This window comes from Oncorhynchus clarkii, chromosome 29 (genome assembly GCF_045791955.1).
Source record: "Oncorhynchus clarkii lewisi isolate Uvic-CL-2024 chromosome 29, UVic_Ocla_1.0, whole genome shotgun sequence".
Taxonomy (NCBI): Eukaryota; Metazoa; Chordata; class Actinopteri; order Salmoniformes; family Salmonidae; genus Oncorhynchus; species Oncorhynchus clarkii.
In genome coordinates, this window is record NC_092175.1 from 980,678 (window position 1) to 1,124,856 (window position 144,179).

Consider the following 144,179-nt stretch of genomic DNA (forward strand, 5'->3'; position numbering starts at 1 on the left):
GAAGCCAACTAAACATTGGTTAAAAGTGGAACGATGCGACACGACACTTCGAGGGGTCACTCAGACTACCCCGCCTCTCACATTGAGAGTCATGCTGAAACTACACTTCAAGAACGTATCGCTTGTTCACCCTGTGTATGTTACCAGCCTCGAAACTGTACCCCTGCTACTTGGAACAGACTTGATGGATCGGTTACTCCCATTGATGGATTGGAAAACCAACCAGGTATGGTCACAGGCCACCGTGCCTTCTCCACTGACCACACTGTCTTCCCCTAACGCTAGCTGCAACGCAGTCATTCACGAGGGGTATCTGTCGAAAGCACCCCTTGGGAAAAATACGTTTAGAAACCTCTTGGGGCAGAATCCGATCCAAGGAGATATTACGATATCTCGACACATTCCATCAGCCAACTTGATTGACCATTCTTTTCACGATTTCGAGTCAGCTGTCTCTGTGAATACGCAACTTCCCTCCTCCTTGCAGTCGTGCAATACGGTAGTTGAGATGAACTCCTCTTGCCCTTCGGACACTTCCGCAAGCACTGCAGCCGTCTCAGCAAGAAAAACATTGATGCGCAGAGTATACTCTGATTCCGATGATACACCTTCCGCTTTGTTGGGGACTGTCGTCCCTTACAATGTCACTAATGGCGTCAGTCCAGCAACTGACCCGATGACTCCCACTGGTGAAACACTTTGCGATATCACAGACAGATATCCTCGTCTCAGTTCGCAGGTACTGAAGGGGTTGCCACACGCGGACGTGGTGGTTACTGACATGCCTCGACAGCCACTGAGCGTTTTGAAGCACAAACACCAGGAGAGTTGGTTGAAAGGTTACAGCCATTCTCATAACAACGCGGCCGCTGACAACTCGTACATAGGGTTCGACCTTTTCGTTTGCGCCTCGGACACCAACACCACCCGCTGGTGGGGGGGTCGGGAGACACAAAGGGGGGGGAACAGTAGCCCAGACCCATGATGAGCCTCATCGAGGCCGGTGGGGGGGGGTCGAGACTACGGACAACATTGTATGAGGCCGCTAGAGCATAAATCAAATCTAGTTGTAAACTCCCCTTTAAGAACAGTGAGGAGCAGACAGGCCCCTAGACTGGGATTATCTTAGAACACATCTAAGATAGTACTGAGGTGGACCACACTGGTCGTAAAGGAAGTCCAGTGGACTTGTCCACCTCCAAAACAAATGGCAACAATAATCATTCCTTGCCATGTGTAGGTTCAACTACAATACAACTAGTAAAATACTCCTATCATGTGTTCCGGTAGTATACTATTTCAGAATAAATCGGTAGGATAACTGGTCCCTTTGAGCACCAGTACCAATACCAGCGACAGTCAGTCCAGCTACAATCAGTAAGAAGGTTAGAGACCTAACCAATCAAATTACCCTTGACAATAGCGACATAGGAGTCACTCAGAGTGCAACACGTGGAAGGGAATCTCCAGTGCACTCTTCCAATGGTTAACACACAGGTCACTAATAAATAGAATCCTCCATTCAGGAGGAAAATGATTAGAATCATTAACCACAATCCAATTAGGATTTATGCTAAGATCACTTAAGGGTCCAAGCAAAATACCAGCCTTAGTAAATAAAGTTGAACATTTACTTCTTGGCCTTTGACTCTACAGCACTCACCAGTTTTCTTCCCAGAAGTCCATAGGTCATCCCTGTAGACTGCCCAAAACTAGTGCCTTACAGCTGTAGACAAATCATATAGTTATCAACTTAGGATAGTGCCTAAGCAACACACCAAGTAGGAAAACCCTAGATATGGCATTAGAGACAATGCCATGATAGTCATTTTGCCAGAACATTGGACGTATATAGAATACAGTCCAATTAGATTATTTTTGTGTGAGAACTATATTTTGTATATCTTTTGTTTATGCTTCCATTCCTTTTCGGTTCAGTTTCTTTGACACTTAGGAAGTGATAGAGCCATAAACAAAGTCCCCATACAACCATCACTTAGTGCCGCAACGCCGCTCATTGGAGAATGAATGTACGGCGATCACCAACCAGGACATCCCCTGGCCCTCCCTTGGGGTACTTTGCAGCTTCCAGGGAACCTACCAAGGTTCATCACTAGAAGGGACCGCAACGGCGATCACAAACCGGACATCAACTGCCATCCTTGTGGTGGACTGCTCCGCTTTCAGAGAAGCCTACCAAGTTCAACCACCAAAGGGGACTGCAACGATGATCTACAAACAGGACATCACGTGTTCATGATATTATGTTGATTTGAAACTTGCATGACATTGGCCTCTTTGGGTATAGCAAGGCCCCCCCCCCCCCCCCGCCTCCTTCAACTAGGCTGCTGTGGTCAGAGGTCGTAAATTCCTGAAAAGACCTCATGGACACACAGTTATAGAGAATAGTTTTTCATGGAGACAAAGGAAATCATTCCACCTCACAGAACTTGAGGAAATAACAAATTACATGTTCCGGAGAAAGTGTAAAAGATCGGTGAAGAATTATAACTTTGTTATCTGAATACTTTCCTTGGTGCCCCGACTTCCTAGTTAATTACAGTTACATGATTATTCATTTTAATCGTGTAATACTAATTACAGGAAAAACTAAGTCTTCAATTTAACTAAACTAAGTCTTCAGCTTGGAAAATTCCAGAAAATGAGTCAAGGTATTGGAGTGGCCATCACAAAGCCCTGACCTCAATCCTATAGAACATTTGTGGGCAGAACTAAAAAAGCGTGTGCGAACAAGGAGGCCTACAAACCTGACACAGTTACACCAGTTCTGTCAGGAGGAATAGGCCAAAATTCACTCAACTGATTGTGGGAAGCTTGTGGAAGGCTACCCAAAACATTTGACACAAGTTAAACAATTTAAAGGCAATGCCAACAAATACTAATTGAGTGTATGTAAACTTCTGACCCACTGGGAATGTGATGAAAGAAAAGCTGAAATAAATAATTATCTCTACTATTATTCTGACATTTCACATTCTTAAAATAAAGTGATGATTCTAACTGACCTAAGACAGGGAATTTTTACTAGGATTAAATGTCAGCAATTGTGAAAAACTAAGTTTAAATGTATTTGGCTAAGGTGTATGTAAACTTCAGACTTCAACTGTACACTTTCACCACACCTCCCAACTAGCATTAACCACAAAACAGAGCAATGTATTACATCTAGCCTACTGCACAGTGTACATCAATGTCTGCATTCAGTTAGTCTGGAAGGAATTCTGCTTATTTGAGGTCAATTTCAGCTTGACGTCAGAGATGAGTTTTAGTTCAATATCACCTTAAGTTCTAGATTGAATAGAGCCCTCAGTCATGGTTTCTATCAAACCTAGTTGTATGTTATAATCTTACCTTAGCTTCCCATTCCATTCCTGCCATGGAGATACCCAGGAGAAGGATGATGGTGATGGTGCCGATGATTCGGATGTCATTGATCTCATCTGTCATAATGCAATCCACGCTCTGAGAAATCACAGGAGAATACTAACGTCACTGTCAGACCAAGAGGTAGGAGAAACACTCAAATTCATAGCTGGCTGTCGGTGTTACTGTGATACAGTTGAAAAATAAAATATTTTGCTTTACTTTTATTTTCAACTTCTTTACAACTGAGTTTGAAACTTAACTCGCAAAATGGAATGTAAAATGCAACATACATTTTTTACCAACCCCATCTAAAAAGGCGGAAAAACATCTGACCAAATGTTATTACAAAAAATAAAAACACTACTGAAATGCAAAACAAATTCAGGGGCATGAAATTCTGATGAACAGAGAAAACAATTCATTATCCTCTGACCAATTTCATTCAGCTTACACTTGACGCCAATGGCACACTGCAATCAGCAAAGTGCTGGATGATGCCGTGAGGAAGGATTGGGTGACTTACTCCGAGGAGCTCCACAACCGTCTCGGCGAAGCCCACCACGTACATGGCGACAGCCACAGCGTTGGCAAAGGCAAAGATCAGACCAATGGAGCCGCCAAACTCTGGCCCCAAACTTCTGGATATCAAATAATATGCCCCTCCTGCAAAGAGACAGATGGACGAAGCATTTAATTTAATTAGTCCCAGAAAGGCGAAACACATATTGTTTAATCAAATAACTGTATTATGTAGGCTAGCCTACTGAATTTGCATACATCAGGAAAACTAACTGCAGGACAGCCTAGTACACTCATCTTAACGACACCCTTAAAACAACATATCTGCTCAAACGAGTGGATAGGATGTAGGAGCTCCAAGATGGGAGCCAAATTAATTGACATATTTAGCTGCACAATGAGTTTGTAGTGTGACAGGCTGAGTAGAGATCCTCGTTGATCTCTCTTTATACAACCTCTCTGCTGATAGCTTTGGAGAGCACCTCAAGTGCTCATACAGACACGAGTGGGGGACAAGACAAAGGAAGGACCCAAAACGACTGATCTCTGAGGGCATGAGTGGGTGGACAAATTAATGTGGGGTCATGCTTGAGCACATGGGGGATATTTTGCTGGCTCTATTCGTTCCACCTACATTCAAATCTAGTTTTATTGGTCACATACACATATTTTAGCAGATGTTATTGCGGGTGTAGCGAAATGCTTGTGTTCCTAGCTCCAAAAGTGCAGTAATGTCTAACAATATACAACATTACACACAAATCTAAAGTAAAAGAATAGAGTCAATAAATATATAAATATTAGGACGAGCAATGTCGGAGTGGGATTGACTAAAATACAGTAGAATAGAATATGTATGAAACAGACCATAGCCTTTTTGCATTCCACCGAAGGGTAATGGATTAGCCTACTTCAAAAGAAAATCAATTCAGGAGGAGCGGATGTTGAAATTAGATAGTGTGCGTGTTTTGGTTACTCTGCTGCTCGAGACAAAACAATAGCCACTACATGGAGCCTCTCTTGCCGCCTGTAGCCCGAAAACAATCTGGCTGCGGTAGACTGGAAACCTTATGAAAATGAATCGAATAGGCGGTCTCCAGGAGGAGTACACTACAGAAAACACAAATATCCTTTACTACAATATGATTTCATCACCAGCGCACTTTAAAATGAATCTAATCCTTTGTTTTCCTCTGCCCTCGCCCATGTGGAGAGTGTCCTAATATCCATTTCAGACCTCCCTGCCAGCACTGGTCTCTTTCAGTGACTTGAGGGAGAACTGCTGCAAATTTAGAAACACAATACTGAATTTCCCCTCATGCTGCGACAACTGGGACCAATGTGTGGACAGTGTTTCCCCCCTCCTTCATTCGACTCCAAATAAATCAGGGAACATCTCATCGAAGCCCTCAACTGATAATACATATTCCGTTCCGTGGATGATGGTACTGATAGCCAAGTCCAGCTGGTGAAAATCACACCTGTAATTCCATATCCAAACACAGGAGACTAACCAAATGTCACACGAGCCGGCCACTGCTCTGCGGGACCCAGGTTTGTATGGATTCCAGAGAAAAGTTAAAAGGTTAGCCTATCAGTAGTGTGGGAGACCTCAGCCCCATTCATCCAAGAAAAGGCCAGAACAAAACCACACCAAATAAAAATCAGCATGAAGCGACCTTGTGCAACTCATGAGAAATATATTAAGGTGGAATTATAAATGCAAAACTGAGCCTTGAGCGGACTGTTGGGAGAGCCATCTCTTGAATTATTATATTTTTTTTTACAGTATTAATCTATTGATATGGGAGGCTCATTTCTATGTACCAATATCCAAGTCGAGTGTTCGGAAGTGCCAAGATCAGACAGCGCTGGTAAAAACTGTAAAGGGAAATTCCACGGTAACTGGTTGATGCCGAGACTCAGATTTTTCACTTTAAAATGTGTCAAACAAGACTTAATTTCCACTGAACATTTTACAAAAACAATGATGATCGTCCTTGTCCTCAGTCACCTAATCTAAAGCCTTATTATAAATAACAAGACATTGCAAACGGTTAATGATTTAAGAGAAGCATATTTATTAATACTCTATATGTACACAAAAGTATGTGGACACATCTTCAAAATTAGTAGATTTGGCTATTTCAGCCACACAGGTTGTTGATGGGTGTATAAACTCGAGCACACAGCCATGCAATCTCTATGGACAAACATTGGCAGTAGAATTTCCTTACTGAAGAGCTCAGTGACTTTCAACGTGGCACCGTCATAGGATGCCACCTTTCCAACAAGTCAGTTTGTCAAATTTCTGCCCTGCTAGAGCTGCCTCGGTCAACTGTAAGTGCTGTTATTGTGACATGGAAACGCCTAGGAGCAACAATGGCTCAGCCGCAAAGTGGTAGGCCACACAAGCTCACAGAACGGGACTGCCACGTGCTGAAGAGTGTAAAATTTGTCTGTCCTTGGTTGCAAGACTCACTCTCGAGTTCCAAACTGCCTCTGGAAGCAACGTCAGCACAAGATCTGTTCATCGGGAGCTTCATTAAATGGGTTTCCATGGCTGAGGATGCGTTAGCTGGAGTGGTGTAAAGCTTGACGCCATTGGACTCTGGAGCAGTGGAAACATGTTCTCTGGAGTGATGAATCACGCTTCACCATCTGGGTTTGGCGGATGCCAGGAGAACGCTACCTGCCCCAATGCATAGTACCAACTGTAAAGTTTGGTGGAGGAGGAATAATGGTCTAGGGCTGTTTTTCATGGTTCAGGCTAGGCCCCTTAGTTCCAGTGAAGGGAAATATTAACGTTACAGCATACAATGACTTTCTAAAAATTATGTAATTCCAGCTTTGTGGCAACAGTTTGGGGAAGACCCTTTCCTGTTTCAGCATGACAATGCCCCTGTGCACAAAGCGAGGTCAATACAGAAATGGTTTGTCGAGATTGGTGTGGAAGAACTTGACTGGCCTGCACAGAGCCCTGACCTCAACCCCATTAAACATCTTTGGGATGAATTGGAACACTGACTGCGAGCCAGGCCTAATCGCCCAACAACTCCATATTAATGCCCATGAATTTGGAATGGTATGAATACAGATATGTTTATGAACTGAACAAGTTTAATTGAATTTCTTGCATTGTGAATGTAATTTGTTCATTGTGTCATGTCTTCTTTCCATTGGCTGATGCATTGTGGGAATTTGTATTTAATCCCTGTTGTTGTTTGGACAAGACAGACAGGTAACAGGTTGGCATGATGCCGGGTTTACAGGCATGATTGGAACCTGGGTTTTCTTTTGAGTTTATTAGGCCTACCTTTTTGTTCATTGTCCTGTTTGTTTTTGTAAATACTTGTACAGTCGCCAGCTTAGTATCTTCACGTTTGCTAATAAAAAGCCTTATTACTCCGGGCAAGAAAAAACACATCTTACTCGTATGCCCCCTCACTGTTCTAATCCAACAGCATGGTCAACCTCACAAATGTCAAAAGTGGGATCAATTCCGTCACAGTGAGGACTGCAGACTAATTCTACAAGATGGAGGTCGACAACGTGACAGGGGAGTCGCAGGATGCGGCTAATTACTTATGGTTCTGTCTGAACGCCGAGGGCGACCAGATTTGGGCGACTGCTGAGCTGGTGGGGTGCATCATCGAGGACTCCCACCGCCGTGGCAGCGCTAAGTATGTGCCTACCCAGACAGGAATCTGTTAGCGAGGCTAGGCCAGGTAGAGCGGATCTTAGTGGAGGTGCTGGAGGTCGACCTACCGATAGGGGGGGCTGTTCCTGAGCCGGTGATGGTTCCACTGTCCAAGCTGTTGTCTCCTGTGCTGCTGTCCACTCCTGGAGGAGAGGATGAGCATTCCCTGTCTGTTGGTGAGGTCCCTGATCTACCTGTCCCTGAGCTACCTGTCCCTGCTCTACCTGTCCCTGATCTACCTGTCCCTGATCTACCTGTCCCTGATCTACTGCTAGCTGATATACCTGTCCCTGATCTACTGCTCCCTGAGCTACCTGTCCCTGATCTACTGCTACCTGATCTACCTGTCCCTGATCTACTTCTCCCTGATCTACCTGTCCCTGATCTACTGCTCCCTGATCTACCTGTCTCTGATCTACCTGTCCCTGATCTACTGCTCCCTGATACACCTGTCCCTGATCTACCTGTCCCTGATCTACTGCTCCCTGATCTACCTGTCCCTGATCTACTGCTCCCTGATCTACCTGTCCCTGATCTACTGCTCCCTGATCTACCTGTCCCTGATCTACTTGTCCCTGAATTACTGCTCCCTGCTCTACCTGTCCCTGCTCTACCTGTCCCTGATCTACTGCTCCCTGATCTACTGCTCCCTGATCTACCTGTCCCTGCTCTACCTGTCCCTGCTCTACCTGTCCCTGATCTACCTGTCCCTGATCTACCTGTCCCTGATCTACTGCTAGCTGATATACCTGTCCCTGATCTACTGCTCCCTGAGCTACCTGTCCCTGATCTACTGCTCCCTGATCTACCTGTCCCTGATCTACTTCTCCCTGATCTACCTGTCCCTGATCTACTGCTCCCTGATCTACCTGTCTCTGATCTACCTGTCCCTGATCTACTGCTCCCTGATACACCTGTCCCTGATCTACCTGTCCCTGATCTACTGCTCCCTGATCTACCTGTCCCTGATCTACTGCTCCCTGATCTACCTGTCCCTGATCTACTGCTCCCTGATCTACCTGTCCCTGATCTACTTGTCCCTGAACTACTGCTCCCTGCTCTACCTGTCCCTGCTCTACCTGTCCCTGATCTACTGCTCCCTGATCTACTGCTCCCTGATCTACCTGTCCCTGCTCTACCTGTCCCTGATCTACTGCTCCCTGATCTACCTGTCCCTGATCTACCTGTCCCTGATCTACCTGTCCCTGCTCTACCTGTCCCTGAGCTACCTGTCCCTGCTCTACCTGTCCTTGCTCTACGGCTCCCTGATCTACCTGTCCCTGATCTACTGCTCCCTGCTCTACCTGTCCCTGATCTACTGCTCCCTGATCTACCTGTCCCTGATCTACCTGTCCCTGAGCTACCTGTTCCTGCTCTACCTGTCCTTGCTCTACGGCTCCCTGATCTACCTGTCCCTGATCTACCTGTCCCTGATCTACCAGTCCCTGCTCTAGCCGTCCCTGATCTACTGCTCCCTGATCTACTGCTCCCTGATCTACTGCTCCCTGATCAACTGCTCCCTGATCTACCTGTCCCTGATCTACCTGTCCCTGATCTACTGCTCCCTGATCTACCTGTCCCTGATCTACTGCTCCCTGATCTACTGCTCTCTGATCTACCTGTCCCTGATCTACCTGTCCCTGATCTACCTGTCCCTGATCTACCTGTCCCTGATCTACTGCTCCCTGCGGTCAGTGAGTCTGAGCTGCAGCGGTGTGATGTTTCTAACTTGTCAATGGAAGGGGCTGTTTCTGAGTCGGTGATGGTTCCGGTGTTTCGGGCCACATTTAGGAAAGGAGTGTGCCGACCTTACTGTTACTGCACCAGAAGCACATTTATCAACATGTGTGCTGGTATGAATACATAAAATATGTTTATGAACTGAACATTTCCTGCATTGTGAACGTTCTTAATTGATCATCATGTCAATTCTTCCTCCCATTGGCTAGTGCATTGTGGGAATGTATTATTTAAACCCTGTCATTATTGTTGTTGTTTGGACAAGACGAGACAGACAGATTGGCATGATGCCGGGTTTACAGGCATGATTGGAACCTGGGTTTTCTTTTGAGTTTATTAGGCCTACCTTTTTGTTCATTGTCCTGTTTGTTTTTGTAAATACTTGTACAGTCGCCAGCTTAGTATCTTCACATTTGCTAATAAAAAGCCTTATTACTCCGGGCAAGAAAAAACACATCTTACTCGTATACCCCCTCACTGTTCTAATCCAACAGCATGGTCAACCTCACAAACACATTTACTTGAAGAACATCGCAGATGCCAAGTTTGGTAACAGAATGATGGTTTATGTTGTTGGTGCCACCATGGAAGATGGCAGGAGCTGGTGCATCCAGAGCATTTTAAATATGTCGGTGAGTCTCTGTTCTGTGGCGCACGAGGTGATGAAGTTACACTTTTATGCAATTCAATACTAAATATTTGCCATCAGATATCTTAATGGCTTTCTGCCAGAAGTCAAAGTTCTGGATGAGTTGTCTGTGCAGCTTCAATTTTTTTCCCCTGTGGTTCCTACTAGCATTTTTTTTCTCCTTCTCCCCTCTGCTCCATGTACAAATGCTGCTATTCCTTCAGAAAAGCATGCATCACAACTTTTCATTTGCACAATCTCTCTTTTTCACTCTCAGACAGTCCTAGCTAAATTCTGGCTTGGGAAATTGATCTTTGCTAAGAAGACATGTTTCTTTATGACCATTTTAATTGAAAACAATCCCAGTAAGGTACTTAATTGTTACCCAGAAATGATTTGATATTGAGATAAAAATGGCTGCATTGGACCTTTAAAGAAGCAAAGGTTCATACCTCCTCGTACAAAGCCGTTAGTCGCAATCGCTGAGGTCGAAAGGCCAGTGATGGTGGTCACAACTGTTGCCATGAGAACGATCACACAGGAGAGAACTGAAAGGAAATGGAGGACAAGATTAACTAGTGACAAAGCAAAATCAGCATTAACATTTTGACAAACTCCTAGGAGGAGAATAACTGCAATAATGAGCATCAATAAGCAGCCAATTTGCTTGTTCAGCCTCTCACTCATATTCACACATGGGTTAGTGTTAGAAGGCCTGTGAATCGTAGCGGCGCCACTACAAAAACAAGCTAGTGTGTAACAGTTGCCTGCATGTGTTGCCGTGTGGCAACATTTAGCATCTGGATGGTAAATGGTCAAAAGGTGATGGGAGAAAGAGGGGTGGTTTGGTGGGATGGCTGGGGGTTCGGGTTGACGTTGTGTGTGAATTAAAACAGTAATTCACATGAACTCCCAAGATCTACTCCATGGTGTAGTCTTACCAATTCCCGCCTGGCCCACGATCCATGACATGCGGATGAAGAGCATCACGCCCCAAATGTTCAACATGCAGCGCACCTGCACAGAAGAAGGGGTGGCAGTTAGGATGCATGTGAGGTAACCGGAACACTTCACTCAACAAAGCACTTTCCAACGACCTGGCCTTGGAACATTGCTGGTGGGAATCAAGGCCAAGACTTTCTTGATGCAGGATCACAGTTTGACCTGAATGAATGTTAATGTTAAAATTACAAACCTAGTTAAAGTAGAAGTTTCGCCCTGTTATCGACTTGTCTTAAAAATTGCGACAAGCACCAAGATTGCAACTTAATGTTAGAAGAAATGTTTAAAAAGTGATTTAAGTCCTGATTGAAGCCCTTCTCTTTAAAAAATAACATTTGAAAACCTGGCCAAGGCTGATGGAATGAAAAAGTCAACTTTTAATGACTAGCCTCATTTAAAATCAAATCACTGTCAACCTCAAAGAGCATTCATCAGTATCTACCACAGTGTTATCAATTTCAGTGCAAATATCTTGTAATTGAGTAGTATAATAAACTCATTGATTAGCATCATACCCACCAGGAAACTTTTCTCTAGTCAGAATTTGGAATACAGAACAAAAGTAGGTTTGGCACAATTACCGTGTACCCGAAAGTTATGGATGAAGATCGTCATGAAAGTAAAATAAGTCATAACCGCATTTTTGTATTATTTTGGAATGAACTGAAGACAGGACAGCCAGGCATTCGTACGGTTGAGTTTGTTTCTTCAGTAACATGGACTCCTAACAACATGATGAAACTTTGTTGCTCCTTGCTGAAACAATGAAGGTGTTGTAGCGAACAAGTCTTGGGTTTCTCGGCAACACCCCCTCTCCCTGTAGCAGCAGCAGCAGCAGCACACATAGAAAGAGAATGTGCTTGGAACATCTAACCCTGGCAATTTGACACGTAAACTCATGGGTACACTCGCAGTGGCCACCTGGTATTGTGATGCAATCATTTCCATGGTAATGTAAAATATTAATTCAAATGATGTCACATCAGATTCCGCCTGCACTGATCGGTCTTGTATCTCGCAAAGGACAATGGGATTGAGCTAACGTAGTCCGGCTACAATGGACTGCCACAACATCCAAAACTATTACCTAGGTGACATCAAAGATCTAAGATAAAAAATGGGGGGTTGCCCCATTTTCATCTTGCTAAGGAATATTGTGCTTCAAATGAACAGTATTTCTGAAGTTTGACTATGGGCACGAAAGCTAGCATTTATTTCTTTATTTTTATTTAATTTTTTATAACCTTTATTTAACTAGACAAGTCAGTTAAGAACAAATTCTTACTTACAATGACGGCCTAGTGGGTTAACTGCCTTGTTCAGGGGCAGAACAACAGATTGAATCCCCAAGCTGACAAGGTAACAATCTAGCAACCTTCCGGTTACTGGCCCAACGCTCTAACCACTAGGCTACCTGCCGCCCCAACTTGTCAGCAACAGTGGAGCCAGTCACTGAAATGTTATTTGATTATCTGCATGTCTACAACTTCAGGGTCATTTAAACAGGCTTGAAAGCTTTTTATGTCAGTGAAGGAAGCGCTAGTTACAAGGAAGCGCTAGTTACAAGAGTTAGCTACACAGTGGATCAAGTCACTGCACTGACGACCAACGTCCTTGCACAGAATGTGTTTTTATTTTCTCACAATTACAAACTATTAACTGTCACAGCGTTTGTAATAATTTCTCTAGCTAGTTATTCTGCCTATTTCATGGAGAGTCAAATGAGCGCGCAGAGCTATAAAACAAATTAGGATTCATTCAAGGATTTTTCTATTTTCTACATTGTAGAATAATAGTGAAGACATCAAACCTATGAATTAACACCTATGGAATCATGTGGTAACCAAAAAAAAGTGTTAAACAAATATATTTGAGATTCTTCAAAGTAGCCACCCTTTGCCTTGATGACAGCTTTGCATACTCTTGGCATTCTCTTAACCAGGAATGCTTTTCCAACAGTCTTGAAGGAGTTCCCACATATGCTGAGCACTTGTTGGCTGCTTTTCCTTCACTCTGCGGTCAAACTCATCCCAAACCAGCAGAAGTAACTCTGGGACTTCCTTTCCTGTGGCGGTCCTCATGAGAGCCAGTTTCAACATAGCGCTTGATGGTTTTTGCGACTGCACTTGAAGAAACTTTCAAAGTTCTTGAAATTTTCCAGATTGACTGACCTTCCTGTCTTAAAGTAATGGACTGTTGTTTCTCTTTGCTTATTTGAGCTGTTCATGACATAATATGGACTTGGTCTTTTACCAAATAGGGCTATCTTCCAGCAGCATACCACCCTGCATCCTACTGCTGGCTTGCTTCTGAAGCTAAGCAGGGTTGGTCCTGGTCGGTCCCTGGATGGGAGACCAGATGCTGCTGGAAGTGGTGTTGAAGGGCCAGTAGGAGGCACCCTTTCCTCTCGTCTAAAAAAGAAAATATCCCAATGCTCCAGGGCAGTGAGTTAGGACATTGCCCTGTATAGGGTGCCAACTTTCAGATGGGATGTTAAACGGGTGTCCTGACTGTCTGTGCTCACTAAAGATCCCATGGCACTTATCATAAGAGTAGGGGTGTTAACCCCTGGTGCCCTGGCTAAATTCCAAATATGGCTACCTAATCATCCCTAGCTTACAATTGGCTCCTCTCCCCAGGTTGTTGCTGTAAATGAGAATGTGTTCTCAGTGAAATAAGGGTTAAAATAATAAAAATTCTATATACCATATATATTTATTTACCAATATTTAATTTTTAACAAGGCACACCTGTTAATTGACACGCATTCCAGGTGACTACCTCATGAAGCTGGTTGACAGAATGCCAAGTGTGCAAAGCTGTCATCAAGGCAAAGGGTGACGACTTTGAAGAATCTCAAATATAAAATATATTTTGACTTGTTTAACGCTTTTTTGGTTACTACGTGATTCTATATGTATTATTTCATAGTGTTGAGGTCTTCACTATTATTCTACAATGTAGAAAATTGTAAAAAAAAAAGAATTAAAACCCTTCAATGAGTAGCTGTGTAAAAACTTTTGACTGGTACTGTATGTTTGAATTTTTTGAATGGTGGATTTTTTTATGCCACCTTTATTTAACTAGGCAAGTCAGTTAAAAACAAATTCTTATTTACAATGACGGCCTACTCTGGACAAACCCTAACCCGGATGATGCCGGGCCAATGGGTCCCTATGGGACTCCCAATCATGGCCGGTTGTGATACAGCCTGGAATCGAGCCAGGGTCTGTAGTGACACCTCTAGCACTGAGATGCAGTGCCTTAGACCGCTGTGCTTGTCTAAAATGTAAAGTACTTTTAACAACATTCATGACAGCTAGTAGAAACAGTTTACTTCAAGCCATTTCCTCTTTGTTTGAAGTTTTCCATTCTGACAGATGTGCAGCACAGTTAGTTCTTTCTCATGATAATCTCTGTTTCTTGTCACCCAGCTTGTATTTTGACATGTAAAAGCCTTCCTTCCTCTCACCCATCTGACCGTTTTAAAAAGCAGCAGGAACTTGTACCACATTTATTTAGGGCTGTGACAGTCATGGAATTTGGGATGACTGTTATTGGCCAGCCAAATGACCGTGGTCACTGTAATAGCCGTTAGAATAGCATGTGTTGCCATAGAAATACAAATAATAGAACGGGTGTCCCCGTTCAAGCCAATGATGACATAATAGGTGGATTGACAGGCATTGCGAGTGTAGTAAAAAAGCAAAGCAGGTAGTAAAAGCAGGAAGCGTACCCATCAATATTTGCTGCATTGTCTCAGGTCAGATGGTGACGCAACCGATTTGTCTTGTAGGACGTAGAACTCGTATTCAAATTTGAATATTGAGCATCCACTGACTTGCCTAGTTAAATAAAGGTAAAATAAATATAAATTTAATGTGTGACAAATTCCTACAACCCTGGCAGATTCTTACACTAGACTCTCAGAAACATTTTATGGCCTGGACAGACCACGAAGGATTAATCACCAAAGGATTTCTTGCTAGTTGCACAGAATCTTGAGTAGAATGTGATCGACTCACATCTCAATTATTGAGGTTCCTCTTTGACTGCTATAGGACTGCTATAGGACTAAAATACAATTAGATAGCCAAGGGAATCTTAAGTTGAATGATACGTTAACTTAATACTAAAAGAGGCCTAGTCTGATTGTGGGGTCATGAAAGAATTTATCTGTACTTTGAATGAGAGGGCAGAAAAATATACTATGGTCAAAATCCTGACTTGAAATTCATGTACACCAAGTCGGGATTTCCGTTCACGCCATTGAATGTTGTGTTCAAGAATAACTGGAGGACAATGCACTCCCTAAAATGTCATATCCACAAAGAGAAGTGCTTATGATGCAGTAGCAATGGAGACGGGTCAAAGAGAAACGGCAGAAAGTAAAGACACATAAAAATGGAGGGGGAGATGCAGATGGAAATACAGGGATATTGATGGGGAAACGTCACATTGTGTCACATAACAAAAAGGCAGGACTCTCAGGAGATGCAAAAAGGTAAAACAGTCTGTAGGTTGACCACTTACCAGCACCCCTTTGATCCACCCGAACTTGACCGCTCCCTTAGGCTCGGCCGCCTCCTTGGCTGCGGCCTCCTCGGCCGGTGACAGCTCATCCCCGTTGGCGAAGCCATCCTCAAATGGCTCCTGTAAACAAAATGAGACCGACCGCTATGGTCAGCATGCACAATGGAGAAAGACATCTGACTAACAATATCTCTGAATTCAACTGTGGTTCACCCATGTTTATTCATTTCTAGAAACAATCTACTACATTTGTATTTTACAGAACATTTATTCTCTCACACAGACACTGATTAATCTGTCCTCGTATCGGCTGGAGAAGGTCAAACACAGGAAGCATCCCTCCTGTGCAGAGACAATGCAGTGACGTGGGTGGCTGTCCCACCAAGTCAGTCTCTCAGGGCCCACCAATACAAGTTGTTCCATCTATGTGTCCCAGGACGCTCCCAGCCTGCAGCTCCCCGACTCACTCCCTGTCACGAACTCTAACCTCCTGCGCCTCAACCTGTTGTTTCCAAAGTCCTCTTTCCTTTTTATTCATAAGTGCTTCTGTCAACGCCTGCTACCAACTAGCCAGCGAGCTAGAAAAGTTGCAATGGAGCCCTGGAATAGCTAACAAACGTTTCCAGCACTGTAGAAGCTGTGTCTATTACGTTCGTCCTGGCCAATAGACAATCCGGTGTTCCAATTAGGCAATTGTTTGCCTGCGTATGATTACAGGATTGAAGTGGCTATCCTTAGCTAGAAATGTCAATTCTGTGCACACTTATGGTGAAAACACAAATTGGAACATTCTCGTTCTCAACTCCTGTGGCTGGATGTCGAGCGGGCCTGATGGTTGTTTCCTTGCCTTGCCATCTGTCTTTTTCCCGAATGGCCTGTGCGCCCTGGAACTTGCTTGCCAAGGATGTCGTCTCCATCTGCTTCTCCTCCATCTTGTAGTGGAGTAGACAGAGAACATCAAGAGGATTGTTCCAATCAGTGCTGGTCTTATGTCACAAGACGTGGAATCCAAAGGCAGCGGCATGATGCTAAACGGACTGGAGAGTCTGCGAGATGTTCGAGCAGATTGACATAAGGAATAGTTTCGCTGCACTTGTGCATGATCTACCTGTGCCTTCATCACTGGGATTGAATGTGCAACGGTTGTGCTGACTTCAACTACGCTGACTCCAGATGGGCACTGCCTGCTACGGGGGATCTGGTCCCATCGCCGGGAGTATCGGGTGTATGCTTTCCTGCTTATCGTGGGCCCGTTAAAGGGTCAACTAATTGTGTGAGGGGTGGGAATGGGCGGATTTATCCATTCCCATCTCCAGCCGTTGTATTGGGCTGTTCAATGGTGAAAAATGTCTCAGTCCCTGGAGCAAAATCGTTGTACTCTCCAGGAAAACGAGAACAGGTCATCAATAAGCTGCTCCCAGACATTATAAACCTGCATCAGGACATCAATAATCTGCTCCCAGACATTATAAACCTGCATCAGGACATCAATAAGCTGCTCCCAGACATTATAAACCTGTATCAGGACATCAATAACCTGCTCCCAGACATTATAAACCTGCATCAGGACATCAATAACCTGCTCCCAGACATTATAAACCTGCATCAGGACATCAATAAGCTGCTACCTAACATTATGAACCTGTATCAGGACATCAATAACCTGCTCCCAGACATTATAAACCTGCATCAGGACATCAATAAGCTGCTCCCAGACATTATAAACCTGCATCAGGACATCAATAATCTGCTCCCAGACATTATAAACCTGCATCAGGACATCAATAACCTGCTCCCAGACATTATAAACCTGCATCAGGACATCAATAAGCTGCTCCCAGACATTATAAACCTGCATCAGCACATCAATAACCTGCTCCCAGACATTATAAACCTGCATCAGGACATCAATAAGCTGCTACCTAACATTATGAACCTGTATCAGGACATCAATAACCTGCTCCCAGACATTATAAACCTGCATCAGCACATCAATAAGCTGCTCCCAGACATTATAAACCTGTATCAGGACATCAATAACCTGCTCCCAGACATTATAAACCTGCATCAGGACATCAATAAGCTGCTCCCAGACATTATAAACCTGCATCAGGACATCAATAAGCTGCTACCTAACATTATAAACCTGCATCAGGACATCAATAATCTGCTCCCAGACATTATAAACCTGCATCAGGACATCAATAAACTGCTACCTAACATTATGAACCTGTATCAGGACATCAATAACCTGCTCCCAGACATTATAAACCTGCATCAGGACATCAATAAGCTGCTCCCAGACATTATAAACCTGTATCAGGACATCAATAGCCTGCTCCCAGACATTATAAACCTGCAGCAGGACATCAATAAGCTGCTCCATAACATTATAAACCTGCATCAGGACATCAATAAGCTGCTCCCTAACATTATAAACCTGCATCAGGACATCAATAAGCTGCTCCCAAACATTTTAAACCAGCATCAGGAAATTGAGTCTATCATAGTTCACGTGGGATTCAATGGCATTATGAAGGGCAGCTCAGAACAGCTGAAGATGGATTTTAAATAACCGATTGAGTCTCTCCTTGACACCAACAAACACCCTATAATATCTGGCCCTGTGCCCTCCCTAAATCGTGGCATTAAATGTTTCAGCCAACTTTTATCCCTCTATAACTGTCTATGAGACTATTGCAGCTCTGTGGGTGCAACATTTACTGACAATTTTGAAACCTTCTGGAAACAAAGATCGTTTTATAAGGAAGATGGGATCAGCCTGTGTTGAGACAATGACTTATCAATGACTTATCAATGACTCAAGCCCAGCTCATTTAATCGATACCATTGTGTTGCTCAGTTGTCATAATACTTCTGCAAATGTACCGACACAAATGTAAGTAAAGTAATGTAAGTAAAGTAATTTATGTCCCTCTAACTGCCCTGAATGCCTCTGCTGATCCTACAGCTATTGTATGCAGTAATCATGTGCCTACAAACCAGATTTACTGTTAGCACTGAGGCGATGTAACCTAGTAGGAAGTCCAGTGTGCGCATCTCACCCTGTACTAACATAAATAACATGAGCATGTCTACTTCTGCTAAGCTTCCCAGTAAAGCAATGAAAACAATCAAGCATCCCAGAAAAGTGCTCAAAATAGCCCACGTTAACCTGTAACTTACGAAACAAGGTTCTCTCATTTATATTGAGAACCACATTCCTGTAAAGCTTAGAGAGGATCTCATGTTAAATACTGTTGAAGTAATATGGCTACTTAAATGACATTTTGGGCAAAAAGGCAAACTCAACTACATCATTCATTGAATCAGATGGCTCATTCATCACAAAACCCACTGATATTGCCAATTACTTTAATGATTTTTTTAATTGGCAAGATTAGCAAACTTAGGTGTCACGTTCTGACCTCTATTTCTGTTGTTTTGTATTTATTTAGTATGGTCAGGGCGTGAGTTGGGTGGGCAGTCTATGTTTGTTTTTCTGTGTTTTGGGGCATTTCTATGTTTTCGGCCTAGTATGGTTCTCAATCAGAGGCAGGTGTCATTAGTTGTCTCTGATTGAGAACCATACTTAGGTAGCCTGGGTTTCACTGTGTGTTTGTGGGTGATTGTTCCTGTCACTGTGTTTGGTGTCACGGGATAGGACTGTTTTGCGTTTTCACATTTCTTGTTTTTGTTAGTTTGTTCATGTGTAGCGATTTATTAAAACATGAATAACCACCACGCTGCGCTTTGGTCCGCTTCTCTTCCTCCTACAGACGAACGCCCTTACAGAATCACCCACCTACCAAGGACCAAGCGGCGTGGTAAACAGAGGCTGCAGCAACAGCAACAGCAGGAGAAGCGACTGGTGCAGCAGGAGCAACAGCAGCAGCAGCAAAGGCAGCAGCAGGAGGAGCAACAGCAGCAGCAGCAGAAGCAGCAGTGGGAGAGGCTGCACTACTTGGAGAGATGGACTTGGGAGGAGATTCTAGACGGGAAAGGACCCTGGGCAGAGCCAGGAGAATATTGCCGCCCCAAGGCCGAGCTGGAGGCAGCAAAAGCAGAGAGGCGGCATTATGAGGAACTAGCACGGCAGAGCGGATGGAAGCCCGAGAGTCACCCCCAAAAATTTCTTGGGGGGGGGCACAGGGGGAGTGTGGCAGAGTCAGGAGTCAGACCTGAGCCAACTCCCCCCGTTTATCGTGAGGAGCCAAGGAGGAGCTCAGAACCAGAGCTGGTGTGGGAGGTGAGCGAAGCAGAGACTGTGAAGGAGTTAATGGGGAAATTGGAGGAGAGTGATATGAGGGACTTGCTGGTTTGGTGCATGAGGCACGACATTCGCCCGACGGAGCGTGTCAGGGATTTAATGGCACCGGGGTCAGCTCTCCATACTCATCCTGAGGTGCGTGCGAGGGGTCTGGTGAAGACTGTGCCAGCCTCACGCACCAGGCCTCCTGTGCATCTCCCTAGCCTTGCACGTCCTGTGCCATCTCAGCACTACAGTGCTCCTAGCAGTGCTAACTGTGGCGGGCGTGGTGCTGGTCAGGCACCGTGTTATGCAGTTGTGCGCACGGTGTCCCCAGTACGCGTGCTTAGCCCGGTGCGCTACATCCCAGCTCCCCACATCTGCCGGGCTAGGGTGAAGATCCAGCCAGGGCGGTTGGTGCCAGCCCTGCTCTCAAGATCTCCAGTACGCCTTCACGGCCCGGTCTATCCGTCACCACCTCCACGCACCAGCCCTCCGGTGGCAGCCCCCCGTACCAGGCTGTCTCTCCGGCCCATCCTTACAGGGGCTTCCTCCTCTCCAGCGCTGTCGGAGCCTCCCGCCTGTCCGGCGCCTCTGCCGGAGCCTCCCGCCTGTCCGGCGCCTCTGCCGGAGCCTCCCGCCAGTCCGGCGCCTCTGCCGGAGCCTCCCGCCTGTCCGGCGCCTCTGCCGGAGCCTCCCGCCTGTCCGGCGCCTCTGCCGGAGCCTCCCGCCTGTCCGGCGCCGCTGCCGGAGCCTCCCGCCTGTCCGGCGCCTCTGCCGGAGCCTCCCGCCTGTCCGGCGCCTCTGCCGGAGCCTCCCGCCTGTCCGGCGCCTCTGCCGGAGCCTCCCGCCTGTCCGGCGCCGCTGCCGGAGCCTCCCGCCTGTCCGGCGCCGCTGCCGGAGCCTCCCGCCTGTCCGGCGCCGCTGCCGGAGCCTCCCGCCTGTCCGGCGCCGCTGCCGGAGTCTCCCGCCTCTCCGGCGCTACCAGGGCCTTCCTTTTCTCCAGCGTTGCCGGAGCTTCCCGTCTGCCCAGCGCCAGCTGAGCTTCCCGTCTGCCCAGCGCCAGCTGAGCTTCCCGTCTGCCCAGCGCCGCCAGCGCCGCCCGTCTGCCCAGCGCCGCCAGCGCCGCCCGTCTGCCCGGAGCCGCCAGTGCCGCCCGTCTGCCAGGAGCCGCCAGTGCCGCCCGTCTGCCAGGGGCCGCCAGTGCCGCCCGTCAGCCAGGGGCCGCCAGTGCCGCCAGTCAGCCAGGGGCCGCCAGTGCCGCCAGTCAGCCAGGGGCCGCCAGTGCCGCCAGTCAGCCAGGGGCCGCCAGTGCCGCCAGTCAGCCAGGGGCCGCCAGTAAGCCAGGGGCCGCCAGTGCCGCCAGTCAGCCAGGGGCCGCAAGTAAGCCAGGGGCCGCCAGTGCCGTCAGTCAGCCAGGGGCCGCCCGAGCAGCTGCCCCTCTGTCCAGAGCAGCTGTCGCCCCTCTGTCCCGAGCTGCTGCCGCCCCTCTGTCCCGAGCAGCTGCCGCCCCTCTGTCCCGAGCTGCTATCGCCCCTCTGTCCCGAGCTGCTATCGCCCCTCTGTCCCGAGCTGCTATCGCCCCTCTGTCCCGAGCAGTTGTCCCTCTGTCCCGAGCAGTTGTCCCTCTGTCCCGAGCAGCTGCTTCACCTCTGTCCCGAGCTGCCCCTCTGTCCCGAGCAGCCCCTCTGTCCAGTGGGGTCATTGAGAGGGGTGGTCATGGTGAGTAAGCCAGGGAGGCGGAAAATAAGGCGGACTAAGACAATGGTGAAGTGGGGTCCGCGTCCCGCGCCAGAGCCGCCACCGCGGACAGACGCCCACCCAGACCCTCCCCTATAGGTCAAGGTTTTGCGGCCGGAGTCCGCACCTTTGGGGGGGGGGTACTGTCACGTTCTGACCTCTATTTCTGTTGTTTTGTATTTATTTAGTATGGTCAGGGCGTGAGTTGGGTGGGCAGTCTATGTTTGTTTTTCTGTGTTTTGGGGCATTTCTATGTTTTCGGCCTAGTATGGTTCTCAATCAGAGGCAGGTGTCATTAGTTGTCTCTGATTGAGAACCATACTTAGGTAGCCTGGGTTTCACTGTGTGTTTGTGGGTGATTGTTCCTGTCACTGTGTTTGGTGTCACGGGATAGGACTGTTTTGCGTTTTCACATTTCTTGTTTTTGTTAGTTTGTTCATGTGTAGCGATTTATTAAAACATGAATAACCACCACGCTGCGCTTTGGTCCGCTTCTCTTCCTCCTACAGACGAACGCCCTTACAAGGCATGACATGCCAACAACAAACGCTGACACTACACATCAAAGAATAACTGATGATATTATAAAAAGACAAGCATTGTAATTTTGAATTCCGTAAAGTGAGTGTGGAAGAAGTGAAAAAAATAAAATAGTTGTCTATCAACAACGACAAGCCACCGGGGTCTGACAGCTTGGATGGAAAATTACTGAGGATAATAGCAGATGATATTGCCACTCCTAATTGCCTTATCTTCAATCTAAGCCTTCCAGAAAGTGTGAGCCCTCAGGCCTGGGGGAAGCTAAAGTAATTCCACTACCTACCAATCACCCTTTTACCAACCCTTGGTAAACTTTTGGGAACAATTGTGTTTGACTAGATACAATGCTAAACCCAGCAACAACAAAAAAAGAAACATCGTCTCACTGTCAACTGCGTTTACTTTCAGCAAACTTAGTGTAAATATTTGTATGAACATAAGATTCAACAACTGAGACATAAACTGAGCAAGTTCTACAGACATGTGGCTAACAGAAATGGAATAATGTGTCCCTGAACAAAGGGATAAAGGGCATAAATCCAAAGGCATGTGTTTCTAGGGAAAACAGAGTAGAATTCAAATATAAACTCTGAAAAAATAAAAACGTCCTCTCACTGTCAACTGCGTTTATTTTCAGCAAACTTAACATGTGTAAATATTTGTATGAACATAACAAGATTCAACAACTGAGACACAAACTGAACAAGTTCCACAGACATGTGACTAACAGAAGTGAAATAATGTGTCGCTGAACAAAGGGGGGGTCAAAATCAAAAGTAACAGTCAGTATCTGGTGTGGCCACCAGCTGCATCAAGTACTGCAGTGCATCTCCTCCTCATGGCCTACACCAGATTTGCCAGTTCTTGCTGTGAGATGTTACTCCACTCTTCCACCAAGGCACCTGCAAGTTCCCAGACATTACTGGGGAGGGATGGCCCTAGCCCTCACCCTCCGATCAAACAGGTCCCAGACATTCTCAATGGGATTGAGATCCGGGCTCTTCGCTGGCCATGGCAGAACACTGACATTCCTGTCTTGCACGAAATCACGCACAGAACGAGCAGTATGGCTGGTGGCATTGTCATGCTGGAGGGTCATGTCAGGATGAGCCTGCAGGAAGGGTACCACATGAGGGAAGATGATGTCTTCCCTGTAACGCACTGCGTTGAGATTGCCTGCAATGACAACAAGCTCAGTCCGATGATGCTGTGACACACCGCCCCAGACCATGACGGGCCCTCCACCTGCAAATCAATCCCACTCCAGAGTACAGGCCTCGGTGTAATGCTCATTCCTTCGATGATAAACGCGAATCTGACCATCACCCCTGGTGAGACAAAACCGCGACTTGTCAGTGAAGAGGACTTTTTGCCAGTCCTGTCTGGTCCAGCGACGGTGGGTTTGTGCCCATAGGTGACGTTGTTGCCGGGGATGTCTGGTGAGGACCTGCTTTACAACAGGCCTACAAGCCCTCTGTCCAGCCTCTCTCAGCCTAATGCGGACAGTCTGAGCACTGATGGAGGGATTGTGCGTTCCTGGTGTAACTCGGGCAGTTGTTGCCATCCTGTACCTGTCCCGCAGGTGTGATGTTCGGCTGTACCGATCCTGTGCAGGGGTTGTTACATGTGGCCTGCCACTGCGAGGACGATCAGCTGTCCATCCTGTCTCCCTGTAGCGCTGTCTTGGGTGTCTCACAGTACGGACACTGCAATTTATTGCCCTGACCACATCTGCAGTCCTCATGCCTCCTTGCAGCATGCCTAAGGCACGTTCACGTAAATGAGCAGGGACCCTGGGCATCTTTCTTTTGGTCTTTTTCAGAGTCAGTAGAAAGGCCTCTTTAGTGTCCTAAGTTTTCATAACTGTGACCTTAATTGCCTACCGCCTATAAGCTGTTAGTGTCTTAACGACCGTTCCACAGGTGCATGTTCATTAATTGTTTATGGTTCATTGAACAAGCATGGGAAACAGTGTTTTAACCCTTTGCAATGAAGATATGGAAGTTATTTGGATTTTCACTAATGATCTTTTAAAGACAGGGTCCTGAAAAAGGGACATTTCTTTTTTTGCGGAGTTTAATTTACTGTAAACAAATTGACAGACTTTCAGCACGCTTATAGGGAAGGACATTAATCAAGCATTGCACTCCTAAATATTTCATAAACTAAAATAATTGTATTGGGAACAAATCATTCACTAAACCCTAAACCTCAACTAAATCTTGTAATAAATAATGTGGAAAATGAGGTGACTGCTTGGAGTAACACTGGATTGTAAACTGTCATGGTCAAAACATATTGATACAACAGTAGCTAAGATGGGGAGAAGTCTGTCCATAATAAAGCACTGTTCTGCCTTTTTAACACTATCAACAAGGCAAGTCCTACAGGCTCTAGTTTTGTCACACCTGGATTACTGTTCAGTTGCCACAAAGGGAACTGAACAGTAACAGAACATGGCAGCACGGTTGGCCCTTAAATGTACATGAATAACATGAATAATAGGCTCAAAGTGGAAGAGACTTCATCACTACTTGTTTTTGTAAGAATTGTTGACATGCTGAATGCACCAAGGTGTCTGTTTAAACTATTAGCACACAGCTCGGACATCCATGCATACCCACAAGACATACCAGGCACACAGTACTACATAGAGCCATGGCTACATAGAAATCTAGTCCACATCAGGTAACTGATGCAAGCAGAAGAATCAGATTTTAAATACAGATAGAAATACAAAACTCATTTTATTGGCCACATACACATGGTTAGCAGATGTTATTGCGAGTGTAGTGAAATGCTTGTGCTTCTAGTTCTGACAGCGCAGCAATATCAAACAATTCCGCAACAAATTCCGAATACACACAAATCTAAGTAAAGGAATGGAATAAGAATATATAAATATATAGATGAGCAATGTCAGAGCGGCACAGGCTAAGATGCAATAGATAGAATACAGTAAATACATATGAGATGAGTAATGCAAGATATGTAAACATTATTAAAGTGACTGTTCCATTTATTAAAGTGGAGATTGATTTCAAGTCTGTATGCAGGCAGCAGCATCTATGCTCGTGATGGCTGTTTAACAGTCTGATGGCCTTGAGATAGAAGTAGTATTTCAGTCTGTCGGCCCCAGCTTTGATGCACCTGTACTGACCTCGCCTTCTGGATGATAGTGAGGTGAACAGGCAGTGGCTCGGGTGGTTGTTGTCCTTGATCTTTTTGGCCTTCCTGCGACATCGGGTGCTGTAGGTGTCCTGGAGGGCAGGTAGTTTGCCCCCGGTGATGCGTTGTGCAGACCGCACTATCCTCTGGAGAGCCTTACGGTTGTGGGCTGAGTAGTTGCCGTACCAGGCGGTGATACAGCCCGACAGGATGCTCTCAATTGTGCATCTGTAAAAGTTTGTGACAAGCCAAATTTCTTCAGCCTCCTGATGTTGAAGAGGCGCTGTTGCACCTTCACCACACTGTGTTGGTGGACAATTTCAGTTTGTCAGTGATATGTACGCCGAGGAACTTAAAACGTTTCACCTTCTCCACTGCTGTCCCGTCGATGTGGATAGGGGGGTGCGCCCTCTGCTGTTTCCTGAAGTCCAAGTCTCCTTTGTTTTGTTGACGTTGAGTGAGAGGTTGTTTTCCTGACACCACACTCCTAGAGCCCTCACCCTCTTCCTGTAGGTTGTCTCGTCATTGCTGGTAATCAAGCCTTCCACTGTTGTGTTATCTACAAACTAGATGATTGAGTGGGAGGCGTGCATGGCCACGCAGTCGTGGGTGAACAGGGAGTACAGTATGGGGCTGAGAACACACCCTTGTGGGGCCCCAGTGTTGAGGATCAGCAAGGTGGAGATGTTGTTTCCTACCCTCACCACCTGGGGGTGGCCCGTCAGGAAGTCCAGGACCCAATCGCACGGGGGTGGTTGAGACCCAGGGGCTCAAGCTTAATGATGAGCTTGGAGGGTACTATGGTGCTGAATGCTGAGCTATAGTCAATAAACAGCATTCTTACAGGTATTCTTGTAGGTATTCCGCTTGTCCAGATGGGATAGGGCAGTGTGCAGTGTGATGGCGTTTGCATCGTCTGTGGACCTATTGGGGTGGTAAGCAAATTGAAGTGGGTCTAGGGTGACAGGTAAGGTGGAGGTGATATGATCCTTGACTAGTCTCAAAGCAATTCTTGATGACAGAAGTGAGTGCAACAGGGCAATAGTAATTTAGTTCAGTTACCATTGTATTCTTGGGTACATTCTTGGGTACCCTTGCAAGGCCGGCAGCCTTGCAAGGGTTAACACGTTTAAATGTCTTACAGTCCACAGTTCTTGGTAGCAGGCTGCATCGGTGGCACTGTATTATCCTCAAAGCGGGGAAAGGTGTTTAGTTTGTCTGGAAGCAAAACGTTGATGTCTGCGACGTGGCTGGTTTTCCTTTTGTAATCCGTGATTGTCTGTTAACCCTGCCACATATGTCTCATTTCTGAGCCGTTGAATTGCGACTCCACATTGTCTGTATACTGACATTTTCCTTGTTTGATTGCCTTGTGGAGGGAATGACTACTCTGTTTGAATTCTGCCATATTCCCAGCCGCCTTCCCATGGTTAAATGCGGTGGTACACACTTTCAGTTTTGAGCGAATGCTGCCATCTATCCACAGTTTCTGGTTAGAGTAGGTTTTAGTCACAGTGGGTACAACATCTCCAATGCACTTCCTTATAAACTCACTCACCAAATCAGCGTATACGTCAATATTGTTCTCTGAGGCTACCTGGAACATATACCCAACAAATCTTGGAGCGTGGATTCCAAATTGGTTAGACCAGCGTTGAATAATCCTTAGCACGGGTACTTCCTGTTTGAGTTTCTGCCTATAGGAAGGGAGGATCAAAATAGTTGTGGTCAGATTTGCCGAAAGGAGGTGGGGGAGGGCCTAGTATGCATCGTGGAAGTTAGAGTAACAATAGTCCAGTGTTTTTCCAGCGCAACTGCTACAGTGGATATGCTGATAGAATTTAGGTAGCCTTTTTCTCAAATTTGCTTTGTTAAAATCCCCAGCTACAATAACTGCAGCCTCAGGGTATATGGTCTCCAGTGAGTCCAGTGAAGTTCCTTGAGGTCCGTCGTAGTATCGGATTGGGGGGGATATACACAGCTGTGGCAATAATCAAAAGTTAATTCTCTTGGGAGATAATATGCTCGGCATTTGATGGTGAGGAATTCTAGGTCAGGTGAACAACAGGACTTGAGGTCCTGTATGTTGTAACAATTACACCGTAAGTCATTAATCGTGAAACATACACCCCCCCGCCTTTCTTCCCAGAGTGATGCACTGAGAATCCAGGTGGCTGTACTGACTCCGACAGCATATCCCGAGAGAGCCATGTTCTGTCAAACAGAGTACGTTACAATCCCTGATGTCTTTCTGGAATGCAACCCTTGCCCTGATTGTCAACTTTGTTATCTAGGGGCTGGACATTAGCAAGTAATATACTCGGAAGCGGTGGGTGGTGTGCACGCCTCCGAAGTCTGACCAGAAGACTGCTCTGACTCCCTCCACTCCAGCCACGTTGTTTTGGGTCGGCCTCTGGAATCAGTTGGGTGGTGCGGACAAAGGATTCACTTCGGGAAAGTTGTATTCCTGGTCGTAGTGCTGGTAAGTTGACGCCGCTCTGATATCCAATAGTTCTGTATCCCAGCTGTATGTAATAACACAAGATTTTCAGGGCTAACAATGTAAGAAATACATTAAAAAACTAAATACTGCAAAGTTTCCTAAGGAAAAAAAGAAACGATGCAGCCATCTCTGTCGGCGCCATTTTTCTCACCTTATGGAACAGCGGGGAGAGTAGAGACACACACACACACAATTAAATGTTTTAAATGTAACCTTTATTTCACTAGGCAAGTCAGTTAAGAACACATTTTTATTTACAATGACGGCCTACACCAGCCAAACCTGGACGGCGCTTGGCCAATTGTGCACTGTCCTATGGGACTTCTAATCACAGCCGGATGTGATACAGCCTGGATTCGAACCAGGGACTGTAGTGATGCGTCTTGCACTGAGATGCAGTGCCTTAGACCGCTGCGCCACTCGGGAGCCCCATACACATGATAAGACACGCACACTACACACACGTACACATGGATGCTGTATTGCAGATATGAGATAGTTGAGGAGTGATCCTGAGGGAAAACACTTCCTGCTTTAGGGGCACTGAACAAAAGGCCGATCCCAAACAACATTTACACATGTATAGTAGTGATGAGGAAAACAATTTGATTGGTTACATATCGACAATATCGCAATATTATTCTTTCACTTGTTGGCTGTACCTGCACCAAAACTCAAAACTGTTTTTTCTTCTTAGCTTGTTCTCAATCTTCTTTTTAAATAGGGAGCCAATTTGTTTTCAGCAGTTTTATTTCCCTGACTGATCAAAACTTGTTTTCTCGTGTTCTCTCTCTCTGCAACAGACATATGGTGATCAATATGTTTGGAATATCGAATTGCAATAAAATCACAGTATCGAATTGCAATACATATAGAATCGCGAGAATCCCAATACATATTGTATCGGCACCAAAGAGACAATATCGTATTGTGAATAAGCCCACTCGCGGTGTGGAAAAAGAAGTGACCATCGCCTTGCATGCAAACGTCCGTCAGGCTGTGCGCTCACTAGGGCACTGACATTCTGCCAGGGTTCGATGCACCACTCAGGCCCAGAGAGAGGGCCAGACAGCAGAGTCATGCTTAGCCACGGTTCCATAGTCTCTGTTTTGGGAGGATTTTAAATAAACATAGGACAAGGATACATTTAATAAAAACTATGTATGGGTGACCTTGGGTTCATTGATCAGTCCGCAGTCCGCAGCGTGACCGTGTTGCAGAACAGATACAGGCAGGCTGATACAGCAGGGGTATTTGCCCTTCATATTCAGTTATCAGGACAGTGATTTTTGCCCAGCTCCGGGAACTTTGCAACATAGACTCATCATGCTAGTTACCGGATGGATTTGTTGGCCAGCATTATAAAGTTGCAAAACAAAGCGCCTCCATCCCACAATCATTAATTTAATTTGCCTTAAACTTACATCCTGCCCTTTAATCATCAATGGACATAGTTACTCACTTTTAACTGTTTGTGACGTTATGCTGCAATAGCTACTATCGCACAATGTAGAATGACTTCAAATGTTCTACCTGTAAGATCACTAATTTAATTTTTTCAACAAAGTAATGTATATTGTATTAAATGATGGATGAGAGAGTCATACAAATGAGATTAAGCTAGATGTGATCTATACTCACTCCATGCGTCACCTGCAGCAGTTTGCACTCTGTACACATCTCTTGAGGAAAAGTGAAGAGGGGAGCATCCCCTTCTCACACCACACTTTCCCTTGGGGTCTTATGCCTTCTTTCTCAGCATTCTGAGCTCCTCACTCAAGGACAACCCCCTTCCCACCACCTCTCATTTGTCTTGGCAACCCCTGTGCTGACTGAAGTAGCACTGAGTTGCACTCAGCCACTTAAACAGAATAGCCTACCACGAGTGTTTGTGTATTATCTGATGGGAAAGAGGATTCTGTCAGAAAGCTCTGACGCCATCACACAAAATGTAATCCCCCCTTTGGGTTTTGAGTATACAGAGATTAAACAGCTGCTGGGAGGGATGAAAACTACGGGGGAAACTGTACCATCTACTCTAGCATGTCAGGTAGGTAAACTGAGGTCTAGTTCAATTACAATGGGTATATAAATAGGTGTATAAATTATACAAGAGATCGGCACCTCTGGCATGTACCCCAGCATATGAAGGGTTGGGTTGTGTGGATAGGAGGGCGGGGCTCAGCATTTGCTTCACCAAGGCCATCTGTCAACAGGTGCTCCCTGCCTGCGTCTCCTAACAATGACTTGGCATCCTCGATGGGGTCTGGCGGTGGCAAGTACACTGGGCTATTGGAGGAGATGAGAGATTCAAGGAAATTAAAAAAGGCTCGGTATAGTCGGTTGGCTCGGGTGTCGGTTGGCTCGACCAGGGAGGCGCTGCCAGGGGGCAGGTGAAAGGGGGAATGTGGGTGACCAGGGAGGCGCTGCCAGGGGGAAGGTGAAAGGGGGAATGTGGGGGACCAGGGAGGCGCTGCCACGGGGGAGGTGAAAGAGGGAATGTGGGGACCAGGGAGGCGCTGCCAGGGGGCAGGTGAAAGGGGGAATGTGGAGGACCAGGGAGGCGCTGCCAGGGGGCAGGTGAAAGGGGGAATGTGGGTGACCAGGGAGGCGCTGCCAGGGGGCAGGTGAAAGGGGGGATGTGGGGACCAGGGAGGCGCTGCCAGGGGGCAGGTGAAAGGGGGAATGTGGAGGACCAGGGAGGCGCTGCCAGGGGGCAGCTGAAAGGGGGAATGTGGGTGACCAGGGAGGCGCTGCCAGGGGGCAGGTGAAAGGGGGAATGTGGGGACCAGGGTGGCGCTGCCAGGGGGCAGGTGAAAGGGGGAATGTGGAGGACCAGGGAGGCGCTGCCAGGGGGAGGTGAAAGGGGGAATGTGGGTGACCAGGGAGGCACTGCCAGGGGGCAGGTGAAAGGGGGAATGTGGGGACCAGGGAGGCGCTGCCACGGGGGAGGTGAAAGGGGGAATGTGGGTGACCAAGGAGGCGCTGCCAGGGGGCAGGTGAAAGGGGGAATGTGGGGACCAGGGAGGCGCTGCCAGGGGGCAGGTGAAAGGGGGAATGTGGGGGCCAGGGGGCAGGTGAAAGGGGGAATGTGGGGGACCAGGGAGGCGCTGCCAGGGGGGAGGTGAAAGGGGGAATGTGGGGGACCAGGGAGGCGCTGCCAGGGGGCAGCTGAAAGGGGGAATGTGGGTGACCAGGGAGGCGCTGCCAGGGGACAGGTGAAAGGGGGAATATGGGGACCAGGGAGGCGCTGCCACGGGGGAGGTGAAAGGGGGAATGTGGGGGACCAGGGAGGCGCTGCCAGGGGGGAGGTGAAAGGGGGAATGTGGGGGCCAGGGGGGAGGTGAAAGGGGGAATGTGGGTGACCAGGGAGGCGCTGCCAGGGGGGAGGTGAAAGGGGGAATGTGGGGGACCAGGGAGGCGCTGCCAGGGGGGAGGTGAAAGGGGGAATGTGGGGGACCAGGGAGGCGCTGCCATGGGGCAGGTGAAATGGGGAATGTGGGTGACCAGGGAGGCGCTGCCAGGGGGCAGGTGAAAGGGGGAATGTGGGGACCAGGGAGGCGCTGCCAGGGAGCAGGTGAAAGGGGGAATGTGGGGGCCAGGGGGCAGGTGAAAGGGGGAATGTGGGGGACTAGGGAGGCGCTGCCAGGGGGGAGGTGAAAGGGGGAATGTGGGGGACCAGGGAGGCGCTGCCAGGGGGCAGGTGAAAGGGGGAATGTGGGGGACCAGGGAGGCGCTGCCAGGGGGGAGGTGAAAGGGGGAATGTGGAGGACCAGGGAGGCGCTGCCAGGGGGCAGCTGAAAGGGGGAATGTGGGTGACCAGGGAGGCGCTGCCAGGGGGCAGGTGAAAGGGGGAATGTGGGGACCAGGGAGGCGCTGCCAGGGGGCAGGTGAAAGGGGGAATGTGGGGGCCAGGGGGCAGGTGAAAGGGGGAATGTGGGGGACCAGGGAGGCGCTGGCAGGGGGGAGGTGAAAGGGGGAATGTGGGGGACCAGGGAGGCGCTGCCAGGGGGGAGGTGAAAGGGGGAATGTGGGGGACCAGGGAGGCGCTGCCAGGGGGCAGGTGAAAGGGGGAATATGGGGGACCAGAGAGGCGCTGCCAGGGGGGAGGTGAAAGGGGGAATGTGGGGGACCAGGGAGGCGCTGCCAGGGGGGAGGTGAAAGGGGGAATGTGGAGGACCAGGGAGGCGCTGCCAGGGGGCAGGTGAAAGGGGGAATGTGGGGGCCAGGGGGCAGGTGAAAGGGGGAATGTGGGGGACCAGGGAGGCGCTGCCAGGGGGGAGGTGAAAGGGGGAATGTGGGGGACCAGGGAGGCGCTGCCAGGGGGGAGGTGAAAGGGGGAATGTGGGGGACCAGGGAGGCACTGCCAGGGGGCAGGTGAAAGGGGGAATATGGGGGACCAGGGAGGCGCTGCCAGGGGGCAGGTGAAAGGGGGAATGTGGGGACCAGGTGTGGACAAGCATAGGGAGAGTGGGATGAACAGCAAAGGTATTGAGCTATAAGAGACTCTACTACTGCCTCAATAGGTCTGCCTAGTCAGACTGCTGTAAGTAACCAGCTTCCTCTAAAACAAAAGGAGCTAGCCTCAGCTATGATGATAGCAGTGAAATTAGAATTTGGCAGTCACCAGCTCACACAGAAGACATCCTCATAAAAAGCAGACAAACTAAAACGCTTGGTATTTGCTCTCAACAAAGGAGGACGAGATCAGGAAACTAACAAACATTATCCATGCGTTCCACCATTAGGTCATAGCACATACAATAGATGAGCTCCTTGTCAGGGGCAAGGCTCAGAGCCTCAGGAAGTGAGTCATGCATCCCATCTCACTCTCATCCCATCTAATTCTCTACTCCAGCTTCAGAATAAAAGATGATCTTGAGTGTTGGTTAGCTCATCCTAGTCTGGGACTATTGATTCTTCAGACTTCACTACAGCAGCATTGCATTACCCAGCCTTTCAGTGAGTCTAAAAAGTAACTACATTCTATAGGGGTTTTACAAAGCTGGTAAAAAACTCACACATCTAAACCCCATGGCCATTTCCTCTAATCACTTTTGGGACGCTAACAACTAGAGCTGGAAAACTTACCAGCACCTTGTTGACTAGGAGCACAGTCTTCAGATATAAACGGGACCTTGTCAGTCAAGTACAGTGCCGTGAAACAATATTTGCCCACTTTGATTTTCTCTCATTTTGCATACAGTGCCTTCGGAAAGTATTCAGACCCATTGACTTTTCCACATTTTGTTACTTTACAGCCTTATTCTAAAATGTATTTACTAAAAACAAATCCTCAGCAATCTACACACAATACCCCATAATGACATCACAATACCCCATAATGACATCACAATACCCCATAATGACATCACAATACCCCATAATGACAAAGCGAAACGGGTTTTGACATTTTTGCAAATATTTATTTTCTCAAATACCTTATTTACCAATGTATTTAGATCCTTTATTATGAGACTCGAAATTGAGCTCAGGTGCATCCTGTTTCCATTGATCATCCTTGAGATGTTTCTACAACCGAATTGGAGTGCACCTGTCCCACAGTTGAAAGTGCATGTCAGAGCAAAAACCATGCCATGAGATTGAAGGAATAGTCCGTACAGCTCGGAAACAAGATTGTGTCAAGACACAGATCTGGGGAAGGGTACCAAAACATTTCTGCAGCATTGAAGGTCCCCAAGAACACAGTGGCCTCCATCATTCTTAAATTTGAAGAAGTTTGTTGTGTTGAGAGATGGAAGAACCTTCCAGAAATACACTCAGGTCTTTATGGTAGAGGGGCCAGGCAGAAGCCACTCTTCAGTAAAGAAGAGTTTGGAGTAAAAGGCACCCAAAGACTCTCAGACCATGAGAAACGAGATTACTTGGTCTGATGAAACCAAGCTTGAACTCTTTGGCCTGAATGTCAAGCGTCACGTCTGGAGGAAACCTGGTACCACCCCTACGGTGAAGCATGGTGGTGGCAGCATCATGCTGTGTGGATGTTTTTGTGCCAAGCTTATAGCGTCATTCCCAAGAATACTTGAGGCTGTAATCGCTGCCAAAGGTGCTTCAACAAAGTACAGAGTAAAGGGTCTGAATACTTATAGAAATGTATTGTCAGTTTATCATTTTTTTATGCATTTGCAAAAATGTATTAACCTGTTTTTGCTTTGTAATTATAGGGTATTGTGTGTAGATTGATGACAAAAAAAACATTTTAAGTGCATTTTTTTAATAAGGCTGTATCATCAAAATGTGCAAAAGTCTGAATACTTTCCGAATGCACTGCATGTTTGTCTCTGAATGACACCTAATATTAGATAAATGGAACCTGAGTGAACAAATAACATTTTGATAATTCATTCATGTATTTTATAAACAAAGTTATGCAACTCCCAATGCCCCTGTGTGTAAAAGCAATTTCCCCCTTATACTAAATAACTGGTTGTGCTACTTATAGCTGCAACAAAACGCTTGTTGATCGGTCTCTCACGTCGCTGTGGAGACATTTTTCCCACTCTTTCATGCAGAACTGCTTTAACGCAGGGGGTTTTGAGCTGCTTGTTTCAGGTCCTGCCACAACATCACAGTAGGGTTTAGGTTTGGACTTTCACTAGTTCATTTTAAAACTTCAAATGTGTTGCTTTTTTTGCCAGACATAACGTCCAAAAAGTTCAACGTTTGACTCATCTGTCCATAGAACCTTCATCCAGGAGTCTGAAGATTGCAAAAATGTAAGCAGTTCAGCGACTTGTGGGATTTTTAGCATGAAAGTAGTTATTCATGAAAGAGTGGGCCAAAATTCCTACACAGCAATGTGAGAGAATTATCAACAACTACAGGAAGTGTTTGGTTGGAGTCATTGCAGCTAAAGGAGGCACAACCAGTTATTGAGTATAAGGGGGCAATTACTTTTTCACACAGGGGCATTGGATTTTGAATACCTTTGTATATTAAATCAATAAAATAAGTATCAAAATGTTGTGTTATTTGATAACTCAGGTTCCCTTTATCTAATATTTGGTTTTGGTTGAAGGTCTAATAATATAAAGTGTCAAAATAAAGAGGAAATCAGAAAGGGGCAAATACTTTTTCACAGCACTGCACATATTGAATGTTAACAGATAGTGAATTAAATTAACCAATGATGATATCTTGATAGAGCAGGTGGTTGGAGTGTCAATTACGTTGAAGATGCTAATCCCTGTGCACATTATAGGCAAATTCTGTCCTAATTGAGCATTTCATGGGAACAGTCATCCCATTATGGGCAGCAGGTAGCCTAATGGTTAGAGCGTTGGTCCAGTAACCGAAAGGTTGCTAGATCGAATCAACCAACTGACAAGGTAAAAATCTGTCGTTCTGCCCCCTGAACAAGGCAGTTAACCCACTGCTTCTAGGCCTTTGTTGTAAATAAGAATTTGTTCTTAACTGACTTGCCTAGTTAACAAACCTCCAAACTAGCTTCAATGCCATATAACACTCCTTCTGTGGCCTCCAACTGCTCTTAAACACTAGTAAAACTAAATGCATGCTTTTCAACCGCTCGCCCGACTAGCATCACTACTCTGGACGGTTCTGACTTCACATTAAGCATCTCCAATCCAAAATTAAATCTAGAATCGGCTTCCTTTTTCACAACAGAGCCTCCTTTACTCGCGCCGCCAAACACCCTCATAAAACGAACTATCCTACCGATCCTCGACTTCGGCGATATAATTTACAAAATAGCCTCCAACACTCTACTCAGCAAACTGGATGCAGTCTATCACAGTGCCATCCGTTTTGTCACCACAGTCCCATATACCACCCACCACTGCAACCTGTATGCTCTAGTCGGCTGGCCCTCACTACTGGCCCTCACCAAACCCACTGGCTCCAGGTCATCTATAAGTCTATGCTAGGTAAAGCTCCACCTTATCTCAGCTCACTGGTCACGATAACAACATCCACCCGTAGCACGCGCTCCAGCAGGTATATCTCACTGGTCATCCCCAAAGCCAACACCTTCTTTGGCCGCCTTTCCTTCCAATTCTCTGCTGCCAATGACTGGAATGAATTGCAAAATCGCTGAAGCTGGAGACTTATATTTCCCTAACTAACTTTGAGCAGCTAACCGATCGCTGCAGCTGTACATAGCCCATCTGTAAATAGCCCACCCAATCTACCTACCTCATCCCCATATTGTTTTTATTTACTTTTCTGCTCTTTTACACACCAGTATTTCTACTTGCACATCATCTGCACATCTATCACTCCAGTGTTAATTTGCTAAATTGTAATTACTTTGCAACTATGGCCTATTAATTGCCTTACCTTTCCATTTGCACACACTGTATATAGACTTTCTTTTTTTTCTACTGTATTATTGACTGTACGCTTGTTTATTCCATGTGTTACTCTGAGTTGTTGTTTGTGTCGCACTGCTTTGCTTTATCTTGGGCAGGTCGCAGTTGTAAATGACAACATAAAGGTTAAATAAAAAAAATTGCAGACTTTCATGTTACTTTAATATGGTGACAACGATGTAGGCTGTGTAGCGGTTTGGCTTGGAAATTATTTTTTTGCAAGGTTACATACAGCCGATGTGTTGTGCATTGAAGTCCACAAGCGAACGGACAAGGTGAGTGGAGCATGCATAGAAGGAATACAATGTGGCTGCTATGAAAGTGAACTGTGTTTTCTCGTGATCAGGGGTTTATTCATTCTGCCGATTCGGTTGAAAATCGTCTCTTAAATTGAACAAAAATGGAGATAAACATACCTGAATTTGTCCAATAGAAACTATTGTTTGCAACTGTTTGACTAATGATTACACCCACTATCAGCTAGATTCAGGCAAGAGAGTGCAAGTCAGTATTGAATGTCAGTCTGTCCGTGTGTCACTGTCTGTCGCCTCAAAATTATCTCGATCTGTGTGCACCTACTGTTACGGTCAACTAGGTGTGGTGGGTGGAATCAGGCGCAGAGAGGTTCAGTCGTTTCTTCAAATGTATTCCCCAGCACAACAAAACAGTCACGCCGACACATATATATGTTGCCAGTCCAAAAACAGGACAAACTAGTCCGGAGAATAAATACACAAAAATAAAATCACACCATCAAACCCAGAGTAACAAAGACAAGCCCGCACAAATACCCAGCGGGCCTAGTGCCCTTAAATACCCTACAAACAACCTAATACTAAACAGGTGTACCCAATTACCTAATAACCCAAAACAAACGGAAAGGGAATCGATGGCAGCTAATAGGCCGGTGACGACGACCGCCGAGCACCGCCCGAACAGGAAGAGGCACCATCCTCGGCGAGGTTCGTGACACCTACGTTGTAAACTTTCATTCATAGGTTAGGTTGTAGCAACCTCATGATGGGTATAGGGGAAATTCGAGTGTCATGTAGTAAGTAGCCTAAACCTATAACTGTTACATTGAACTGGGTAAATGAAATATGAATGGTGCCGTCTGCGTAGAGGTGGATGAGGGAATCACTCGCAGCAAGAGTGACATCGTTGATATATATATAGAGAAAATAGCTAATAGAACTAATGCGTTAGTAAATCCACTTCATTCATGCAGTAACGTAAATGTACAGTCAGTAAGCAGTTACACCGGGGGGCCCCGGTGGCAATAAATGAGTAATACCAAAAGCTTACATTGACTTGGAAGAGTTCCAGTGTTGTGTTGGATAGTCATAGCCAGCTAGCTAACATAGCATCCTTCTGTTTGAGCAGGGTGTTTCAGTAAGCTGGACTTGCTAGCTGCATTTGCTAAGTAAGTGAAACTGAAAAAAAAAAGACAATCTATTTTTTTCTCTATTGCTTCTCCTTAATTTTGGAGAAAAAAAAAATGTGTTCAACTATTGTCTCTCTCGGAGTCAACTACTCACCACATTCTATGCACTGCAGTGCTAGCTAGCTGTAGCTTATGCTTTCAGTACTAGATTCATTCTCTGATCCTTTGATTGGGTGGACAACACGTCAGTTCATGCTGCAAGAGATCTGATAGGTTGGAGAAACTCCCCCGGAAGTTGTCATAATTAGTGTGTAAGTCTTTGGAAGGGGGTGAGAACCATGAGCCTCCTAGGTTTTGTATTGAAGTCAATGTACCCAGGGGAAGACGGCAGCTAGTTGTCCTCTGGTGCTACCCTACAAAGTGCTGTTGAGGCTACTGTAGACCTTTGCAAAATAGTGTGTTTAATTCAATTGTTTGGTGATATGTTTAGTATAGTTTTATCTAAAAAGGAAAACTTTAAAAATGTTTTACAAGTTAACATTTTCATGAATTTCAAGTTGTCTTCCCCTTCCTCCTTCAAGGAGCCTCCACTTATGTCGGTCTATATATGTAAGGCTTCTAAACTGAGATTCCCCCAAGTTTGTATCAAAAATACTGGCAAAGTGATGGTCTGGACCCAGATCTGTTGGCAAGATAACACAAACCGATCTGGGACCAGGCTAGCAAAGTGATACTGTGTCTAATAGAGGTTGACCAATTAAGATTTTTCAACGCCGATACCAATGAATAAATGTTTTTATATATATATATATTTGTAATAATGACAATTACAACCATACTGAATGAACACTTTTACTTTAACTTAATATAATACATACATTTGGTTTAAATAGGGCGGTAGCCTAGTGGTTAGAGCGTTGGACTAGTAACCGAAAGGTTGCAAGTTCAAACCCCCGAGCTGACAGATCTGGGTTAACTGCCCCCGTACAGGCAGTTAACCCACTAGGTTAACCCACTAGGCCGTCATTGAAAATAAGAACTTGTTCTTAACTTGTACTTAACTGACTTGCCTGGTTAAATAAAGGTAAATAAATAAAAAATAAATAAAAATAATGCAAAAACACAGTGTTGTAAAAGTGCAATATGTACTTAAGAAAGGCATTGATGTTTATGGTTAGGTCCATTTGCGCAACGATTGTGCTTTTTTCACGAATGCGCTTTTGTTAAATCATCACACGTTTGGCGAAGTTGAAGTAGGCTCTGATTTGATGATAAATTAACAGGCACCGCATTGATTATATGCAGTGCAGGATAAGATGGTTAAAATAGTAATATAATCAACCATGTGTAGTTAACTAGTGATTATGTGAAGATTGATTGTTTTTTATAAGATAAGTTTAATACAAGCTAGCAATTTATCTTGGCTCCTTGCTGCACTCGTGTAACAGGTGGTCAGCCTACCACACAGTCCCCTCGTGGAGTGCAATGTAATCGGCCATGATTGGCATCCAAAAATGCGGATTACCGATTGACATGAAAACTTGAAATCGGCCATGCCAATTAAATCAGTCGACTTCTAGTCTCTAATCATTCAGGGGTCTTGAGTCCCTTGTAGAAACACAGTTCAGTCTAAGGAAGTCATCAGTGGTGACAAAGTACATCAGCGTATCGACATTCTAGTATGTATGAGGAACATATTGTAGTCTAGACTAAAGACAATAATATTTGTATAGATTGGGGGGTAACAGGGCTAGGTGCCTGTGGATATGTGTGGGGACATTTATAGAATCTAGTTACCGTGCAAGTTAAACAAATTCATCTGTGTGTTTGAATCTGAACTCAGTCCTTAAACCTTGATTGCACATTTAATTCCCCTGACAGAGTGGATATGGCCAATGAGTCAGACCAGTAAATCTGAATCCTGTTTTAACTCCCCATTTCCCTAGACGTTAGCATTTATGGAAAAACAGATCACATCTCTTGTTCCTTCAGACATTTAAAAAATGGTCAAGCTCTCCCTTGGGTGCTACGATAAAACCGCCCGTTCACTTTGGTATTCTACTACAGTATGTGTTGTGCAGACATATTTTGGTAGCTAGCTACCAAGGGAAGAAAATATCAAAAGTCCTAGGTTGCGGAGATATGTAAGCTATAGCCTAACAGCCTACAAATAAATAAAACAAATAGAAAGTTGTTTTAGGGCAAGGCAAATCATTTCAACAATCAAGTGCTGCTCGATGATAGAGGTGTAAAAAAGTTGTAAATAGTATAAAACTGAATGTTCTCATCTAAGGAATGGCAGCAACCACATTGAAAAGGGTAGCCTACTTCTACCCAGGCTCAAGTCCTAGACCTAACCAAGAATTTTGTATTATCCATGTTGCTAGGAAACGAGTGGTAGCAGCAGCCATTTGCATGCCACGGTCATGGAAGTTCAACAATAATCCCTTTTTTGGCATCAGCGACCTGAACAGCTAGATGAGGGACAATATTTATTTATTTTTAAACACTAGCGCATGTCATTGGTTGCATTTTGCAACAATGTAATCAAGGTCTGCTGTTCTTGCATAACGCCACAGAGTTTAAAACAGGAGAACGACTAGACCCCTTGAGTGATGGAATGTGACCTCTCGGGTCTGGAGCACCCCAGGAGGCACTTTCTCATGTGACCATCCATCAGATTAATCTCTTTCAACACCATTTACTAGGGCCAAACTACTTCCCTATGCCTCTACCACTGCCTCTACCACTGATAACCAAGTTCGCAAAAGTCAAAAGAGTATGCACAAGAGAGATGCTCTCACTTGGGACTGAAGGGCCTAAATTATATGTAGTCCGAAAGCAAACCAACAATCGTAATGCCATATAGACCATGAACTGCAACTCAAGACAAGCTGATTGAGATTTAGGGTCCAGTGTAAACCCTCTGGGTCTTGTGAAATTCCCAGCCCCATAGGCCAACTTCCTCATTCCACATGTTATCTACCCTATCTGACCAATGTGACTGTAACTAGAGCCAAGGGGCGCCATCAACCATATTATCAGGATTAAAACTAAGGTGCAACAGAAATCCTCAATTCAATTGCATGTGTTAATTAAAATATTAGCACGACTACGCTATATGGAATTGTTTTAAAACGGTCATACCAAGAATGTTTTTCAGTTTTGGATTTGTTAAAAAAGTTTGAAATATCCAATAAATGTCGTTCCACTTCATGATTGTGTCCCACTTGTTGTTGATTCTTCACAAAAAAATACAGTTTTATATCTTGTTTGAAGCCTGAAATGTGGCAGAAGGTCGCAAAGTTCAAGGGGGCCGAATACTTTCGCAAGGCACTGTAGCTTTAAGCAACAACTGTCAGAGCAGCTCACAGATTACTGCACCTGTACATAGCCCATCTATAATTTAGCCCAAACTACTACCTCTTTCCCTACTGTATTTATTTATTTAGCTCCTTTGCATCCCATTATTTCTATCTCTACTTTGCACATTCTTCCACTGCAAATCTACCATTCCAGTGTTTTACTTGCTATATTGTATTTACTTCGCCACCATGGCCTTTTTTTTTGTTGCCTTTACCTCCCTTATCTCACCTCATTTGCTCACATTGTATATAGACTTATTTTTCTACTGGTTAAATAAAGGTGAAATAAAATAAATACAAATATATACATATGTGTGACCAACCGGCTCGATTTGGTTATCTGTAGCAACATTTGAAAGAACAATGGGAAAGTCATTGTGCTTTGAAAATTGATACATTTGTAACTCCACTTTTGAGAAAATGGTACACATACTGGAGAGGACCTTTGTCTAAACCCATTCAGCATTATTCACACCCTCTTAAAATTATTACTTTTTTACCTTTATTTAACTAAGCAAGTCATTTAAGAACAAATTCTTATTTTCAATGACAGCCTAGGAACGGTGGGTTAACTGCCTTGTTCAGGGGCAGAACGGCAGATTTTTACCTTATCAGCTCGGAGATTCGATCTTGCAACCTTTCAGTTAATAGTGCAACGCTCTAACCACTAGGCTACCTGCTGCCCCACCCATCTATTTAAGAATTCACATGTGAGGCCATTGCTAAATAGAGTGGGTACAGTAGTGTACTAAACAACCAAAGATTGGTTTATACTACGTCTATCAACATGTAACTGGGACAACCGTACACAGACATCATGAACATTCTATTGTTGTCCGACATCACACTTGTCGTTATGAAAAAGTATAAACACAAAAACAACAGGCTGCCTGGTGGTCCAAAATAGCTGGTGTACTTTAACGCCAATGAACCCATCTGTTTAAAAATGAATTTACTATGTGTCAATCTACAAAACCAGGCAGCTAAAAACTACTTTGTAAACAATGTTTTAGTTGATATCTAGCCAGTTCAAATAATGACCATTATCAAATAGCTGACGTCTCAACTTGAGCTCATTTGGATTCATTATTACAGGAAAATAACTCACAACAACCAGAGAATTTTTTTACTTGGACACTGTCTCATGGGCCTAACGTTATATCCTAATTTGACTTTGGTGCAGGTAATGTGGTCCTTAACATTACCGCCTCTGGTAAACACACACTATATCAAATAGATTCTGTTTGTCTGTCACATGCACACGATACAGAAGGTGTGAAATGGTTACATAGTGGAGTATTTTGTTTAGACGTAACTCACCCCATTCCGTAAAAATTCCGTAAAAATGTGCGCAACTGCAACATTCAAACGAGGCTACAAAGAAAACTAATGGGACTGTAGCGACTGTGTTGACATCAACATCTGGGGTGTGAACTACGTTTCTATTCATGCGTTTATCGACATGCTAATGGCTCTATAGTATTGGAGAAAAGTGGAAAAAAACTGACCCCCTGTAACATCGTGACGTGTCATGGCGTAACATACAGCACGCTTATAGCATATTTCTGTCTTACAATCTCTCTCCACCAGGTGTAGCACTTCTCTCATCCTTTAGAAACAAGAAAGGGACAAGGACAGGGTATGGGGGATACCTAGTCATTTTTTGCATCATCACTGCAAGCGATGATCATTCTCAAAGCCGCTGTTTACTTCTAAGATCACTTTAGCATCGCCCTAAAAACCCGATTCAAATTCAACACAAACCTTCAAATAGGTACAGTGGGGCAAAAAAGTATTTAGTCAGCCACTAATTGTGCAAGTTCTCCCACTTAAAAAAAGATGAGAGAGGCCTGTCATTTTCATCATAGTTGAAGTGTACCTATGACAAACAAAATGAGAAAAAAAAAATACATTTTTTTATGAATTTATTTGCAAATTATGGTGGAAAATAAATATTTGGTCAATAACAAAAGTTTCTCAATACTTTGTTATATACCCTTTGTTGGCAATGACAGAGGTCAAACGCTTTCTGTAAGTCTTCACAAGGTTTTCACGCACTTTTGCTGGTATTTTGGCCCATTCCTCCATGCAGATCTCCTCTAGAGCAGTGATGTTTTGGGGCTGTTGCTGGGCAACACGGACTTTCAACTCCCTCCAAAGTTTTTCTATGGGATTGAGATCTGGAGACTGGCTAGGCCACTCCAGGACCTTGAAATGCTTCTTACGATGCCACTCCTTTGTTGCCCGGGCGGTGTGTTTGGGATCATTGTCATGCTGAAAGACCCAGCCACGTTTCATCTTCAATGCCCTTGCTGATGGAAGGAGGTTTTCACTCAAAATGTCATGTACTGTCATGTTGTGTCTTGTCTCTGTCCTTTCCCTTCACCCTGTCTCCCTCTGCTGGTCGTTGTTAGGTTACCTTTTCTCCCCCGCTTTCCCCCAGCTGTTCCTTGTCTCCTCTTGACTACCTCGTCACCCCTTCTCCCACCTGTTCCCCTTTTCCCTCTGATTAGTCCCCTATATCTCTCTCTGTTTTTGTTCCTGTCCTTGTCGGATTCTTGTTTGTTTGTGTTGTTCATGCCTGAACCAGACTATCGTCATGTTTGCTGCAACCTTGTCCTGTCCTGTCGGAATCTGCCGGTCCATCTGAGCCTACGTTTGTTTTGCTATTAAAGAAGCTCTGTTTACGTTAAGTCGCTTTTGGGTCCTCATTCACGCACCGTAACAGAAGAATCCGACCAAGAATGGACCCAGCGACTTCGGATCCTCTCCACTCAGCCGTCGGGATCCAGGGAGCGATGCTAGGCAGACACGAGCAGGAAGTGTCTGCTGCTCGACATGCCGTTGAGACCCTGGCCACCCAAGTCTCCAACCTCACAGAACAGGTTCACCATCTCCGCCTCGATCCACCGGCCACTTCCAGGGCTTTCGAATCTCCGGAGCCCAGAATCAATAACCCGCCGTGTTACTCTGGGGAGCCCACTGAATGCCGCTCGTTCCTCACCCAGTGTGATATTGTGTTTTCTCTCCAGCCCAACACTTACTCCAGGAGCACTGCTCGTGTCGCCTACGTCATATCTCTCCTTATTGGACGGGCTCGTGAGTGGGGCACGGCAATCTGGGAGGCAAGGGCTGAGTGTACTAACCAGTATCAGGACTTTAAGGAGGAGATGATACGGGTTTTTGATCGATCTGTTTTTGGGGAGGAGGCTTCCAGGGCCCTGTCTTCCCTATGTCAAGGCAATCGATCCATAACAGACTACTCTATTGAGTTTCGCACTCTTGCTGTCTCCAGTGGCTGGAACGAGCCGGCCTTGCTCGCTCGTCTTCTGGAGGGTCTCCGCGCAGAGGTAAAGGATGAGATTCTCTCCCGGGAGGTTCCTTCCAGCGTGGATTCCTTGATTGAACTCGCTATTCGCATTGAGCGACGGGTTGATCTTCGTCACCGAGCTCGTGGAAAGGAGCTCGCGCTCTCCGTCGCCCCCCTCTCCGCATCACTACCATCTTCCTCTGCCGGCTCGGGTGCTGAGCCCATGCAGCTGGGAGGTATCCGCATCTCGACTAAGGAGAGGGAACGGAGAATCACCAACCGCCTCTGTCTCTATTGCGGTTCCGCTGGTCATTTTGTCACTTCATGTCCAGTAAAAGGCCAGAGCTCGTCAGTAAGCGGAGGGCTACTGGTGAGCGCTACTACTCCTGTCTCTCCTTCAAGATCCTGCACTACCTTGTCGGTCCATCTACGCTGGACCGGTTCGTCAGCTTCCTGCAGTGCCTTAATAGACTCTGGGGCGGAGGGCTGTTTTATGGACGAGACCTGGGCTCGGGAACATGACATTCCTCTCAGACAGTTAAAGGAGCCCACGGCCTTGTTCGCCCTGGATGGTAGTCCTCTCCCCAGGATTCAGCGTGAGACGCTACCTTTAACCCTCACTGTTTCTGGTAATCATAGTGAAACCATTTCTTTTTTAATTTTTCGTTCACCTTTTACACCTGTTGTTTTGGGCCATCCCTGGCTAGTTTGTCATAATCCTTCCATTAATTGGTCTAGTAATTCTATCCTCTCCTGGAACGTCTCTTGTCATGTGAAATGTTTAATGTCTGCTATCCCTCCTGTTTCCTCTGTCTCTTCTTCACAGGAGGAGCCTGGTGATTTGACAGGGGTGCCGGAGGAATATCACGATCTGCGCACGGTGTTCAGTCGGTCCAGGGCCACCTCTCTTCCTCCACACCGGTCGTATGATTGTAGTATTGATCTCCTTCCGGGAACCACCCCCCCCCGGGGTAGACTATACTCTCTGTCGGCTCCCGAACGTAAGGCTCTCGAAGATTATTTGTCTGTAGCTCTTGACGCCGGTACCATAGTCCCCTCCTCCTCTCCCGCCGGAGCGGGGTTTTTTTTTGTCAAGAAGAAGGACGGGTCTCTGCGCCCCTGCATAGATTATCGAGGGCTGAATGACATAACAGTGAAGAATCGTTATCCGCTTCCTCTTATGTCTTCAGCCTTCGAGATCCTGCAGGGAGCCAGGTTTTTCACTAAGTTGGACCTTCGTAACGCTTACCATCTCGTGCGCATCAGGGAGGGGGACGAGTGGAAGACGGCGTTTAACACTCCGTTAGGGCACTTTGAATACCGGGTTCTTCCTTTCGGCCTCGCTAACGCTCCAGCTGTCTTTCAGGCATTAGTCAATGATGTCCTGAGAGACATGCTGAACATCTTTGTTTTCGTTTACCTTGACGATATCCTGATTTTTTCACCGTCACTCCAGATTCATGTTCAGCACGTTCGACGTGTCCTCCAGCGCCTTTTAGAGAATTGTCTTTTTGTGAAGGCTGAGAAGTGCACTTTTCATGCCTCCTCCGTCACATTTCTCGGTTCTGTTATTTCCGCTGAAGGCATTAAGATGGATCCCGCTAAGGTCCAAGCTGTCATTGATTGGCCCGTCCCTAAGTCACGCGTCGAGCTGCAGCGCTTTCTCGGCTTCGCAAACTTCTATCGTCGTTTCATCCGTAATTTCGGTCAGGTGGCAGCTCCTCTCACAGCCCTTACTTCTGTCAAGACGTGCTTTAAGTGGTCCGTTTCCGCCCAGGGAGCTTTTGATCTCCTCAAGAATCGTTTTACATCCGCTCCTATCCTTGTTACACCTGACGTCTCTAGACAGTTCGTTGTCGAGGTTGACGCGTCAGAGGTGGGCGTGGGAGCCATTCTTTCTCAGCGCTCCCTCTCTGACGACAAGGTCCACCCATGCGCGTATTTTTCTCATCGCCTGTCGCCGTCGGAACGTAACTATGATGTGGGTAACCGCGAACTGCTCGCCATCCGGTTAGCCCTAGGCGAATGGCGACAGTGGTTGGAGGGGGCGACCGTTCCTTTTGTCGTTTGGACTGACCATAGGAACCTTGAGTACATCCGTTCTGCCAAACGACTTAATGCGCGTCAGGCGCGTTGGGCGCTGTTTTTCGCTCGTTTCGAGTTTGTGATTTCTTATCGTCCGGGCTCTAAGAACACCAAGCCTGATGCTTTGTCTCGTCTCTTCAGTTCTTCAGTAGCCTCCACTGACCCCGAGGGGATTCTCCCTGAGGGGCGTGTTGTCGGGTTGACTGTCTGGGGAATTGAGAGGCAGGTAAAACAAGCGCTCACTCACACTCCGTCGCCGCGCGCTTGTCCTAGGAACCTTCTTTTCGTTCCCGTTCCTACTCGTCTGGCCGTTCTTCAGTGGGCTCACTCTGCCAAGTTAGCCGGCCACCCTGGCGTTCGGGGTACGCTTGCTTCCATTCGCCAGCGTTTTTGGTGGCCCACCCGGGAGCATGACACGCGTCGTTTCGTGGCTGCTTGTTCGGTCTGCGCGCAGACTAAGTCCGGTAACTCTCCTCCTGCCGGCCGTCTCAGGCCGCTTCCTATTCCCTCTCGACCGTGGTCTCACATCGCCTTAGATTTTGTCACCGGACTGCCTTCGTCAGCGGGGAAGACTGTTATTCTTACGGTTGTCGATAGGTTCTCTAAGGCGGCTCATTTCATTCCCCTTGCTAAGCTTCCTTCTGCTAAAGAGACGGCACAAATCATCATCGAGAATGTTTTCAGAATTCATGGCCTTCCGTCAGACGTCGTTTCGGACAGAGGTCCGCAATTCACGTCTCAATTTTGGAGGGAGTTTTGCCGTTTGATTGGGGCTTCCGTCAGTCTCTCTTCCGGCTTTCACCCCCAGTCTAACGGTCAAGCAGAACGGGCCAATCAGACTATTGGTCGCATCTTACGCAGTCTTTCTTTTCGCAACCCTGCGTCTTGGTCAGAACAGCTCCCCTGGGCAGAATACGCCCACAACTCGCTTCCTTCGTCTGCGACCGGGCTATCTCCTTTTCAGAGTAGCCTCGGGTACCAGCCTCCGCTGTTCTCATCTCAGTTTGCCGAGTCCAGCGTCCCCTCCGCTCAGGCTTTTGTCCAACGTTGCGAGCGCACCTGGAAGAGGGTCAGGTCTGCACTTTGCCGTTATAGGACGCAGACTGTGAGGGCTGCTAATAAGCGTAGAACTAAGAGTCCTAGATATTGTCGCGGTCAGAGAGTTTGGCTCTCCACTCAGAACCTTCCCCTTAAGACGGCTTCTCGCAAGTTGACCCCGCGGTTCATTGGTCCGTTCCGTATTTCTCGGGTCATTAATCCTGTCGCAGTTCGACTTCTTCTTCCGCGATACCTTCGTCGCGTCCACCCGGTCTTCCATGTCTCCTGCATCAAGCCCGTCCTTCGCGCCCCCGCTCGTCTCCCCCCCCCCCCCCCCATCCTTGTCGAGGGCGCACCCATCTACAGGGTCCGTAGAATTTTGGACATGCGTCCTCGGGGCCGTGGTCACCAGTACCTCGTAGATTGGGAGGGGTACGGTCCTGAGGAGAGGAGTTGGGTTCCCTCTCGGGACGTGCTGGACCGTGCGCTGATCGAGGATTTCCTCCGTTGCCGCCAGGTTTCCTCCTCGAGTGCGCCAGGAGGCGCTCGGTGAGTGGGGGGGTACTGTCATGTACTGTCATGTTGTGTCTTGTCTCTGTCCTTTCCCTTCACCCTGTCTCCCTCTGCTGGTCGTTGTTAGGTTACCTTTTCTCCCCCGCTTTCCCCCAGCTGTTCCTTGTCTCCTCTTGACTACCTCGTCACCCCTTCTCCCACCTGTTCCCCTTTTCCCTCTGATTAGTCCCCTATATCTCTCTCTGTTTTTGTTCCTGTCCTTGTCGGATTCTTGTTTGTTTGTGTTGTTCATGCCTGAACCAGACTATCGTCATGTTTGCTGCAACCTTGTCCTGTCCTGTCGGAATCTGCCGGTCCATCTGAGCCTACGTTTGTTTTGCTATTAAAGAAGCTCTGTTTACGTTAAGTCGCTTTTGGGTCCTCATTCACGCACCGTAACACAAAATCTCACGATACATGGCCCCATTCATTCTTTCCTTTACACGGATCAGTCGTCCTGGTCCCTTTGCAGAAAAACAGCCCCAAAGCATGATGTTTTCACCCCCATGCTTCACAGTAGGTATGGTGTTCTTTGGATGCAACTCAGCATTCTTTGTCCTCCAAACACGACGAGTTGAGTTTTTACCAAAAAGTTATATTTTGGTTTCATGTGACCATATGACATTCTCCCAATCTTCTTCTGGATCATCCAAATGCTCTCTAGCAAACTTCAGACGGGCCTGGACATGTACTGGCTTAAGCAGGGGGACACGTCTGGCACTGCAGGATTTGAGTCCCTGGCGGCGTAGTGTGTTACTGATGGTAGGCATTGTTACTTTGGTCCCAGCTCTCTGCAGGTCATTCACTAGCTCCCCCCGTGTGGTTCTGGGATTTTTGCTCGTGATCATTTTGACCCCACGGGGTGAGCTCTTGCGTGGAGCCCCAGATCGAGGGAGATTATCAGTGGTCTTGTATGTCTTCCATTTCCTAATAATTGCTCCCACAGTTGATTTCTTCAAACCAAGCTGCTTACCTATTGCAGATGCAGTCTTCCCAGCCTGGTGCAGGTCTACAATTTTGTTTCTGGTGTCCTTTGACAGCTCTTTGGTCTTGGCCATAGTGGAGTTTGGAGTGTGACTGTTTGAGGTTGTGGACAGGTGTCTTTTATACTGACAACAAGTTCAAGCAGGTGCCATTAATACAGGTAACGAGTGGAGGACAGAGGAGCCTCTTAAAGAAGAAGTTACAGGTCTGTGAGAGCCAGAAATCTTGCTTGTTTGTAGGTGACCAAATACTTATTTTCCACCATAATTTGCAAATAAATTCATTAAAAATCCTACAATGTGATTTTCTGGATTTTTCTTTCTCATTTTGTCTGTCATAGTTGAAGTGTACCTATGATGAACATTGCAGGCCTCTCTCATCCGTTTAAGTGGGAGAACTTGCACAATTGGTCTTTATATTGTTTTATTTACATTTTAGAGGCGACAAGGTGATAAGTTGGACAGATCTAGTGAAAAAAAGCAATCTCTCCTTCTCACTATCACGCATTAGTTTCGCTTCCCCACCCTCCATTTTTAAAAAGACCCGACGGGGCTCATTGCCTTCTTGAATCATGCAAAAACGGACAGCGTGGTGGTCATGTAATTGATTCTGTTGGAAAGGGGAGAAATTGTGCTTTACAATGGTATTGACATTACATTACAGTTGATCTGGAAGTATTACGTTTTTGTGGTGCTAAAATAAGATCAATTGTATGTGTAACGCGATGTACAAACGTGAGTGAGTTTGTTAGCTAGCTAGCTGAACAATGAACAATAACCCATCGCTACCCTCCATTAATCTACAGGTAGCTAAAGCTAACCAACGAGGTTCAAACTAACATAAGTATTCAGACCCTTTGCTATGAGACTTGAAATTGAGCTCAGGTACATTATGTTTCCATTCCATTGATCATCATGGAAAGTCCACCTGTGGTAAATTAAATTGATTGGACATGATTTGGAAAGGCACACACCTGTCCTTATAAAAAGGTTACACAGTTGACAGTGCATGTCAGAACAAAAACCATGCCATGTGGTCGAAGGAATTGTCCGTAGAGCTCAGAGACAGGATTGTGTCAAGGCACAGATCTGGGGAAGGGTACCAAAACATGTCTGCAGCATTGAAGGTCCCCAAGAACACAGTGGCCTCCATCATTCTTAAATTTGAAGAAGTTTGGAACCACCAAGACTCCCTAGAGTTGGCCGCCCGGCCAAACTGAGCAATCGTGGGAGAAGGTGCTTGGTCAGGGCTGACAGAGCTCTATGGTTCTCTGTGGAGATAGGAGAACCTTCCAGATGGACAACCATCTCTGCTGCATTCCACCAATCAGGCCTTTATGGTAGAGTGGCCAGACGGAAGCCACTCCTCAGTAAAAGGCACATGACGGCCCGATTGGAGTCTGTCAGAAGGCACCTCAAGACTCTCAGACCATGAGAAACAAGATTCTCTGGTCTGATGAAACCAAGATTGAACTCTTTGGCCTGAATGCCAAGCGTCACGTCTGGAGGAAACCTGGCACCATCCCTACGGTGAAGCATGGTGGTGGCAGCATCATGCTGTGGGGATGTTTTTCATTGGCAGGGACTAGGGGACTTGTCAGGATCAAGGGAAAGATGAACGGAGCAAAGTACAGAGAGATCCTTGATGAAAACCTGCTTCAGAGCGCTCAGGACCTCAGACTGGGGCGAAGGTTCACCTTCCAACAGGACATCGACCCTAAGCACACAGCCAAGACAACGCAGGAGTGGCTTCAGGACAAGTCTCTGAACGTCCTTGAGTGGCCCAGCCAGAGCCCGGACTTGAACATCTCTGGAGAGACCTGAAAATAGCTGTGCAGCAACGCTCCCCATCCAACCTGAGAGCTTGTGAGGATCTGCAGAGAAGAATGGGAGAAACTCCCCAAATATAGGTGTGCCAAGCTTGTAGAGTCATACCCAAGTTGACTCGAAGCTGTAATCGCTGCCAAAGGTTCTTCAACAAAGTACTGAGTAAAGTGTCTTAATACTTATGTAAATGTGATATTTCAGTCTTTTCTTTTTTTACATTTGCAAAAATACATAAAAACCAGTTTTTGTCATGGTGTATTGTGTATAGATTCATGAGGGGGGGGGGAAACTGTTGAATCCATTTTAGAGTAAGGCTGTAACGTAACAAAATGTGGAAAAGGTTTCGCTTCCCCACCCTGAGGTGTCTTAATACATTCCAAATGCACTATATACTGAAAATATATATATATATAAAACACAACATGCAACAATTGCAAAGATTTTACTGAGTTACAGTTTCAAATGAGGAAATCTGTCAATTGAAATGAATTACGCCCCATCTATGGAATTCACATGACTGGGCAGGGGTGCAACCATGGGTGGGCCTGGGAGGACATAGGCCCACCCACAGCCAATCGGAATGAGTTTTTCCACACAAAGGCTTACTACAGACAGAAATCCCCCCCTAGACGATCCCGCAGGTAAGGAAGCCAGATGCTTTGGAAATAGCGACTTGGATTAGAACTGCGTCCCTTCTGGTAAGCCATCAAGCCCAGTGGTTTTCCAGACAGAAAGGATTTAATTGCCTCAAGATGCTTAAGTTAGCCTTCACACCTGCCTTTCTGTATATTTGATAATTTTACAGTATAATTATATTCAGTGTAGATGGAGGTTTCAATGAAAACAAATGTGTTGGAAATGTTCAAAAAGTAGTGATACACTGAAATCATTTCACCAACTTTTATATTGAAAATCAACAAACAAATACAAATCAGCAGCACTATGCACTTTGTGTGCATAAACAAAATAATAACATTGACATTAAAGATGGCACCATGTGGCCATGAGGTAAGTTTCCCTCGTGCAGGTTTAAATGAACACAACCTTAAGGAAACAAATCAAATAAACAAACAACAAATACAATTAGCAGCACTCACTTTGTAGTGAGGCACGGCAACCTTCATCAGCCTCAGAAAGCCAGGCCACTCAACAATATGAAACGGCATCACGTCCTTTGCAATGTAATAAGAAAGGGCTGCAGTGAGGTCTTGATCATGTTTTAATAAGCAGCCTGCCTTTGAAATTCCCTCCTAAGCTGCCGGCTGAGTGCAGAGCAGTGAGAGACTGAATACCATTGGAAAATAATTGATTTTATTATATGGCTGCAGCTTAAATGGGTAATCTACACTTCTCTAATGTAAATCACAAGAGGCTACATCCCTAATGGCGGGGTGAGCACACAAACCCATTAACACAGTGATTTACTTTGATGGCTTACTGTTTCCTGAAACAATCATCTTTGATCTGACTTTACGAGTGTCCAGATGAGAGAAAAAACTAGTTGAGATGCACCGTCACGAAGCGAAGACGGCATTTTCTGGATTAACAAGCCAATTCAAATGTATTTAGCTGGATATTTACAAGAGGCAAAGGCGATTTTTCACAGGTTCTTTTCAGAGCGACATGCCACGGCGCCACCGGTTTAAGGTGACACAAGCAAGCGCTCTGGGAAACGGGAGGGGTGCAGGCAATGCTTTTATTGATTGGATTGTAGGAGCTGGGACAGTCGAGGTATGGAGACGAGTCAGTCATGACTAAAAGCAACATGAATCATACTGGGTGAGGAAGTTCGGGAAAGTAGGGAGCAGCTGAGGCTTCTGCAGTAGCAGATCAAACCGTTTAGTGTTTCATCAATAAATTTGTGGCTTTGCCTGACACCGACCTTAAGCTATTTGGTGAAATCCAGTTGCGGACACTACATTTTTCTTGGTAGCTTTTCAATTTCTTAACGTTAACCAGATTGGGCATTTTCAAGTTGTTACACTTCTAGAATAAATAAATGACTCTGCTTTGTGGGTAAATGCATTACTGACCGTTTGCTCATTCTACCATTTTACATGAAGTAGCCTAATTCACTTCAGTTGTTCATGCGCAGTAATATGAATCACTTCTATGAGCCTGTGTATGATGAATGGCAAACACACTGCCTGTGGTGTGACAATTTATTACTTTAAGTGACACAAGTGACACAATACAGTCCAAGCATGGCCAAATCAGTTCCACTTCTACTGTTGTCCATCATTATGGCTGCACTACGTTTATAGGGAGGCATATTTTGCCTCAGTAGACTGATAAGGAGCTTGGATCACAGGTAATGCAGTCCCAAAGACAATAAAGAGATCTTGCGACCTAAAGTTCTCTGTGGCAGAGTTCAGTTTTATTGTAACATGCACAAGCACAGTGAAATGCCTTTCTTACAAGCTCATTGCTAAAACAGAAAAAAGTCCAAAACATTTTTTTCCAGCATTAATTAAGCATTATCTGGTTATGTGGACTTACTTCCAAGTGAAACATTGCCTATTTGAACATTAACAATTAAGTTATCCATTGCATTTGAATACAACTCTGTCTAGATATTTTCGTCTACCAACTTATATTGCTCTGGCTGGAGAACAGAGATCTGATTTGCCAACAGTGAATTACGCAAAACCACTGATGGGTTCTGATATCTTGACATATGAAATATACTTATTCCGTTCACTGAGGGGGTAATTTTTAACGTTTACATTATGTCCGGATATGTTATTGTTAGCCATCAGGGATCCTATGGGAGGAAGAAAGACAGCGTCTAGTACAAGTCAAGATGACAGCCGTGAGTTGGGGAGGAGTGAGCACTTTGGGGCAGATGTCAGGTCAGATGAAGTGAGGAAGAACAGATATCACTAAGGTTCTGTCTAGCAACAGAGATGCATTGGCTGTTTCAGATGTGGAGGAGGAGACTCAGCCTAGGAGAAAGGGTTTTGTTACGTTACAAATGTTGTTACGTTACAGCCTAGTTTTTTCCCCCTCATTAATATACCCCCAATTCCCTCTATTGACAAAGCAAAAACAGGTTTAGTCATTTTTGCAAATGTATATAAAATAAAAAACTGAAATATGTAAGTATTCAGACACTTTACTCAGTACTTGTTGAACTACCTTTTGGCAGCGATTACAGCCTCGAGTCTTCTTGGGTATGACACTACAAGCTGGCACACCTATATTTGGTGAGTTTGATATGATTTGACTCTCCCACTCTTCTCTGCAGATCCTCAAACTGTCAGGTTGGATGGGGAGCGTCGCTGCACTGCTTTTTTCAGGTCATACTGGGGTTATTCTGTGATTGCTGAGGGAAATTTTTAATTGAATCCATTTTAGAATAAGACTAACGTAACAAAATGTGGAAAAAGTCAAGGTGTCTGAATACTTTCCAAAGGCACTCTATAATGAATAGCCTAATAGTTGATCAAAATATTAAGTTACACGTTATGATCTGTTGCGTCAGCCTCATTGCTCAAAACAGTTTTTTGATGCTAGTGGTTGTATTAATTTGGGATCAATCGCATCCCACTGTGTTTAGAATATTTATTTCTATCACAGAATAGGTCAACTTTTGTACGATGTGGTATAGTAGATTGACATAGGCTGGTGCTTTTGCTGTTCATTAGGTCTAATCATCTTGTTGGCTGAAGAAAAGTAAATGTGGACAGTTCTTCTAATATCTTCCATATGCGCCTCAGAATTGTTTAAGGACGCACGCAGTTGCATCCCCGATGTGTCTGTCTTCAATAGTAACCTGTGAGAAAGACCCGATCACGTGACGGAGAGCCATGTGAGTGAGAAGTGCTTCAGTCGGCAGCCGGGAGAAGGGAATTATAATGATTATATTCAGCCCAGGGGCACAACGGCCACAGAAGGCATGGATTTTTTTAGGGGCCACACAAAAGGGGATGCTGCTGGGAAATGTTGAGGCATTATCAAGTGCTTGTCAAATTGAATGAGAGACTGATGAAGTGTGTACAGCCTGTGCAAAAAAAATAAGCAGAGCTCATGCCTTTCATGCAACCTTTTTCAAATCATTAGAGTCGCGGTCATGCAGCCTTAATGTATAAATGTGTAACAATCCGAGTGGCGCAGTGGTCTAAGGCATCGCAGTGCCATTCGAGATTCTGGTTCGAGTCCAGGCTCTGTCGCAGTCGGCTGCGACCGGGAGACCCATGGGGCGGCGCACAATTGGCCCAGTGTCGTCCAGGTTAGGGGAGGGTTTGGCCGGCAGGGATGTTCTTGTCCCTGACACGGTTGCCAGGTGTACAGTGTTTCCTCCGACACATTGGTGCGGCTGGCTTCCGGGTTAAGTGGGCATTGTGTCAAGACGCAGTGCGGCTTGGCTGGGTTGTGTTTGAGGACACACGGCTCTCGACCTTCACCTCTTCCGAGTCCGTACGGGAGTTGCAACGATGAGACAAGACTAACTACCAATTGGATACCACGAAATTGGGGAGAAAAAGCGGTGAAAGTAAACAAAAAACAATAATCGGAACATAACATTGGTATCACAACTACAGGAGTAACTGTTTCTTTGGTAATAGCTCAACACAGAATAGCCAGCCGCATGTGCACACTGCCTCAAATTGTATGGAGAAAATATCCTTTCTATTTTATTCAGCTATGTTCAATTGTATTCTTCATATTATAAAATAATATAAAATGCCACGGAATTCTGTCTGCTAAATGAACTAGTGTAGCCCACAGCCATGTGGCATAACCAGATCAGGGTCTAACATAAGGATAACTATTATGTTATGTCTATTTCAGAATAGCATACTCTATGTTTTCTTCATATCACGTTTCTTTAGACCGGTCCAAAATAATCAATGCATTTATTGTGATGGTGTAGGCTAAATTACATGGCTATAGAAACAGTTTACTCCAAATGGAAAAATGTTGTGCAAGAAAAACAAGTGTTTATATTGGACAAATTCATGTAGGTCCCTCCCCGTTTGGTTTGCTCTGTTTACTTCCGTTTGGTTACTAGACTAAACGTTAAACGGTTTCCTTCGCGAAACGTTTTGCAACAGAATCTGCATAATGATACACCCCAGGTGAGGAATAGGCAGCAGTGGCACCCAGTCTGCCTCAGTGGTGCCATTGTGGTCATTGAAAGGACATGCCCACTGACATTTGCCTGGCTACTCAACTCCTTGCTCCGTCCAAACCACTCCTAGCCACTCCCACAGATGTTTGTTTCTTCTCCGCAATAAGTCCGGATCAGAGTACTTCCTCAACCCTTCACTGAATGCGAACACATTCAGGGCCATCTGATTGGTCCAGAAACCGATGAGTTGGTCTAGAGCCAGAACACGCGTAGGTAAAGCAGCGGTTTGAAAATGTGGCATTGGCTTTGATACGCTGATTGGTTAGAGACGATCCAATCGCTCTTCACTTTTTTCACACACCACCCTCGTACCCCTTGCCACCACAAACGACTTCAATAATGGCAGTCTAAGGCTAAAGTAGAGGTAAGAAGAAGAAGGTAAGAATTTAGCGTGAGTGGTCAGGCTACACTGACATACAAAGGAAGTGCTGTGGCCAGGGCCCCACACAGTGTCAGCTTACTGCCATACTTCTTCCTGTGCATCCTGGAAAATTGTGTTTTGCGCTTCGCCAGGAAGTACAGGAAAGATGTGCTGGCACTGGCTGACCCATGGGACCCTGGGGATGACTATAGGAAGCACTAAGATGTGTCCTACAATTTGTTGTGTGGCATTGTGTCAGGAACCCGTGTGGTCATCCCCACTTGCTGTGTCGAGGATCAGGGACTGCTATCCTGATCTTAACTCATAGTACACTGGCTTCCTTCATGGACGTTGATGTGGGCAGATCCCTACAACAACCGCAACTGTACCATAGAGGCTCCCCAGGGGCTACTGCTGCCTGCCCCCACATCCATGTGAAGTGATATTCATTAGGGGTTTACAGCTAAACATATTGTTCTTCTGATGTAATCAGCAATTGAAGAAAAAGAATATTTACAAAATACATGGACAAAACAAAAAAATATAAAGTTCGGCACACAGAAACTATAGGCCATGAGTGACTTCAAATTAGTGACGTCAAATTTTTGTCTAGGACCCACAAGGTCCCTCAGGATAGATTTTGGAAAACTTCTTCTCATTAACCACAAGTCCAAATAAGACCATTCGGTATGTAGGCCCATAGTACAGTTCTTAACTTAGTTTGAGAAATGCTAAGGGATTGATAAAATGGCTGAGAAATCGATGAATCAGGAAATCAGATTTTAAGTGTACATTTAAATCCTTTGTAAATCCCCTTCACAATGGCCTATCATCAACTTGAAACTTGTTTGGGTCTTCAAATATACAGTGGGCAAAAAAGTATTTAGTCAGCCACCAATTGTGCAAGTTCTCCCACTTAAAAAGATGAGAGGCCTGGAATTTTCATCATAGGTACACTTCAACTATGACAGACAAAATTAATTTATTTGCAAATTATGGTGGCAAATAAGTATTTGGTCACCTACAAACAAGCAAGATTTCTGTCTCTCACAGACCTGTAACTTCTTCTTTAAGAGGCTCCTCTGTCCTCCACTCGTTACCTGTATTAACGGCACCTGTTTGAACCTGTCCAAAACCTCAGTCACACTCCAAACTCCACTATGACCAAGACCAAAGAGCTGTCAAAGGACACCAGAAACAAAATTGTAGACCTGCACCAGGCTGGGAAGACTGAATCTGCAATAGGTAAACAGCTTGGTTTGAAGAAATCAACTGTGGGAGCAATTGTTAGGAAATGGAAGACATACAAGACCACTGATAATCTCCCTCTATCTGGGGCTCCACGCAAGATCTCACCCCGTGGGGTCAAAATGATCACAAGAATGGTGAGCAAAAATCCCAGAACCACACGGGGGGACCTAGTGAATGACCTGCAGAGAGCTGGGACCAAAGTAACAAAGCCTACCATCAGTAACACACTACGCCGCCAGGGACTCAAATCCTGCAGTGCCAGACGTGTCCCCCTACTTAAGCCAGTACATGTCCATTGTACATTGTTTTCACTAATTATGGGGTATTTTCTGTAGATAGGTGAGGGGGGGAAATATTGAATCCATTTTGAATTCAGACTAACACAACAAAATGTGGAATAAGTCCAGGGGTATGAATACTTTCTGAAAGCACTGTATGACTCAAACCAGATAGAGACGGGCTGCTCAAATGTTGGCCTATAGAGAAAATGCTGAGATACATATAGGAATAAAACAGGACACTAGGAGCTAAAAACAAGTACCAGTAAAATAGAGTTATGTACCCATGTCGCTCATCTGTTATTTATTCAAAACCATGAAAAAGGATTCAAATGTTCCCATTAAGCGAGCAGAGTCTTGGCACATTTTGAGCGATGATTAAAAAAAAGCAGGCAAAGCAGAGTTGAATTCTACGAAATCTGCTCGGTGTGCCAGCTTCTGAAATTCACACCACTGTACGAGTCAGAGGACATCATCTACATGGGTGACGTAACACAAAGAGCAGCTTTCGACAACAAAGAAAAAGCCATCAGGAGGATTAGCTGGGCAGAGGAAACTGTAGTTGGATGTGCCAAGGAAAAGATGGCCTCCAAAAACTGATGAAAGCAATCAGATTTCACACCAAGCAAAGCTGACCTCGGGAAAGGGAGACTTGGATAATGACGAATCAAAATAAAATAAAATCAAGAAGAATTGTGTGCACACAGCCGAAACAACATGATACAGGGCTAGGCCTCGTAGACATATGAAGCCACAATCAAATCTGCCTAATGATTTTTTTTTTATAATAAAGGCTAAGTAAAGAACAGGGAAGGGCCTGGGAAAAGTAAACAGAACTTCAAGAAAACCTGATGTGAGAGACATTTCTGGGAAGAGTGCTCAACCAAATTGTGTGTGCTGGCCTCAGAGTGGCCACTTCGTAATGAATGCTGTGGTTTATCAGGCGTCCAACAATTGACGAAACAACTCTCATCCAAAAACAAATAACACTCCAATTAACATCAGTATTCGTGGAGCGGCCTGTTCCCACAATGCAACCCCAAACTGCATTATGGAACAAAACACCCGCTGCCTGCATCCCGCCCCAGGTTCCAATTTGGCTTCGCTAGAGACAGGGGGTGAGCCAAGCCCATTTTTAAACAGGAAATGTGTATTTCCCCCCCATCATACCTGCCTAATAAGCTGAAAACAAAACCTGTCCAAACCCCTGTAATTGGCCAACAAGGTTTCACCTTGAGCTGGGTTTAAGACCGTCCCCCATTTTTCCTCCATTTCATAATGAGACTCTACAGAAGTGCAATTAGCAGTCGCCATACCACAGCTCTACGGCTGTTGACAGGTGAACTTTGTGCAGAACTAGAGTTCTAGATGGATAACCATATACTGTACACTGTGTGTACAAAACACTACGGTGCCTTGGAACGGGGTATGGTGGAAGGTGCCAGGCGCACCGGTTTGAGTCAAGAACCGCAATGCTGCTGGGTTTTTCATGCTCAACATCCTGTGTGTATCACGTATGGCCCACCACCCAAAGAACATCGAGCCAACTTGACAACTGTGGGAAGCATTGGAGTCAACATGAGCCAGCATCCCTGTGGAACACTTGACACCTTGTAGAGTCCATGCACTGACGAATTGAGGCTGTTCTGAGGGCAAAATGGGGTGCAACTCAATATTAGGAAGATGATCCTAATGTTTTGTACACTCAGTGTATATAAGAGCTGCTTAGACGTCAGTGTGTGTCGAGTTCGAATGGTGGCTGCTGCCACACCAAAGCTCTCCAAGAGGATCTGGGAGCATCCCGTGTTGTGACAGTGACAGATGACAGCGTTGATTAAACGGGCAGACTTCCTGTTCATGTTTATTTGCGACCTCCCACAAGTGTACACACACACACACACGTCTGCTTATTTGTACTCAATTACTGCGTCAAACTGTGCTAGACTACCCATATATGGTTGCACGCCCCAAATACATCCCAGCTGCATTTGCTGAATGTATATAAATAATAAATTGCCTCAATTGATGCGATAACGATAAATATAACAAAACGTTTCTAACAATGTGCCCCAGTCTTTTTGTATTATCCTTTGAACTACCACCTCCATGGATGTAACCATCAATTGTCCCATTAACCATCTTATTTCATTTCAAACTTCTCAAGGCTACTCATCCTAATGAATGACATCAGCAAAATTCCTGCAAGAAGTCATGATCGGTGTCCATTTTCAGTTTATAGTCCCAGCTCTAATGGAGAACAAATGGAATGCGTGTGCCCACTTCAATGTTCAAATTTGTGACCCGTTCCAGAAAAACTAAGCCTATGTCACGGGTCACTACTTCACAGGAGAGCCATTTAAATGTACCTTTTTTTATTTTTATCAAAATGTGTTTTTTGGCAGAAATGCCTTTCTCGAACATGTGAACTTTCATGTGCCTTAATAACAAACATGTATGCCATCTGTAAATACAAATAAAATTGTTAAATTAAGAGCCTAGTTGGTTAAGACAGAACAGAGTGTGCAAAGCTGTCAGGGCAAAAGAGTGGCTACTTTGAAGAATCTCAAATTTAGATTTGTTTAACACTTTTTTTGTTTTCTACATGATTCCATCGTTTTCATTTCTTCACTATTTTTCTACAATGTACAACTTTTGACTGGTACTGTATGCATGTATGACATTCTCCTGTTACCGCTCCTTCACAGGTGTCCATCTCAATAAACTCGGGCGTACCTGGACCTACCACCACTCATTGTCGGAGAGTCAGAATGCATTCGGCATCATGGCTGCAAGGAGGAGGATTCTTGTATGCAGACTCAGTTTTTTGTCCGCACTGTGAACCAGTAGAGTTTTAATCTGGTTAATAAAATGAAACCGGATTCTGGGACATCTCAGTGTGCAGTAATTTAGATTAGATTGAGCTACACCACAAGTAGAAGAAGGTAAATGATGTGGCACACAGCTCTTCTGTACGTTGTCAGCCCCTGATGTTGAAATAGAATGCATTGAAACACATTGTATTGAGATGAGGAAATGGCAACAGAGCTTTTTCAGCACACAAATAAACCTTTATTCTTGCTTCTGAAAGTAAACAAAGTGTCTGCTAAGAACAGACATGTAAATAAGTATCTATGGAATAAAATGTAAGTGTCAGAGTGTAGTTAAATATTTCTGAACAATAGTAAAACAGTGTGTTAGGAACAGAAATGTACATAAAAGTAACTATGGAATAAAATGAAAGTGTCTAGTGTGACTCCTGAGATGTCTAAACAATAGAACAAGTTCATTTCACTGTGGTCCCAGTCGTTCGGTCCATGTCATCTTCTTGAAATCATGCACGAACTCGTGCAGCTGGTGATCAAATTCCTCCCGGAGATTGGTCAAGAGTTCATCCATGAAATCAGCTGTAGCTGCCAGGAACCTGTGGAGAGTATGAAAAGAGGGGGGACATTATGAGTGTCTGGAGAGCAGTGTGCATGGTGAGGAAGAAGGTAAACAGAAGAGAGGAAAGGGGATCAAAGTAGTCTGAAATTATTTGTATTTATTTACCTCTGGGACAAGCTGGTGGGCTTGGCGCATGACGTTCTCCAGATCTTGAGATGTCTTCAAACATTTGCAATGCCTTTAATAGTAATGTGTCTAGGACCGAGTCTGCAGCTCCTTTGTCCCTTCTCACACCCCTGCTACTACCACTGCTGCTCTTTGGCGTCGCTGAGGAGCAAGCCAGTGGAGTAGGTCTCCCTTCTCCTCAAATCCCTGCTACTGCTCTTTGGCATCGCTGAGGAGCAAGCCAGTGGAGTAGGTCTCCCTTCTCCTCAAATCCCTGCTACTGCTCTTTGGCGTCGCTGAGGAGCAAGCCAGTGGAGTAGGTCTCCCTTCTCCTCAAATCCCTGCTACTGCTCTTTGGCGTCGCTGAGGAGCAAGCCAGTGGACTAGGTCTTGGAGGTGGGCCCAAGATAGAGCTTCTCAGGTCCTGCATTGAGATCGTTTGTAATTCTGCACTGCAACTCAGTGCGGAAGATAGGCTGGCTGCAGAGGTAGTCCTTGGGGCTGGTGAACAGGCAGTACTGGGGCGCAGAGAACAAAACCAGGTGCTGTCTCCATTCACTGGTGTATGTGCCTTTAAAAAAAGAAGTAGAGGGCTATTTAGTACACATATGCAAAACATTAATGAACATCAAATTATCATTAACCGAGACTACAACATTTGAAACATTTGAGCAGAGTATGCCTGGCCTAACGTTAGCTACTCAACTCTGCTCAAACATTTACACTAGCTGGACCTTACTACCAAACTTTGACTTGTGTTACCAATGTGGAAAGCTCATGATTTTCTTTCTATGACAAAATGTTTGATCAAAAGTTTAGTTGGTTGGCTTGCACGAGTATGCTGCTAAGCTAGCTAGACACTAGCCAGCCAAGTAGCTAGCTCTAGCTGGCTAACTATCGACAAATATAGAAAATACAACATACCCCGTCCTTTCGTGAAGAAGGCACGTTGCTTTCAGTCTTACATGCTTCCCATGCCAGCAGCAACATTTCTGGATTAGCCTTTCCAACCGCAACTCCACTGCGGCCCTTGTTTCTTTGACGAACTTGTTGCAAACCCTACCCCGCCTTTTCACAAGTACTTGGGTCAGACCCCAGCTTCTCCGCAATCTCCCTCCATGAATTGGCATTTACATTCTGCTCTTTATCTAATGCATGGCTAGAATCGTACTGGTAAAGGTACTTTTGTAACGCCTCGGTCAATCGATGCTCAAAGTTGTCATTTGCCATGTTGAATCCACACTGAGTATTAGGCTGAATCGACAAGAAGCAAAAACTCACGTCACCCCTATCACAAAGAAAAAATGACTAGTGCCCGAACTGCCGAACTGCCGACAAAAACCCTAACCAAACTCCAAAATTTAGTAAAATGTCACAAAATGTCATCATAACCAAATTGTTTCGGTTGGGGAGCATGTGGACACCTTTAGAAGGACAAGAGAGCCCTGAGTACCAAGCCATTAGCGACCTGAGGATTGTTAGGGAGTTGGGTACTACCAACGCATGTCCAGAGTGCATAAGAGGAGATTCCCGTGACTCAGTCACATGGAATTGTACTGCGGTTGACTACTGGTGTGGCAGTAATACGGTCACTACAAGAGCCCATGGTAGGATTCATCTTGGTCAAACTATACTGAACAAAAATATAAATGCAACCATTTCAAAGATTTCACTGAGTTACAGTTTATATAAGGAAATTAATTGAAATGAATTCACTAGGCAGGGTAGCCTAGTGGTTAGAGTGTTGGACTAGTAACCGGAAGGTTACAAATCTGCAGTTCTGCCCCTGAACCAGGCCGTCATTGAAAATAAGAATTTGTTCTTAATAACCTCTTGAATCTATGGGGGCGCTATTTCATTATTGGATAAAAAACATGCCCGTTTTAAGCGTAATATTTTGTCACGAAAATATGCTCGACTATGCATATAATTGACAGCTTTGGAAAGAAAACACTAACGTTTCCAAATCTGCAAAGATATTGTCTGTGAGTGCCCCAGAACTGATGCTACAGGCGAAACCAAGATGAAACTTCAAACAGGAAGTGAACAAAATTTCTGAGGCGCTGTTTTCCATTGTCTCCTTATATGGCTGTGAATGCGCCAGGAACAAGCCTACACTTTCTGCCGTTTCCCTAAGGTGTCTGCAGCATTGTGACGTATTTGTAGGCATTTCATTGGAAGATTGGCCATAAGAGACTACATTTACCAGGTGTCTGCCCGGTGTCCTTTGTCGAAATTGGTGCGTAATCTTCAGCTGCAAGCATTCTTCCATGGGATTCAGAGGAGAGAGCAGACTTCCACGAACGTTATATCATCGAAGAGATATGTGAAAAACACCTTGAGGATTGATTCTAAACAACGTTTGCCATGTTTCAGTCGATATTATGGAGTTAATTTGGAAAAAAGTTTGGCGTTTTGATGACTGAATTTTCTTTTCTTTTTTTCGGTTTTGAACAAAACGGAGCGATTTCTCCTACACAAAGAATCTTTTTGGAAAAACTGAACATTTGCTATCTAACTGAGAGTCTCCTCATTGAAAACATCCGAAGTTCTTCAAAGGTAAATGATTTTATTTGACTGCTTTTCTTGTTTTTGTGAAAATGTTGCCCGCTCAATGCTACGCTAAATGCTACACTAGCTATCAACACTGTTACACAAATGCTTGTTTTGCTATCATCTGAGATGACAGTGTTGTTAACAAAAGGCTAAGCTTGAGAGCTAGCATATTTAATTCATTTCATTTGCGATTTTCATGAATAGTTAACGTTGCGTTATGGTAATGAGCTTGAGTCTGTATTCACGATCCCGGATCCGGGATGGCTAGTATCAAGAGGTGTTCTTAACTGACTTGCCTAGTTAAATAAAGGTAAAACAAATAAATGAAATCTATGGATTTCACATGACCATCACATGGGCTGTCATGGTTACACGTGGTCTGCAGTTGTGAGGCCAGATGGACATGCTGCCAAAATCTCTGAAACAACATTGGAGGAAGCTTATGGTAGAGAAATGAATATAAAATTCTCTGGCAACAGAAGAAAAAGCTCTGGACATTCCTGTAGTCAGCATGCGAATTGCGCACCCCCTAAAAACATCTGCGGTTTTGTGGAGAAAAAAAATGCACTTTTTTTACACCCCTTTTCTCCCCATTTCCCATCGTCTCATCTCTGTAACTCCCCAACGGGTTCGGAAGGCGAAGGTCAAGTCATGTGTCCTCCGAAACATAACCCGCCAAGCCACGCATCTTAACACCTGCTCACTTAACCCCGAAGCCAGCCACATCAATGTGTTGGAGGAAACACCTTTCAGCTGATGACCGAGGTCAGCCTGCAGGCTCCCAGCCCGCCACAGCCCGCTACTTGATGACCCAAGTAAAGTCCCCCCCGGCCAAACCATCCCATAATCCGGACGACACTGGACCAATTGTGTGCAGTCATATGGGACTCCCGATCATGGCCGGTTGTGATACAGCCCGGGATCGAACCCGGGTCTGTGTGATGTCTCTAGCACTGAGATGCAGTGCCTTAGACCTCTCGGGAGGTCCTAAAACTGCACATTTTAAAGTGGCCTTATTGCCCCCAGCACAAGGTACACCTGTGTAATGATCATGCTGTTTAATCAGCTTCTTGATATGCCACACCTGTCACTAACAGGGACGTAAACAAATGTGTTCACAAAATTTGAGAGACAAGTTTGTGCGTATGGAGCATTTTTTATTTTTGCTCATGAAACCAAAACTTTACATGTTGTGTTTTATATATATTTTTTAGTGTATATCAAAAATCTCTTTCTGGTGCTCCTTACATTCTGTTTGGTATCGTGACAACACTACTTACTTGGATAACTACCAAGAATTAGCACATCATTATTTTATGCTTAAAGAAATCTTTTTTTTTTACCTTTTTAACTAGGCAAGACAGTTAGGATCAAATTCTTATTTTCAATGACAGCCTAGGAACAGTGGGTTAACTGAATGACAGATTTGTTAACTCGGGATTTGAACTTGCAACCTTTCGGTTGCTAGCCCAACACTCTAACCACTAGGCTACGCTGCCGCGTTTTATAAACACAGATCTAAAATGCTTCTTATTGTAATTTCAGCACTCTGATCTGTAGCTACTTTTCTCGGTTACTTTTCTTGGTGTAGCCAGCCTACTTTTATCTGCAAAATGCAATATTAAATTTAAGCAAAACATTAGGAAATGTAGCTGGCAACATTCCTTCTATGAGATACATTAGAAACATGACGGCCATGCATCGTTTTTGCCAAAAATAGATGAAAAGGCTAAGCTCATTTACTTGTGTGGTTGCCAGTCAAATAGCGTTGAACTTGTTGCCATCTAATGAAAATGAAGCAATTTCTGATGAATGTGTTGCACTAATGTATTTCCTGTGAAAGAAAACTGTAGCTGCCCAACTATTGAAGCAAAAAAAAAAAAACTTGACTTCCAATTTAAAATGCGACCCGTCAATACACAGCTGGACTCACATGCTCCCGCTTTCTCCTGTTGTGCTTTTTACAAACACTCAACTGTTCTGGGGAACAACGGTAAGGTTACGGTAAGCTTCATAATGTTAAATAACGTGACAGGTAAAATGAAGAATGTGATCTGCTCTGTCTAAAGTTTTTCACAAGTTGACTGCAGGCATTTACTTAAAGTAGCTACAAATGACAATTTTGGAAGTTTTTCAATAAATTGTTTCAAATGGTATTGAAAAAACCATCCCCTTGACTATTTCCAAATACCCCGGTATACCGCCCAAGCCTAATGTGACCAAAATCGTCACACTTAAAAGGCCATGTAATTTCAGAAGACTGATCATTTCAAATAAGGGAGTATCCTATCATTCAGAATAGGATTCATTTGGCTGCATACAATTAAAAAATATATTTAAAATGTTAAGAGTGGGGTGTCACATCACCTGGGGTGGTCTCCCCACCACCAAGGGCTTCCTAGTTGCGAGCATGGAAACGCCTGACTGGGAATTCCCTGGGGGGGGGGGGGGGGGGGGGGGGGGGGGACACAAGTCTGTCAGCAACGCTCTATTAATTTGGCCACTTCTTAAAGAGAGGCCCTGCCGACTTGACGGGGGTCAAGACTTCGCACTACGTTAACTAACTGCCAAAGGGATTGGTCAGTGTCTAACAACATGAGCCAAAGGGAACACAAAAGTATTGGCACACAGCATCACCATCCAAAGAATGTATGAGAACAAAAGCCACATGCTGACATGATTGATTGTAATTGCATTGTAACAGAGTGATGGCATGGGCATTTTGCAGACTTTGTACACCACTTGACCTTCATAGAAACACTCAAGAAGTTGTAATCAGAGCAATAAGGTAATTGCATCCAAAGGCTTTAAACATTGACAAAGGTTAGCCAATACCAAAGGCTTACTTACTGTAAACGGTGTTCTCTTTTCTCTGGGCCGTGTGTTCAAATTGCATTAAAACATCTAACTGGGACATAAATAGATATTACAGGCAGACATGTCTACTCCATGCCTGGTCCCCCACTACTAAGACCAAGAAGCCACACAGTACTGACTCATACTATAGTAGGAAGTTAGCTGGCCTGTTTGGGCTCTCGTCAACTCTGAGCCCCCAACTGTAGTGGCAACAGGAAGACGTCAATATATAACACCACAATCCACTTCCGCTTGGCCGCCCGGCACTGAATAAATCTGCCCTGTCAGGGTTTCTACTCTGGCTGGTCAATATAACAAGTCGCATGCGGCTATTGCTGCTACTGCTGGGTAATGGGTTCAAGGCCCAATAAGAACAGTAAAGGCTACAATCTACCCCACCAAAAGAAATGGGTGGCAGCAGCAATATCAGAAAAGGGCCACATTACAAATGGAGAATGATGCCCCTTTTTATTCATTTTCAATGGAATCTGCAACGGCCATTGGTTGCGTCACAGAGTTTGTGTGTGGAAAGGAGCCTGTGTGCCTAGCAATGGTCAGGTAACTTTGCAGTCTATCACTTGACAAGTCCCCTTTTAGCAACACTAACAATGGCTAATTGGTCCACAGGCACAGATTGATTGGCTGCACTGGAATTTCCATTTTGCGGTTTCAATCCTTAGCTCGCTCTACTGATAAAAGGGAAAAACATTTCCATGGTAGTAGTGGGACCTCGACTTTGAAGCGACAGGCACGAACTGACTGAATTTGAAAGCCTCTGTGGCACACAGCGAAAGAGGAAATAAAACATAGCAAGAAGAGGCAGGAATCATTGATGTTGATTGACTAGAACATAAGGCATGTGGACAATTATGTTATACTATGAGTATCAATACAAGTCATTCTAAGGTGGTAAAATAAGTTTAATATAGTCCATCTGCTGCTCTTCCAACTACATGGCATTGGACCATTAGGTGCTACTTTTCATTAAAACCATGGCTGTCTGAACACTGTCGCTCTCTTGATACCAATCGATGGGTAGGAGCATAGGAGGGGTTGGCCTTACTTTATGCTATTTTCATTTTCTAAAGTCTGTAATAGAGGTCGACCGATTCTGATTTTTCAACGCCGATACCGATTATTGGAGGACAACAAAAAAGCAGATACATTAAAAAAAAAAGTGCACACACACGGTCCTATTTTAAATCGGTATCTGCTTTTTTGGTCCTCCAATAATTGTGTGTGCGCGCATGCATGCATACATACACATTTTATTAATTATTGGGAGGACCAAAAAAAGCAGATACCGATTACAATCGGACCATATACAGTGGGGCAAAAAAGTATTTAGTCAGCCACCAATTGTGCAAGTTCTCCCACTTAAAAAGATGAGAGGCCTGTCATTTTCATCATAGGTACACTTCAACTATGACAGACAAAATGAGAAAAAAAATCCAGAAAATCACATTGTAGGATTTTTTATAAATTTATTTGCAAATGATGGTGGAAAATAAGTATTTGGGGCTGTTGCTAGGCAACACGGACTTTCAACTCCCTCCAAAGATTTTCTATGGGTTGATATCTGGAGACTGGCTAGGCCACTCCAGGACCTTGAAATGCTTCTTACGAAGCCACTCCTTCGTTGCCCGGGCGGTGTGTTTGGGATCATTGTCATGCTGAAAGACCCAGCTACGTTTCATCTTCAATGCCCTTGCTGATGGAAGGAGGTTCAGTCAAAATCTCACGATACATGGCCCCATTCATTCTTTCCTTTACACGGATCAGTCATCCTGGTCCCTTTGCAGAAAAACAGCCCCAAAGCATGATGTTTCCACCCCCATGCTTCACAGTAGGTATGGTGTTCTTTGGATGCAACTCAGCATTCTTTGTCCTCCAAACACGGCAAGTTGAGTTTTTACCAAAAAGTTACATTTTGGTTTCATCTGACCATATGACATTCTCCCAATCTTCTTCTGGATCATCCAAATGCTCTCTAGCAAACTTCAGACGGGCCTGGACATGTACTGGCTTAAGCAGGGGGACACGTCTGGCACTGCAGGATTTGAGTCCCTGGCGGCGTAGTGTGTTACTGATGGTAGGCTTTGTTACTTTGGTCCCAGCCCTCTGTAGGTCATTCACTAGGTCCCCCCGTGTGGTTCTGGGATTTTTGCTCACCATTCTTGTGATCATTTTGACCCAACGGGGTGAGATCTTGCGTGGAGCCCCAGATAGAGGGAGATTATCAGTGGTCTTGTATGTCTTCCATTTCCTAATAATTGCTCCCACAGTTGATTTCTTCAAACCAAGCTGCTTACCTATTGCAGATGCAGTCTTCCCAGCCTGGTGCAGGTCTACAATTTTGTTTCTGGTGTCCTTTGACAGCTCTTTGGTCTTGGTCATAGTGGAGTTTGGAGTGTGACTGTTTGAGGTTGTGGACAGGTGTCTTTTATACTGATAACAAGTTCAAACAGGTGCCATTAATACAGGTAACGAGTGGAGGACAGAGGAGCCTCTTAAAGAAGAAGTTACACATCTGTGAGAGCCAGAAATCTTGCTTGTTTGTAGTTGACCAAATACTTATTTTCCACCATAATTTGCAAATAAATTCATTAAAAATCCTACAATGTGATTTTCTGGATTTTTTCCCTCATTTTGTCTGTCATAGTTGAAGTGTACCTATGATGAAAATTACAGGCCTCTCATCTTTTTAAGTGGGAGAACTTGCACAATTGGTGGCTGACTAAATACTTTTTTGCCCCACTGTATGTGCGTGTGTATATATACACATGCATACATAAAAATACTGAATGAACATTTATTTTAACTTAATATAATACATGAATAAAATCAATTTAGTCTCAAATAAATAATGAAACATGTTATATTTGGTTTAAATAATGCAAAAAACAGTGTTGGAGAAGAAAGTAAAAGTGCAGTATTGCCATGTAAAAAAGATAACGTTTAAGTTCCTTGCTCAGAACATATGAAAGCTTGTGGTTCCTTTTAACATGAGTCTTCAATATTTCCAGTTAAGCAGTTTTAGGTTGTAGTTATTATAGGACTATTTCTCTCTATACCATTTGTATTTCATGTACCTTTGACTATTGGATGTTCAACCGCTCAGACAGGCTGCTCTATCAAATCATAGACTTAATTATAACATAACACACAGAAATGCGAGCCGTAGGTCATTAATATGGTCAAAACTGGAAACTATCATTTTGAAAACCAAACATTTATTAATTCAGTGAAATACGGAACAGTTACCTATTTTATCTAACGGGTGGCATCCATAAGTCTAAATACTTGTGTTACATTGCACAACCTTCAATTTATGTCATAATTATGTAAAATGCTGGCAAATTAATTATGGTCTTTACACAGTTCGCAACGAGCCAGGCGGCCCAAACTGCTGCATATACCCGGACTCTGCTTGCACAGAGCGCGAGAAAATGAACATTTCCCCAAGTTAATATTGCCTGCTAACATGCATTTCTTGTAACTACATATGCAGGTTTAAAATATATATACTTGTGTATTTATTTTGTGTATTGATGTTTATGGTTAGGTACATTTGTGCAACGTAAGTGCTTTTTCCATAAATGCGCTTTTGTTAAATCAGCACCCGTTTGGTGAAGTTGAAGTAGGCTGTGATTCGATGATAAATGAACAGGCACCGCATTGATTATATGCACGTAACAGGTGGTCAGCCACGCAGTCTCCTCGTGGATTGCAATGTAAATCAGCCATAATCGGCATCCAAAAAGGCTGATTACCGATTGTTATGAAAACTTGAAATCTGCCATGCCAATTAAAATCGGTCTACCTCTAGTCGCTAAGCTTCGGCTTAAGCCTTCTGTGCATACATGCAGAAAAATGTAACATCTATATTTATAGGCCTAGTCAAAGGCAAAATTCAATGTGTCAAAGTATATTTTACCAGTGTCCGGTTACTGACAACTGCCGATGTACAAATGCAGGCATTTGGCCAAAAATGCCACATGTTCAACTGATGCCGCCAGGACAAAAATAGTGACAAGTTCAACAATATGCTGACTAAGGCCGTTTGGAATAGTAGAAAACAACACTTCCTCGCTTTTTACACATCTGGAAAGAGTTGGATTGGTGAAAGCAGTATAGGATGGACACCTTCCTTCACTTATTCATTCACATACAGATCAGTCATTAACCTACTTCAAGAAAGGGAGGAAAGAGGGACGTGTTCATATATTCAAAACAGGATGTCAAAATGTCTATGGTAATGTGTTGTGCTGCTGGGATACATATCAAAGCTGGGAAAAGGAGACGACCGCAGATCAAACAGTATAAACCAATAGTGGAAATTAAGGAGGGGAGGTTGCACTACTATAGTAGGAAACTGTCTAGAATAGATTTTCAGTCGGGGAATGAATTAACCATTACTCCTCATGTAGTCTATTATATACTGGGTCACAAGAGCACACAATTTCCTAAAAAGGACACAGTAAAAGCTAACATGTTGCAGGTTGTTGCTTTAGGAGTTAAGCTGTTCATCATGTTAAGTTAAATATACTGTTCCACATGTCTTATGAAGATCATAACTGTGTACTCTATATGCAAGCTGATAGGCTTACAGGTCCATATGGGAATAGTCTCCACCCATACTTGCAGTTAGAATGGACACCACAAGAACATTACAGAAAAAAATAGTACCCAAAATGTAGGGATTGAGAGGACATTGATGGAATGTGGAAAAAAACCACATCTGGAGACATGGAGTCAAGACAGTTAAACTTGAGCGTCTTCCCGTGTGTCCGTCGGTAATGGCCCCCGCCTCCTTACCATGATGTCTGAGACATAACAGACCCTGGAATGTCAACATGGTACGCGGCCTTCCGTTGTTTTTTTTCTTCGTCTTCCAATAAGTTGAACAGAACGATAAGGAGAGCACAGGGCTGGCATGCCATCTCAATGCCAGGTGCATGCCAGGGAAATGGTGTCAATGCTAAGCAGAAATGCTCTGGAATTGAGAGCTACGTTTGTGGTATTATTAGGGGCGTGTTTCAAATAGAGAAGGATTTCCGTAGATTTGCTGACCAAATGAAAGGGCTGACATTGTGGACACTAGCCAGTGTGCCTGGGATTGCTTTGTCATGGTAAACTGACTACATCAGTACTCTGCTAAACCCATAGGCTACTAGACATTAAAATGATATACATTTTAAACAATCACTGTCAAAATGTCAGATAAGGTACTCTAAAATAAGACAGGATTAACTATTTGAGAAGGTAATATTACAAGTTGTCTAACATCAAAGCTGGAAGTGGGTGTGTCTTGACCGACCACATCAAAAGCCAAGCAAAATGTCTTCAAGCCAATAACAAATGCCAATAGAAAAAAAACTTACAGCATAGCTTAACCAAAGCAACAATGATTTGAGTGACTAAGTACGAGTAGTGTACATCAGATGGCGTACATCAGAACAGATAGAAAACATATTTGATCTCGCAGCTCATCTATCTATCCTCTTGGCTCCAAGAGACCTGCACACACACTGGGAGACAGGAAAAAGTTTCTCAGACATAGGTAAACCAGAGGGCTGGTAAATACAGTTGAAGTCGGAAGTTTACATAGACCTTAGCCAAACACATTTAACTCAGTTTTTCACAATTCCTGACACTTAATCCTAGTAAAAATTCCGTCTTAGGTCAGTTGGGATCACCACTATCTTAAGAATGTGAAATGTCAGAGTAATGAGAGTGATTTATTTCAGCTTTTAATTTCCTTCATCACATTCCCAGGGGGTCAGAAGTTTACATACACTCAATTAGTATTTGGTAGCATTGCCTTTAAATTGTTTAACTTGGGTCAAATGTTTCAGGTAGCCTTTCACAAGCTTCCCATAATAGGTGCAGTGATCTGTGAGCTGCTCTGACAGCTGTTGCTTAAAGCTAGCGAGGGAGGTAAGAGTCTCTAGCTTTAATGATTTTTAGAGTTCGTTCCAGTCATTGGCAGCAGAGAACTTGAAGGAGAGGTGGCCAAAGGAAGAATTGGTTTTGGGGGTGACCCGTGAGATATACCTGCTGGAGCGCGTGCTACAGGTGGATGCTGCTATGGTGGCCAGTGAGCTGTGATAATGGAAGGGCTTTACCCAGCAGAGATTTGTAGATGACCTGGAGCCAGTGGGTTTGTCGACGAGTATGAAGCGAGGGCCAGCCAACAAGAGCATACAGGTCACAGTGGTGAGTAGTATATGGGGCTTTGGTGACAAAACGGATGGCACTGTGATAGACTGCATCCAATTTGTTGAGTAGTGTTGGAGGCTAGGCTACATGAGGTGTGATACTAACCTTATTAAAACATATAGGCCTATGGGCTAGGCTACATGAGGTGTGATACAAACCTTATAGGACTATGGGCTAGACTACATGAGGTGTGATACTAACCTTATCAAAACATATAGGCCAATGGGCTAGGCTACATGGGGTGTGTGACTGTGATTCGAAAAAGGCTTTGTTTCTTGCCTTATGCTGAGAATCATTCACAAGTGATTTGCCCAATTAGCGCAACTAAACGGTTACATGAAATTTGACTGCCTTCATGACAATGTGGCAGTAATACGGTCACCTTAACAGCCCTAACCACAGGTGGACTCCAACCAAGTTGTAGAAACATCAAGCATGATCAATGGAAACATGATGCACCTGAGCTCAATTGAGTCTGATAGCAAAGGGTCTAAATACTTATGTTAATTTTTAATACATTTGCAAAAATGTCTAAAAAGCTCTTTTCGCTTTGTCATTCTGGAGTATTGTGTGTGATGAGGTCAAAAAAAATGTAATACATTTTTGGCTCTAACGTAACAAAATGTGGAAGAGGGGAAGGGGTCTGAATATTTTCAGAATATCTTTTTATTAATGTAGTCCTGCAAAATCATCTTGATGTCAGCAATTGGGTATTTTAAATGTGGTCACTCTACTCAAGTGGGAACTGTCAGATACACAGACATATTGCTAGGTAAACAAATGTGTTTTTGCTAAGGCCTAAGTGAAACACCCTATTGATTGTCAATTCCTGTAGTGACCATTTCCTACTTTGTGAAAAAGCGTTCACTCTGTTTGCTGAACTGTGCGTTCTCTGCGCCGCTTAAGCTGATATCCAAATTAGAGGTTGACAGATTTAAAATTCAGCATAGGGCGATTAATTAGGGCCTATTTTTCAGTTTCCATAAGAATCGGTAATCAGCCTTTTTAGATGAGGATTAGGGCCTATTACAATGCAATCCACGAGGAGACTGCGTGGCAGGCTGACCGCCTGTTATGTGAGTGCAGTGTCAAAAGGACCTTGTGGCTGTAAGGAGCCACGGTAAGTTGCTAGCTAGCATTAAAAACTTATCTTATAATAAAACAATCAATCTTCACATAATCACTAGTTAACTACACACGGTTGATGATATTACTAGGTTAACTAGCTTGTCCTGTGTTGCATATAATCAATCAGTTAATTTATCATCAAATCACAGCCTACTTCAAATTCGCCAAATGGGTGATTTAACAAAAGCGCAGTTGCGAAAAAAGCACAATCGTTGCACAAATGTACCTAACCATAAACATCAATGCCTTTCTTAAAATCAATACACAGAAGTATATTTTTTTAAACCTGCATGTTTAGCTACAAGAAATTCATGTTAGCAGGCAATATTAACTAGGGAAATTGTGTCACTTCTCTTGCGTTTTGTACAAGCAGAGTCAGGGTATATCACATCAACTCTGCCAGGACCTAGGATCAAGAGAGACGCTCAAGTGTTTTAGTACTATATCTCTTGACACAATGCTGAAAATAATCATGGCCTCTAAACCTTCACGCTTCATACTGGACCCTATTCCAACTAAACTACTGAAAGAGCTGCTTCCTGTGCTTGGCCCCCCTATGTTGAACATAATAAACGGCTCTCTAGCCACCGGATGTGTACCAAACTCACTAAAAGTGGCAGTAATAAAGCCTCTCTTGAAAAAGCCAAATCTTGACCCAGAAAATATAAAAAACTATCGGCCTATATCGAATCTTCCATTCCCCTCTATTTTTTTTTAAAAGGCTGTTGCGCAGCAACTCACTGCCTTCCTGAAGACAAACAATGTATACGAAATGCTTTAGTCTGGTTTTAGACCCCATCATAGCACTGAGACTGCACTTGTGAAGGTGGTAAATTACCTTTTAATGGCATCAGACCGAGGCTCTGCATCTGTCCTTGTGCTCCTAGACCTTAGTGCTGCTTTTGATACCATCGATCACCACATTCTTTTGGAGAGATTGGAAACCCAAATTGGTCTACACGGACAAGTTCTGGCCTGGTTTAGATCTTACCTGTCGGAAAGATATCAGTTTGTCTCTGTGAATGGTTTGTCCTCTGACAAATCAACTGTAAATTTCGGTGTTCCTCAAGGTTCCGTTTTAGGACCACTATTGTTTTTCACTATATATTTTACCTCTTGGGGATGTCATTCGAAAACATAATGTTAACTTTCACTGCTATGCGGATGACACACAGCTGTACATTTCAATGAATCATGGTGAAGCCCCAAAATTGCCCTCGCTAGAAGCCTGTGTTTCAGACATAAGGAAGTGGATGGGTGCAAACTTTCTACTTTTAAACTCGGACAAAACAGAGATGCTTGTTCTAGGTCCCAAGAAACAAAGATCTTCTGTTGAATCTGACAATTAATCTTAATGGTTGTACAGTCGTCTCAAATAAAACTGTGAAGGACCTCGGCATTACTCTGGACCCTGCTCTCTCTTTTGAAGAACATATCAAGACCATTTCAAGGACAGCTTTTTTCCATCTACGTAACATTGCAAAAATCAGAAACTTTCTGTCCAAAAATGATGCAGAAAAATTATTCCATGCTTTTGTCACTTCTAGGTTAGACTACTGCAATGCTCTACTTTCCAGCTACCCGGATAAAGCACTAAATAAACTTCAGTTAGTGCTAAATACGGCTGCTAGAATCCTGACTAGAACCAAAAAATGTGATTATATTACTCCAGTGCTAGCCTCCCTACACTGGCTTCCTGTCAAAGCAAGGGCTGATTTCAAGGTTTTACTGCTAACCTACAAAGCATTACATGGGCTTGCTCCTACCTATCTCTCTGATTTGGTCTCTGCCTGGCCGGTTCCCCTCTTTCCACTGGGATTCTCTGCCTCTAACCCTATTACAGGGGCTGAGTCACTGGCTTACTGGGGCTCTCTCACCTGCGTCACCTGAGTGGGTTGAGTCACTGATGTGATCATCCTGTCTGGGTTGGCGCCTCCCCTTGGGTTGTGCCGTGGCGGAGATCTTTGTGGGCTATACTCAGCCTTGTCTCAGGATGGTAAGTTGGTGGTTGAAGATATCCCTCTAGTGGTGTGGGGGCTGTGCTTTGGCAAATTGGGTGGGGTTATATCCTTCCTGTTTGGCCCTGTCTGGGGGTGTCCTCGGATGGGGCCACAGTGTCTCCTGACCCCTTCTGTCTCAGCCTCCAGTATTTATGCTGCAGTAGTTTGTGTGTCGGGGGGCTGGGGTCAGTTTGTTTTATCTGGAGTACTTCTCCTGTCCTATTCGGTGTCCTGTGTGAATTTAAGTGTGCTCTCTCTAATTTTCTCTTTCTTTCTCTCTCTCGGAGGACCTGAACCCTACGACCATGCCTCAGGACTATCTGGCATGATGACTCCTTGCTGTCCCCAGTCCACCTGGCTGTGCTGCTGCTCCAGTTTCAACTGTTCTGCCTTATTATTATTCGACCATGCTGGTCATTTATGAACATTTGAACATCTTGGCCATGTTATAATCTCCACCCGGCACAGCCAGAAGAGGACTGGCCACCCCTCATAGCCTGGTTCCTCTCTAGGTTTCTTCCTAGGTTTTGGCCTTTCTAGGGAGTTTTTCCTAGCCACCGTGCTTCTACACCTGCATTGCTTGCTGTTTGGGTTTTTAGGCTGGGTTTCTGTACAGCACTTTGAGATATCAGCTGATGTACGAAGGGCTATATAACTACATTTGTATATGCAGCATTTTGGGCCGCCTGGCTCGTTGCGAACTGTGGGAAGACCATTTCTTCCTAACAAAGACTAATTCATTTGACAGAATTTTACAGAATTATGACATAACATTGAAGATTGTGCAACGTAACAGCAATATTTAGACTTAGAGATGCCACCCGTTCGATAAAATACGTAACGCTTAATTGGAAGAATAAACGTTTTGTTTTCAAAATGATAGTTTCCAGTTTTGACCATATTAATGACATAAGGCTCGTATTTCTGTGTATTTATTATATTATAATTAAGACTATGATTTGATATTTGATAGAGCGGTTGTAGGCAGCAGCAGGCTCGTAAGCATTCATTAAAATAGCACTTTACTGAGTTTGCCAGCAGCTCTTATGCTTGAAGCACAGCGCTGTTTATGACTTCAAGCCTAATCAACTCCCGAGATTAGGCTGGCAATACTAAAGTGCCTATAAGAACATTCAATAGTCAAAGATATATGAAATACAAATGGTATAGAGAGAAATAGTTAACACGTCATAATTCCTATAATAACTACAACCTAAAACTTAACCGGGAATATTGAAGAACTGGGAATATTGAACCACCACCATATGTTCTCATGTTGGGGCGGCAGGGTAGCCTAGAGGTTAGAGCGTTGGAAGTTCACATCCCCGAGCTGACAAGGTACAATTCTGTCGTTCTGCCCCTGAACAGGCAGTTAAACCCACTGTTCCTAGGCCGTCATTGAAAATAAGAATTTGTTCTTAACTGACTTGCCTAGTTAAATAAAGGTAAAATAAAAAAAAATGTTCTGAGCAAGGAACTTAAACGTTAGCTTTCTTACATGGCACATATTGTCCTTTTACTTTCTTCTCAAACACTGTTTATGCATTATTTAAACCAAATTGATCATGTTTCATAATTTTTTTGAGACTAAATAGATTTTATAAAATAAGTGTTTATTGTTAATTCATTCATTCAGTATTGCTGTAATTGTCATTACAAATATATAAATACAAATTGGCTGATTAATCGGTATCGGCTTTTTTTAGTCCTCCAATAATCGTAATCGGAGTTGAAAAATCATAAACAGTTGACCTCTAATCCAAAAACTCACACTATTCAAGTACAAAGAATAGGTGTATCCTATTCACACGAGTTTCTATGCGCAAAACTCCTTTTCACACATTGACTTCTCACCAATGTTAGGCAAAATGAGCCACTAAACAATATAGGATTGACCGCAACAATGTCAAAATTACAACTAAATACAGAAAGCTGGCTAGCAAAAAGAAAGTTGCTTTCAAGACAACTGCGAAATCGGAAGAAAAACAACGAGGTCGAATCATGACTTCGGTGATCTTCAGATCGGAGAGTCGTAGCTCTGGAAAGAGGTTTCCCGCCTCGGAATTCCGAGTTGTTTGACCATTCAAAACATATGTTCGCAGTCGGAGCTCGTTTTTCCCCCAGTTGTCGTGAACGCACGGAAGTCGGAGATGTCGCAGTTCCCAGCTGTTATGAACGCAGCATCTGTCCAAGCAGGCGCTATGGCTCTAGCGTCCGTTTCAAAAACATACATTCGCGGTTGCTTACCTTGTCAAGTTCGTCGTGCAGCTCCGAAAGGGTGGGTCTTATCAGCTTGTCCCCCAGCGGAGCAGCACTTTGCCGGTAGAAATCTATGTTAGGCACAGCATCGATGGTGTTGTGGCCAAAAGTCCTCAGGTAATAGGTGTTTGTATGGGTGTCGTAGTGGTAGTGATGCTGGCCTCCTGTCGAAGAATGCAGGCTGCCCTCGCTCATTACGGTGTCTCCATTCTGGAAGCCTTCAGCGGGCACTACTTCTGGTGGGCTCGCTCCACTGGGATCCATAAAGTTCACCACTCGGAACCGGCCTTTTGCCTCACCACCCGCCGCTGGCTCCGGACCTTCGGGGGTGGCTTTGTCGCCAGATGCAAGCGTGGAATCCGTGCTGGGCGTTTTATCAGCGGCGCTGGCTGCTTCAGCCACTAGGTCCACCTGGAACCGACTCGAGCTGGATGTCGGGCCGGCGGGCTCCAAACCTGTATCCACGGTCAGTCCCTCAATTTCTGGCGCCTGTTTCTCTTCCTGAACGGGAGGCGTGGAGTATGGCGCTGACATTGCAAATATTACTGATGAATGGACGAGCTTGCAGAGACAAACCTAGCTAGCTAAATGTCCAGCACAACTCGTGTACAATAGCAAAGCTACACTGCTGCTAAAACCAAATTATTTCCGACATAAAGTTAGCGAACACTCTTGATACCACCCAAGTGGAGGAAGACCGTTTGGATATTCGCTCCAACAGAAACGCAGTGCATCCGAATTGAGAAAAGGTAGTCCAGAGAGCTACGAATGGAGAAGGATGGCTTGCTAGTTGCCTCACTAACGTTATATACACTACAGAGGAAAAAGGCATCAACTTTCAGCCCTGGCAAACGAATCTTCAAAACGCTTCACGGTCCTCTCGCTTTCAGCACACTTGTACGAAAGTGAATCAAATCCGCGGTGTTATGTTTTAGAGTGGATGCTGCATTGACCTTGGTGCAACTCCCCCTAGACTCCCATTGCATCCTCGCTACAATAGACACTGCAGTAAGGCATTCAGATACCGACTGGTAGCATGAGTTCCAAACGGGGGGTAGAGCTCGCGAGATTTCAGCTCATCCTTTTTTAAAGGGAAAAGGGGGAAGGCGTGTTATTTAAAATGTTACCTTATGTAAAGGATGTACCAGAAACATTTAAAGTCTGTAGTTGCGGTGGCGAAAAAGTAATGCAATCAAAAAAGCAACCAAAAAGATGACCATTAAATTAAAGTTGCCTACCATACATTATGATAGAAACTATTACAAGTTTGAAGTAGTGTCAATTCATACAGTGTAATTGACAGGATGTCCAGAAAAAAACGTAGAATTTTGCCTGATCTTATTGCTATGTAATAATTTGAGTCAGATACTTTTTTTCAGTTCAAAGTTACTTTAATAGTCAAACATATCATTATGGTGTAGTTAGTCATGTGTGGCTTATTTTTCCAATTTAATTTATGAAAAGATATACTACTTGGCAGATGTGCTTAGAACTTGCCTTTAATGTAAACAATATGTGGAGATGAGATGTAGACTTAGCCCACCCTTTCATTTTCTAAGCTCTTGTCATGATGTGCAGTTTTGTAGATAAAGGTTTGTGCCTAAACTTTAAAACTCATCCACCTGTTTGTGATCATGACAATGGAGAGGGCATGTTGTAGCCTCTAGCAATATAAAGATCTGTAGTTTTACACCATGCCAATCAGTAATTGGTCTGTGTTTGGAGGTTGGCCAGGTCAAATGCACTATGTTGTATTTCTTGTTTTTCACCAACTCAATTAGGAGCGACCCTAAATGTACTGTACATCTTGAGGTTCATTGGAACTTTTGTCCCCACAACAACAAAACTATTCAGATAATGGTTAAACTAGGCCTAATCTCTGTTGTTTGTAGTCTAGATACAGGAGAAACAAAAAAGATCACATTACTGTGTGTTTTCTTGTAGGCCACATTACTGATGCAAAAGTATCTTAGAGGGCTGTCAGGGGAGTGGCTGTCCAAGGTTTATTGTTGTGGGTGTGTTTAGTGTTTAGTGTTACATGCATAGATCATATTTATATCAATGGATCGTCAGCAATGTGTCACCACACCCCTAATTCTTGACCAGTCCCCTCCCCACAACACACTCTACCCTCTCCAAGCCAACCAAACATTTGTGGTAACACTTTACTTAAAGGTATAATGCATTTTCTGTGAACAATTGTTTTTAATTGGGTCACAAAGGCAACACAATTCATTAAAAAAAACAAAATCTTCCTTTTTGAACAACCCCACCCCACCACCTCACACCATCCCAAAAATACCTCTGGCGGCCGCACCCCATCCACAACCTCTGTCAACACTTACAGTTGAAGTCGGAAGTTTACATACACCTTAGCCAAATACATTTAAACTCTGTTTTTCAAAATGTAATCATAGTAAAAATTCCCTGTCTTAGGTCAGTTAGGATCACAACTTTATTTTATAATGTTAAATGTCAGAATAATAGTAGAGAGTGATATATTTCAGATTTGATTTCTTTCATCACATTCCCAGTGGGTCAGAAGTTTACATACACTCAATTAGTATTTGGTAGCATTGCCTTTAAATTGTTTAACTTGGGTCAAACATTTCAGGTATCCTTCCACAAGCTTCCCACAATAAGTTGGGTGAATTTTGGTTCATTCCTCCTGACAGAGCTGGTGTAACTGAGTCAGGTTTGTAGGTCTCCTTGCACGCACACGCTTTTTCAGTTCTGCCCACAAATGTTCTATGGGATTGAGGTCAGGGCGTTGTGATGGCCACTCCAATAACTTGACTTTGTTGTCCTTAAGTCATTTTGCCACAACTTTGGAAGAATGCTTGGGGTCATTGTCCATTTGGAAGACCCATTTGCGACCAAGCTTTAACTTCCTGACTGATGTCTTGAGATGTTGCTTCAATATATCCGCATAATTTTCTTCCCTCATGATGCCATCTATTTTGTGAAGTGCACCAGTCCCTCCTGCAGCAAAGCACTCCCATAACACCCCCTGTGCATCACAGTTGGGATGGTGTTCTTTGGCTTGCAAGCCTCCCCCTTTTTCCTCCAAACATAATGATGGTCATTATGGCCAAACAGTTCTATTTTTGTTTCATCAGGCCAGAGGACATTTCTCCAAAATGTATGATCTTTGTCCACGTGCAATTGCAAACCGTAGTTTGGCTTTTTTATGGTGGTTCTGAAGCAATGGCTTCTTCCTTGCTGAGTGGCATTTCAGGTTATATCAATATGGGACTCGTTTTACTGTGGATATAGATACTTTTGTACCTGTTTCCTCCAGCATCCTCACAGGGTCCTTTGCTGTTGTTCTGGGATTGATTTGCACTTTTCGCACCAAAGTGCGTTCATCTGTAGGAGATAGAACAAGTCTCCTTCCTGAGCGGTATGACAGCTGTGTGGTCCCATGGTGTTTATACGTGCGTACTATTGTTTGTACAGATGAACGTGGTACCTTCAGGCGTTTTGAAATTGCTCCCAAGGATGTACCACACTTGTGGAGGTCCACAATTTTTATCTGAGGTTTTGGCTGATTTCTTTTGATTTTCCCATGATATCAAGCAAAGAGGCACTGAGTTTGAAGGTAGGCCTTTAATTACATCCACAGGTACACCTCCAATTGACTCAAATGATGTCAATTAGCCTATCAGAAGCTTCTAAAGCCATGATATAATTTTCTGGAATTGTCCAAGCTGTTTAAAAGGCACAGTCAACTTAGTGTATGTAAACTTCTGACCCACTGGAATTGTGATACAGTGAAATAATCTGTCTGTAAACAATTGTTGGAAAAATGGCTTCTGTCATGCACAAAGTAGATGTCCTAACCGACTTGCCAAAACTATAGTTTGTTAACAAGAAATTTGTGAAGTGATTGAAAAAAGAGTTTTAATGACTCCAACCTAAGGGCATGTCAGTTAAGAACAAATTCTTATTTACAATGTCGGCCTACCCCGGCCAAACCCGGACGACGCTGGGCCATTTGTGCACCGCCCTATGGGATTCCCAATCACGGCCGGATGTGATCCACCCTTGGGGGCTCTGTCATTTGTTTTTCAACAGGACAATTACCCAAAACACACCTCCAGGCTGTGTAAGGGCTATTTGACCAAGAAGGATAGTGATGGAGTGCTGCATCAGATGACCTGGCCTCTACAATCACCCGACTTCAACCTGATTGAGATGGTTTGGGATGAGTTGGGCCACAGAGTTAAGGAAAAGCAGCCAACATATGTGGGAACTCCTTCAAGACTGTTGGAAAAGCATTCCAGGTGAAGCTGGTTGAGAGAATTTCAAGAGGGTGCAAAGCTGTCATCAAGGCAAGAAGAACCTAAAAAATCTATATATATTTTGGGATTTGTTTAACACTTTTTTGGTTACTACATGATTCCATAGGTGTTATTTCATAGTTTTGATGTCTTCACTATTATTCTATAATGTAGAAAATAGTTAAAAAATATATATACATATATTTATTATTTTTGAAAGGTATAATGCTTTATAACTTGTTACGGCATGTATGCTTATAACAAAACAGTTGAGAATATATTTCAAATTGAATAGGTTAATCATTTATAATAGAATGTTAATGGTGATTTGACACCACCAAGACACCATCATGATTGATTATAAAATGAGTGCTTATGTCATTTTAATGAATAACAGTGCCAGAGCAACAAGTTCTCAGAGCCCATATGATCTGCTGTTGATTTAACTCCAGCAGCTAATCCCCTATCTGCACTGCATGGTACACTGCTATCCTCTGTCCATCATTTGGCGATACTGTACAAGAATACAAGATTTCCACTTCAAAGGTCTGGAAGTCTGCCTGTAGTAGGGTAGTTGGAGATCTTCCTGCTGCTGTGTGGGCAGATCTTGGCTCTTGGTACGGCAACATCTTTGCTCAGCAGTGTTCTAAGGCCAGAGGTCAGATCCACCAGTAAATTTCTTCTCCTTATTACCCGGCTACTCTCTAATCCTGTTAATACAATTATTTACAGCCCAGGAGCTCATTACATTGAGACCAGTAGCCAGGCCAGGCAATGACAGCCACTCACTCTGTCTGCTAACTAGCTCAGACACTCAAATAAGTCTGCGCTGGTCACACAATTGAATTATAACAAATTAGCTTTGGACGTTGAGGTGGGATGAGATACGTGCCTGTCAAATAGAATGCCACAGTGATGTTGGCTTAATACCCATAAAACTCAGCGGTCAAACACGGAAATGGTTCCAATCGTTTTTTCACCATTAATTTTTCATTTTAGAAACACTTCAAATTAAGTCTGTTTGCTGTAGGCTTACCTTGGTGTGGCATTGTGATAACTGTATAAATCTCTCTCGGATAGGTGACATTTATCAGTATTGTAGCAACCCGCACAGACAGCTGTGTGTTATGTGTTAGGCTATTAGTGGGTTGTGTTGTATTTTCCAGTGTTCGCGGGGTCCGACATGCCAATCAACCTGCCATCTGCCAATCACGGGAATGCCTGGAATGTTCTGATGCCGGGCATCCTGGCGGTTGGCGGAGTGGCGTGGAGGGGGGTTGGGCAGGGGGATGGAGCATTGGAAGTTAAGACCAGGTTTAGCCATTGTTCTCACTCTTACGTCTGGCCTTCACAAGAGAAGGTCACGGTTGGTTTGTGGGGTATCTTTCATTTATTTGGCGTGGGCTACAGCCAAACAGTAGCCTGTGTAAAGTTGTGGTAATAAACCATCAATTCGTAAACTCAAGCCTCAGTCTGGACAATTGTTCCTTTATGATCTAGTCAGGTCATTACAGTATATTTTGTCTCTATTTACTTTCAATTTATAAAATGCTAATTCGCATTAAAGTAGACATCATGCAAGACTATAAATCCCTGCAAGCTCCTGCACGTCATCTCTAACCGACACCTTGCTGTCAGCTAGCTATTAGCTACCTTGACCCAAAATGAAATGTTCATCTACTATTCCATATTTAATTTAAGTAAAAGTCATAAACTGACGCATATCCAAACATTTTTATGGAGGTGCTGACAAGGTAAACTATAAAAAAATAAATAAAGTAGCACCAATTAATTATTCTCCTAAACATTTAATGGGTATTAGGGCTGGACGGTATACCGTATTTTACGATATACCAGTACTGATGCATGGACCGGTTTGGGTTTACGGTACCTTCTATAACGGTATTTGAATGTTTGGTTAGTTAAATGTGATACGATGTGTGTAACGTCTATTTTTATAGTTTACCTCGCTACTTGAGTCATCTCTCTCCGCTCTCTCTCTCCCTCCCTCTCCATGCCGCTTTTCACACAGACCTAACCCCACCCTCTGTCACTCAAGGAGCGCATTTGTTGAGACATGAGTATGAGACACTTACATTCAATCTGCATGGTCACTTCAGCACATGTAACAATGTGGATGACAACAATGCTGTTTCCACTTTGCTTCTTAATAGAAATCCACAAGTGTTCTATAATTAGTATTAGTTAGTGTTTATTATATCTGGAAACACCTAGTAAGTATTTTCTTAACAAGTTGTAGCTAAGTCATGTTAGCCACTAATGCTAATCGCAATCTATGTACTGAGTCAGAGCAAGCGTAGCTAGCTATACAGCCTGATACCAGTGATGGTGTAGGCCTAAGTCAGCACGTTGTTTGTGCAATTGTATCTTCTAAATCAAAGTGGAATAGGCAAAGCATGAATATGTTAGCTACATGAAGTAGTAGCTAAGAGAAAACATTTAATGTAGCCAAAGATGAACACTGCTACCCTGTCACATTAACTCCTCCCTGGCATTTTCATTAATTGTCATGTCAAACAATGTATTCAAAGTGCCCACTATTATCTTAGAATAATTATATTTTTGACATTATTCCAAAAGTTTCGATCGATGTTTTGATCGAAATTGCAAGGAAAGTCTCAATTGCAACATTTGGTTCAAAATAAGGCCTAGATTTTTTTGCTCATATTGTGCAGCTCTTCGTGGAAATGATCTCAAAAGAGTACAGGAAATGCAGAAATCAGTTGCAGTGTAAATGAACAGTATAAAACAATCAGAATGGCGAGAGACTCATTGAAATCACTTAGAATGTATGTGTTGCCACCCTAAGATCACTCACTACTTATAAAAGCAAATGTATATATTTTATTATTCATAAACATAAAATACTTTTAAAAATTCTGTGATATGATATTTTGGCCATATCGCCCAACCCTAATGGGTATAGCAACCAACGTTTTGGTATGCAATGCCTTCTTCAGGGTTTCATGGTAAATGCTTGAACCAGGTGATGGAGACAAACAGTGCAATTAGTACAGCCAATGAACACAGTGAGGGGTGTGTCATAGTAATTAAGGTAATGAGGGATGAAAAAGTGGAACTGTTAAACATATTTTACACCATGTCAAGATGTTGAATACATGGGGAACTTGCAGATGCCTTGGTGGAAGAGTGGGGTAACATCTCACAGCAAGAACTGACATCTGGTGCAGTCCATGAGGAGGAGATGCAATGCAGCTGGTGGCCACACCAGCTACTGACTTACTTTTGATTACCCCCCCTTTGTTCAGGGACACATTATTGCATTTCTGTTAGTCACATGTCTGTGGAACTTGTTCAGTTTGTCGTAGTTGTTGAATCTTATGTTCATACAAATATTTACACGTTAAGTAAATAAACGCAGTTGAAAGTGAGAGGATGTTTCTTTTTTTGCTGAGTTAATATCAACACCCTTCTTGTCAATTTTGCTGATGTCAGTTGTAAGCAGCACATTTACCACTGCATTCATTCTGAACCTCAGAATAACCAGGAGGAAATCATTACCCAGGTGGGAGAAACAGAAGGTAACAAAAACAGTCCAACACTTTTAAGCGTGTAACTAAGTCTAGAAAAAGTGAAGGAAGCAGCATGTGGAAAATGGGTAAAGGTAGGGTGGATTTATAGAGATAAGATGGAGAGTTCAAAAGTGCCTGAAGTTGAGGGACCATGGGACATAGAAGGCATAGTGTGGAATAAGTGGTAGTTAGAGGGATGGTTGGCCATATGATAATAGAATATAGAATTAACATAAAATGGGGGTGCTGATCAGTTTCTGCACCCCTTTTAGGTCGTTTTCACACATATCTGGCCCACCCATGCCCAGTCATACTCGGGGTATCGGCACGTGTCCTTTGACGCCATTCCGTCTGTTGTAGCAGTCAAATTGTGCCGTTTCATTAAACTAGGCGTTTGTCGCGTCACTACTTCACAGAAGAGGCATTTGAACATAACCTTTTTTTTTAATAAAAAGTTTTTTTTTTGGTTAGAAATGCCTTCTGGAACATGTGAACTTTCATGTCCCTTAAAAACAGACCTGTATGCCATCTATAAATAAATTACAAGCCTAGTTGGTTTAGCCACGGAAAAAGATGAGAATCTTCCCGCTAGCCATGATTAGCTGAGTTAATGGATGGGCTGGACATGCCGAGAGATGAGTTCAGATTGATCTGCTTTGTAGCACGCTTCTTGTATATAACATGAGCTGGTAAGTATGTAAGTAATCCTTTCTAACGCGGCCTCAAACAGTCACACTCCAAACTCCACTATGGCCAAGACCAAAGAGCTGTCAAAGGACACCAGAAACAAAATTGTAGACCTGCACCAGGCTGGGAAGACTGAATCTGCAATAGGAAAGCAGCTTGGTTTGAAGAAATCAACTGTGGGAGCAATTATTAGGAAATGGAAGACATACAAGACCACTGATAATCTCCCTTGATCTGGGGCTCCACGCAAGATCTCACCCAGTGGGGTCAAAATGATCACAAGGTGAACGGTGAGCAAAAATCCCAGAACCACACGGGGGGACCTAGTGAATGACCTGCCGACAGCTGGGACCAAAGTAACAAAGCCTACCATCAGTAACACACTACGCCGCCAGGGACTCAAATCCTGCAGTGCCAGATGTGTCCCCCTGCTTAAGCCAGTACATGTCCAGGTCCGTCTGAAGTTTGCTAGAGAGCATTTGGATGATCCAGAAGAAGATTGGGAGAATGTCATATGGTCAGATGAAACCAAAATAGAGAACTTTTTGGTAAAAACTCAACTCATCATGTTTGGAGGACAAAGAATGCTGAGTTGCATCCAAAGAACACCATACCTACTGTGAAGCATGGGGGGTGGAAACATCATGCTTTGGGGCTGTTTTTCTGCAAAGGGACCAGGACGACTGATCCGTGTAAAGGAAAGAATGAATGGGGCCATGTATCGTGAGATTTTGAGTGAAAACCTCCTTCCATCAGCAAGGGCACTGAAGATGAAACGTGGCTGGGTCTTTCAGCATGACAATGATCCCAAACACACCGCCCGGGCAACGAAGGAGTGGCTTCGTAAGAAGCATGTCAAGGTCCTGGAGTGGCATAGCCAGTCTCCAGATCTCAACCCCATAGAAAATCTTTGGAGGGAGTTGAAAGTCCGTGTTGCCCAGCAACAGCCCCAAAACATCCCTGCTCTAGAGGTGATCTGCATGGAGGAATGGGCCAAAATACCAGCAACAGTAACGGTTTTCTTGAGTCGAAGGAGAGGCGGACCAAAACACAGCGTGGTTATTATTCATGATTCTTTAATAAAGAAACTATGCATGAATAGACTAATAAAACAAGAAATGTGAAAAACCAAAACAGCCCTATCTGGTGCAAACACAGAGACAGGAACAATCACCCACAAGAGACCTAAAGAATATGGCTGCCTAAATATGGTTCCCAATCAGAGACAACGATAAACACCTGCCTCTGATTGAGAACCACTCTAGGCCACCATAGACTTACCTAGAGTACTACTCTAACCACATTCCCATTACTACAAACAACCCCAGACAAAACAAACCACATAAATCCCCATGTCACACCCTGGCCTCACCAAAATACTAACGAAAACACAGAATACTAAGGCCAGGGCGTGACAAACAGTGTGTGAAAACCTCGTGAAGACTTACAGAAAATGTTTGACCTCTGTCATTGCCAACAAAGGGTATATAACAAAGTATTGAGATAAACTTTTGTTATTGACCAAATACTTATTTTCCACCATATTTTGCAAATAAATTCATAAAAAAATCCTACAATGTGATTTTCTGGATTTTTTTTTCTCATTTTGTCTGTCATAGTTGAAGTGTACCTATGATGAAAATTACAGGCCTCTCTCATCTTTTTAAGTGGGAGAACTTGCAATTGGTGGCTGACTAAATACTTTTTTGCCCCACTGTAAATAGCTCTTACATCAGTCACAGTCAAGTCATTCATTCTTATTTACCTTCAGTCTCATTCTGAATGTCGCAAAACTCTTGGATGTCTGCACGAACCCTAGCATAAATGATGAATCAGCGATTTACAAATTGGCTTATTTATTTACTAACTAACTAACTAATCACACAGAATTACATAAACAGGATAGCTTACACATTAATTATTACACAATGCAATGAAAAGTCCGTCGTGAACTAAACCAATATGATGGCTTGGAAGACAATGGAAAGGAATGGGGACAGAAAGAGCAGGAAAGACAGAGAGAGACAGAAAGTGGGCTTTTTGTAAGTACATGTGAAAAATACTCCCAGCGTATGTGGATATTTAGCACCCTAACAACCATTCATTCGGATTTAGAAATGTACATATTTAGAATTGTATGTTTTTGTCATGTTTGTTGAAATCGCCCGGTCCATCTGGTGAGGAATTCGACAAAAGTCTCTTGTTTCACCACCTGTCACGGCCGTGGACCAAAGTGCAGCGTGAGCGTACAATTTCCTTTTATTTAAAATGTCGCCAACAAAACAAACGAAGAAACAACAGTGAAGCTTGCAGGGCTATAGTGCCACTAACAAAAGTCAACTACCCACAATCAGGAGGGAAAAAGGGCTACCTAAGTATGATTCCCAATCAGAGACAACGATAGACCCTGATTGAAAACCATACCCGGCCAGAACATAGAAACAAAGAAACATAGAAAACAAAACAGAATGCCCACCCCACATCACACCCTGACCTAACCAAATAGAGAAATAAAACGGCTCTAAGGTCAGGGCGTGACAGTACCCCCCCCCCCCCCCAAAGGTGCGGACTCCGGCTGCAAAATCTGAACCTATAGGGGAGGGTCCGGATGGGCATCTACCCGCGGTGGCGGCTCTGGTGCGGGACGTAGACCCCGATCCACCTCTGGCTCACCCCGCTTTGGTGGCGCCTCTGGTGTGGGGACCCTCGCCGCCGACCCTGGACTGGGCACCCTCGCCGTGGGCCCCGGACTGGAGGCTGGATGCTCCGGACTGGAGGCCATCGTTGGAGGCTTCTTGCCATGGATCATCCCGGGAGGCTTCGTGCCATGGATCATCCCTGGAGGCTTCGTGCCATGACTCATCCCGGGAGGCTTCGTGCCATGGATCATCCCGGGAGGCTTCGTGCCCTGGATCATCACTGGAGGCTTCGTGCCCTGGATCATCACTGGAGGCTTCTTGCCCTGGATCATCACTGGAGGCTTCGTGCCCTGGATCATCACTGGAGGCTTCTTGTCCTGGATCATCACTGGAGGCTTCTTGCCCTGGAGGCCTGGCTCTGGGAGCGGGCACAGGATACACTGGGCCGTGGAGGCGCACTGGAGGTCTCGAGCTTAGAGCCTACACAACCCATCCTGGCTGGCACGTGCGGGATGCAGGCACAGGACACACTGGGCTGTGCAGACGCACCGGAGCTACAGTGCGCAGAGCCAGCGCAGGATATCCTGGGCAGTAGAGACGTAGTGGCGGCCAGATGCTCAGTGCGGATGCTGCCTGTAATTCATAGCTTCTGGTTGGGGTATGTACGTGCGGTCACTGTGGGAACGACGTCATCGGTGCACTTATTGATGAAGCCAATGACAGATGTGGTTCTCCTCAATGCCATTGGAGGAATCCCAGAACATATTCCGGACTGTGCTAGCAAAACAGTCCTGCAGCTTAGCATCTGCTTCATCTGACCACTTTTTTTTATTGATCTAGTCACAGGTGCTTCTTGCTTTAATTTTTGCATGTAAGCAGGAATCAGGAGGATGGAATTATGGTCAGATTTGCCAAATGGGAGGGCGAGGGAGAGAGTTATTTTCCCTCTGGTTGCACATTTAACATGCTGATAGAAATTTGGTAAAATTGATTTAAGTTTCTCTGCATTAAAGTCCTCGGCTACTAGGAGCGCCGCCTCTGGGTGAGTGTTTTCTTGTTTGCTTATGGCAGAATACAGCTCATTCAATGCTATCTTAGTGCCAGCCTCTGACTAAGATAGCATTGAATGAGCTGTATATCTTAGTGCCAGCCTCTGACTAAGATAGCATTGAATGAGCTGTATATCTTAGTGCCAGCCTCTGACTAAGATAGCATTGAATGAGCTGTATATCTTAGTGCCAGCCTCTGACTAAGATAGCATTGAATGAGCTGTCTTCCGCCATAAGAACACATTGAATGAGCTGTCACACATGCAGCTAACTAAAATATATGGAAATGTCTGCTCTACCCAAAATTACAACCAACAAATTTCAGCATTACCTCAAAAATGGAAAAGGCAAGTGGATGGGAGAAAAAGGAACTTGTCTGTTGGCCATGCATTAAAGACCAAAATTGGTTAAAGAAAGTTGCGATAAATAAAAATGCATACCACTTTCATTTAAGGACCGAAAAATGGACAGCTGTGCCATACAGATTGCAAAGTAGTTGGGAAGACATTTTCAATGTACCGATTCCATGACACATGGTTTATGAATTGATATGCAAAATAACACAGAATTCAAAACAATATATATTATCGCAGATCCAGGAATGGTTGAAGTGCAACATTTACCTGGAGCTAACTCTGCAGATAGCACTACTGGGAGATTTTGAAAAGTCAGACAATCGAGCAATAATATAATAATACCTTCAGCAAATGTGTTGGTCTTTCATTTACAATCTGTAGAAAATACGACAATAGAAAGGTTCAGAACTTTTGTGAAACATCACAGCACAGTTGAAAAATGTGACTCGTTTCAGGAAACTAGGCGTATGTCACAGGAGAGCCATTTGAATGTAAGCTTTTTTTAATCAAAATGCGTTTGTCAGAAATGCCTTCTGGAACATGTGAGCTTCATGTGCCTTAATAACAAACTTGTATGCCATCTTTAAATACAATACAATTGTTAAATTACGAGCCTAGTTGGTTTACCCACAGAAAAAGTGAGAAACCTTCACGCTAGCCATGATTGGCTGAGATAATGAGTGGGCTTGACATGCCGATAGACGAGTTCAGATTGGTCCGCTATATAGCACCCTTCTGTCTATTTGAGCTGGTCAGTATGTGTAGGTAATCCTGTCTAAAGGGGCTCTAAAAAAATACATATTGTGTAGAACTGCATAAGCGTTGCTGTCCACTTTCTGGAGGACCGAGTTTTGAAATGAGTGGAGTATGATAGCTAAAGAGATGGAGAACATACCTGTCTCTGGATTACATCTTCAAGGGCAACCATGGCATCTGACATGGAGAAGCATCCATCCATGATGTAAGATAGTGTAGCTAGCTGCATTTTCAGATATTACATCTTTTTAATTTCGACAAAGTTGTTTTCATTTCAAGTTAAAGTGTAATGTTAGCTATCTAGCTAACTTTAGCTGGCAGGCTCGCTAGCTAACGTTACGTGTATGATCTTATTATTTGTATCTCAGAGCCATTTGCTTTGCTAGGTATAGCCTAATGTTAACTAGCTAACATTGAACCTGGTTAGCAGATTCATGCAGGGTAGTAACATCATGAGCTGGGATTTTTGTTCATTGTTTAGCTAGCTAACGGTGACTAACGGTGACTAAATTTGTGCAACCGCAACATTGAAATGAGGCTGCAATGAAAACTAATGGGACTGTAGCGACTGTGTTGGCATCAAAATCCTGGGTGTGAACTACGATCCTATTCAAACGTTGATTGACATGGTAATGACCCGATAGTATTGGAGAAAAGTTTAACAAATGGGCCCCTCTGACACTGTACGTTAAATTGTGACGTGTCATGACATAACGTGCTATTATGCAACTTTGGAACAACCTTAGAGATCCTAGATAGAAGGGCGAGGAGGGATGCAAAACATGATAAGCCTTGTAATGCACAGTGCCATGCAGAACAAAGAGGAACGTTCTTCTTCGATGAGGTTTAACAGCGGTTGGCATCCAATAAAAGTTGTATTCGGAAAGTATTCAGACCCCTCTACTTTTTCCATATTTTGTTACATGACAGCCTTATTCTAATTTTATTTTTAGTTTTTATCCACAGCCATCTACACACAATACCTCATAATGATTAAGCGAAAACAGGTTTAGAGATTTTTGCAAATGTATTAAAAAAATACCTTATTTACATAAGTATTCATCCCCTTTGCTATGAGACTCCAAATTGAGCTCAGATGCAGCCTGTTTCCATCGATCATCCTTGAGATGTTTCTACAACTTGATTGAAGTTCACCCGTGGTAAATTCTATTGATTGGATATGATTTGGAAAGGCACACACCTGTCTATATAAGGTCCCACAGTTGACAGTGCATGTCAGAGCGAAAACCAAGCCATGAGGTCGAAGGAACTGTCCATAGACTGAGACAGGATTATGTTTAGGTGCAGATCTGGAGAATGGTACTAAAAAATGTCTGCTGCATTGAAAGTCCAAGAACACAGTGGCCTCCATTAATAAATGGAAGATGTTTGGAACCACCGAGACTCTTCCTAGAGCTGTCCGCCCTGCCAAACTGAGCAATCGGGAGAAAAGGGCCTATGTCAGGGAGGTGACCATGAACCTGATGGTCACTCTGACAGAGATCTAGAGTTCCTCTGTTGAGATGGGAGAACCTTCCAGTAAGACCACCATCTCTGCAGCACTCCACCAATCAGGCCTTTTATGGTAGAGTGGCCAGACGGAAACCACTCCTCAGTAAAAGGCACATGACAGCCCGCTTGGAGTTGGCCAAAAAAAGCACCTAAAGGACTCTCAGACCATGAGAAACAAGATTCTCTGGTCTGATGAAACCAAGATTGAACTATTTGTCATGAATGCCAAGCGTCACATCTGGAAGAAACCTGGCACCATCCCTACGGTGAAGCATGGTGGTGACGGCATCATGCTGTGGGGATATTTTTCAGCGGCAGGGACTGGGAGACTAGTCAGGATCGAGGCAAAGATGAATGGAATAAAGGACAGAGAGATCCTTGATTGAAAGTCCTGACTGGGGCAAAGGTTCACCTTCCAACAGGACAATGACCCAAAGCACAGAGCCAAGACAATGCAGGAATGACTTCGGGACAAGTCTCTGTATGGCCTTGAGTAGCCCAGCCCGAGCCTGAACTTGAACCTGATTGAAATCTCTGGAGTGACCTGAAAATAGCTGTGTAGCGGCACTCCCCATCCAACCTGAGAGCTTGAGAGGATCTACAGAGAAGAAATGAGAGAAACTTCCCAAATACAGTTGTGCCGAGCTTGTAGCGTCTTACCCAAGAAGAATTGCCAAATCGCTGCCAAAGGTGGTTCAACAAAGTACTGAGTAAAGGGTCTGAAAACGTATGTAGTATTTTTGTTGGTAATGTTTAATAAATTAGCAAACATTCATAAAAACCTGTTTTTGCTTTGTCATTATGGGATATTTTGTGTATATTGATGGGGGGGAAAAACTATTTAATTATTTTTTTAATAAGGCTGTAACGCAACAAAATGTGAAAGTCAAGGGGTCTGAATACTTTCCGAAGCACTGCACCTTGCTTGAAAATAATCAACAAATACCCTAACAGAGAACCCTACACTCAAAATCCACCAGCCTACTCCACTATTTATATATCTAGTCTTACCTCAAGCCAACATCCTTAAAAGGATGGGACACCACCACGCAACACACCCTGTAACCTTTCTCACGCCAAGTCTCGTACACCAAAATAGCTCTCTGCAGCTGCCACCACAACCTACATTTTCTGTGACTTAAGTTCCATCCCTGCAGCACAGTTGATAACCAATGCTATAAATGCAAAACATCCAATGTTACTGAAGCATGCATGTATATAATTTAGCTTATCCCTCTGTACTACTCACACCACTCAGGATCCCACCCCCTTGACCCATCTTCCTCTACTTTCTTCAATGCCTCAGCATACGACAACTTCTGCAACACTCTAACCCTGGAAACCTCAACCTGCCTCTCTCGCTTCAGACATTTCTGATCTTCAGCCCCATGGGCACCCCTACAATTTACACATACCACTACTTTTTCCAGTACTACACATTTCTGTCTCATGCCCTTCTGCAAACTTCCCACACCTATGAACCTCCCTCCTACACACTGCTACCACATGCCCATAAGCTTGACACCTGTAACAACGTAATGCATTTGGCACAAAAACTCATTCGGATGTAGAAATTATCCCGTACATCACTTTGTTGTGCAAAGGCTCAACATCAAAACTCAAAAGAACAGACAATGATTATTTTGTTTCACCACAATGCAATTACCACATTCGGACACTGGAGAGGTTGAAAGGACACTTGAATGTACCCTGGATACCCCATAACACCACCACAATGTTGGAGTGAGGTTGATATGGTAGAAATTGTTTTTAATAATGTCCAACACCCAGACGTGGATCCACCTGATATCCTCCATTACCAACCACCCTTCAACTTTTCATTATATCTACAGCTACTGTTGTTCTCATGTTATCATTATCTGATTAGAAAGTGTTCTTGCTCTATCATACTGGGCACATAATGAGATACACAGATCTTCCACTCCCAGAGGTGTCCTCTTAAACAGATTATCTTCGGTTATGATACCAGTATTGTTACTATAACTTGCACTGTAAATGATTGTACATGACTGTTTTTCCAACGTGTTGGGTAGAAGTGATAGTTATCTGCAGCCTCACTTGATCTGTGATCAAAGTGTGTTCATGCAGGGTACTATTGCTATCCGGACAGCTGTGCTTCTCCTAGAGTTGCACTGTGAACAACTTTGGGAAAACTCCAGAAAAGGTTGCAGGGATAAAACAGGAAAAGATTTCCTGGAGAATATCAGCGTTCTGCTAACGGTCTCCTTTTTAGGTGTGGCTTGTATCGGGTTGATGGTGTACCTTATGGTTACCCCTGTGGCTGCTGCCTTCTATCTACTTCATATGGCAGTTAAAAGACCTGCGCACACCTAAAAGAGGGGGCAGAAACTGGAAAGTGTGGAAGTATGTTAGGGACTACTTCACAATTAAGTTGGTGAGGACAGTGGAGTTGGACCCAAACAAGAACTACATCTTAGGGTATCATCCACATCTTCTTGATGTGAAGGGTCTTGAGTCTTGGAGCCTTTGCCTCTTTCACCACTGAGGCCTGTGGTTTTCTGGCCGTCTTCCTTAGGGTGTGTTCCTGCCTATGCATACTGGGTGTGCTCTTCAAAATCCCCCTCTACAGGGAATATGTTTTGGTCACAGGTGGTTGTCCAGTCAGCAATCCCAGTCTCAAGCACTTTTTGTCTAAAAGTGGGAAAGGCAATGAGTTGGTGATTATTATAAGGGGTGCTGCAGAGCCTATGTCTGGGGTCAATACTGTGGTTATGAAGCAGAGGAAAGGCTTCATCAAGGTGGCCCTGGAGTTTGGGACCGGCCTGGTTCCCGTCTACTCGTATGGGGAGAACCATCTCTTCTACCAGGTGAACTTCTCAGAGGGCAGTGTGGATTGGAGGTTACAGCAACTCTTTAAGAAGATCATGGGCATTGCCAGCTGTCCGTTTGTGGCTGAATGCTGGTTTTAGATGCCTTACCACTGCCTATCACCATTGTCATGGGTAGTCTTATCCCAGTGCCAAAGCGGCCTTTCCCCACTCAGGAGGAAGTGGACCACTATCATGGCCTCTACATGGAGGCCCTGGCCAAGCTCTTCAATGAACACAAGACCAGCTGTGGACTCTGACAGGCATGAGCTGTTTGATCATATAGACCAATCATTTAGACTGCTCCCACAAGGCCAATGTGAATGACGTGATTTGTCATGGTGTCCTTCTCCACATTGAGGCTACTTTAACGAACGCATTCCAGCTCAGGATCTGATCCAGTGATGTCCCAATCATTAATCCCTGGATCCACCAAGCAGCATGGCTATTGGCTAATAGCTTTTCACTGCATTTACAGTAAGAATGACTACAAGGGAACAGTTGCATGTGCTTTATTTGCAGCAATAATTTAACCATGAATCTAAATACCTCTCAGATACACTGCATTTCATAACAAACAGAGACTGATTGTGTGACTTAGGATTTATAACGAAATACTGTGCGTACATGTTGAATACAATCAGACTTTGTAATCCACCACCCCAGACCATAGTGGACCCTCCACCTCCAAATCGATCCCGCTCCAGAGTACAGGCCTCGGTGTAACGATCATTCCTTCGACGATAAACACGAATTAGACCATCACCCCTGGTGAGACAAAACCGCGACTCGTCAGTGAAGAGCACTTTTTGCCAGTCCTGTCTGGTCCAGCGACGGTGGGTTTGTGCCCGTAGGCGACGTTGTTGGAGAGTATCTTCACACAACACAACAAACAAAAGCTGTGAGAAATGAACAATATTTATTTTTTTTATATCACAAGTTACAAACAGACCCTGAGGTTTTTTTTATTGCCCTTTTTCATGGTATCCAATTGGTAGTTACAGTCTTGTCCCATCACTGCAACTCCAGTATGGATTCGGGAGAGGCAAAGGTCAAGAGCCGCGAGTCCTCTGAAACACAACCCAGCCAAGCTGCACTACTTCTTAACACAACGCCCACTTAACCTGGAAGCCAGCTGCACCAATGTGTCAGAGGAAACACCGTACACCTGGTGACCATGTCAGCGTGCATTGTGCCAAGCTCACCACAGGAGTCACTAGTGCGTGATGGGACAAGAACATCCCTACCAGACAAACCCTCCCCTAACCCGGATGACGCTGGGTCAATTGTACGCCGCCCCATGGGTCTACCGGTGGTGGCCGGCTGCGACAGAGCCTGGACTCAAACCAGGATCTGTAGTGGCACAGCTAGCACTGCCTTAGACCACTGCGCCACTCAGCAGGCCCAGGAACCTGAGGTTTTTGTCCATTGTACCTTCCCCTCTCCTCTTCAATATCAGCACATATCGAAGAGACAAGACAAGGACGAAAATAAAGAAATGTTGAGAATGAAAGGTTTGCTTGGGTCTTCTAAAATGCGGTCCTCAATTTCAATGACATTGGTGAGGTGGGAAGAGAGGCTGCAACGGCTCTTTGCGAATTGCAGCACGGTTAAAACCAGTTGACATCATAACAGATTCAGCTGGAATAGGAAATGGTTTCCCCTCCACACACTCCAACACCATCATACATCTAGGGAGACCACTGAATTTGTGCCAGTGATCATTGTTTTTCCAACTGGAGACTCCTATTGGTCCATTTTTTTTAAAGAGCAATCTGTATTTAGTTATGGATTAAATATTTGTCATGCATAGGCTTCCTACAGAGAGGCCTATAAGTGCATGGAAGATTTCCCCTGGGGGGATAAAGTACATTTCCTTCCCAAGCAAAGTAGAAGGTTTGAGTCTGTAGAACTTCGTAGCTCAACACTTAAATGTCATAGAGATCTCTCCATATGCATCGAAGTCGTGTCTTTCATGTGCATTTTGCAGCTTGTTTCTAGCATAAAGCATTGTTATACAATGAGTTTACAAAACATTAAGAACACCTTCCTAGCATTGAGTTGAACCCCCCTTTTGCCCTCAGAACAGCCCCAATTTGTTGGGGGCATGGACTCTAACAAGGTTCGAAAGCCTTCCACAATTATGCTGGCCCATGTTGACTCCAGTGCTTCCCACAGTCGTTGGCTAGATGACATTTGGGTGGTGGACCATTCTTGATACACACGAGAAACTGTTGAGCGTGAAAAACCCAGCAGCTTTGTAGTTCTTGACACAAACAGGTGCGCCTTGCACCTACAGTACTACCACACCCCGTTCAAAGACTAACATTTTTTAATCTTGCCCATTCACCCTCTGAATGGCACACATACAAAATCCATGAGTCAATTGTCTCAAGGCTTAAAAATCCTTATTTAATCTGTCTCCTCCCTTCATCAACACTGATTGAAGTGGATTTAATTGAAGTGTCATCAATAAGGGATCATAGTCAGTCTTTGTAATGGAAAGAGCAGGTGTCCTTAATGTTTTGTATACTCAGTGTAGATCGCTTTATTTAATCAGAATCCTTTAGTTTTTTCAAAACCTTAAGCTAACAAGGGCTATGTATGCATTTTTGCCATTTTCTTTAACAAAAAAGTAGGCTATGGCATATCCTCACACAGGCCTACCCCCTCAATTCAGGCACTGGTTTTAACTGAACACACCAAGCCATTCACAGACTCAGAGGTATTTTAGGAGTGGTGACATCATTGGAGGAATTGGCCTACACAGAACAGGCCTACCTCTACTAGAATCTGGCCTGTTGAGAGGTCATTATAACTCTGATAAGGAGCCTTATCATGGGCAATGAAACATGTTGGATGGCCAGTCCTTGCATTCATCTACATTTGTTTATGTGTAACTGTGTTTTTGTCACACTGCTTTATATTGGCCAGGTCGCAGTTGTAAATGAGAACTTGTCCTCAACTGGCCTACCTGGTTAAATAAAGGTGAAAACAAAAAAATAATGGCTTTGTCTATGATTTTGAGATTGATTTAATTTCTCCAGCCTCATCCCTCAGCTTTTTACCGATGTGTTGAGTTCGAAGCAGATCCTAGATTAGCACTTAGCATTAGTGTCTACCTAGAGTGCTGGGTGGGCTTTCTGTCATCAGGGATAGGGCTCCTGAGTGGCGCAGCAGTCTAAGGCACTGCATCTTAGTGCTAGAGGTATCACCACAGACCCAGGCTGTGTCACAACTGGTTGTGATTGGGAGTCCCATAGGGTGGTGCACAATTGGCCCAGTGTCATCCGGGTTTGGATTTGGCTGTGTTCGGCCGCCATTCTAAGTAAGAATTTGTTCTTAACTGACTTGCCTTGTTCAATAAAGGTGAAAAAAAAATAGGTCTGGGCAGCAGGCGCTGTGTCTAATATTGCTCTCAGATGGTTTCCCTCTGGTGTATTTCTGTCAGAGTGCTGGTCTAGAGGCAGGTGGTGGCTAGCCATGCATGCGGTCACTGATTTCATTGCTGAGCTGAACACGGGTTACCGCTTCATGAGGGAAGCAGCAGAGTACAGGGAAGCAGCAGGGTACAGTAGAGCCGGGAGCTAAATTGCCTTGGTAGTCTATGAAAGTGGAGGGAAACTGACATAGTGTTGTTGATGTTTTTTTTATACATTGAGCATGGTCTGGATTATGTTTTCCATTTTCCTTTTTTTTTTTAAATTAAAGGGTCTATCAAACAAAAGTGATTTGGGATAATGAGGGAACTCTTCTCCACATCTCTCTACTGGTTGTCTTTGAACATGTGGAACCTTGTTAGCATAACCATCTCTTCCACTATCATTCAACAACGATAAAAGGAGCATAAAAGACTGATCCCTCAATCCACTGGTGGGTAGCCATATACTGTACTGGCTGTAATACATATGAATTATAACAAATTAATTAACATGATCTATGACACTCAAGCGGAGTTCTGAAGCACTGCGTACTGAATTAATGGGGCTGCGCCATGGGGAAAATTATCAGGCGCTTCCCATTGGTTGACATTCAAAACCTGTGCGGGATTCAGGAAGTCATTCCAGGAGCTGGGAGGAGCGTTGGTGGTGCACCCCTGCATTCTTGATCAATATTGCTAAGCAACAACACTTCACAGCCGAGAGAGTGAAGAAGCCAAAATGAATTTGCACTGGCAGATAATACATTTGTCTTGAGAATGTACTCAGAGTAATCCGTGGGTAGAACGCACTACTACAGTTAATAGGCACTAAGGGGGAATTCTGATCCGAGTTAAAACTTATTTGGGATAGGGGGCAGCATTTTCACTTGGATGAATAGCGTGCCCAGAGTGTCCTCCTACTCAGTCCCAGATGCTAATATATGCATATTATTATTAGTATTGGATAGAAAACACAATGAAGTTTCTAAAACTGGTTGAATGATGTCTGAGTATAACAGAACTCATATGGCAGGCAAAAACCTGAGAAGAAATCCTAACATCCAAAACCTTGCATAACTTGGCAGAATTATTATCTTCCTCCTCAAAGCTATTACTCGTCTCATCACTATAGTCACCAAAAGCAGGCTACCTAAGTATGGCTCTCAATCAGAGCCAACGATAGACAACTGCCTCTGATTGAGAACCCTACCAGGCCAAACACATAGAAAAAGAAAACCTAGACCTACAACATAGAATAACCACCCACATCACACCCTGACCAAAATAGAAACATACAAAGCAATCTACGGTCAGGGCGTGACAGATACACATCTTCTTCTTCATGATTAGGCGTCTTCTAACACTTGAGAATCATTAATATTCTCTGGTGAAGATGATGAATTAGCAAACGATTGGAGTATTCTTAATTCTTAATTTCGTCCAATAACTTCTGCCAGACATACATTTGAAGTCAGAAGTTTACATACAATTAGGTTGGAGTCACTAAAACTCGTTTTTCAACCCCTCCAGGAATTTCTTATTAAACTATAGTTTTGGCAAGTCAGTAAGGACATCTACTTTGTGCATGATACAAGTAATTTTTCCAACAATTGTTTACAGACAGATTATTTCACTTATAATTCACTGTATCACAAATCCAGTGGGTCAGAAGTTTACTTACACTAATGGGGAAATCAAAAGAAATCAGACCTCAGAAAACAATTGTATGGTTCATCCTTGGTAGCAATTTCCAAATGCCTGAAGGTACTATGTTCATCTGTACAAACAATAGTACACAAGTATAAACACCAAGGGACCACGCAGCCAGCATACCGCTCAGGAAGGAGACGTGTTCTGTCTCCTAGAGATGAACGTACTTTGGTGCGAAAAGTGCAAATCAATACCAGAACAAAAGCAAAGGACCTTGTGAAGGTGCTGGAGGAAACGGGTACAAAAGTATCTTTATCCACAGTAAAACGAGTCCTATATCGACATAATCTGAAAGGCCGCTCAGCTAGGAAGAAGCCACTGCTCCTAAACCACCATAAAAAAAGCCAGACTATGGTTTGCAACTGCACATGGGGGACAAAGATTGTACTTTTTGGAGAAATGTCCTCTGGTCTGATGAAACAAAAGTATAACTGTTTGGCCATAATGACCATCATGTTTGGAGGAAAAAGGGGAAGGCTTGCAAGCCGAAAAACACCCTCCCAACCGTGAAGCACTAGGGTGGCAGCATCATGTTGTGGAGGTACTTTGCTGCAGGAGGGACTGGTGCACTTCACAAAATAGTTGGCATCATGAGGAAGGAATATTATTTGGATATATTGAAGCAACATCTCAAGACATCAGTCAGGAAGTTAAAGCTTGGTTGCAAATGGGTCTGTGGCAAACTGGCTTAAGGACAACAAAGTCAAGGTATTGGAGTGGCCATCACAAAGCCCTGACCTCAATCCTATAGAAAATGTGTGGGCAGAACTGAAAAAGTGTGTGCGAGCAAGGAGGCGTACAAACCTGATTCAGTTACACCAGCTCTGTCAGTAGGAATGGGCCAAAATTCACCCAATTTATTGTGGGAAGCTTGTGGTCAGTTGTAGTCAGTAGTTGTGGTAAGTAGTTGGTGGTCGAGGTCAGCTGTAGTGGTCAATAGTTGTGGTAAGTAGTTGTGTGGTTGTGGTTGGTGGTTGTGGTCATTAGTTGTGTGATTCAGTATTTGTGTATTTCAGTAGTTGTGGTTAGTAGTTGTGTGGTCAGTAGTTGTGGTCAGTCATTTTTTGGTTGTGGTCAGTGTAATATTCATGTGTAAACATACTGAATTGTAATTGGATGCATTTTACCGCCGTATCATACTGTGCTATGATTGGTTAAGACCACCCAGATGGCTAGGTCATGGTCAGTTGATCATGGTTGGAGACACGTGAACATGCCAGTTGTAGCTAGCTAATAAAGAGCTACGTTAACAAATATCCTGTAGTACTGCATTTTATTATTCTGTACAAAGCTTGCAAAACAAGACAGTCAGTAGTTATGGTCGGTAGTTGTGTGCTTGTGTTTAGTAGGTGTGGTCAATAGATGTGGTTAGTAATTTTTGTGGTTAGTAGTTGTTTGGTTATGGTCAGCAGTTGTGTGCTTCTGGTCATTAGTTATGTGGTTTAGTAGTTGTGTGCTCGGTAGTTGTGATCAGTGGTTGTGGTCAGTAATGATCAGTTGTTTTGGTAAGTAGGTGTGTGGTTTAGTAGTTGTGGTCAGTAGTTTGTGATTGTGATCAGTAGTTGTGGTAAGTAGTTGTGTGGTTCAGTAGTTGTTTATTTCATTAGTTGTGGTTAGTAGTTGTGTAGTTGTGGTCATTATTTGTGTGGTTCAGTAGTTGTGTGGTTGTGGTCAGTAGTTGTGTTGTTGTGGTCAATAGTTGTGGTAAGTAGTTGTCGGTAGTGGGCAGTCGTTTTGGTAAGCAGGTTTGTGGTTGTGGTCAGTCGTTTTTTGTGGTTGTGGTCAGTAGATGTGGTCAGTAGTTGTGGTCCGTAGTTGTGGTCAGTAGTTGTTGTTTAGTAGCCAGTGGTTGTTGTTGGTAGTTCTGGTAAGTAGTGGTCAGCAGTTGTGTGCTTCTGGTCGTTAGTTGTGTATTTCAGTAGTTGTGATCAGTGGTTGTGGTCTGTGGTTGTGGTCTGTAGTTTTGGTAAGTAGGTGCGTGGTTTAGTAGTTGTGGTCAGTGTTTTGAGATTGTTTTCAGTACTTGTGATCAGTAGCGGTCAGTAGTTTTGGGAAGTAGTTGTGTGATTGTGGTCAGTAGTTTTGTGGTCTGTGGTTGTGGTCAGTAGTTGTGTTAGTGCAGTTACTAAAACAGCTGTACCGTTAGATTCGTAGAATATATTTTTGTTCCACGAACAGATTTGAATCATAGGGAAGAAGACGAAGATGTCACACCTTCTGACTATTTGTCTAACTTGTAGAAGTGGTCAAGATTGCAGTTTTGACTTATCTTCCACCATAATTTGCAAATAAATTCATTAAAAATCCGACAATGTGATTTTCTGGATTTCTTTCCCTAATTTTGTCTGTCATAGTTGAAGTGTACCTATGATGAAAATTACAGGCCTCTCTTGTAACGGTTTTCTTGATGAGAAGGAGAGTCGGACCAAAATGCAGCGTGTCTATTGCAATCCATGTTTAATGAAGAAACGAACTAAACACAAACACTACCAAAACAATAAACTTAACGAAAACCGAAACAGCCTATACTTGTGAAACCTAACACAGAACAATGACATCAGGACACTAAGGACAATCACCCACAAACACACAGTGAAACCCAGGCTACCTAAATATGGTTCCCAATCAGAGACAATGACTAACACCTGCCTCTGATTGAGAACCATATCAGGCCAGACATAGAAATAGACAAACAAGACATCCAACATAGAATGCCCACCCAGTTCACGTCCTGACCAACACTAAAACAAGGAAAACACACACGAACGATGGTCAGAACGTGACAGTACCCCCCCTCCAAGGTGCGGACTCCGGACGCACAACTTAAACCTATAGGGGAGGGTGTGGGTGGGCATCTGTCCGCGGTGGCGGCTCTGGCGCTGGACGTGGACCCCACTCCATAATAGTCTTTGTCCACCTCCTTAGCGTCCCTAGATAGGTGACCCTCCTAAGAGACAGCTCGGGACAGAGGGGAAGCTCGGAACAGAAGGACAGCTCGGGACAGAGGTAGCTCGGGACTGATGGGTAGCTCAGCACTGAGAGGAAGCTCAGCACTGAGAGGAAGCTCAGGCAGGTGGTTGGATCCGGCAGATCCTGGCTGGCTGGCGGTTCTGGAAGATCCTGGCTGACTGGCGGATCCGGAAGATCCTGGCTGACTGGCGGATCCGGAAGATCCTGGCTGACTGGCGGATCCGGAAGAGTCTGGTCGACTGGCGGATCCGGAAGAGTCTGGTCGACTGGCGGATCCGAAAGAGTCTGGTCGACTGGCGGATCCGAAAGAGTCTGGTCGACTGGCGGATCCGAAAGAGTCTGGTCGACTGGCGGATCCGAAAGAGTCTGGTCGACTGGCGGATCCGAAAGAGTCTGGTCGACTGGCGGATCCGAAAGAGTCTGGTCGACTGGCGGATCCGAAAGAGTCTGGTCGACTGGCGGATCCGAAAGAGTCTGGTCGACTGGCGGATCCGAAAGAGTCTGGTCGACTGGCGGATCCGAAAGAGTCTGGTCGACTGGCGGATCCGAAAGAGTCTGGTCGACTGGCGGATCCGAAAGAGTCTGGTCGACTGGCGGATCCGAAAGAGTCTGGTCGACTGGCGGATCCGAAAGAGTCTGGTCGACTGGCGGATCCGGAAGAGTCTGGTCGACTGGCAGATCCGGAAGAGTCTGGTCGACTGGCAGATCTGGAAGAGTCTGGTCGACTGGCAGATCTGGAAGAGTCTGGTCGACTGGCAGATCTGGAAGATTCTGGTCGACTGGCAGATCTGGAAGATTCTGGTCGACTGGCAGATCTGGAAGAGTCTGGTCGACTGGCAGATCTGGAAGAGTCCGGTCGACTGGCAGATCTGGAAGAGTCCGGTCGACTGGCAGATCTGGAAGAGTCCGGTCGACTGGCAGCTCTGGCTGCTCCATGCTGACTGGCTGCTCCATGATGACTGGCAGCTCTGGCTGCTCCATGCTGACTGGCTGCTCCATGCTGACTGGCAGCTCTGGCTGCTCCATGCTGACTGGCTGCTCCATGCTGACTGGCAGCTCTGGCTGCTCCATGCTGACTGGCGGCCCTGGCTGCTCCATGCTGACTGGCGGCCCTGGCTGCTCCATGCTGACTGGCGGCCCTGGCTGCTCCATGCTGACTGGCGGCCCTGGCTGCTCCATACTGACTGGCGGCCCTGGCTGCTCCATGCTAACTGGCAGCTCTGGCGGCTCCTTGCAGACTGGCAGCTCTGGCGGCTCCTTGCAGACTGGCAGCTTTGGCGGCATCCTGCAGACAGGCAGCTCTGGCGGCTCCTTGCAGACTGGCAGCTCCTTGCAGACTGGCAGCTCTATGCAGACTGGCAGCTCCTTGCAGACTGGCAGCTCCTTGCAGACTGGCAGCTCCTTGCAGACTGGCAGCTCTATGCTGACTGGCAGCTCTATGCTGACTGGCAGCTCCATGCAGACTGGCAGCTCCATGCAGACTGGCAGCTCCTTGCAGACTGGCAGCTCCTTGCAGACTGGCAGCTCCTTGCAGACTGGCAGTTCTGAACAGGCGGGAGACTCCGGCAGCGCTGTAGAGGCGGAAAGCTCTGACAGCGCTAAACAGGCGGGAGACTCCGACAGCGCTGGAGAGGAGGAGGGCTCCGACAGCGCTGGACAGGCGAGGCGCACTGTAGGCCTGATGCGTGGTGCTGGCACTGGTGGTACTGGGCCAAGGACACGCACAGGAAGCCTGGTGCGGGGAGCTGCTACCGGAGGGCTGGGGTGTGGAGGTGGTACTGGAAAGACCGGACCGTGCAGGCGCACTGGAGCTCTTGAGCACCGAGCCTGCCCAACCTTACCTGGTTGAATGCTCCCGGTCGCCCTGCCAGTGCGGCGAGGTGGAATAGCCCGCACTGGGCTATGCAGGCGAACCGGAGACACCGAGCGCAAGGCTGGTGCCATGTAAGCCGGCCCAAGGAGACGCACTGGGGACCAGCTGCGTAGAGCCGGCTTCATGGCATTAGGCTCGACGCTCAATCTAGCCCGGCCGACACGCGGAGCTGGAATATACCGCACCGGGCTATGCACCCGCACTGGAGACACCGTGCGCACCACTGCATAACACGGTGCCTGTCCGGTCTCTCTAGCCCCCCGGTAAGCACAGGGAGTTTGCGCAGGTCTCCTACCTGGCGTAGCCATACTCCCTGTTAGCCCCCCCCCAAGAAATTTTTGGGGCTGCCTCTCAGGCTTCCTTGCCAGCCGTGTTCCCTCATATCGCCGGCTCCTCTCTCCGGCTGCCTCTGCTCTCCTAAGTGCCTCCACCTGTTCCCATGGGAGGCGATCTCTTCCAGCCAGTATCTCCTCCCAAGTGTAACAGCCCTTGCCATCCAAAACGTCCTCCCATGTCCATTCCTCTTTACGCTGCTGTTGCTGCCTGTTGACACGCTGCTTGGTCCGTTGGTGGTGGGTGATTCTGTAACGGTTTTCTTGATGAGAAGGAGAGTCGGACCAAAATGCAGCGTGTCTATTGCAATCCATGTTTAATGAAGAAACGAACTAAACACAAACACTACCAAAACAACAAACTTAACGAAAACCGAAACAGCCTATACTTGTGAAACCTAACACAGAACAATGACATCAGGACACTAAGGACAATCACCCACAAACACACAGTGAAACCCAGGCTACCTAAATATGGTTCCCAATCAGAGACAATGACTAACACCTGCCTCTGATTGAGAACCATATCAGGCCAGACATAGAAATAGACAAACAAGACATCCAACATAGAATGCCCACCCAGTTCACGTCCTGACCAACACTAAAACAAGGAAAACACACACGAACGATGGTCAGAACGTGACATCTCTCTTTTTAAGTGAGAGAACTTGCACAATTGGTGGCTGACTAAATACTTTTTTGCCCCGCTGTATAGTAGAAAAGCTAATCATTGCATTTGTCATTTCAAAATTACGCTACTGCAATGCTCTACGCTCCGGCTACCCAGAGAAAGCACTAAATAAACTTCAGCTAGTATTTAGTATGGCTGCTAGAATATTTTTACTCCTGTGCTAGCCTCTCTACGATGGCTTGCTGAATTCAAGGTTTTACTGCTAACCTACAAAGCCTTAAATGGACTTGCTCCTACCTATTTCTCCGATTTGGTCCTGCCGTACATACTGTACCTACACGTATGCTGCAGTAACAAGATGTAGGCCTCCTTATTGTTTTTAGAATTTCTAAGCAAACAGCTGGAGGCAGGGCTTTTCTTCTATAGAGCTCCATTTTGATGGGATGGTCTGACGATCCATGTGAGAGACGTTTACATCTTTACTGAAGACTTATCTTTTTAGTAGGTCTGATGATTGAGTATGGTCTGGCCCAGGGGGTGTGAAGGTGAAAGGCAAGGCACTGGGGTGATGAACCTCTGCCTGGTTGGCTCCCCTCTCTCCACTGGGATTCTCTGCCTCTGACCCTATTACGGGGGCTGATTCACTGGCTTGGTAGTGCTCTCCCATGCCGTCCCTAGGGGGGACGTTGTGCCAGGCTTTTTCCCCTATACTCGACTTGAGTGGGTTGAGTCACTGACATGATATTCCTGTCTGGTTTTGTGCCTCCCCCCATGCTCGTGCCGTGAGGGAGATTTTTGTGGGCTATACTCCATCTTGCCTTAGGGTAGTAAGTTGGTGGTCTGTAGATATCCCTCTGGTGGTGTGGGGGCTGTGCTTTGGTAAAGTGGGTGGAAGTTATATCCTACCTGGTTGGCTCTGTCCAGGAGTATCGTCGGAAGGGCCACAATGAAGCATTTCGTGGGACGGTGTATACCATGTGCATCCTGTACATACCACTAATAAAACATGAAACTTGAAACATCCATGACCACATTTTTAGGTTACTGTAACTAAATGTCTTCCTATGTAATCATAGAAAGTGTGCATGTTCAAGATAGCATGCAAAGGTCACAAATCTGTGGAGATCTTCATAATTGCAATAATAATCTGTGCAGAGTCTTGAACAACATTGATCACTTGCAATATGGACTTTTAATGGAACTGAAATCCAGGTCATTTGGTTGTGCTATTAAATGCAGCACAGTAATAACACCAAGTTGTTTAAATACAAAATATCTGAAATGTGTTTTTAACTTTTTTTGCACTTTTAAATGATTAAAAGTACAGTGATAACACATTTAGGTGATAACTAAACCAAAAATCTGACGTTGTTTTTCCACTGAAATTTGGTTGAAAGCACAGTGATAACACATTGAGAATTCACCAAACTTCTGGCAGTCTTTTAGATGGTTGAAAGCACAGTGATAACACATTGAGAATTCACCAAACTTCTGGCGGTCTTTTAGATTGTTGAAAGCACAGTGATAACACATTGAGAATTCACCAAACTTCTGGCGGTCTTTTAGATGGTTGAAAGCACAGTGATAACACATTGAGAATTCACCAAACTTCTGGCAGTCTTTTAGATGGTTGAAAGCACAGTGATAACACATTGAGAATTCACCAAACTTCTGGCGGTCTTTTAGATTGTTGAAAGCACAGTGATAACACATTGAGAATTCACCAAACTTCTGGCGGTCTTTTAGATGGTTAAAAGCACAGTGATAACACAATGAGAATTCACCAAACTTCTGGCGGTCTTTTTGAGTGGGTGAATAGAGGTAGAAATCTCATTGATAAACGTCTCAAACAAATATAATCCACCTTTCCACGTTGAAATGACATTATGTGCCCAGTAGGAAGTAACTTAATTCAGCAGCTGACTGCATAATTCCATCAGAAAAAGATGTGCTGTATAAAATATGTGCTTCACTCACAATTACTTTTGGAAAAGTTGAAAGGTTGTTATTAAGATAGTTTGAACATGTTCAAATAAACACTTTTGTTTAGATAAAAAACTATGTAGAAAATGCAATAGAGAATTGATCTGATATTTCCAAATACACAGCAAAGAACAAAATAATTCAATGAAAAACCGACCAATTTTATGCAAGTGTTTTCGCCCTTTTCAGGTTTATGTTGCCGTCCTCACAAGTGACTGATGAATGATCCAAAAACAGCAGGTTGACTAAAGTATCATTATCTGTTAAATGGTGAAACACACAATGTTCCTGTGAAAGAGGAAAATAAACGTAGGCCTTTGCGTCCAGTCATTAAACATGGTTAATTGTTAGGAGTGCGAAAATGCACAGGGTTGACACGTATACAGCCCAACAGCCGGCAGTGAGAAAATTATCCCAAATCTCAAAAACACTGGCTGAACTCTGAGGACATCAAGGGATGCAAGTAGACTTGTATAGAAGAGCTCAACACTTTTTTTCTAACAATGCGCTGTGTGGCAACTGGCAACTCTATTTTTTTCATTTGAAAGAAAAAAAGCAGACTTTTCTTTTCTATTATTTTCAATATAAATGTAGGTTATAAAACAACTTTGAAATGAAACTGGATCACATTGTAGATAGGCATAATAGACCAGTAGCCTACACTATTTATTTAATGTTAAAGTGTTAAATTAAATAAATGGCACACGATTTAGGAATCTAAATGTGCTTAGCAATCTGCGTTGAAGCAATGAGCTGATGTTAAGAACATAACTATTGTTGACTTATGATGGATTTTATTTTCCACATCTCTGGCGCCGTCTAGCGGTGAATGTTGTGTGACACGGAACTACTGTATGTCCAAGCCTATGGTCCAAATCAAATCAAATGGTATTTGTCACATACACGTGTTTAGCAGATGATATTGAGGGTGTAGCGAAATGCTTGTGTTTATAGCTCCAACAGTGCAGTAATATCTAACAAGTAATATCTAACAATTCCACAACAATACACACAAATCTAAAGTAAAGGAATGGAATTAAAAATATATAAACATTTGGATGAGCAATGTAAGAGTGGCATAGACTAGTAGAATAGGATAGAATACAGTATATTCAGTTGAAGTCAGAAGTTTCTGTCAACATTTAATCCTAGTAAAAATCCCCTGTCTTAGGTCAGTTAGGATCACCACTTTATTTTAAGAATGTTAAATGTCAGAATAATAGCAGAGAATGATTTATTTCAGCTTTTCTTTCTTTCATCACATTCCCAGTGGATCAGAAGTTACCATACACTCAATTAGTATTTGGTAGCCTTGTCTTTAAATTGTTTAACTTGGGTCAAACGTTTCGAGAAGACTTCCAAAAGCTTCCCACAATAAATTGAATGAATTTTGGCCCATTCCTCCTGACAGAGCTGGCGTAACTGAGCCAAGTTTGTAGGCCTGGCTCAGTTCTGCCCACAAATTTTCTATAGGATTGAGGTCAGAGCTTTGTGATGGCAACTCCAATACCTTGACTTTGTTGTCCTTAAGCCATTTTGCCACAACTTTGGAAGTATGCTTGGGGTCATTTTCCGTTTGGAAGACCCATTTGCGACCAAGTTTTAACTTCCTGACTGATGTCTTGAAATGTTGCTTCAATATATCCACATAATTTTCTTTCCTCATGATGCCATCTATTTTGTGAAGTGCACCAGTCCCTCCTGCAGCAATGCACCCCCACAACATGATGCTGCCACCCCTGTGCTTCACGGTTGGGATGGTGTTCTTCGGCTTGCAAACATCCCCCTTTTTCCTCCAAACATAACGATGGTCATTATGGCCAAACAGTTCTATTTTTGTTTCATCAGACCAGAGGACATTTCTCCAAAAAGTACCATTTTTGTCCCCATGTGCAGTTGCAAACCATAGTCTGGCTTTTTTATGGCTGTTTTGGAGCAGTGGCTTCTTCTTGCTGAGCGGCCTTTCAAGTTATGTCGATATAGGACTTGTTTTACTGTGGATATACAGTGGGGAGAACAAGTATTTGATACAATGCAAATAAAATGTATTTATATCGCACTTCTTACATCAGCTGATATCTCAAAGTGCTGTACAGAAACCCAGCCTAAAACCCCAAACAGCAAGCAATGCAGGTGTAGAAGCACGGTGGCTAGGAAAAACTCCCTGGAAAGGCCAAAACCTAGGAAGAAACCTAGAGAGGAGTGGCTATGAGGGGTGGCCAGTCCTCTTCTGGCTGTGCCGGGTGGAGATTATAACAGAACATGGCCACGATGTTCAAATCTTCATAAATGATCAGCATGGTCAAATAATAATAATCACAGACAGAACAGTTGAAACTGGAGCAGCAGCACGGCCAGGTGGACTGGGGACAGCAAGGAGTCATCATGCCAGGTAGTCCTGAGGCATGGTCTAGGGCTCAGGTCCTCCGAGAGAGAGAAAGAAAGAGAGAATTAGAGAGAGCATACTTAAATTCACCTAGGACACCGGATAAGACAGGAGAAGTACTCCAGATATAACAAACCTACCCTAGCCCCCCCGACACATAAACTACTGCAGCATAAATACTGGAGGCTGAGACAGGAGGGGTCAGGAGACACTGTGGCCCCATCCGATGATACCCCCGGACAGGGCCAAACAGGAAGGATATAACCCCACCCACTTTGCCAAAGCACAGCCCCCACACCACTAGAGGGATATCTTCAACCACCAACTTACCATCCTGAGACAAGGCTGAGTATGGCCCACAAAGATCTCCGCCACGGCAAAACACAAGGAGGGGCGCCAACCCAGACAGGAAGATCACATCAGTGACTCAACCCACTCAAGTGACGCACCCCTCCTAGGGACGGCATGAAAGAGCACCAGTAAGCCAGTGACTCAGCCCCTGTAATAGGGTTTGAGGCAGAGAATCCCAGTGGAAAGAGGGGAACCGGCAAGGCAGAGACAGCAAGGGCGGTTCGTTGCTCCAGAGCCTTTCCGTTCACCTTCACACTCCTGGGCCAGACTACACTCAGTCATATGTTCATATGACCCATTGAGATGAGTCTTCAGTAAAGACTTAAAGGTTGAGACCGAGTTTGCGTCTCTCACAGACCATTCCATAACTATGGAGCTCTATTGGAGAAATCCCTGCCTCCAACTGTTTGATTAGAAATTCCAGGGACAATTAGGAGGCCTGCGTCTTGTGACCGTAGTGTACGTGTAGGTGGTATGCACGGCAGGACCAAATCAGAGAGATAGGTAGGAGCAAGCCCATGTAATGCTTTGAAGGTTAGCAGTAAAACCTTGAAATCAGCTTTTGGCTTGACAGGAAGCCAGTGTAGGGAGGCTAGCACTGGAGTAATATGATCAAATTTTTTTGTTTCTAGTCAGGATTCTAGCAGCCGTATTTAGCACTAAGTGAAGTTTATTTAGTGCTTTATCCGGGTAGCCGGAAAGTAGAGCAATGCAGTAGACTGACCTAGAAGTAACAAAAGCATGGATTCCTTTTTCTGCATCATTTTTGGACAGAACGTTTCTGATTTTTGCAATGTTACGTAGATGGAAAAAAGCTGTCCTTGAAACAGTCTTGATATGTTTGTCAAAAGAGAGATCAGGGCCTCCCGGGTGGCGCAGTGGTTAAGGGCGCTGTACTGCGCGCACCAGCGACTCCTGTGGCGGGCCGGGCGCAGTGCGCGCTAGCCAAGGTTGCCAGGTGCACGGTGTAGCCTCTGACACATTGGTGCGGCTGGCTTCCGGGTTGGATGCGCGCTGTGTTAAGAAGCAGTACGGCTGGTTGGGTTGTGTATCGGAGGACGCATGACATTCAGCCTTTGTCTCTCCCGAGCCCATACGGGAGTTGTAGCAATGAGACAAGATAGTAGTGTAATTTTGCACGCCCAATTTTTCAGTTTTTGATTTGTTAAAAAAGTTTGAAATATCCAATAAATGTCGTTCCACTTCATGATTGTGTCCCACTTGTTGTTGATTCTTCACAAAAAAATACAGTTTTATAATTTTATGTTTGAAGCCTGAAATGTGGCAAAAGGTCGCAAAGTTCAAGGGGGCCGAATACTTTCGCAAGGCACTGTATGATAATAACATCCTGAAGATTGATTCTCTACTTAGTTTGACCAGTTTATTCGACCTGGAATATATCTTTTGGACATTTTCGTGCGAGTTATCCTGGACCAGCTGTCAGTTTTTGGGCACGTGAGCTGAAAGTGATAGCAAATGCAGCTACTTGGACACTAGTATTGGACATTATGGAACAAAACAACGATTTATTGTGGAACTAGAACTCCTTGCACTACATTCTGATGAAAGATCATCAAAGGTAAGAGAATATTTATGTTGTAATTTCGTATTTCTGTTGACTCCAACATGGCGGAGAAATACTTTTATGTCTGAGCGCCGTCTCAGATTATTGCAATGTTAGGCTTTTTCCGTAACGTTTTTAACAAATCTGACACACACTGGTTCTTAATGCAACCGCTATCTTGAATTATATGTAGAACATGTATCTTTAGTCAAAGTTTCTGATGAGTATTTCTGTTATCTGGCGTAGCTTTCTATAATTCCTCCGGATATTTTGGAGGCAGTTCTGAACATGTAAACCGAGATTTGTGGATATAAATATGCATATTATCGAACAAAACATAAATGTATTGTGTAACATGTCATCTGATGAAGATTTTCAAAAGGTTAGTGATTCATTTTATCTCTAATCCTGCTTTTGTGACTATCTTTGGCTGGGAAAAATTGCTGTTATTTTTATTTATTTGGTGGTGGTCTAACATGAATATATGTTGTGTTTTCGCTGTAAAACATTTTAAAAATCGGACATGGGTAGATGAACAAGATGTTTATCTTTCATTTGAGGTATTGGACTTGTTAATGTGTGGAGGTTAAATATTTCAAAATAACATTTCTGAATTTCCCTGCGCCACCTTTTCAGCTGAATGGGGGGGTGGAGTTCCCTGAGGGGTGGAGTTCCCATTTCTAAGGTATCAGAATATTCCACCTAAAAGTAATTATGCCATTTAACTGCTAATATAAAACACAATGGTTGACTCAAGGTTTCTGCAGGTTGACAAGGCGTTATGCTCCAATGGCAATTTGAATGCACAGAAATATCTTGACGAGATCCTGAGGTCCATTACTTTTAAGGTACATTGCATGACCAAAAGTATGTGGACACCTGCTCGTACAAGAGCAGGACCCCCCCCCTTGCTTCTATAACAACCTCCACTCTTCTGGGAAGGCTTTCCACTAGATGTTGGAACATTGCTGCAGGGACTTGCTTCCATTCAGCCACAAGAGCATTAGCACTGATGCTGGGTGATTAGGCCTGGCTCGCAGGCCAGTCAAGTTCCTCCACACTGATCTCGACAAACCGTTTCTGTATGGACCTCGCTTTGTGCACAGGGGCATTGTCATGCTGCCTTCCCCAAACTGTTGCCACAAAGTTGGAAGCACAGAATAGTTTAGAATGTCATTGCATGCTGTAGAGTTAAGATTTCCCTTCACTAGAACTAAGGTGCCTAGCACTTGGAAAATGTGTGAATGATTTTTTAATCTGAACAGTTAAGATTATTAATTTGCCATAGACAATAAATTGAGATATTATTTTATCCATTACAAAGTAAAAATGTGTCTATCGTTTCAAAATGTACCAAGAGAAATACTAACTGTGTGAGAATCACCCATGTTAAAGAGTTGGGGGACACACGGACAGGTCTTATTTCTGTCCCTCTCTTGGAGCAGAGCTTTTCTTCCCCTTAAAGTCCAGAGCTCTCTACCACACTGGTGTATTCTGTCAGGCATGGTGTCTGGTAGAGAGAAGGGTGTGTGAAAAGGGATAGAGGAGAGGAAGAGATCAACAGAAGAAAGAAAGAAAGAAAGAAAGAAAGAAAGAAAGAAGAGAGAAAAAAACAGACATATTGAGAGACATATAAAGAGTTAATGTGAACAGGGTGGATTCAGCAGTTGCCATGGCTACACACACTTGTTTTTTTTATCCTCGTGGGGACCTAAAATTGTATTTCCATTCAAAATCCTATTTTCCTAATCTTAAACCTAACCCATAATTATAACCCTAGCCCCTAACCTTAACCCTAATTATAACCCTAGCCCCTAACCTTAACCCTAATTATAACCCTAGCCCCTAACCTTAAGCCTAATTATAACCCTAGCCCCTAACCTTAAGCCTAATTATAACCCTAGCCCCTAACCATAAGCCCAATTATAACCCTAGCCCCTAACCTTAAGCCTAATTATAACCCTAGCCCCTAACCTTAAGCCTAATTATAACCCTAGCCCCTAACCTTAAGCCTAATTATAACCCTAGCCCCTAACCATAAGCCTAATTATAACCCTAGTCCCTAACCTTAACCCTAACTATAACCCTAGTCCCTAAGCTTAAAATAGCCTTACATTACCCTTTGTCTTTGTAGCCTGGTCCAATATCGGTTTGTGTTGTCTAGCTGTTTGTACTGCCTATAGCAGAGGTGTCAAACTAACACACACACAGTTCACACCCATTAACCCATTTATTCTCTGTAAAAGGAGCCTGGAGATGGTGTGTGTCCATGTGGTTGAGGTGAGTGTTTGAGCTATAAAGTAACTTCAGAAGAAATTGACAGCTGTGTGTGCAGGGGTGTCATGCACCCCAAAAATCTGAGGGGGCACAAAGTATGTGTTGTTGTAGGGGGCTGGTCTGGAGTGGGGATTAGCCTCCTGTCCGGAAGTCGGATAATTTTGTCTAGAGCCATAATCATTATGCCTAATTGTATGTATTCTGCATAGGTTATCATACCTATTAACCTGTTCAATTGTCATTTTCATTAATGAGGACAGTAGATTTTTTAAAGAAATGTTATGCCTTCGCAGTTCAGTCCCCACAAGGATAGTAAAACAAGGAAAGATTCCAGTCAACTTAAGGAGATGCTCCCCCGTGGGACACACTCTTTTCATGCCATTTTGCACGGTGGGTGGTGTTATACGCCACGGTGTGCGTGGATTTCAAAGTGCAAGGACTGTCCGATGCGTGTCCAGCTTCAACTGAGAACCCTGGGACCTAATTCATAACTTCTTAACCATCATCCTTATGGCAGGTTTATACTTTCATATTAGTACATCATTTTGCTTTATTTCAACTCATGATAATTAGCTACCAACTGGCTGGACCAGTTTCCCAAAAGTGAACAATGTGTAACGTCAAGTTTTTCTTGCTTGCCAACCAACAACGAATGCTGCTATCAAGCCAATCTACTAGACTTAGACTGCTGAATAAAATATGTGAAACTGATTATGTGTCACAGTCTGGGGTTGATGATAATGAATCCCGTTCAGTGAAGCCTAGAAAGCCGGTGACGTAGACCTCAGAAGCTGGTGAACAGAATGAGCATCAGTACCGGGGGGGGGGGATCTGTGACATTATGACACAATTTTATCAAATTTTACTGCAATTGGTTAGTCAACATGCAATAATACCCGTATACTGCCTATCACTGAGAATAATTACTTGCGTTTAGATTGAACAAAATCTGAATAACTGAGCGAAGCCTCCCTTTTCAGTGATTGATGTGATTTTGATAACTCCTGATTATATTGTAAATGTCTCACAGTTACCACACTGTATTTTACAGGTGTTCTAAGCAATCTAAAAGTTGATGAAGTGCATTTTTTCTCTCTCTTGTCTTACACCCCAGATACAGGGAACAGAGTGTGAAGACCAGTGGGGCGGGATTCGATCCAACACATGCAGGGGATGGTATATGTGCCAAGGGCAGCAACCTCAACCTCTTGACCAACCTTAGGCCCAGAAGGAGACTATTTTACCTTGTTTGAGTTCTTCAGCTGTAGCATGGCAGGGTCGTTGTGAGGCTGGCCAGCCGCTGCCTTGGTGGCACTGAAGAGGTCACCCAGAGCCTTGGCCACATTTTTGACAGCATTGATCAGGACCACCTACAGAGGACATAGCAGAGAGAGAAAAAAAAGAGTGGAAGTTCAGAGTGGTGAGACGATGACATCTACTGGCTGGTAAAGCATGCGCGCGCGCACGCACACACACACACACACACACACACACACACACACACACACACACACACACACACACACACACACACACAAATAAATACTTATGGACACACACACATATGCACGCACACATACACACACATATGCACGCAACATAAACACTTGTCAAGCGAGTGATGGAATGGGATGGTAAGGTATTTCCACGTCATTCACAGGTAATAGTGGAACTGACCAAAAATCTTACTGATAACAGACTTGATAGAAAAGTACAGCAATTAAATCAAATAAAAATGGGATGGCTAGGAAGGAGCCAAGCAGAGTGGGTTGCAGCAGCCAAATGAAGAAGCCATACCATTGGACAGATCAAAAATTGACCAATCAAATTAACCAAATCCAATCCATCAAATATGAGCCAATCAAACCCATTCCAATCGAAGCTGTACAAAGCGAAGGTGGCTAGTTAGTCAGAGTAAACAAACTTAAAAAACATTTAAAATGCTGTAAGTATGAGAGATGAGAGCACACCCTTCAATACCATCAGGATGAACAAAGACTGCACAAATGCCTAGAGGGTTGTTTTTTATTTTTAAAATGCAGGGCTAGTAGACTTTTTAAACAGGAAGCTCGTATGCTGATTTGGCACTTTTGGCAACTTAATACACAATGGTGATTTCTCTAGGCTTTTTATGTTTAGGAATAAAACTCATGATGAGGAATTCAATAGAGAATTAATTACTTAATCTGAAGTATGAAATCCACCACAGCAGACAAACTCAATATGTTTGAGCCAGAAGAGGACTGGCCACCCCACATAGCCTGGTTCCTCTCTAGGTTTCTTCCTAGGTTTTGGCCTTTCTAGGGAGTTTTTCCTAGTCACCGTGCTTCTACACCTGCATTACTTGCTGTTTGGGGTTTTAGGCTGGGTTTCTGTACAGCACTTTGAGATATCAGCTGATGTACGAAGGGCTATATAACTACATTTGATTTGATTTGATGTTTGCTGCAGGTGTGAGCTATTTGGTGGCTAATATAGCTATTGAAGGGTGGAGATGATAATGCTCTCTATTCAACTCGAGACACACACTGCAGGCTGACACATTGACACCCCCTGCCGCTACATTCAGCAAAAGCACTAAAGTAGGAGAGATTATCTAGGACCAGTTTTGTATTTTGTATCATAATGCATATGTTTATGTGGACAGATCCTAGGTCAGCTCTCCTACTCTGTGACACTTTGTGGATACTGGCCGAATAAATGGCTCTAGGACCGAAGTTGGGGAACAGATTTAATGGACCTCATTGGGTTACCTAGTGTGTCTTTCTTCATCCTCATGATTTGCGTCATGGTCGGACCAAGCACACACAGTCACAACCACAACACAACCACATATTTGGAGTCTGTAGTAGTATAGTGCACAGACAGACAGAAGACAGTTTGAGTCAGTTCATACGTCAAGGGAGTAGAGTACCACATCTATACAGAGATTGGGCCCGTGGAAAGAAAAAAATGCTTTTTCCATAAGAGAGGAAAGCACCGAGAGAAAGCACTCTGTTAAAAACCTGGGAAAATATAGATTTTGTACTAATGTGATATTTGGACTGTGGTCATGTCAAGTGTGGTCTATGTGTTTCACTTCAATATTTTGACAAAGTCTGGTAGACCAAGTGTGTGTGTGTGTGTGTGTGTGTGTATGTATGTATATATTACATTATGTTTTGTAGAAAATATTCAGATGAAAGAGAATGTTTTGGTGACAATAAGACTGTGATTTTAGTTGTCTAAACGTGATCATAGTAAATCCTAATACCTTGTCTTAGGGACGCCCCAGGGAACCTTTTTTGGATACTATATGATTCCATGTGTTATTTCATAGTTTGGATGCCTTCACCATTATTCTACAATGTATTTAAACATCACATACACATTATGAAAACTGTTTTCGTTATGACATCCTCATTTAACTTTTAATAACATCGTAAAATAAATGTTTCTATTCCATCCATCCTTATTCCCACCCATTCGGATGAGGAAATCTATTGTCCTGAAGTCAGTTCATTTCATGTTCTGTAGTTTTGGGCTGTAAACTCTACATATGGCACACAGACATCCAAGTCTCTCACATTAAAGACCAGAAAGGAGTTGGCCGGCTGCTTTAGAATTTACAATGGACGTGTGGTCGTGTGGGAGGGAGAGATATCTTTGTAGAACTGTGATCCATGCTAACCTGATCCTCACAGGCCAGCCATGACACAGTTGAGAAGTACAATTATGCAAATGATTCTATAGACCGATAAGCATAACGGTCAAATGTATTTACACATGTATTGTGGGATTTTTGTAGGGTGTATTATTATGTGGATTATAATAAATTGAAATATTTGTATGGGTTGTTGCAATTGTGGATGGCCAGATACAAAGTCACTAATTAGCTATCATGGTGGTTTCGGCTGGCTATTGTCCAACTTAATGGCTCATCAATTCGTGGACTGTGACCAATGTCCATCACTACTGTACGCCTAGAAATGTTGTCAAAAAATAAAAGCACGGCATCTGACTTGCCTAGTTAAATATAGGTTAAATCAAAAATAAATCAAATCTACAGGTAGAAATATTTTATTGGATATTTTCTTTGTTTTTTGTTTATTGTTTCAAATTGCTTATGTTTATTGCAGTATGACAAAAATGAACAGGACAATGTGATGTTTACTGTAGCCTACATATACTGTATGCATAATTCCTTAGATAAGGGAGAGCAGGCCATGTCCAGACTTTATCGGCGACCTCAAGTACTCATTAACTCTGTCTTTAATGTTTTTTTTGGGGTTGCATCACTTCTGACACACCGTATTCATGATGAAAACTCGAAGGTACACTGGTAAGCCAAATCTGCCTCGGGATCCATCCCAGTTGGTATTCTGTGTCCACTCGTGGTATCACTCGTGGTGAGCAGTTTGTCAGGTTCTGGTGTTGGAAGAGGAATGGAAATTTCAGGGTGAACCGATGACCTGACGAACCCGCCATGATTGTTGCCTCTGCCTGTCAGAGTTGGAGTTCCAGAGCTCACAGGCCTGCCTGGCAAGGATTGTGACTCCATCTCTACCCTCACCCTCTTCAACGCGTCATTCTCTGCCTGACTATCCTTATCGCCCATACCGCTGGAATGGGTAGCACCATAGAAAGAAGCTGGCTATGTCCTTTCCGTCTGTTCTCCTTCGTCTCAATGATACAATTCTGAGATAAACAGATAATTTTTAATGGTAACTGTGTTAAGGGTAGATTTAGGGTGGGGTGAGAAGTACTGGAAAGGTGTGACTCCAGGGTACAATAGGCCATAAGTACATAGCAGACCTCCCACTGTCGTTAATTTGATTATGGTGTAACACATACTGTAGCTATGATGATGAGCAATCTCTCTCAATTGCAAACAATTACCCGAAACACACTGCTGCCTGGGTTTGCATTGCAAATGAGGGCACAAACTTGGCCAAGACACCAGCAGAGTAAGTAGACCTACAATACTTTTTCATAGCACATTCCTCAACACTAGTGAGACTCACCTCGCCTACGGTAGAATTACAGTATATCAACATTTTTTATTTTTTTTTATCTCTACATGTAGGTCTCCTGATTTAAACCCGATCAAACCTCTTTGGCATCAACTGAAAACATTCATCTGTAACTCTGCCAAGCCCACTAACAAAGATGAACTGGTGAAGGACATCAAGACTGACAATACAACAATCCAAGAAATACATTGATCATCTCAGCAAGATTTTACCCCTGGGCTTGGAGCTGTGGGGAAGTGCAGCTAAAAATGTAGTTGACATATAGTTTAAATTAAACTGGTATATATTTTTATTTTTCACCATTTTCTTTAACTAATTTTGGTCTTTAATGCAGGGCCGACAGAAATTGCAACCAACTTTATATGGCTTGTTTAAAAAACTACAATATTTTGGAGATTATTTTGTTTCAAATAACCGAAAGTGAACGATTTGTAATCTGAATATAGGGAAAAAGGCCATTCTTGAACATGGGGTGAGACATTCTTACTAATTTGTAAATAAAGCCAGCTTGTTATTTAGAATTATTTATTTGTTTTTAGAGGGAGAGATAACAAAAGCCCAGCATGCCTATTTAAAAAAAATTGTCAGTCCACATGTCAAGTGAAATTCCCTCGTTGTATTTGCCCAAGTTCTCTCTTAACTCCAGGACCACCGACTGTTTTTGTTGTTGTTGCCTGATGCAGAACTCTAGTTCCATAGGAGAGACTCTCAGACTGAAAACACCTCCATTAATTGTCACAGTTTAGACTACCGATAGATCAGCATTCTAACTCCCCCTTGTGATAGTGTGGTGCAATGACAGAATGCCACCATCTTCCACTAACGGTCGCGGCATAAGGAAGAACCACTGTAGTTACATGTTCAATGGTAGGCGACAGTCACACAGTGGTACTGTTGCCTAGGTTTATTTACATGCAGGCATCACGCAGACTTTAGTAAGGAGTTGGTATTAGGTCATGTCATGTCAGTCAGATGTTCAATGGTAGGCAACAGCCACGCGGTGGTACGGTTGTCTAGGCTTAATTCTGGCACATACCACTCTACGTACCCTCTGCTGCGAAAAGGGGACACAGTCTTCCAGCTGATGGGGAAATTCATGCGTTATTTCTGCGTCATGCACCAATTCCTGTTCTTACTACTATGAGCAGAGAAAGTGAAATATTCCTCAATATTAAAAAAGACACAAGCCGCTAATATCAGAGACGGTTGCAGACAATGATCAGCTAGGGGGACATCAGATTCAACATTTTGTTGAATATTTATAATTATATAAAATATATGCAACACATTTTCCACCAACAGTTTTCTGTGCCAATGCACCACACAACCAATAAACAAAACATACCAACTTCGGGCACTTCAATATCATGGTTTGCATTTTCAACACCACAAACTGTCAATCTCGACAAACAGAAAATTCATCCCTCCCTAGTAGGCTTACCTAGTATCGAAGGCTTGGCTTGACAATATTTGAATGTCATTGTCACGTAGAGTAGGCCAGAAGGCTAAACTGGATAACCTAACCTCTATCAAAATAAAAAGATGGCGGAGCCGCAAAAGTTCTTCTGTGCAAAGGTGTTTATTTACAAGTGATTCCGGAACAAAAAACAACAGTACTGCCATCAACGTCTACCTTATGGGACAGCTTAAAAACAATGCTGCCCCATCCACAGCTCAATCCAAAAAATGCCCTCTTTAGAGACTGGAGAGAGGCTCCTTTTGTAGGGCTAGCCCCTCCCCTCAGAACAATTAACCCTAATTAATTAATCAATTAACAATACAAACCTACATTTTCCATGAACTAAACAAACTAAAGGATATACATTGCAACACGGTTTTAAACAATATCACAACATAACATTTACAACATTACATCACTACTGACAATATCTTTCAATATGCCCATATGCATTAATGAGCCATTTGGGACAGGCACTAGAAAGCCAACCCAACTCCCTTAGCTCGGGTCCTTTTCCAGCATACCCGGAAGCTACAGAGATGGAGAGAGAGGAACAGAACAAACAAACAATGCGCTCATCCACAACATTGATAAGTATAATAATTATTGTATCTCTCAAATATGAACATTGACAAGTGTGAAATGCCTGCACCAAGACAGAAGTTAATTTGTGTGTCGACCCACATTGTTAACTTATGGTATAATGGCGCAGGGAGGAGTGGTGAATATGTGTGTGCGTTAAAGAACCAAATGCTGCCCGCGGCCAGTGACGGACTTCTACGTCACATTACCTTCCTCCTCTCCTGAAGCGACCATGTTCGGGAGCCTTGATAGGTAGTCCGCAGTAACGTTCTCTTTTCCTGCCTTGTGACGGACACAGAACCTGAAGGGCTGGAGCTCCAGATACCACCTGGTCACACGAGAATTCCGGTCCTTCATGGTCTGGATCCAGGTCAGTGCTCTGTGGTCCGTGTGCAGGTCAAATTCCCTCCCAAGAAGGTAGTAACGGAGGCTATCTAGGGCCCACTTTATAGCCAGGCACTCCTTTTCGATTGTAGAATACCTGGTTTCCCTGGGCAACAGCTTCCGACTCAGGTACAGCACAGGAAGCTCTTCTCTTGGCTCCCCTTGGGCCAGTACAGCTCCAATTCCTACAGCCGAAGCGTCCACCTGCACGAGAAATCTCTTCTTAAAATCAGGGGTCTGGAGAACAGGGAATGAGCACAGTCGTTTTTTCAGTGTCATGAAGGCTTCCTCACACTCCTCAGTCCACTTCACAGGGTTGCTGGCCCCCTTCGAAGTGAGGTTGGTCAGAGGGACAGCGATGGTCGAAAACTGTGGAATGAATCTCCGGTACCACCCTGCCAGACCTAGGAAGGACTTCACCTGTGTCTTGGTTCTGGGTTGAGGGCTATTCCTGATGGACTCCACTTTCTCCACCTGAGGCCGAACTTCACCCTTACCCAGCTGGTACCCCAGGTACTTTGTCTCCTGTTTCGCCCACTCACACTTCTGGAGGTTAAGTGTGAGGCCTGCTTCATGGATCTTCCCCAGGACGCTGCTAAGATGCTGTATGTGCTCCTCCCAGGAGTGGCTGTAGATCACCACGTCGTCCAAGTAAGCAGCACAGTAATCGTCACAGTCCTGGAGGACCTTGTCCATCAGCCTCTGGAAAGTCGCAGGGGCCCCATGAAGGCCAAACGGCATGACCTTGAACTGGAACAAGCCCATTGGCGTCCGGAATGCAGTGTAGGCCTTGGATTGTTCATCCAGGGGCACCTGCCAGTACCCTTTGCAGAGATCCAATGTGGTGATGTAATGAGCTCTACCTATTCTCTCCAGTAAGTCGTCAATGCGGGGCATGGGATAGGCATCAAACTGGGAGATGGCATTCACCTTACGGAAGTCCATGCAGACGCGCAAAGAGCCATCCTTCTTTGGGACAATGACAATAGGGCTGCTCCATTCACTTGAAGATGGCTCGACAACATCCATCTCTATCATGGTGTGGACCTCTTCCTTGAGGGCTACCACCAGCCTCTCAGGCACACGGTAAGGATGCTGGCGGACAGGGTTCTGGCCAGGTTTCAAACAAATGACGTGTTCCAGGACTTTGGTTCTTCCTGGTCTCTGACTGAAGAGGGCCGGATACTTGCCAAACAGCTGCTTCAGCTCATCTTGCTTGTCTTCTTCCAGGTGAGCCAGTATGACTTCTGCTCGTTCTTTCCATGCCTCTGTGACCCCATCCGACTCATCCTCTTCTACTCTGCGGACCAGAAAGGACTTTTCTTTGGAGAGTTCCTCTTTCTCCTCCCAGGCCTTGAGAAGGTTCACATGGTAGGTTTGCTTCTTCTTACCCTTGTCCGGGTGCAGCACCTCGTAGGTCACTGGGCCCATCTTCCTCCCGATTAGGTACGGTCCTTGCCATTGCGCAAGGAGCTTGCTGGTAGACGAGGGAAGGAGGAGCAGGACTTTCTGTCCTGGCTCAAACTCTCTGTGACGAGCGTGCTGGTCATAGCCTCTCTTCTGGGCCTTCTGGGCTTGCTGAAGGTTTGCTCTAGCTTCCTCTCGGTACCGTTCCAACCTGTCTCGCATCTGGAGGACATACTGGACAATCCCCTGTCCTGAGGTAGCTACTGGGGAACCTTCCCAGCACTTCTTCAGCAGGTCCAGTGGTCCTTGTACTGGCCATCCATAGAGGAGTTCGAATGGCGAGAAACCTGTCGATGCCTGAGGCACCTCCCTGTAAGCAAAAAGCAGAAAGGGTAACCACTTATCCCAGTCTTTACCAGTGTCAGCCACAAACTTCCTCAGCATGTTCTTGAGCGTTTGATTGAATCTCTCTACGAGCCCATCCGTTTGGGGATGGTAGGGAGTAGTCCTCAAGCCTTTAATGCCCAGCTGTCGGTGGAGTTGAACCATCAGTCGCGAGGTGAAGTTTGTCCCTTGGTCCGTCAGGATTTCATCTGGGATTCCTACACGAGAGAAGAGCTGAACAAGAGCACTGATTATTTTTGGAGTGGTTATGGAACGGAGTGGGAAGGCTTCTGGGAACCGGGTGGCATAGTCACAGATCACCAATATATACTTGTAACCTGCACTACTCTTCTCCAAGGGTCCAACAATGTCCATTGCAATTCTCTTGAATGGGGTAGAGATAACTGGCAGTGAACATAGAGGAGCCCGTTCAGACCTACGGACAGCACTGGTTTTCTGGCACGTGGGGCATGATTTGCAGTATTTTTGTACATCAGTATACATGGAGGGCCAAAAGAAACGGGAGCCTAAGATAGGTCTTATGTTGCCCTAGATGGCCTGCCCATGGAACTGTATGTGCAAGGTTGAGAACAAGTGGTCTACAGGTAGATGGCACCACCAACTTCCTGCCATCTGCCTCTGACCCAAGGTAGAGTATGTGGTTGTCTATTGTGTAAATCCCCCCACATGAAGATTGACTGTCCCCAGCTAAGGCCTTGTCAAACAAACATTTCAAGGTTGCGTCAGACTTCTGCAGTGTAGCAAAATTTTGTGGAACATCCCATTGCACCTCTAACCCAGACACATCAGCAACAGGTACAGGGGTTCCCACATACTTCTCAAGACGCCGCTGGCGGCGTGACTTTCTGGGCCCTTTGGTTCCCCCCTCGCACAGACTATCACACAAGTCAGGCAGAGGTTGTAAACCAGCTTTGGCCTGGGCACGAGTGACAACTGAACATGCCATCTGAACATCAGACTGGCAAACTGACTGCTCATATAGCTGACCCCCCACACTTCCCAACAGATCAGAGAGTACAGGCACATCCCTCCCCAAAATCATCTCAAAAGGTAGCTTCTCCATTACCCCAACTTTGAGGAGGTATTTCTGACCCTGAATCTCAACTGTGAGCTCAGCTGTGGGCTGCTGTGACTGGTCACCATGGACACATTGGATCAGTGTCTGATGACCATAATCAATGTCATTAACAGGTACATTACCTTTTCTGATCAATGACAGGGAACTGCCGGTGTCAATCATTGCAGTAAGACTTTTACCATTCACTTTTACAGGTACCAAGCATGACCCTTCCCGAGTCTGTCTATTCTGAACACCATCCCCCTCTCTGGGTACATAACAGTAACCTGAGAGCTTGGATTTACGTAGCGGACACATTGAAGCTTTGTGCCCCTGCTGCCGGCAGTAAAAACAGGTCAGACCCCTCCCATCAGAGCGAACTGCATGATCCCTTACCTCCCTCCCAGACACATAACCCCCAGAGTTACCTCCACCATCTCTGGCGTTTCTGATGTCCCTTGTGTCTCTGAGACTCCTTGGAGCGGGTGCTGCAGGTTGTGGTGGGCCCCCTTTACGTGCATTAAGATACTGCAGTGCAAGCTTGGCCGCCATAAGCCCGTCCTTGGGCTCGTGCTCTCGGACCCAGGTTCGAATGTCGTGTGGTAGAACTTGTAGAAGTTGCTCGAGGATGATGACCTCCCCGATTTCGTCCTGTGTCTTCTCCCCCGGTCGAACCCATCGTCGGTAGAGACCCTTGAGGCGGTGGTACGTCTCTGTCGGTGACTCACCCGATGGCGTTGATGCAGCTCTGAAGCGTTGACGGTAGGTTTCCGGTGAGATGTCAAACTTCACCAGCAGCGCTTCCTTCAAGCCCTTGTAGACATTGGCCAGCCCCTCATCCATTGCTGTGTAAGCCTCTAAGGCCTTGCCCGTGAGCAATGGGACAAGCCTGCAGGCCCACTCTACCTCAGGCCACTGCCACGTCTTAGCCATGCGCTCAAACCTCAGCAGGTAGTTTTCAATGTCCTCCCCCTGCTGGTATGAGGGCATCTTTGGCTCCTTCCTCAAGAATGCTGGAAGATGGACGTTAACACTGCTGGACTGGTCTCCTGGTGCTGGCCTCATTACTGCTTGGGGTGCCTGCTGTGGAGTTGAAGTCCCTGCTGCATCGAGCCTTTGTCGTCCTGGTGTTGGAAGACCCAATCTTGGGCTCTCACTGACGAGTTCCGCCTGGTGGGGAGCTGTGAGGATAGATTGGCGTAGGCCACGTAACTCCTGCTTGAGGTCTTCGTCCCTCCTCTCAAGGCAGGTGAAAAGTTGCTGAAAAAGGGTTACCATGGTTGGGTGTGGTTCTGGTCCCCCAACTGCTCCTTCAGTCAGCAGCTCACCCAGTTCTGGTTGTCTTTGGCCCCGCGGTCGGGCTCCTAGTTTCTCATACTTGACCTCTTCTTCTCCAGACGATTCCATGGTATTCCACCCCGGTTCAACTTCAGGTACCTTTTCTGACAGTTGCTGCTGTTGCTGAGAACGCAATCCTGTACGCATTCCTTTACCTCTTTTGTTGGAATTCACTGATTTGCGGTACGCCATCCCACCACTGCCACCATATGTCACGTAGAGTAGGCCAGAAGGCTAAACTGGATAACCTAACCTCTATCAAAATAAAAAGATGGCGGAGCCGCAAAAGTTCTTCTGTGCAAAGGTGTTTATTTACAAGTGATTCCGGAACAAAAAACAACAGTACTGCCATCAACGTCTACCTTATGGGACAGCTTAAAAACAATGCTGCCCCATCCACAGCTCAATCCAAAAAATGCCCTCTTTAGAGACTGGAGAGAGGCTCCTTTTGTAGGGCTAGCCCCTCCCCTCAGAACAATTAACCCTAATTAATTAATCAATTAACAATACAAACCTACATTTTCCATGAACTAAACAAACTAAAGGATATACATTGCAACACGGTTTTAAACAATATCACAACATAACATTTACAACATTACATCACTACTGACAATATCTTTCAATATGCCCATATGCATTAATGAGCCATTTGGGACAGGCACTAGAAAGCCAACCCAACTCCCTTAGCTCGGGTCCTTTTCCAGCATACCCGGAAGCTACAGAGATGGAGAGAGAGGAACAGAACAAACAAACAATGCGCTCATCCACAACATTGATAAGTATAATAATTATTGTATCTCTCAAATATGAACATTGACAAGTGTGAAATGCCTGCACCAAGACAGAAGTTAATTTGTGTGTCGACCCACATTGTTAACTTATGGTATAATGGCGCAGGGAGGAGTGGTGAATATGTGTGTGCGTTAAAGAACCAAATGCTGCCCGCGGCCAGTGACGGACTTCTACGTCACAGTCATTAAACGTTTGTGTGTTTTGTAACAGATGTCTCTTTCCATTCATCAAATTGCCACTGCACAGTTTGGGTTGATTGATTGATTTTATTTGTCAGAAAAAAAGACACATTTGTATATATACATATATATATTTACATATATACATAATTTTAAAAGTGACCGGGATTACACAATGAAGAATGGGACTTATTTCCATTGTGGTCCCTACATTTGGTGCAGCATATGCTACAGTAACAAAGGACTGAATGTGCATCTAATTTACACATCTCCATCTGTCTCTCGGGTGTCACCTTATTTTAACAAAGCTACATCTATGGGCTTTTATGTTTTTCTGTTGTGTGTAATGTGCACACTCATTTGGTCTTTTGGGGCTTGGCCTCATAAAATGTATTTTAATGTAGGGCTCATTAAATGTATTTAATGTATGGCTCATCATGCTCAGGTAGCATCAGACTTTCATTCAAAGCTCTAATCAAATCCAGACAGTATATGCTTTACAATTTTAGAATGACACTTCCGGTTTCGGCGGGAAATACCGGGATCGTTGCTTCAGCTTGTTCCAATCTAGAGAAAGAGAGCAAAAACCCGCCAATGAAGAGCCTAGCTTGGGGGGTGCTGAAGATGGAGGCGAGTCCAGATGAGATTTCAGCTCGCTCCGAGTAACCTTAACTTTTATCCCTCTCAAACTTACTTAAATGTAACAGAACTTGGCTTATAGTAAACACAATAGAGAACAACACTTAGTCGACCGCTAATTTGATCTGAAACTTTGAGAAATGGAAGAAAAAAATGTGCGAAAGAGCAAAGGGAGGAGAAGGCAGTTGCTAACTGAGCACTCATGCATTGGAGAAAAACCACCACCTGACTCCTCAGGAGGTGAAATGGAGGATTCTGGACATTCGGTTGATTCTGAAAAAACAGTCAATAGTCCAATAGCACCCAAAAAGACACAGAAAGAATTGTCTTTGCGCGAACTACAGGTCAACATAATCGATGCTGTCTCTGCAAAGATAAACGAAAGAACCGATGGTCTGGAAAAAATGATACGCAAAAAAACACATCCAAATAGTTGACCTCGAGACCTCTCTGAATCATGCATGCAAGAGTATCGAAGAGCTTAAACTTGCAAACACTGCTACTTCTGAGAAATTCACTGCACAGGAGAAGACCATTGCAGACATGCAAGAGCAGTTATCGGAAGCAGAGCGATACCAGAGAAGGTGGGGGCTACGGCTTTACGGTGTCCCCGAGAACCAGGATGAGAATGTGAAGTGCTTAGTAAGAGACATCTGTAACCGTGTGGCACCGGACTTCCCCGATGGATATATGGATATGGCTGTGGATGTCGCTCATCGTATTGGGAAGAAACTTGATGCCATCGTCAGCCGCTCGATCATCATCCAGTTTGCTTTTCGCACAGCGAGGGATGCAGTTTGGAAGAAAGCAAAGGAAAGCTCCTTTCTGAAAGAGATAAAGTTTAGATTCGGTGAGGACTTGACTGCAGCAGACAAGGCAACAAAGGCAAAATTGTGGCCTCTTGTACAACAGGCCCGAAATCAAGGAAAGGGTGGATACTACAGGGGAATCAGAGCCTTTTTCACCACGGAAAAGAAATACGTCTGTGGTGATTTGTTCTGTCGGTAGGTTTACAAAGTAGCTCCTTCCCCACTGCAAACTGAGCGCTCTAGTTTTGAATTATGGTGTTACTGTTTACAAGTTAAGACCTCTGTTAATACATATATGAAGCATCTTTTTATAGAGGGTAGAGTTGAAATTGCATAGGATTTTTCTTTCTATTCAATAGATATGAAGTTTATGTCAATCAATGCCAGGGGGATACGAAATCTGTTGAAGAGAAAAGCTTTTCTTAGTTTTGTAACGACTGCAACGCCGATCTTGTATTCGTTAAAGAAACACGTTCATGCAAAGAGGACTATTATTATTGGAAAAATCAGTGGGGCAATGTAATTATTTTGGCCCACGGGACAAATCGTTCAGCTGGGGTTGCAATTTTAGCACACAATTTCAAAGGGAAATTTTTGTTTACTCAAATGGACTCCAATGGACATTGGCTAGTAGTGGTCATCAACCATATGGACAGATTATTTGTGTTGTGTAACGTATATGGATACTGTTCTAGTCCTCCAAATAACTTATCTGTTTCAGTGAATTACACAGTATACTGTTGTGACTTGAATAAGCCTTGTACCCTAAACTATCTATTTCCTGTAGATCTGTTGTTCTGTAAAATGTGTTACTTTTGTAAAATGGATTGCACAAAAAGTTATTGTGGAGGAAACAAGACCGTATCACTCTCGTGATTATTTCTCCCCCTTTTCAGGGGCGTAACACCTGCAGTCCTGACGGATCATAAAGTCATATGGTTGACTGTAAGAATGTGTAGTAATGATGGTAAGAAATACTCTGGTGGTTATTGGACATTTTACGGCTAGCCTCGACAACATTCCGCTGAAAAGAGCGCAAAATTCAAAAATATTTTTTTGAAATATGTAACTTTCATACATTCACAAGTGCAACAAGTGTCTTGTTAAATAACTCATTGTTATTGCATGATGATTTAAAAAATGTGGTTAAGAATCAAATGTATGTTTACTTGAGTTTAGCTACATCTAATGTAGAATATGGGAAATATTGAGAACTGCTGAAATGTAAAATCCGCTCAGCCTGTAATACTTCTGGAAAACAGCTTGCTTTAAGAAGGACATGTGAGGTATCTGAACTCTCCAAGACAATTGCGGATATCACAGAGATTGAGCATTTTGATTTTAGTGAGAAAGCTAAATTGAACGATTTACAGGATCAACTAGATACATTGTATGAGGAAAAAGCCAGAGGAGCTTTCATAAGATCAAGAAAACAATGACTTGAAAAAGGCGAAAAGAACAGTAAATACTTTTTTAATTCGGAAAAGAGGAGAGGGGAACTCAACACACTTCGGAAATTTAAGATTAATGGGGTTACCACTGAGGATAGAGAGATGTCATCAGACCACTCAGATTATTGGGGTTACCACTGAGGATAGAGAGTTGTTATCAGACCCCTCAGATTAATGGGGTTACCACTGAGGATAGAGAGATGTCATTAGACCACTCAGATTATTGGGGTTACCACTGAGGATAGAGAGTTGTTATCAGACCACTCAGATTAATGGGGTTACCACTGAGGATAGAGAGTTGTTATCAGACCACTCAGATTAATGGGGTTACCACTGAGGATAGAGAGTTGTTAACAGACCACTCAGATTAATAGGGTTACCACTGAGGATAGAGAGTTGTTATCAGACCACTCAGATTAATGGGGTTACCACTGAGGATAGAGAGTTGTTATCAGACCACTCAGATTAATGGGGTTACCACTGAGGATAGAGTTGTTATCAGACTTTACCACTAAGTTTTATGAGAATCTTTACACCTTAGATAACAATTTGAGTGACTCTAAGGATCTCCTTGATTCTATAGAGAATGTTAATTTGGTTAGTGAAGAATTCAATCGATCTTGTTGTCTAGATTTATCCATTATGGGCATCCAGTACGGGGTTGCTCAGATAAAAAATAACAAATCTCCAGGTTGTGATGGATTAACCTCTGGATTGTACAGCACCTTCTCTGAAGAAATAGCACAATCTTTACTTGAAACCTTTAAGGAGGCTATAAAGAAGGGAGAACTACCTGCCTCTTTGAAGCAAGGGGTTATTACTCTTATACCTAAACCACACAAGGATCTCTTAAATATTGATAATTGGCATCCAATCACACTCCTAAATAACGACTACACAATTACAGCCTTAATCTTTGCAAAAAGGTTAAAGTCTTGCTTGAATGATCTGATTGATGAACGTCAATCAGGGTTTATGAAAGGGCGCCATATATCTAATAATCTGAGGCTGGTGTTAGACTTGGTTGAGAATTGTGATCTATTGGATGACTTCCCTTCCCCTTCCTATTTTTGGATTTTCAGAAAGCATTTGATACAGTAAGTCACAATTTTATCTTTGATTGTCTTTAGCATTTGAAATTTGGTCGTTTTTTTGTTGATGCTATTAGAACTCTGTATAATGGTGGCAATATGAAGGTTTAACATTTACAAAGGAATACGACAAGGTTGTCCAATTTCACCATTTTATTTTTGTTAGTATCTCAAATTTTATGCTCATTAGTTCATAAAAGTCCATTTGAAGGCATTACATTCCAGGCCAGAGAGATCAAGATATCCCAACTGGCGGATGACACCTCACTTTTTAAAAAAAATGTGTCACAAGCTAGATTAGCATTGGATATAATGAAGCAGTTCTCCAAAATCTCAGGTTTGGCATTAAATCTTTCCAAATGTGAGATGTTTATTTTGAAAGGAGCTGTCAATCCAGTAGATTGTAACATCTCTGAAAAAGATGCTGTAACCTACCTCGGTGTAAAGATCACCAAAAATCTTAAGGCTGTGAATGATCTTAATTTGAACCCTGTAACTGAATCTGTCCAAAAAAAAAGTATCCTCATGGTTAGGGAGGGATTTAAGTCTTCAAGGAAGGGTGCTTTTATCCAAAGCTGAGGGGCTATCTCATGCATCCTATCTTTTTTCATCTATTGAAATTCCAAATCCACTTGCTGTACCTTAGATAGGCTTTTGTACAACCTTATATTGAAAAATGAGCCACATAAGGAAAAAAAAGAGATGTTATAACCAACAGGGTTTGTGATGGCTGTCTAAATGTCATAGACTTCACGCTCTTCAATCAGATATCAAAGGTCAACTGGGTTAAAAGGTACATAAAAAATCCTCATAGTTTCTGGAATATTATACCTCATTTGTTTTTTCAGAAGTTCGGAGGGCTTCATTTTTTACTACAATGTCCATATATTGTGGGTAAACTTCCTGTGAAACTGGCAGCTTTTCACAAGCAGGCTTTAATGTGCTGGGCTTTGTTGTATAAACACAACTTTTCACCTCATAAATGTTTTATATGGAACAATGGGTCGATATTGCATAGAAGCAAGATGTTATTTAACCATAAATGCTTCTCGAAAAACATTGTCCTTGTCAGCCAATTAGTTAATATTAGTGGGAATCTATTTACACGGAGAGAATTTACGGAAAGGTACAACTTTGAGGTTTCAAGCAAGGAATATGACACTGTTATTAAAGCTAAACCTAGTGGGATAAAAACTTTACTTCAGAATAATGCATATTTTGGAATATCTCCGATTGTAAGCGATATCCAGGTGAATGGCATTGGTCTGCTAGATACGAAATTCAACAATGATTTATTAAGGGATATTTTCTACAGGAAGTCTATTCCCTCTGCGATATTTTGTTGGGCTTCATCGTGTGATGTAAACTGGCGCTGTGCTTGGCTCACTCCACACAAATGTATGATAACCAATAAAGTAAAGGAGATCTTCTTTCAGATTATCCATAGATTCTATCCGTGTAATAGCTTGATATCTAAAAATATACCTGATGTTACCAGTGAATGCAGTTTTTGTGAGCTAGAAACGGAATCGATTGAACACTTATTCTGTCATTGTTTATATAGTGAATTGTTCTGGACTGATGTAAAACTATATCTTGGCCTCAAATTGCATACAACCATTGAAATTTCTAAGTTTGACATATTATTTTACTACACTGATTCCACAATTGAACATGAGTATGTCATAAATCTCTTTATTTAATTGGGAAAATCTTTCAAACACAAATGAAAATGTATGAAGAAAAAGCTCCTTTTTGTAATTTTTTAAAATCTGATTTGGAAAACTATTTAAAACGTAAACAAAACAAAAAAAAATACTTATGTTTTGCATGTTACTGTTAGTAAAATAAATACAAATACAAATACAAAAAATGTAAAAAAGAGCCAATTGGTTTTAAGGCTATCATACCTTTGAAATTTTCGTAACATCACTTCGTCACAAAATCTTTTTTGGGCAGCCATTGATGATACCCGGTGAGTATATGAGGGAAATGTGCTTCATTTGCAATGAATGTAACATCAACAACTCAATGTGATGAAATATGACAATAACACGTCTAGCCAACCGACTTGTTTGACAACAGGGGCTACCAAAAATGTATATTTTAATGACGTTAGTGGATCGCTAGCTACTGTAAATATAGTATAGGGTGGCGCTGCGCAGGCATGTTAGCATTACCTAACATTGTTTACAATGCTCACAAACTTTATTTGACCGCTGACAACCCTGTAAAACCTTAGCTAACATTTATATCAACTCAAAGTTGGAATTCTATACTATTTAATTGACTATTTTCTTTCGTTTTTTGATGGCATGCGTTTGAAGTGTATGTATTTGAATGCATTCTATGCAATGTGACAACCTGATGGTCATTGGGGCGTCTTTCTCTGTAAACTGAAATAAACTGCATATGAAGTAATAATCCATTCGGACGCAGAGCTGGTCAAACAACTGCTGGCATAGGCATGTTTTTGATGTCACTATTAATTGACAAAGGACATTTGATACGTTTTGATATGTATTCAGAATCTGTCATCCTGCATGTAGCCGTCATCCTGCATGTAGCTGTCATCCTGCATGTATCTGTCATCCTGCATGTATCTGTCACCCTGCATCTAGCTGTCATCCTGTATGTATCTGTCATCCTGTGTGTATCTGTCATCCTGCATGTATCTGTCATCCTGCATGTATCTGTCATCCTGTGTGTATCTGTCATCCTGCATGTATCTGTCATCCTGTATGTAGCTGTCATCCTGCATGTATCTGTCATCCTGCATGTAGCTGTCATCCTGCATTCAGCTGTCATCCTGCGTGTAGCTGTCATCCTGCATGCAGCTGTCATCCTGCATCTATCTGTCAACCTGCATGTATCTGTCATCCTGCATGTATCTGTCATCCTGCATGTATCTGTCATCCTGTATGTAGCTGTCATCCTGCATGTAGTTGTCATCCTTGTATCTAGCTGTCATCCTGCATGTATCTGTCACCCTGCATCTAGCTGTCATCCTGTATGTATCTGTCATCCTGTGTGTATCTGTCATCCTGCATGTATCTGTCATCCTGCATGTATCTGTCATCCTGTATGTATCTGTCATCCTGTATGTATCTGTCATCCTGTGTGTATCTGTCATCCTGTGTGTATCTGTCATCCTGCATGTATCTGTCATCCTGCATGTAGCTGTCATCCTGTATGTATCTGTCATCCTGCATGTAGCCGTCATCCTGCATGTAGTTGTCATCCTTGTATCTAGCCGTCATCCTGCATGTATCTGTCACCCTGCATCTAGCTGTCATCCTGTATGTATCTGTCATCCTGTGTGTATCTGTCATCCTGCATGTATCTGTCATCCTGCATGTATCTGTCATCCTGTATGTAGCTGTCATCCTGCATGTATCTGTCATCCTGCATGTAGCTGTCATCCTGCATTCAGCTGTCATCCTGCGTGTAGCTGTCATCCTGCATGCAGCTGTCATCCTGCATCTATCTGTCAACCTGCATGTATCTGTCATCCTGCATGTATCTGTCATCCTGCATGTATCTGTCATCCTGTATGTAGCTGTCATCCTGCATGTATCTGTCATCCTGCATGTAGCTGTCATCCTGCATTCAGCTGTCATCCTGCGTGTAGCTGTCATCCTGCATGCAGCTGTCATCCTGCATCTATCTGTCAACCTGCATGTATCTGTCATCCTGCATGTAGCTGTCATCCTGCATGTAGCTGTCATCCTGTATGTAGCTGTCATCCTGTATGTAGCTGTCATCCTACATGTATCTGTCATCCTGTATGTAGCTGTCATCCTGCATGTAGCTGTCATCCTGCATGTAGCTGTCATCCTGTATGACAGCTGTCATCCTGCATGTATCTGTCATCCTGTATGTTGCTGTCATCCTGTATGTAGCTATCCTCCTGCATGCATCTGTCATCCTGTATGTAGCTGTCATCCTGTATGTAGCTGTCATCCTGCATGTAGCTGACATCCTGCATGTAGCTGACATCCTGCATGTAGCTGTCATCCTGTATCTAGCTGTCATCCTGTATGTAGCTGTCATCCTGCATGTAGCTGTCATCCTGCATGTAGCTGTCATCCTGTATGTCACGTAATCATGAGTTTCTTTTTCCCATTTTAATCACTAATTTAATTTAAGTTTTACTCTCAAACTTGACCAACAGTAATTTCATTATTTTGTTACATCCTATTAATTATTCATATTCTTGTGGGAATGTTGGAATATGCTATTAATCTAATCAATGTAATCTAAATTTGTAATATGCATTCATTCATGCATGCGTGCATTTATTTTATTTACATTCAACTTATTTATTTCTGTGTCACTGCAAAAGCCGTAGCTCTACAGCTCCCCTCCATCGCTCCCTCGACCTCTGCCTCCAACTGACCAAGTCCCGGGCCCGGTTCCTGCCCCATTGGGGCAGAGCGCAGAGTATGATTTGCCCCGTCAGTACTTCCTGCCTCCAAGGCCCGCCTCAGAAAGTGCTGAGGTAAATTCATCAACTGTAATGACACCACACAGTTAAGATATTAAACAGTATGCCATTCTACACAGTTGTCTTGTCTCCTGCATACTCTCTCCCTGTCCGTTTCTCTGAAACATTACCATTACCAGCCCTTCCGCCATTCCCTACTCTCACTCAGCTGCTGCTTCCAGAGAGTTGGCGTTCATCTCTCACCAAGGAGCAGCAGTGGTGGAGGTCGACACTCACCACTGACCTGGTTACGTGGTGGACGCCTCCCCAGCCGCCCGCCTCCCCAATGCGGGCGGCTCTACAATCAGCCGCCCGCATCCTGAACCCCTTCTTCCCATGTCAGCTGTTCCTTTGGATGCGGAGGCACCCTATGCAAGGCTGGGCTCTACAAGACCATCCAGAGGACATCGACTGCTGGTATCTCATGGCCACTGAGTACCTGGAATGCGGTCGGTGTAAGAAGAAGGTCGCGGGGTGGTCACGGGACCTTGTTAATCAGCTATATTTTGTATAAAGATAAGTATTATATCGTTAGATTATAAGAGTAACTCTGGTAGACCTGAAACATTCTTCAAGTTCAACTGTTGGAGCACCGGGGCACAATGCTTTCATATCATAGGCTTGTAGTAGCTAAAGCAACCTGTTAAGGATATGGCAGACATATGCCCCCTTTGGAGAGATTGGGTACCCCTAGTAAACTGAAAAAAAAATCTGTCAAAAATTGCTAATATATGCATATAATAATTATTATTGGATAGAAAACACTCTAAAGCTTCTAAAACCGTTGGAATTATGTCTGTAAGTATAGCAGAACTCACAGGGCAGGCATTCTTCCAAACTAGTTTTTGTGGTCATGAAAGTTGGAGCAACTTTGACGTCATATGATTCTGGGGAGACTTTCTATGTCTTCCGCTAGATGTCCTCATTCAGTAGAGCTTTAAATCGTTCAAATCCCGCGAGAATTGACCCTATGGGAGTGAAATTAGTGCGTGCCACGAGAAAATAGGTTGTGCGTTTTATGCAACAAAGCGGTTGCATAAAGAAGCAGTGTATCTTTCTAACTATATGTAGAACATGTATATTTAGTCAAAGTTTATGATGTCTATTTACGTTATCTTGCCGCGCTACCTAGATTTCCTGCGGACATTTTTGAGTAATTTCTGAACGTGAACTCAATGTAAATGGACATTTTCGGGATATAAATGGCATATTATTGAAAAAAAAAAATGTACTGTGTAACATGTCCTATTACTGTCATCTGATGAAGATTTTCAAAAGGTTAGTGAACGATTTATTTTTTAATCCTGCGTTTGTTGATTGCATGTTTTGGCTATTCAAATGAGCTGTGTCTGGTGGTGGTTTGACATATATATGTGCTATGTTTTCGCCGTAAAACATTTTAGAAATCTGACTTGCTGGCTAGATGAACAATGTGTTTATCTTTCATTTGAGCTATTGGACTTGTTAATGTGTGGAGGTTAAATATTTCTAAGAATATTTTTGCGTTCCATGCGCCACCGTTTCAGCTGAACGTGGGAGGGTTGATTCCCAAATGGGAACCAATATCTTATCAGGTTTTGCATATTTAAAGAATGGATATGGTATGGATTAATAAATAGGCTTACAATAAAAACTATGATATACAATAATAATGCCAAAACAGTTTGAGGGACAATGGTGCATAGAAGGCATAAAATTATTATAATTACATTTAAGTTCCAAAATTGCATCCTACCTGAATAGGGAGTTGTACAGTAGCATATATTCTTCTCATCTTAGTCCACTACAATATTAAAACTTTTACTATAGGCATACTTTTTTTCTCTGACTTTTGTTTCACTTCAATGAAAAAGGCCTCCATCTTCGCAATCAACAGTATTTATTTTATTTAACCTTAAACTAGGCAAGACAGTTAAGAACAAATTCTTATTTACCAAAAGGTAAAAGGCCTACTACGGGGACAGGGGCTGGGATTAAAAATACAAATAAATACAATAAAAATATAGGACAAAACACACATCACGACAAGAGAGACAATACAACACTACATAAAGAGAGACCTAAGACAACAACATAGCATGGTAGCAACACAACATGACAACAACATGGTAGTAACACAAAACTGGGTACAAACATTATTGGGCACAGACAACAATGCATCACGCAAAACAGCCACCACTGTCAGTAAGAGTGTCCATGATTGCGACTTTGAATGAAGAGATTGATATAAAACTGTCCAGTTTGAGTGTTTGTTGCAGTTTGTTCCAGTCGCTAGCTGCAGCAAACTGAAAAGACGAGCGACCCAGGGATGTGTGTGCTTTGGGGATCTTTAACAGAATGTGACTGGCAGAACGGGTGATGTGTGTTCAGGATGAGGGCTGCAGTAGATATCTCAGATAGGGGTGAGTGAAGCCTAAGACGGTTTTATAAATGTGACTCGATTCAGGAAACTAGGTGTATGTTGCAAGTCACGACTTCACAGAAGAGCCGTTTGAACGTAAAAAATATTTGTTTTATAAATATGCATTTTTGGGCAGAAATGCCTTCTTGAACATGTGACCTTTCATGTGCCTTAATAACAAACTTGTATGCCATCTGTAAATATGAATAATTTTTAAAAATTACAAGCCTTGTTGGTTAAGCCATAGAAAAAGTCAGCAACCTTCCCACGATCCATGATTGGCTGTGATAATGAGTGGGCTGGACATGCCGAGAGAGGAGTTCGGATTAGTCTGCCATATTGAAGGCTTCTGTCTATTTGAGCTCGTCAGTCTGTGTTGGTAATCCTGTCGAACGCGGCTATTTTTGTGTTGCATATGTGTTGCTCTCCATTTTCTGGAGGATCAAGTTTTGAAATCAGTGGAATTAGAGTCCGATAGCTAAAGAGATGGAGAAAACACCCGTCTCTGGATTACATCTTCAAACTAAGGGCAACTGTGGTATGGCATTCCTGACAGGGAGATGCGTCCATCATATATGTGGATGTATACAGCTAGTGCTAGCTAGCGACGGGTATACAGAGATGACCTGTTTACCGAGGAGTATAGAGTGCAGTGATGTGTCCTTTAAGGAGAATTGGCCGAATGGTAAAGAACATCTAGCCGCTCGAGAGCACCCCTACCTGCCGATTTATAAATTACATCTCCGTAATCTAGCATGGGTAGGATGGTCATCTGAATTAGGGTTAGTTGGTAGCTGAGGTGAAAGAGGAGCAATTACGATAGAGGAAACCGATTCTAGATGTAACTTTAGCCTGCAGCTTTGATATGTGCTGAGAGAAGGACAGTGTACCATCTAGCCATACTCCCAAGTGCTTGTATGAGGTGACTACCTCAAGCTCTAAACCCGCAGAAGAAGTAATCACACCTGAGAGGGGCATTCTTCTTACCAAACCACATGACCTTTGTTTTGGAGGTGTTCTGAACAAGGTTAAGAGAAAGCTTGTTGGACACTGAGAAAGCTTTGTTGCAGAGCATTTAACTTCTCTAGGGTAGGGGGCAGCATTTGGAATTTTGGATGAAAAGCATGCCCAAATTAAACTGCCTTCTACTCAGGCCCAGAAAATAGGATATGCATATAATTAGTAGATCTGGATAGAAAACACTCTAACGTTTCCAAAACTGTTAAAATAATGTCTGTGTGTATAACAGAACTGATTCGGCAGGCGAAAACGTGAGAAAAATCCAGTCAGGAAGTAGGATTTTTTGTTGTTGTTGTAGTTTGTTGTAGTTTTCCATTCAATGCTTTCGCCGTAAAGCATTTTTGAAATCTGACACCGTGGTTGGATTCACAAGAAGTTAATATTTAAACCTATGTAAAATAGTTGTATCTTTTCAGAATTGTTATAATGAGTGTTTCTGTATTTGAATTTGGCGCTCTGCAATCTCACTGGATGTTGGCCAGGTAGGACGCTAGCATCCCACATACCCTAGAGAGGTTAACACAAAATCCGGGGAGGGGCCAGTTGAGTATAAGACTGTATCATCTACTTCGTACTGCCTGAGCTATGTTGTTGATGTAAATTGAGAAGAGCGTGGGCATAGGATCGTGCCTTGGTGTACACCCTTGGTGACAGGCAGTTGCTGAGACAGCCAAACAGATGTTTTGACTTTATACACTGCGCTCTTTGAGAGAGGTAGTTAGCAAACCAGGCCAAAGACCCCTCAGAGACACCAATACTCCTTAGCCGGCCTACAAGAATGAAATGGTCTACCATATCAAAAGCTTTGGCCAAGTCAATAAAAATAGCAGCACAAAATTGCTTAGAATCAAGGGCAATGGTGACATCATTGAGGACCTTTAAGGTTGCAGTGACACATCCATAACCTGAGCGAAAACAAGATTGCATACCAGAAAGAATACTATAGAGATCAAGAAAGCCAGTCAGTTGATTATTGACAAGTTTTTTGATTAATTCTTAGGGCTAGGCCCCTTTTTTCTAAATTTCTTCCTGAATGACGTGCCCAAAGTAAACTGCCTGTTGCTCAGGAAGCCAGGATATGTACAGTGCCTTGCGAAAGTATTCGGCCCCCTTGAACTTTGCGACCTTTTGCCACATTTCAGGCTTCAAACATAAAGATATAAAACTGTATTTTTTTGTGAAGAATCAACAACAAGTGGGACACAATCATGAAGTGGAACGACATTTATTGGATATTTCAAACTTTTTTAACAAATCAAAAACTGAAGAATTGGGCGTGCAAAATTATTCAGTCCCCTTAAGTTAATACTTTGTAGCGCCACCTTTTGCTGCGATTACAGCTGTAAGTCGCTTGGGGTATGTCTCTATCAGTTTTGCACATCGAGAGACTGACATTTTTTCCCATTCCTCCTTGCAAAACAGCTCGAGCTCAGTGAGGTTGGATGGAGAGCATTTGTGAACAGCAGTTTTCAGTTCTTTCCACAGATTCTCGATTGGATTCAGGTCTGGACTTTGACTTGGCCATTCTAACACCTGGATATGTTTATTTTTGAACCATTCCATTGTAGAGTTTGCTTTATGTTTTGGATCATTGTCTTGTTGGAAGACACATCTCCGTCTCAGTCTCAGGTCTTTTGCAGACTCCATCAGGTTCATCCAGAATGGTCCTGTATTTGGCTCCATCCATCTTCCCATCAATTTTAACCATCTTCCCTGTCCCTGCTGAAGAAAAGCAGGCCAAAACCATGATGCTGCCACCACCATGTTTGACAGTGGGGATGGTGTGTTCAGGGTGATGAGCTGTGTTGCTTTTACGCCAAACATAACGTTTTGCATTGTTGCCAAAAAGTTCAATTTTGGTTTCATCTGACCAGAGCACCTTCTTCCACATGTTTGGTGTGTCTCCCAGGTGGCTTGTGACAAACTTTAAACAACACTTTTTATGGATATCTTTAAGAAATGGCTTTCTTCTTGCCACTCTTCCATAAAGGCCAGATTTGTGCAATATATGACTGATTGTTGTCCTATGGACAGAGTCTCCCACCTCAGCTGTAGATCTCTGCGGTTCATCCAGAGTGATCATGGGCCTCTTGGCTGCATCTCTGATCAGTCTTCTCCTTGAATGAGCTGAAAGTTTAGAGGGACGGCCAGGTCTTGGTAGATTTGCAGTGTTCTGATACTCCTTCCATTTCAATATTATCGCTTGCACAGTGCTCCTTGGGATGTTTAAAGCTTGGGAAATCTTTTTGTATCCAAATCTGGCTTTAAACTTCTTCACAACAGTATCTCGGACCTGCCTGGTGTGTTCCTTGTTCTTCATGATGCTCTCTGCGCTTTTAACGGACCTCTGAGACTATCACAGTGCAGGTGCATTGATACGGAGACTTGATTACACACAGGTGGATTGTATTTATCATCATTAGTCATTTAGGTCAACATTGAATCATTCAGAGATCCTCACTGAACTTCTGGAGAGAGTTTGCTGCACTGAAAGTAAAGGGGCTGAATAATTTTGCACGCCCAATTTTTCAGTTTTTAATTTGTTAAAAAAGTTTGAAATATCCAATAAATGTTGTTCCACTTCATGATTGTGCACCACTTGTTGTTGATTCTTCACAAAAAAAATACAGTTTTATATCTTTATGTTTGAAGCCTGAAATGTGGCAAAAGGTCGCAAAGTTCAAGGGGGCCGAATACTTTCGCAAGGCACTGTATATAATTGGTACCATTGGAACGAAAACACTTTGAAGTTTGTTTAAATGTTAAAATAATGTATGAGAATATAACACAATACATATGGTAGGAAATAATCCAAGAAAAATCTCTCTTTTTTTGAGAGAGATCATCCTCTTACAATGGCAAGTATAAGGGCATACTGAAAATTAGCTCCCTGGATGCAATTCCTATGGCTTCCACATAGTGTCAGCAGTCTATGTTCAAGGTTTCAGGCTTGTAACTTCAAAAACGAATAAGAAATATCAGTTTTAGTACAGGGACAAAGTCTTGGAAATTTGTGTTTGCGCGCCATGAAGACAGGACGCACATGCTAAAATCGGTTTCCTATTGAACATACTTCTTTCTGTACAAAATATTATAGTTTGATTACATTTTAGGGTATCTGAGGAGTAAATAGACATGTATTTTGACTTGTTGAAACAAAGTTTAGGGGTAGATTTTCGGATTATTTTCTCTGCATGTTGAACAGGTGAATTACTCAAATCAATGGCGCCAACTAAACTGACTTTTTGGGATATAAAACAAAAGGACACTACATTTTATAGCTGGGACCCTTTGGATGACAAATCAGAGGAAGATTTTCAAAAAGTAAGTGAATATTTAACGCCTAACCCAAAGCACTTCGAACTCAGTGACCATCTGCAGGGAAAAACTTTGTAGCGGGGCAGGGGAAAAAGAGGGAGAAGCATCGGGGATAGTCACATTAGAAGGAGTAGGAGATGAGAAAATGTTGGACGAGCAAGGAGGCATGGCTGAGTCAAATAGGAATCCTGACTTATGAAGTGCTGGTTTAAAGAGCTCAGCCATGTGGTTCTTGTCAGTAACAACCACATCATCAACTTTAAGGGATATGGGCAGCCGTTTGGAATGAGACTAACGTGAGGTAAAAATAATTAATTAATCAGAAGACTAATTGATCAGATAGTAAAATATCAGAAAAGTTGTAGGAAAATTATAACTTTGTAATCTGAATATTTTCCTGGCTAGGCCACTCCAGGACCTTAATGTGCTTCTTCTTGAGCCACTCCTTTGTTGCCTTGGCCCTGTGTCAATTCAACATGACTTCTGCCAAGTTAAAAACTACTCAAAACTCAAAACTGGGAAATCTCAGACATCAGTGAGTTCAAGATAACTGGGAACTCTGATAAAAACTAGTCATCCAACACGGAATTCCAAATCGGGACTTCGGGCCTCTTTCTAGAACCCACAAGGAGGACTGCCGCGCCACCTTCCTGTTCAAGTGAGCACAGCACAACAAGGTGAGTCCAAAAATGGATTGTATGCTGCTGTATATGTATACTGTAGCCAAGAAAGTAATACTGAGTGTATGTTGTGTAGTAAGATGTTAGTAGCCCATGTCCCTCTCTTCCCTCACGACTTAGCCTACTGCTCTGACTTGGTGGTGCACATGTAGCCTATATTCTGCTTTAGAGGAATGTAATAATCTAATATTGTAAGAGCTTTCATTGTCTGCTTATACGCCCCCTTTATTTATCATATGGTTCTGACTTGGTGTACAGGGAGAATACTGTAAGAACAGCCCATGT

General features: G+C 44.0%; 1 protein-coding gene and 1 pseudogene across 1 annotated transcript; one reads left to right on the forward strand and one right to left on the reverse strand.

Moving 5' to 3' along the window:
* Nucleotides 1-852: 852 nt before the first annotated feature.
* Nucleotides 853-78,732, reverse strand: LOC139387785 (solute carrier family 12 member 2-like). The gene is made up of 7 exons (XM_071134025.1): nucleotides 78,187-78,732; nucleotides 15,510-15,629; nucleotides 10,916-10,991; nucleotides 10,427-10,522; nucleotides 3,911-4,050; nucleotides 3,373-3,483; nucleotides 853-930 (listed from the first exon to the last, which is right to left on the reverse strand). The coding sequence occupies exons 1-7, from the start codon at nucleotides 78,730-78,732 to the stop codon at nucleotides 853-855; spliced, it is 1,167 nt and encodes a 388-aa protein (XP_070990126.1).
* A 16,405-nt stretch (nucleotides 78,733-95,137) lies between these two features.
* LOC139387786 (diacylglycerol O-acyltransferase 2 pseudogene) lies at nucleotides 95,138-96,143 on the forward strand (annotated as a pseudogene).
* Nucleotides 96,144-144,179: the final 48,036 nt, after the last annotated feature.

What these genes read in the sequence shown, in the direction of transcription:
- LOC139387785 (XM_071134025.1), bottom strand. Translation starts at nt 78,732, where the DNA reads ATGTCAGCGCCATACTCCACGCCTCCCGTTCAGGAAGAGAAACAGGCG. An exon ending in TGCACGACGAACTTGACAAG is followed by an intron (nt 15,630 to 78,186) that starts GTAAGCAACCGC and finishes TTTTGTTTACAG; the next exon opens with GAGCCATTTGAGGATGGCTT. An exon ending in CGTGGGCCAGGCGGGAATTG is followed by an intron (nt 10,523 to 10,915) that starts GTAAGACTACAC and finishes ATTTCCTTTCAG; the next exon opens with TTCTCTCCTGTGTGATCGTT.